This window comes from Micromys minutus (genome assembly GCF_963924665.1).
Source record: "Micromys minutus genome assembly, chromosome: 26".
In the NCBI taxonomy this organism is placed as follows: Eukaryota; Metazoa; Chordata; class Mammalia; order Rodentia; family Muridae; genus Micromys; species Micromys minutus.
The window spans coordinates 2965971-3110149 of NC_137961.1; the positions used below are offsets into that span (position 1 = coordinate 2965971).

The following is a 144179-nucleotide window of genomic DNA, read 5'->3' on the forward strand; positions in this document are numbered from 1 at the left end:
CACAAGCCAAGATAAGTTCTGTTTGCCTTAAAAGTAAACAGAAGCATGCCAAACGTCTCTTGTCCTAAAAGGTTGGAAATGGCTAGAGACCGGTGCCGGCATTCAACCGTGGAGTATTTTAGAGCCCATTGGGTTCATTCAGTCACAAATAACTTGATGATCACATTAAATACATATGACCTCAAGATTAAAGTACGGTAGGATGTGGTGAGAACACACCGATTAGAACATTAAGTCCTGTAAAGAGTTAAAACGGGCTGCAGCCACTGAGCACTCACACTGCTAGAAACACAGCTTCATAAACGTGATTCCTTTATGGAGTGTTTCTGAAGATAGGCAATTCTTTGTTGAAAGTTAAGTGCTCTTTTATATGAATAAATAAAGAAGACTTTGGTCTGAACTAAGACATTACTTTGACAAATGTTTATTGGAAACCCAATTATGGGTTCATAAATCAGAGGTCTTTGTGGTGCATCAGGTGAGCTAAGCAATGCCACGTGATGTTATGGAGCGTACCAATGGGGTAATTAAAACAAGCCCACAGAACCCTGTCCCTTTCCACACACAGGGACAGTAGTCAAAACAAGAATAAATGGCCCAAAAATGAGATGCAAGGAGCCTGACTGTGGCAGGGTGCTAGATAGATTTCAGTATAATTCAGCCCAGACAACCACAACTGGAAAAGGCCAATGCAGAAATATCTTAGTGGCTAGATTTGTACGTTGGCACTTGACCTTCTGTATTGTTATTGCCAGTCAGTCCTGCCAATGAGCTACAGAGGGGTAGCCAAGCTCTATATGTGGGACACTTGCTTGATTAGTCCAGATGCAGATCTGTCTACTTAAAAAGTGAGCTGAAGATACCCTAGCTTTGAACCTTTTGAAATGCCTTAAAACAGTTGTTAATTGTGAAAGGGAAACAAAAAAAAATGCCAGAAATTGCATTCTAGTACAGTATTTAGAATATCTAAACTGTGAACTGGGTCCCTGTCTTAGTCTGGGTTTCCATTGCTGTGAAGAGATGCCATGACCAAGGCAACTCTTAGAAAAGACAATTATTTGGGACTGGCTTACAGTTTTAGAGGTTTAGTCCACTGTCATCATGGCAGGAAGCATGGCAGCATCCAGGCAGGCATGATGCTAGAGGAGCTGTGAGTTCTACATGTTGATGCAAAGGCAGCCAGGAGAAGACCCTGTCTTCCACAGGCAGCCAGGAGGAGGCTCTAAAAGCCCACCACCACAGTGTCACAAGGCCACACCTATTCCAACAAGGTCATGTTTCTCAATAGTGCCATTTCCCATGGGCCAAACATATTAAAACAAGCACAATTTTTGAAGGCATCTTTGATTATACGTCATCTGGATAGACTCGAGTTTAAAAAAAAAAAAATCTGATTAAAGAGGTACCTTAATGGCCCTGGATTGTTACAAACAAGAGAATTTTAATGGTATATGTGATAGAAATCTTTATAGTACCAGTAGACAGTTGTCCAGCACATCTATGAGTTGTGTAATGGCAGCTGTCCTGGCTCACTTCTCAGTAGTATGAAAAACACCATGACCAAAAGCAACTTGGGAAGGAAACGGTTTGTTTGGCTTACACTTAGAAATCATAGTCCATCACTGAGCAGAGCAAGAATGCAAGGATATTTTCTTGTCTAACAGAGATCAATATTCTATCCATCTAACTTCCTACTAGGTTAGATGAAGTCTATCCACATTAAGAGAAGGGAGATGATGTGTTTCAAGTTAATTAATTGGTAAGGTCATCCAAAAATATGCATTAAAAGCTATAAAAATGCTTGACCACATGTCTCTGACGGTCTAGGCTATGCTGGCACGTAAAGTTAACCATCTCAGACATGGTAGATAACGCTAAGGGTTTCTTTCTGAAAGGGCAAGTTGTTCTCAGATTGACTGCAGAGATGGCTGGAGTTAAGAAAAAGGTTAAGGCAAAGGACTCTGAACACATGAACTGTGTGGTGCATGACTTACATGTAGATCAAGCTATTTTAGAATAAGAACAGATGACAGCAGCCATTTTCATATTCCTGAAGAATGTCAAAATATTATGTCATCTACAGTTATTTGAAATCTAGTTTTCAATCTACCAACCATCAAGAAAACACAAATCATTCTCTGGAGTAGTGGCTTATTAGTTAAGCAACCAACAGTTATGAAGACATTCTAGCACTGACTTTAATACTATAGTCAGCCCTCAGGAAGACATATGGATAGACTAATTCATTACCCCTATCATAACTGCTGTCAACCTGACATAAACCAAAAAGAAGAGAGCTTAACTGAGGAATTGCTTCCATCTGAGTAGCCTGTGGAAGTCTCTGTGGGTCACTTTCTGGACTCTTGGTTGATGTAGAAAAGCCCTGTCTACTGTGGGTGGTGTCATCCCTGAGCAAATAATCTTTGTTGCACAAGAGTGCTGGCTAAGCACAAGCCGGGGGAAGAAAGCTAGTAAGCAGTGTCCCTCTGTGGTCTCTGCTTCAAGCTCCTGCTTTGAGTTCCTACCTTGGCTTCCCTCAGCAAAGGACTATAAATCACAAGGTAAGTAAACCCTTTCTTCCCCCAAGTTGTTTTTGGTCAGTGTTTTACTACAGCAACCCCCAAACCAAATACACTGCATTGCGTTTTTGTATCGTTTTGTTTTTGTTTTTGAGAGCTTCATGTCATCTAGACTTGCTTCAAAGTCACCAGGTATTCATGGCTAATCTTGAACTTCCTATCCTCATTTCACCACTTGAGTTCTAGAGCACGGGTATGTTTCACCACACCCATTTATACGGTGTTGGCTGTTAAACACGGAGCTTTGTGCATGCCAAGAAAGTACTTTACCAACTGAGCCCATATTCACTTTCCTAGGGACTCAAAAAGAGTAACAGCTGTCTACTACTAGTAAAGAGCCATGGACACATTGTGTGGAGTTATCCCTTACTCAAGAGGGCTGTCCTCCCATAGACACACTGTGTGCAGTTATCCCTTACTCAAGAGGGCTGTCCTCCCATAAACACACAGTGTGCAGTTATCCCTTACTCAAGAGGGCTGTCCTCCCATAGACACACTGTGTGCAGTTATCCCTTACTCAAGAGGGCTATCCTCCCATAGACACACTGTGTGCAGAGTTATCCCTTACTCAAGAAAGCTATCCTCCCATGGACACACTGTGTGCAGTTATCCCTTACTCAAGAGGGCTATCCTCGAGTTTACAAACACACAACCAGACACAAAATAAAATACGGATTAAACTTTTCTAGATGAGCATTTCCCAGTGAATAATCTTAGAGAAACCATAACTCCAGAAACCTATGGTCCGGGAAAAATGTAATAAAAATAACTGTATCACTGCACATTGAAAGAACTCTACTAGGCATCTAAGTATTTGCATACACACATACACCACAAAGATTCTAGAATCATTCAAATGCCAGGAACTTGTTTGGCATCTGAGCTTTCCTCATTAGCTCATTCATTATAAACTGCTTTGCTAGTAGTTCTGTAGGCCAGGCATGCTGGCACATGCTTTCAATCTCAGCATTTGGAAGACAGAGGTAGGCTGGTCTCTCTGAATTGGAGGTCGGCCTGGCCTACACAGAGAAAACGTTTCTCAAAAACATGAAGTAAGGTATCTGTAGACTACATTTTCCACACGTCAGGAAACATAGGCAGCATGAAGCATTCTGATGAAAACTAATATGTTTATGCAAAAGTATAAATTTGTTTTATTTCCAATTTTCAAATAATTGTTATTTCATACATACGTTTTATAAGTATATAACATGGCATCAAAACCATGCTCCAAAATACTGTACCTTGAAGGAATAAAGTTTCAAAAATAAAAAATTTGGAGGACTACTAAGAATTCTTAAAATATTGCTGCATGCAGGATCTCAGAAGCTTTTCACACAGTAATAACAAATCACTATTATTGTCACTACTATAACCACTTCAACTCCAAGAGCCGAACTTGGGTTTTGGATTTATATAAAAGTTCTCCAACAGTTTGATACTTGGTAAGCCAATATAAATTTTTTTAAAGTTAAAATGGGGGTGCCTTGGCTAATAAATGAAAATCTCAGTGTCATGAGTGAGCCACCTCCCTACAAGTCTTTGTAAGAACGGTCCTGAGGCTCTCAAAATATAAGGCTATTGCAGCTTCTTTTGCATTTCCACCATAACCAGTTGTTAGGACCCTATTGCTAGAGACACCACAGGCCCTGTTTGCATGACATACAGAATTTAAGCTAGAGGCTAGGTGACCATGTCTAATAATATTAATAGCCAGAGATTAATAGAGCTTTTCCCAAAGAAGCTTTTGGCAAGTGGTCAACCTGGTCAGAGTGGGGCTAATGACTACTGAATGCTTAGCCATAGATGGGATATCTAAACACGGTGGAAGGATGGAAACTGGAGTTCAAGCTGACTCCTGAGCTCACCGTAGCCTTTCCCCTCCCTGAAGGTTTATATGCAACTGTGGTTGATGGGAGAAGGGGCGACATTGTCTTCAATGGTGTAGACGTTAAGGTGACCATGGTCCTATAGACAAATGTCATCCATGAATCTGTAAGCAGTCCTAATAAAACTAGACTGGATAAAGAAGGAAGAAAAGAGGGGATGGAGGAAGGGAAAGAGGAAGAAGAAAGGAGAAAGGGAGAGAGGTGGGGGAGAAAAGAAGGGAAGGAGAGGGGAGGGCTGGGGAGAGTAGGGCAGGGCAGGACAGGGCAGGACACATAGTTTGGAGGCTGAGGACATTCTCCTGCCATGGCGCTCCCTCTGCTGCTGCCTCCTGACAGTCAGGCTGCTGGCTCTGTGGGTCTTCAATAAAAGGCTCGCATGGACTTAATGCCACACAGACATGTCTAAAATGTACATGAATGTTTTCCTATATGCCCCCAGCTAAGTGTATCCTCACAGAAGCCTCCTTTAAACAATGTTCCTCAAAACCACTATACACTAGCTGGTTTTGTATGTCAACTTGACACATGCTGGAGTTATCACAGAGGAAGGAGCCTCAGTTGGGAAAATGCCTCCATGAGATCCAGCTGTAAGACATTTTCTCAACTAGTGATCAAGGGGGGAGGGCCCCGCCCATTGTGGGTGGAGCCATCCCTGGCCCAGCCCATTGTGGGTGGTGCCATCCCTGGGCTGGTAGACCTGGGTTCTATAAGAAAGCAGGCTGAGCAAGCCAGGGGAAGCAAGCCAGTAAGTAACATCCCTCCATGGCCTCTGCCTCAGCTCCTGCTTCCTGACCTGCTTGAGTTCCAGTCGTGACTTCCTGTGGTGATGAACAGCAATGTGGAAGTGTGAGCTGAATAAAACCTTTCCTCCCCAACTTGCTTCTTGGTCATGATATTTTGTGAAGGAATAGAAACCCTGACTAAGACAAATTGGTGCATAGTGGGGTATTTCGATGACAACCTGACCATGTTTTGGGGGAGGACTGTGGAAGGACTTTGGAACTTTGATCTAGAAGAGCCATTGGGATATTAAGAGCTCTGTGGGATGTTCTGTAGGTGCTTGGAAGATAATGTTGAGAACAGTGCAGAAGAGGGAGGCCTGGCTTGTGAAATTTCAGACGGAAGATTAAAGATTCTTGTCAGGGCTTTTGCTGTTTTGATTGTGAAGATTCTGTGGTTTCAGTTAGCTGGGGCTAAAGAATCATCTATGAATAACAAGATACCAGAACTACTAAAGCAAAACCTTTGCATTACTGGGACTATTGATGCTGGTCAGCTGGAGCTCAGAAATTAGTGGTGATTAGGAAGAGACCAGCATCACTGAGGTGAAATCTGTTTTTTGAGAGCACAAAGAGGCTGTGTTCCAGAGATATCTAAGGTTGTACCTCATGCTGCAGCTATACTTGGTGATGTGTAAGAGTCACCCAGGTACTGGTTTGAATGAATGAAGGGATCATGGAGAGCAGCTGAGGTTCGGCACTGTGAGAGGCCAGGGAAGGCCATTGTTGAAGGTGTAGCCTCAGTTGCAGTTAATGTCCCAGGACTGAGGGGTCAGGCAGCTGGAACCTAGAAGACAAGGTGTGTGCTACAAAGGGCAGAGCTGGAGAAGTGGCCCAAGCTCCTGGAGGAGCCCAGAAGATTGTGGATGGATCCCAGACATTGGACGGTTAAAGTTTGATTTTGAATTTGATTTTTTTTTAATTCTTCAACTGAGAATTTATTCAGCAAGAGGATTTATTGTATACAAGTTACACTTGGCCACAAAGGAGAACAGGACTAATCCAGAATGCCAAAGGTTCAAGGCAGAGGGCCAGTGGGACTGTTTTGGTTGTAAGAAAGGCAGTCATTTCCCAGGTGATTTTGGCAAGGTGATGTTCCAGGTCTGTGGAGACTTTATTACAGACAGCAGCGTACAGTCCAACAACTTGTTCCGGTGTCCAGGCCCTCAGCGTTCCTCTGCTCCTGCAGGCTTCATGGGTGCACAAGCTTCTTTACTCGGACCTCATCTTCTCCTGCACTTCAGCCTGAGCATTCTCTTCTGACACTTCACTCACGGCTCAGGCGTTTCAAGGAAGATGGCACTAAGGCCGAGAGTGATTTTGCTTTTGATTGTGACTGTTCCCTGATATTTTTTCCTCTTGAAGGAAGAACGTATTTTAGTGGAGGCCACAGTTAAGAGACTTTGAATTGAAAAAAAGACTTTGAATTTTAAAAGCGATTGGATATTTTAAAGGGATTGAAATTTTAATATGTAAGAATTTGTAAAGACTGTGAGGCTTGAAGTTACTTAGATCTTGGGGATGAATAAGAAAGTGAGGGTTGAGACTTAATAGTGATGTGTTTGTGTGTCAAGTTGACAAAGGGTCAATTTTACTGGATGGTTTTGTGTGTCAACTTGACACAAGCTGGAGTTATCACAGAGGAAGGAGCCTCAGCTGAGGAAATGCCTCCATGAGATCCAGCTGGAAGGCATTTTCTCAACTAGTGATCAAGGGGGGAGGGCCCCGCCCATTGTGGGTGAAGCCATCCCTGGCCCAGCCCATTGTGGGCGGTGCCATCCCTGGGCTGGTAGACCTGGATTCTGTAAGAAAGCAGGCTGAGCAAGTCAGGGGAAGCAAGCCAGTAAGTAACATCCCTCCATGGCCTCTGCATCAGCTCCTGCTTCCTGACCTGCTTGAGTTCCAGTCCTGACTTCCTCTGGTGAATGTTGGGATTCTGTAAATTCCACCCCTCAATTACCCAGCAGTAGCCAGGTGTGCTCCGCCCCAGTGACCTGACACTATAAAAGGAGCTGCTTGACCCCTCCTCTCTCTCTCTTGCTATTGTGTTCTTGCAGCCTTGCTCTCTCACCCCTACCCCTCCTCTTCCCTTTCCTTCCCCCCTTCTCCCTCCACGTGCTCATGGCCTACCTCTACTCCTCTTCTTTCTCTCTCTCTCTCTCTCTCTCTCTCTCTCTCTCTACCACCCTCTTAACTCTCCCATGACCTGAATAAACTCTATTCTGTACTATACCATTGTGTGGCTGCTCCCTCAGAGGGAAGGGATTCCCAACATTGGCCCCTCAGAGGCATCTCCCTTGCCCCCACTCTCTTCATCCTTCCCCTAACAGTGATGAACAGCAGTGTGGAAGTGTAAGCTGAATAAACCCTTTCCTCCCCAACTTGCTTCTTGGTCATGATGTTTGTGCAGGAATAGAAACCCTGACTAAGACACCCTGGTTTCCTGATGCCACTTGACAGACGTGAACAGAGAGTCATCCTCCACTCCACCTTGTGGTAAAATGCCTTAGGCTGGGCTATTTTACAGAAAGACACGACATGTAAGCACGCGGCTGCTCAGCTCTGCCCCTGGGCCTTAGAAGAGGCCTGTATAAAGGAATATCCCTGCATTTTCATCAGCTTAATTCTGGGGCTGCTCTGATTCCTGTTCCATGTGGCCACTAACTGCTCCAAAAGCAGAGCTGACCAACAACTTGGGAAGCCTTCAATTAGCAGTCTTCATCTCTTCATCTGTAAACTTGCCAATCCCTGGCAGCTTACTGTGTGAGAGCCATCAACAGATGGTGTCCAAGCAGGGCAGCAGTGGACAGCAGCACACTAGACACAGGAATCTCCAGCTGAGACAGGTGTCATGGCAGAGGGACAAACGAGGAAGTCACACATAAGCCGTGAAGGAGGAGCTGAGGGCTCCTCTCCAATAGAGAAAGGATGAAGAATCTGGGCCTGTGGTCATACCGAAGAGCCCAGGTAAAGTTCGGGAGCTAATGTGAGCAGGCAGTGCGTAAGAGCTAGAACAAGGGAGGAAGTCTGAAACTCAGTTATGATGTCATGGCATGAGGAGCAGGAGGTGGCATCAGGCCAGTCAGCACACACGGTCCCCATCTTTTACAGAAGCCTTCGTATCTCAGGCCTGTGTACAGCCCTGACGAAATTCCCAATTAACACAGCTAATGACAATCATAAAATAGTAACTAAGGTGGCATCTGCAAGAATCGGCACAGACTGTTTTCTCGGTCTTTTACTCACTACGGAGTAAAGGTAATCGTGCATATAAAAGGGTGGGGACATGGAAGTAAGAGGGGCTCGGTGAGAAGAGGAAGGATAGCAGGCGTGGAAGGAGACACAGTGAACATGCATAAATGATCACATACACGCATAAATGATCACAGTGACCCTCACTGTGACATGCTAACAACAGTGTTGAGTCCTGTAATACAGCTGAGAGTATCTGCTGGTCAAGTCACAAACCTTACAACGAGAGGGAAGGGTTTGTCTTGACTTACAGCTCCCAAGAGCACAGTCCGTCCTGACAGGGGAGGTGCTCTCTCCAGCACCCACAGTCAGGAAGCAGAGATCAGTGATCGGATCTTTATCCTTTCAATTCTGTCTGGCAGATAGAGTGTCTTCCAACCCCGGCCAACCTAACATAGAAGAGTTCCTGCATACATGCCCAGACATGTCCCCAGATGACATAGGTCCCATCCAGATGATAGTCAATATAACCCAGCACAAGAGTTTAACGTTACCCACCAAAAGAGAATTTTAAAAGAGTAACAGCATCAGTAAGATAGCTTAGAGTCTACCCCAGGCCGGACAAAATGAACAGTTGACATTCTGTCAGACATCTTTCAGTACCTCTCAGCCTTTCTGCTATCCAAGTGCTATAAAGGAATTTCGAGCCCACTGTAATCTGATATTTAACCTCTGTACACTTGGGTCTCTTACACATAAAAGTCGGTATTTTTAAAACCTGTTTCAGGTTTATTTTCACAAAATAAAAGCCACATATCTTAAAAACAGAACATGCCACCCAACACGTATGTGATTTTCCTCTTAATAAAACAGCTCATAATATATAATAATAATAATAATATCAGAATGGAGTATCTTTGGAAACAGCGAACAGCTTCTGTTGACCCTTAAAGATAACTAAATAGGTGGATAAATGTTATCCAGAAAAGTCCATGTTTGACTTTACTATAGGCGTTTAATTGGCATTCACCGGACTGAGAGACGCACTCTCCCCACTGACTCCCAGAGTCACAAACACAAACTCTGCTCCACACTACACTGGGGAGTTCTAACACTCTGATGGCTTGTGGAAGTAACAAGTGCCGGGTGGGGGTGGGGGGCGGAACAGAAAGAAAAGCAGTGCATCCAATTCTTCTGAATCTGTCTCCCTCTAGTGGTTAGTAGGGGGTACTGCTTAGCAGCTGTTCTTTAGAACTGGCGGGGGGGGGGGGGGGTTCTCTAGTGTCAAGAACACCTGGGGACTTCAGACCTCAAGTCTCTGGAGGGGACATTTATCAATCTATTTTAGTGGCTGCCCAGGCAATCCTGATACCTGCTAAAGCTTGTGAGGTATCCTTCTAAGAGGAAGGCATCCATCGTCGACATGAAGATTTAGGCATATGTCCTTTAGTAAGACCATACAGTTCATTATTCTCTTTGTGTGTGTGTGTGTGTGTGTGTGTGTGTGTGTCGGGAGGCATGAGAGTAGCTTTCAGGCGTTGGATCTCTCTTTCCATAGCGTGGGTCCCGGAGATGAAACTTGGGATACCAGGATTAGTGGCAGGCTGCACGACCCACCTCTTTAGCCTCTACTTTTCCTAAATTTCAAAAAGCCTTTTATATATACAGAGTTACCAAGAATAGGCTCAAAACCTAGTACTTTAAAAATCTTAAAATAAATTTAAGGTGCTATAAGCCATAAGTAAATAACACAGGGGGAAAAAAGAGATAAACAGATAAAAATAAATGTATTAGATATAAAAAATTCATCTTTAGAGTGGGCAAACTAGGCCAAACATCTAACTTGAATCTAGCCTCTTACATAAATACATGGCTAACTGTACTGTTCAGCTCTAGCTTATGACAAGGCTGAAAAACACTTGGGCAGAAAATTGTTACATTATATTATGGTCAAATAAGCAATTTAATGACTTTAAAGCATGTATAACAGTATCAGCTCAAGGCGTTTACAGTAACCTTAACCCACTCACCCACGAAGACTGTGTGGCCCCATAGGAAGTGGACTTGGGGTGGAAAGGCTGAGATTCCCAACAGGATTGCCTGCACTCTGGGACTCTGGCATTACCAAGACCTCAGCCTGCTCCTCCGCTTTCCTGTCATCCCGGGAAAGAGATCGGAGCACACAGAACAGTGCACGGAAGACAGGGGGCACTTACTCCAGGATGATAGTTGGCCAGGACAACAGGACCACTGCACGGGCAACACTTCCTCGAGGTGAGGTGGCCAACCGTCAGAGACAGCTATGGCAACCCACGTTTTTAGCAAAGTTTACACCATTTCTTGTGATTTCCCACGCAGGTGATCTGACTCTCGTCTTTGATTCTCAGGAGATAGAGGGGAGTAACGTGTGTTTCCTCCTTATTAAAAAGCCTCCAGACTGAAGGCACTCTGAAGATCTTTTGTTGCGTTACATCCAGGGCCAGGGATCGAACGCAGATCCCAGCCATTTGACCGTGATCCGAGTTCTTGGTTCCTGGGTTTCTGAGACGCTGACTCCGAACGGGGATCGCATCAGATGCCCCTGGTGTGTGTTTGCCAATCACTTAACAGGCTTCTCAGTGTCCTGTCACCGTGAGGGTTAAATATGTGGACATAAGAGAGTAACGGTTGTAGATGTATGTTAAGGTGATACCTGATTGGACAGGACAGAGAAAGGTCAAGGAGCAGAAGTAGAGACGGGGGCGGAGAGAGATTAGGGAGAAATCAAGATGGAGCCAAGAAGGGTGATCTGGATCCTGATGGACTTAATTGGCGTTAGGTAGATATGTTTTAAGGGATTCTATATGCCTTTTATCTCATATAGAAGGGCAGTTTGTATCTTTGTCAATTGGATATAATCTTATTGTGTAGAGGGTTTGTGGATTGAGAATTTAATATATAAACCTACATTAAAAGCTATCGAGATTTGGAGTCATGTTTGTGCCGGGTGGTAGAGGAAAGAAAACTCCAGGATGGTCATATCCACCTGGGACAGAAACAACAGGGACGGTGGAGTGAACCGCGACTGAGTTCTGAGGCGGTGTGGGGACCGGATATATGTGCTCAGCTCCGAACTGGAGCGGCTGAGACTGTGGGGGCCGATAAAGGGATGAGCCATCTTTTCATTATTTACTGCAGCAAACGGTTAACTAAGAACAGTTGAGATGAGATGTTTAAGGTAATATAATAGATTAGCTTAGTGATGGTTCAACTGGAAAAGCACCTGCTGCTGAAGTATCTGGAGCTAAGTGTGAACCCCTGAGGCCTTGCAAATGAAGCTGAGGGGCGAGAGAGACTGGCAGATCTGAAATGCTCCCTGGCCACTCGGACTGGTCAAGTTAACAAGCTCAAATTCAATGAGAGACCCTGGAATGTGGTCAAGGAAAGATGCCCAAAGGAGACCTCTGTCCTCCACTCAGATGTACACACACACACACACACACACACACACACACACACACAACATGCACACACAAAACACACACAAAAATAAAAATTGAAAGCACAAATAGAAATCTTAAAAAAAAAAAAAAAAAAAAAAAAAAAAAGCCCTCTAGAAAATCTACAGTCTTGGTGGTTTTAAGGCCCAAGTGACAAAATGTGCTGTGGCTGGAGCTACTCCAGAGGGAGAGGAGATTTTGGGAACAATACCAACGCCAGCAGAAAAGAGCAATTGGTGGTCCCGTGTGCTAACTGAGCTTGGCCTGTGGCTACTTCAACATCGAGAAGAACATTCCCCAAGCAACCCACCTAAAGATAAACAATACTGCATGTTCAAAGGCTAAAGTTCAAGGAAGATGCCTGCCAAAAGGAAAATAAACTACTGTGAGGAACACACAGAATCAAGAGAGCCTGGCATTTGGGACACGACACTTGCCACCAAGCCTGACTGCCTAAGTTCAATCCCAGGCCCCACCTGATAGAAGAAGCCCCCACCTCTACAAGTTATCCTCTGACCCCAGACACGTGGCCTGCCTCCATGCACACATAAATATAACTAAGGTTTTAAAAAATAAGAAAGCTTTGAAAGAGATTATTCATAAAGCCAAAACACAACTGAAAATCATTGTATATATACAAGGAAATGTAAAATATTGCCCCATTCACAAGAAAAGATACAATAAATAAAGACCGGTCCCAAAATGAGCTGAATATCAGAATAAAAAAATTATAAAGGACTGAAAATAATCACAACTAAGGGTATAAAAAAATAAGCTCATGGTGAATAAGCTTGTATGAAGCATTAACATCCATAAACCATGAAAATTCTAGAACATAATAATGCAATATATGAATTTTTATTAGTAGAACAAACAACAGAAAATTTAGGGAAGAAAAATAAATTTATAAATTTAGACAATTCTAATCTGAGAAACAAAAAAAAAAAAACTTAATTGGGAAAGCAGGCTTCAGATGTTGGTCAGTGAGGGCAAATCAGAGCAGAGATTTGACAGCCTCATAAGTGCATTGACGGCACTCAACCGGGACCAGCTGGAGGGAGACGGGTGTGTAAGACACTAACAATAAAGCAAGTGTAGCTGTGAACAGTGTTCGCTCGGGAGCAGAGAAAGGATGTGAACAGTAGCCGACGCTTCCTAACTTGGTGAAAACCAAAAACGTGCACTGTCTAGAGACTTGAAGAAAACACAAGCTGAGATCAACATAAAGAAGAAACCACACTCGTTGGTCAATCTAGTACCAAACAAAACCAATTGTAAAAAAGGAAAAAAAAAAATCTCAAAATAACTACCAGAAAGTAACAACACATTCCGCAGAGACGAACAGGGACTTAAGTGATCGCCAGTGAGTGGAATTACTATTAAATAATAAGTACTTAAAGGTGAAAGATATCCTCCTACCAATTCAAAATTCTGTATCAGGGAGGAAGACGGGGGGGGGGGGGAGAAAGAGGAGAGGGGGCGGAGTGGGCCATACAACATTCAGGTCTAATGGCAAACATGTTTGAATCATATGCCTCAGGTAAACTTCAGAGCCCCCAACTCTAAGGGGCAGTTGCTTCCAGTTAGCATGCTTGTCTGATGAGCAGGAAAGCCTGGGTTCAGAGCCCTAGAATCAGGAGCGTGCATCTGTGACGATGGGATGCCCCAAACATCTATGAGACGGAAGGCAGAGGCTACGGAGAAATCTCCAGGAGCTCTCGGGCCAGCCATCCTGTCACACAGAGCAAGGGACACCATGAAAGGCAAGGTCAGACACTCAAATTGTGGCTCGCACACATCTGTACTCGAACACAGAGACTTTAAAGAGTAGGTAGCTCCTGCCAGTGCTGTTTACTTTTAAAGTACAGGGAATATTTTGCTGCACTTTACAAAAATCTATATAATTATATAAATATAGCCACCTCTGCTATTATCTTTCTCAATTACTAGGACATGAAAATTGCCAATATTTCAATAAACATTCTAGAAGACGTCGTGTTGGCTTTGGTGGACGCTTCAGCAGCTGCCCTCTGCAAGCACCAGACTATTCACACCTGTTCTGGGTCAGTAGCGCCTAGCAACATGCCCAGGACAATTAGTAAAGTTTGAGTCTTGTGATCTGTTTTATCTTTTAGGTTTGCTCTTCTCAAGAGTGATTCAACCGGTTATTTTTATTGTTATAAGACGTGTGATATGTCCAGTTTTTCCACTGGTAACAGAATATGCATTTTTAAGGGTTCACATCCATTAAGCTTTGTGACCTTCCCTGCCCCCAAATCATCAGCAAATGTTGGTCCAGAAGAGCAAGTGGACCAGAGATTCAGAGGCCTTTAATTATGTACCGTAATGAGGACATGGCAGGACCAGTGAGAGGAGACACATCAACTTCACTCAGGACGATTCAAGGACTATAAATAGGTTTAGGAATGGGGTGGGGCTGTCAGAAATATCCTTTGTGGGCAACTGTCATTGGCTGAAGGCTTAAAAGGTACTGAGGTGCCTATTAGCATAGAGAATCGTTCCAGGAATCTCAGGTGCTAGCTGAACAGGTTCTTACCCAGAGGAAGAAGGTGAATTTGTAATCTAAGATTTCATGGCATTCTGTGGGTAGAGGCATGTGGGGGTTAAGGTCAGAGAAGGGGAAGCCCTAACTAGTGAAGGAAATCCTCCATTTTGTGCCAAGTCCAGAGGCTGTCAGGACAATCACAGAACTCAACTTTAATTAGCAGGGTTAGGGTTGAATCCAAGGCAGCTTAGCAGGGCAAGCTTTGACTTTGAGTTACTTTCAGGAACTCAATCTCACGCAGGCATCCTCTTAGTTACTCCGAGAACCAAAACAATGGAACAGTACTCAGCCACTGACAAGGACATCATAAAAGTTGCAGGCAAACAGGTGGAACACCATCCTGAGGGAGATATCCCAGACCCAAAAGGGCGTTTATGTATGTACTGAGAAGGACTGACTGACGATAAAGGGACATCTGCATCACCCCTCCAAGGCTCAGGGACCAGCCTGAGAGAATGAAAGAGCTGCAGGTGGGGGCAGGGAGATGGGGTGATGCAGATGGCTGACTTCCAGGAGTTGCGTGGCTGTTGTATTCTTGAATTCACAACTACCTACAAGAAACTGAGCCCACCAGCACTGTCATGGAGGGAGGAGAGAGAATGGAGAAGCCCCCCCACCCACACACACACACACACTAAGGATTTCCAGCCGATTGGTTGATGAGAAGGGAGAGAGTTAAACTGCCAACGCTCCCGTAAACAACCACGTTGAAACTCATGGAGCAGTGAAAGTGGAAAACTAAGATATGGAAGTAGGGGAGCTATTTGGGAAGGTCGGGTGTGCAGGACTGGGAGTGGAGCAAGAGAGGAAGCAGGTGACCGAAGTGCACTGTGTCCGGTATGACAGTGACACTTGTTGTTGTGTATAACGGCTGTATGCTCACTAAAATGTGTCTGTAGCCCTGGACGATCAGGAAGCAACGGATTCCCAGTCTCAGATTATGATTTGTGTTTCTCAGTTGGGGAACTCATGGAGGGAGCACAGTAGGTCCACCCTAAGAATCTTCGTTCATATTCCTCCATCCCTTCATCACACCGGTTCCAACTCAGAAGCCCTGTGTTGACTGAAGAGAGTAAAGGGGGGACAAGACGCTCTAGCCTTTCCCTCTCCTCTTGCAGTGGTCCACATAGTACATCAGTCCTAGGAGCAATAAGGGCAAAGCGGGAGAGCGCACCACGGGCCTCGTGGGAAACGCGTTGTTTATTCTCTGTGAGGCAGAAAGCAACTATCTCAATACTGAAGACCAGCAAGATGGCTGGGGGTGCAACTCAGTGGCCAGATAACTTACATGGCATGCACAGGGGCTAATCCTCAGCAACACCACAAAGAAATTATTTTAAACCATAAAATGGTGTGATGTCCTCACTCGCCATCTGCCATAACTCCTTTCAAGTCAGAGGCGATGAACTAAGTCCATACGTATGACAGACATTTTCTTTACTAGGCCATGAAGCAAAAAAAACAACACATTTCTCATAAAGTCATGACTTAGTCCATTAGAAAATATCTTATTCTACAACCTCTCCGAGACACTTTCCCGTCAGTTTCATCGAGTTGTGTTTCTGCATTTCTGTTTGGGTGGAAAGTCCCATAATAAACACCAAGAAAAATAATCCCGAGGAGAAGGGAGAGAACTATGGTGGCGCTGATAGGGATAAAATAGTCGGTGTTAAAGATAGAGAGAGGGTAAATCCAGAACACGACCAAGATTCCCAGGGTCCCTAGAACCCTGACGGTGTAATAGCAAGACATTGGACATTTGGTGCTCTGTCCCTTGATATTAAAAAATGTAAACACAAGGATGAATCCAACCACGATCCTATATAAGAACTCCATGCTTACAGAATTGCAAAACTGGGTGTGGTTTATGAATGCCCATATGAAACCTGAGGTCCAAAGAAACAATAGCAAAAGCAAAGCAATCCTCATGTCCACAAACAGCAGAAGCACAATGCTCAACATCCAGGACAACAAGGTAAACAACTTGTAAAAGAGATATGTGAGTTTGGGCCAGAGTCCTCTGAGGAGTTTTTTATCGGGCAACGATTTCCTTAAAGCTATTTGATAGTCGACGGTCGACCAAGAAATAGCACAGCAGGAAACCATGATGACCATGTCTACAAAAGAAAAAAAACAAAACACTGGTTTAGGATTAGCAACAGTGATATTAGTAATCGTCATAATAAAAGTAGCATGTGCCATGCATGCTCTAGCACTGTAGACATACACCAACACGTCAGCTCGCTTACGAGTCTAATTCTTCAATATTCCCACATTGCATTAGTGGAGCTGAGGTTTGAAGAAATGTATTACTTGACTCTTGTCAGGCAAAGAGATGGAGCCGAGATTTGTTGGTATGCTAATCAACTGTATCATACTACTTTAGAATTATCTCAGACAAATTCAGTAAGCAATACTTGGGCTAAACACTGTAATTGTAAGTTCTGGCTTTCCACGCTATTTGGCTTTAACCTTATACCCATACCTAATTCATTAGGAGATAGCTTAATGGGTTATGAGACAGTTAAAAAGAAAATTTAACATAAGCATATATCATTAACAAAATAATTTGGCAGAACCCACAGACCCTAAGTCGCATGAACAAACAGACTCTGGAATTCACAAAGTTCTATAGGTTTGGCACCTTCACCTGCTCTGTCCCAGCGCAGAGCAGAAGCTCGTTACTGTTCTGGAAATACAAGTCATTGCTATGTCACTGTCCAAGCAGAGGATGGTTTAGGAGGTGATGCAAATATAAAACAAAACCAGAAAGAAAAAGTCACAGGGAATACAGAACATGAATCCCTCTGAGTAAGCAGCACCCGGTCTACATGTGCACAGTCAGACTTCCAGTGATGTTTCGTGATGATCTCCTCACAAACGCCTTTCTCCTCTCTTGATTTTGACACAGAACACTAAGGATTTGACTTAACTTTTCTCCTCTTCATTAATTAAAATACTGATTTCTCCTAAATTGTCTGGTTTTTGTTTTGGGTTGTTGCTGTTGTCGTTTTGGTTTCATTTGTTTTGGGGGTTTTGGGGTTTTTGTTTTGTTTTGTTTTGTTTTCAATCGTATATTTATGGCTGTTTTACCTACGTGTGTCTGGTGCCTGTGGAGGCCAGAAGAGAGCAATGGATCTTCTGGATCTAGAGTTAGGGATAATCGTGAGTCACCACATGGCTTCTGGAACCTGAAGCTGGACCCTATGCAAGAGCACCAAGTGCTCTTAACTGCTAACCCATCTTGCCTGCCCATAATGTTGGGATTCTATAAACCCACCCCTCAGTTACCAATGTGCTTATTATAAAAAAAGAGGGCCACTGGTCCAGAAAATGCCCTGGTGGGTGGGAAGGAGAAAGCCTATTCAAACCAGGGCCTTAATAGATGCCCAGGATAACCCTAAAAATAGAGAAAAAAATATCAGCTTCCTTAGGTATAATGAAACTTAGTTTATAAATGACTTCCTGGTGACAACAGAAACCAAACAAAAATGTTTCTTAAAGACCCAGGACCTTTTAGAAGCCCTGAAAAATTTAGACTATGGAGCCGCTGCTCTGCTAACCACAGGTGACTTCCCTAGATCCAGGCACCAGAAAAAAAAATTTCTACACCAGCTTTGGAGCCACCAAATGTGACTAAGTTATTCCATCTCCTCATGGATGAGAGATCTGGGCCCCAGGTGTCAGCTAATGGCCTACCTGTCAAAGAAATTAGACCCAGTTGCCAGAAGCTGTACCCAACCCCCACCCCATTTACACATTATCCCAGCAATGGCCTCCTGGTTTGGGATGCTGACAAACTGTCACTGGGCCAAAGCCTGACCATCACTGATGCCAGTATGACTCACTACAAGTCTCTCCTCTTGAATCCCCCCTAGATTTCAGACCCCAGATGCCCTAAACCCAGCTAGCCTGCTGCCTGACCCAGACATCGATGGGCCAGTTTCAGAGGTCAACAATAAGACAGACGAAGCAGCCTGTCACACTGCCCTAGAAACCAGAGTCTCACCTCTGACTTCCCTGATCTGGGAGATCCTATATTCCCTGACCACCCTAAATATTCTAAAAAAATGGCATCATCTGGGGTAGAAATTTGCCCCCATATCCCTGCATTATGGCAGGTGGTAGAAAACAGCAGATTACAAACCCTGTTGTACCCAGAAGACATGAGATTGAACATACTTCCTAAGATCCACCACTCCTCCCACATGATGTTTGGAAAATACAGGAATAGATTAGAGGTGCCAGCTCAGAGGTGACAGACGGTCAGGAACTGTGAAGCCTGGCGGCTGAGCAGTGCAGGGAGTAAGGGGAACTCTGCGATCTAAGTAATAGGTCTGAGGCACAAAGCCCAGAGGCTGCTGAGAGAGACTTCACAGAGGTAAAACCAGAAACATTCGAGTATAAATATTTACGGATGTTTAAAGAGACCTTGTTTATAGAGAGAGACCCGTTGAGGCTGGACTGAGGCTTTCCCCATTAAACATGAAACTATATCCACGGTGACACCAAAGCTCTTAAGAGCACAGACTCCCGAGGTACGGACTTCCTCCGAGGACAGGGTCAGATAATCGAACAGCTTTGTGTCCCCGGTAAGTCAGAGACTAGCCAATATTCTGCGGGTTGGTTGAAACTCTATTGTACACATAGACCCCAGAGTTCAGGACAGGTGGAGAGAATGAACAAAACCCTAAAAAGAGACCTTAACTAAATTGACCTAAGAGACTAGAAACGACTGAATAAACTCCCTTCCCTTCACTCTCTACTGGGTCTGACTCCTTTATCAGACGGGACCCTCCCTTTTAAAATCATGATCGGGACGTTACCCACATTGTTCTTAACACACAAGCAAAGGACATTGTTGAGTTCGAGGTTCACCAATTACTAGATGATCTCAAAGGTGTCCATTGGGCTCATAAATATGTTTCCCTAAAATTCACATTCTCTATAAAACAGGTCCCCTCCAGCCAGGGATCATTAGACACTCGTTAAAAAGGTTCCTCCCATCACTCTGGACGTAGTTCAGATTACAACATAAAATCACAGACCCATTTATGGTTAAAGTCAACCCAGACCAGTTCAAGAAAGTTCAGCTCCCACTGATGGGAGCCCTACCCAGGCCCCAAGGATACCACAAGAACTGGACAATGACAGCGCTGTCCCCTCTAAAATACCATGGCCCAGTCCTTTCCAATCACCAATTCATCCAGGCCTGAGTTAAGTGAATCACAGTTACTTGTTTCTTTGTTACATTGTTACCTTGTTACTGTTTTCATGAAATTAGATCTACTACCAGTCCCTCAAAACAAGGCCTAAAAACTTCAGGGAGTCCCATGATTGGGCTTTCTAGTTACCAAAGAAAGGGGGGAATGAGAGGACACACGTACTCCATCTTAAGACAGGCCTCCATCTTTAAAAAGGGGGGGGGGGGAGAAGCCTGGGAAGCTGAGCTGACCTGCAGCACAACTCAAACTGCACCCAGAGTTACTCCCTAGCTACTTCCTAGCAACAGTCCATCAAAGATTAGTCTGATGGTTTCGGATGTGCTTTCAGACCATTTGTGATTGCATACGGTCTTGCTTCAGAACACCCACCTGACAGCTTACAGGAGACATTCTTGGCAAGTCAGATACTCCCCCCACCCTGTGCCCATAGTTACTTCCATTTCCTATAAAAACCTTGTCCTGCTGAGGGCTTGAGGCTTCTCCTCCTTCCCTTTCCTTCAGGGCTGGTTTAGAGGAGAGCCTAAGCCCAAACTTGTAATAAGGAGACCCTAATGGTATTTCATTGGAAATGGCTCCTTGGTGGTCTTTGGGGGTTCACAAACGCTTCCTGACAGAGCACCTCAGCTGCTTTTTAATAACTTCTGCTGATCTCTTTTCTAGCTTTTTACACTTGGGTCACGTTTATGACCATTTATATGCATACTCGCATACCTTACCAGGTAGAGCCTGTGTAGGGGGAGCATGTGGTTTTGTCCAACCGAGTTTGGGTCATCTCATCTAATACCATACTTCCCAGATTCATCCCCTTTCCTGCAAATTTCGTTGATAAATAAGCGAAATTCCATAGTATGTACGCACTACACTTTCATTAGCTTTCATCTGTGGATGAACAGCTAGTTCAGGCTCATTTTCTTGATGTTCATAATAGAGCAGTAATAAACATGGTAGTGTCAGTATATGGAGTTCTTTGGGTATATGGTTGGGTGTGGTATAACTGAGTCACATGGTGTCTTTTTTAATTTTCTTAAGATTCGTCTACATTGATATCCCCTATAGTATACCTCTTTTTACCAGTTTTTCATTAGCATCTGTGACGTCCACTTGACTTGGGTGACATGAAATCTCAAAGTCATTTTAACTTAAGTTTTCCTGACAGCTACAAATGTTGAATATTTTCTAAGATCCTTTACTGAAGATGAGAGAGAGAGAGAGAGAGAGAGAGAGAGAGAGAGAGAGAGAGAGACAGAGAGAGAAACAGAGAGAACACACACAGAGAGAGAAACAGAGAGAGAGAGAGAGAGAGAAACACACACAGAAAGAGAGAAACAGAGAGAGAGAGAGAAACACACACAGAGAGACAAACAGAGAGAGAGAGAGAGAAACACACACACAGAGAGAGAAACAGAGAGAGAGAGAAACAGAGAGAGAGAGAGAAACACACAGAGAGAGAGAGAAACAGAGAGAGAGAGAGAGAGAAATAGAGATAGAGAGAAAGAGAGAGAGAAACACACACACAGAGAGAGAGAAACAGAGAGAGAGAGAGAGAGAGAGAGAGAGAGAGAGAGACTATACCTTTACACACATCTTACTATTTAAAACATGTTGAATTTTGTTTCAAAAAGTCTTAGGAATTAAAAACATTTGAAAGCAGGCCTGGGGTTTATACAGTTACCATAAGAGCTCGGTGGCATACGGAGATCATTAAGAAAGACTTACACTGACTTAAGTTGGCCTGGCCACGCTCCAGAAAGGCATAGAGCTGAAGAATGAGTTGTGGGCAGCCTTCCAGGTAGGTCTCGAATAGCCTGAGCATGCTCAGGTCTGTGGTTGTGTCTATTGCCTCTCTGTGAGGATCTGCTTGTTCCTCCATGGAAGTGCCCGTCCTGGTGCTTTGTTTGAAAACCACATGGTAACCCGTCCTCAAGGCAAACCAATACCTATAAAGCAAACATATTTTCCTTCAGTCATATCCTTTTAGACATTACGTTCATTTTCAATGACTTATAAAAGATAAAATGCATATTTATGAGACACGGATGCTTCAAGACATGTGTATGTTCAATGTTTAGACCAGGTTAAACATGTCTATCACCTGAAATATTTATTAGTTTTTTATAGTGAAAATATACAAATATACCTCTATATTTTTAAAATATACAATAGATAACAATATTGCTATCTATAGGCATTCTAGCATGACAGACCTTATTACTTTTTTCTCTTACTATTATTTAACATCTGTAAATTAACTCTCTGCACTTAGACATTTTATGGTGTATATTTGGGTATATATTGAACTAATATATAAATATAGAATTTTTGCACACATATTTTCTAGTACATTGCTTTATAATTGCTTCGAAGACTTTGGATTTGGACCTCATTAAATTTTAATGTATGTGTGATATGTCGACTAAGCAAATATAATACCTTATTTTCACAACAACCATGAGATGGTCAGGAGCTGGTTTCATTTCACAGTAGGAGAGGCTAAGACTGCAAAGGGTAAAATGACTCACTGACAACAGAAAGCTTAAAGCCCAAACCCAGACAGTGGGTGTGTGCACCGGAAGCTACCAGTGGAGACTTCCGGCACAGCCTGGTGGGCAGGTTCTAGCAAAGCCGGAAGAGGAAGCACCTCGGCCACCTCCACAGCCGCTCTGGTGCCGCTGCAGGCAGTCGCTGTTGCTTCACTGCCTGTGCGGAGCTGGTGGAGGGCTGGCCAGTGAGAGCAGAGTACAGGAGAGATTCTAGTGGCGAAAGCTTCGGGGAGCGTTCTCTTCCCAGGCAGTGTTACAGCTCATGGGACAGGTGCTCTCAGACAACAGAGTAATTCTCACACAGTTCATTCCTTCTGTAGAGGATCTTATAAACAATTTGGGGATGGGTTGGGTCTGACAGCAGGTGCTTCCTATTGGCTTGGCCTGAGATGCCTCGTCTACATGAGGGAGGACTTACAGGTGCTATCTATATGTGACTGATGGCCCCAAGTCTTTCTATTGGGGGCTGTGGCTATGTGGCAGGTGCCTGAAGTCGGGAGCAAAGCTCCTGCCATCCCTTCCAGGTCTCCAGTGCTCAAGCCCAGCTCAACCTTACCAGGCTTCTCATGGTTCACCGCCCCTCACCTTACCTACTGATCCTTACCCACTGTATTCCAAAAGACAACTCCAATTCAGTGTTCGTCAGCTCCCCTCAACTACAACACAGAACACTTCCTTGCAGAATGTGAAGGCTCAAGAAGAGATGAAATCTTTCCCATTTAATTTAGTAAATCTCTGATATCAACAAGGATTCTCTAAGACTTTTTCATAGTAGAAATATAAAAAGAAAGCAAAACACTCCAAAGACTCTTAAAGAACCCTTCCCAGGCCTTTCTTCTGAAAGAACTTTTAAATAAATATGGGCTGCAGCCTACAGATAAACTTCATAATTTGAAAAAAAAAGTTGACACTTATTTAGAAGCAATTTGAGGCTATTAGAAAGACAACTAAGACACTACTTCAAAGCTTACCAGAACTCCTGATCTACCCTCAGTTTCTTTACTCATATGTAGATGATAGGTAGGTAGGTAGGTAGGTAGGTAGGTAGTAGATAGATAGATAGATAGATAGATAGATAGATAGATAGACAGATAGATAGACACATTTGCAGACATAAAAGTTCTTTCTAAATTTTATAGATTCTAAGTTAAATATATTCAGACTCTAAACACTTCATACCACTTCATCCCTAAGTTAATCAGGTGATCCATGACCCAGATTGTCTCTCTAGCCCATAATCAATCTTCCTGATTCTTTGGGGCAGGGTGGGGTTCAGAGAACAGCTCTGGGGAGTGGGTTCTCTCCTTCCATATATACGAGTTCCAAGAATTACATTCCAAGGACTCAAGTTGTTGTCTAGCTTACAGCGAACACCTTTACCTTCTGTGGTGGTTTTAATATGCTTGGCCCAAGGGAAGTGAGACTATCAGTAGATGTGGCCTTGTTGGAGTGGGTGTGGCCTTGTTGGAGTGGGTGTGGCCTTGTTGGAGTGGGTGTGGCCTTGTTGGAGAAAGTGTGTCACTGTGTGGGTGGGTTGTGAGACACTCCTAGCTGCCTTGAAGTCAGTTTCTTCTGGCTGCCTTTAGATCAAGTCATAGAGCTTTCTCCTCCAGCACCATCTCTGAGGTCATGCCTCTCTCCATGATGATAATGAACTGAACTTCTGAACCTGTAAGTCAGGCTCAGTTCAATGTTTGCCTTTGTAGGAGTTGCCTTGGTCATGGTGTCTGCTCACAGCAATGGAAACCCTAACTAAGACATCTTCTGAGCCATCTTGTCCACCCCGATTCCATTCATGTTCTTCACATAACCTATTCCCTTCACAATCCAGACTGAACTCCTAAAATATAATTCATATGTCATTGCTCTAGCCAACATGCACCAATGGTTTCCATCACATTTAAAATCCCAAATTCTTAGCATATCTTCTAAGATTCCCCATGATCTGCCTCCCCACAAACCACCACCACTGCCTTTTCATCTCCCACAGTTCTGCTGTGCCTTCTTGCTACTCTTCACAGCTTAAAGGATTCGGTCTTCACTACTAAGTCTACCTGGAACTTTTCTAAGATCGATATTTTAACAGTTGACTCTTTAAATTTATGTAAGTTTCTACTTGACTATCACATCTACAAATTAGATTCTATTTGGGCTAGAGGCCAAGGTCTAGAAAATGTCAACCACAAGGACAACTAATGGTCTCTATCCTCAACGACCTTAGAACTCAACAGGTGTACCAGTCATTATACTACTAGCTGCAAAATAAAGCACAAGAGAAAAGCAATTATTGGAAATATAAATACCACAGTGTGAAAGTACAGTATAGAAGAAATATTAACAGTGCCTGGGACTAATTTATAGTAGAATTTGTAGTAGAACGCTTTACTTGAGTCTGTTCTGAATATCTAGCACAACAAGAAATACCTGTTTGCTATTCCTGAAGTGGTTTATAAGCCAGTGGGCTAAATACTATTTAAATCCATGAAAATCGCATAAATATTATCAACTGCACATAGAGAGCCTAATTGGCACAGGCAGCAAAGATTGGGAGAGAAAGCAAATGCCAGTGTTAAGAGTAGAAATTCAGCAAGATGTATTAGCATGCACATACAGGCATGATTTATATACATACATATACATACATATGTACACATATATACAGGAGGATCATTTGAGCCTAGACTAGGTGACTGTGCGACCATATCTGTATCAATAGAAAGACAGGTAATAGGTATGAAGGAAGGAAGGTAGACAGACAGATAGACAGACAGACAGTAGAGGGTAGATAATAGACAAATGTTGTTTAGCATCTCTTTGAGAAAATATAAGTTCACCTGAGAAAGGGGCACTGTGGCATGCCTTCCATGGATTAACTCCATTTGGATAATTAGTGTAAAGAGACCCATCTAGCCTGTGTGCAAGGCTATCCCCTGGGCAGGGGATGCTAAACTACAAATTAGCACAACGCGTGCTGATCGTTTCCTGTTCCTCACTGTGGATGTAATGTGACCTGCTAGGTCAAGTTCCTACTTCCTTGACTTCCCCACAATGGTGGATTATACCTCGAACTGTGAGCCAAGATAAACCCGTTCTCTCAATTGACTTTGTTGGAATATTTCAATCCCAGCAAAGTGGGGGGGGGGGGGAGACAAGTAAAATCTCTAACAACACCAGAATGCCTTGGTTCAAATCCAGATTCCGCCAGTTCCTAATTCCTCTCTTTGCTCAGTTCACCTCTCTGCTAAGTGGGCTGCCGCTCCGTGTGAGTCTTATAGAAGATGCTGTGCCTGAACCTCCTCAGAGCTATGTACGCCTCCGGGAACCAGAGGAGAGCAGCGGTTTGTAAAGGTCACTTCCGAGGAGATGAAGGGACCCCGAGTGTTGCTCAATATCATAATAATTCAAGAAAATTTTATACAAAGTGTTGCTGATTTGAGGCTAACTTCATAGAAAAGATTTGAGTATAATTTCCTAATTGGTTGGTCATTATGTCAGATTTTGGAGCAAATGGTCTAATAGCGATAAGCCTAAGAAAAATTATGCTTTCTTAGCATAATTTATCTCCATAAAGTCTTTCACTTGAGGGAAAAAAGTAAGTAACACGTCCCATTTTCCAGTAATGTTATCAGACAAGCCTTCATAGCGATCACAATGTTAATTCTGGGAAACACACACACTCCAGGGAGGGGGTGGGAGAGGGGTGAACAACCAGAATTAGGGAGAAATTGATGGGTGCTGTGTGACCTGTTTACTCATCTTTCCCTCTGAAGGCACCCACAGTCCAAAGAACTTAACGCAGCTCAAGACCTGTTGAAGTCTTCCTGATGACAAGATAGAGCAAGAACCGACCAGAGTAGTTAGAAATTTCAAAGAGGAAGCATCTTTCTTCAAGCCCTTGCCTGCTCCTCTGCGCTGTGCGCATGGGAAGGGGAAACTCAAGTGAAGGAAATCCCAGAGACCTCACAGCTACCTCCATCAGAGAACTCAGACTTCAACTCTCACCAAATTAAAGAGTGATAGGCAAGTATCTGAGAAATCCTCCAGGTCACAGAGAACGTCACAATGTGGACATGTAAATTATATCTTAAAACCTAGAGATTTTGCCAAGGGGAGAAGCAGAGACTATGTAACCTTCAGCCAACCTGTGAAATGTCAAGGGAATTTGCCTGTGTTTTGGCTGTTAAAAATCAAAAAGAAACCAATGTCTTTGCAGGGTGTCTGTCACCTTTTATCCCAGCACAATGGGAAAAAACGACTTGTCATAGAGCCAGCCAGGAAATGTGACTCAGAACAGAGAAGAAAATCAGGTAAAAGAAATGTATCAGCCAAAAGAAACACAGCAGCGCATGGCACTGGTGCAGAGGTTGGCAGACTAAAACTGCCGGGAGCCACAGAAGAGGAACAGCACAATGGCTTTAGAACTCACACATGCGGCCCACCAGTTAGCACGGTTTAGGATGGACACGCCTTGTGGAGGCAGAGCCAGGAGGACTGTGGGTCCTGAGGACTTCATGCTGTGGGACTGCTCGTTTCTGCTTGCTGCCTCACACCACCCCCATCATCTCAGATGTATGGAAACCGTAAGGGGCTTATAGCCCCGCCCTGGGCATATCACTGGCACTTACATAGTGTTTGCTCTCTTTCAAGTATCGCTGCTGGAGCAGGTTACTGACTCAGTCATCACCCTTGCAAAGAGCTGTAGGTTGTTAGCGGTGACCGCCACCCTTAGCAAGCATTGGGAGAAGTCGATTGCTAGCAGTTAGGTTGGTTTGTTTTTGTCGGTGGCTCTGATGTAGACAATCTCAGAAGAACAGTTTAAAGCTCAGAAAGGCATGATCTTAAACTAGGGAGTTTTGAAGTCGGAGCAAGAACAATGGCAGCCGGAACAGCGCCGACTGGCAGGACTCTCGCCGAAGCTGGACCAGGGATAAAGGTGTGATTAATTTCGTCTACCTTTTTCTGCCATCAGCTTCCTGATAGAAGTAGTGAAATTTTGATAATGAAGAGATGTGCATTCTGATGACTTAAAGTAAAAAAAAAAAAAAGACTGTTTTTATATGAAAGCTTAGATTTATAGTTCTTTGAAGAATTTTTACAAGATTACTTTTTAAGATAAATTAGTAAAATAATTGACCCTCTCAGTAACCACAACTGGCTGAGAAAACTTCCTTATGCTTTGTTAATCTATAACAAGTGGCTTATTCACGAATGTATGTCGATACTTGGGAAGGATTTGTTTTTCTTTACCTATAGTATGTTTCGTGTAAAGGTATCGGGGAAACATACTGCTTTTTTTTATAATCATCCATTAAGAGAAAAATAGAATGTGATCACACTGTAATTTTATACTGCTTGGAAAATCTTGGTGGTATATGCAAGCTGTGGGGGAAAAATGGAGTTGTTGGAGAAGTAATGCCAAATAATGTTTTTTCTGGGGTATACACATGAATGGGTGTTTTGTTGATGCAGACATGTGAAAGAACACGTGACGTTTAGAAGGAATGTAGACATGATGTCACAGACAGTGGAAGCTCGGGCACTGGTTTCCGTGTTCCAACTCACTACTCTTTCCTGATGGCATGCATGATTGGTTCACTTTATATTGCTTCGCTGAGCATCCCTGGTAGTGACTTGATAGAGAGAAACTTGCCGAGGTTCCTGCAGTTTCTTGCGCTTCTGAGTACCGAATCTAGTGGTGAGCCTCTGGGTTTCTTCTGGACTGAACTGCCCCTGCTGGTTCATATGTGGGGCCGACGGAGTGGCCTGGTCTGCAGCTTCCAGTTTGTGTTTGGTGTTTGCTAGAAGACTAAACTGAGAACAACGGGGATTGGAATCTCCCCAAAGGACTATTTCTAAACAGGTCCACTTCTTCTGTATCCCAATAGCCTTTCTTTTCCACTACCTCTGGTGGGTGGTGGACTATAGGGGAGGTTGAGAAAAATATACACCAAAAACCCAATGTGTGAATGTGTGTGTTTTTAAGTATGTATATATGCATGTATGTGTGCATGTCTATGTATATGTGTAAAGTTGTTGGAGCTTCTTGAAGCTTGTCTCACCTACTCCGTGTGTGTGTGTGTGTGTGTGTGTGTGTGTGTGTGTGTGTGATTCTCCTGTTTCACAATCCCCCAAGGAGACTTTAACTAGGCTTTAAACGTTTCTTTCTGGTCCCTCGGGAAGTATTTCACCAGCCCCAGTGAATCAAGTTTTGTTCCCTTAGAGAAAAGGAGGAAGTTCTGCTGAGTGATCTCTGAGTGACCTCTTCCTCTGGCCTTTACATACATGTACACATGTGTATGCAGCTGCTCACATGTGCAAGTGCACATACAGCACACACAGAAACACCACACATATTACACAGACACACAAAAGAAAATGTGGTATATAGTAGCAATGACGTTTTCCTCAGCCATAAAGGATGAAATTGTACCATCCATTTACATTGAAATAGACAGAATTTGAGACCATAAAGCAAGCAAAAGAAACAAACCTCAAGACAGACAAGTGTCACATTTTGTCTAATATGCCGAATGCTATGACATAGAGGTAGAAGGGGTACTATTAAAGGGAGAGAGAAAAGGGTCAAAGGTGAAAAGGGTAGAAAGAAAAAAGATGTAAAAGGTGGGGAAAGGCAAACATCACACGTGCTTTCCTGTGTGTGAAAAGTCAATGCATATAAAAGTCATAAGAACAGAAATAAGACTACTTCAGTGGAAGAAGGAGACGAGGAAGAAGTGCAGGAGAGAGCGGCATGTGAGCGAAGTCCACGGCACACAAGGAAGACAGCGTCCTAATGGGATGCACCGGGTTGTAGCTGATGAGGAAGAGCAGCATTTTTTAAAAAGCCTGTTACAGCCCAAGGCTGGTGTCTTTTGATCTCAAATGACTACGTGACTCACTGACCTGCCTCACGTCCCATCTTATCGGCTGCACATCTGTTTGCACATCGGCACCAACCATTACCCCACCTCTCTTCTCCGAGAATGTGAACGCCCAGAACTGGCTGAAGTGCAGTTGTGCCAGACCCCCTAAACCACGAGACTTCAGTCTCGTTGCACATTTTGTCTACCTTAAACGAAGTGAAAGGCTCTGTTAAATTAAAACACCGTATTGGTGAGTCTGGAAAATTCTGGCAATGCAGTAATGACTCACGGGAACAGCAGTAGTGACAAGCTTTGTGCTGTCTTCAAATAAGAACCTTTGTGCCTTTGCTCATCTGACTACTCGGCTCCAAAGGATGGCCATGTCTGTTTAGATTAAAGAGTAACGACGCTGGTTAAGATCTTTCCGGTCTCAGTCCCGCAGCAGCCAGCCTGTAGGAACCCCTCCTCCTACTCACCGAAAACTCCACCTCCTGGCGCTGACCCAGACTGACCCTGCACCTCTCAGCCCTGTCTCTCCAGCCTGCAAGAGCCTCTCCTCCCACAACATCTTTACTCCTTGAGAGTCCCTCTTGGTGCCACGCACGCGCACATAGCAGGCACGCATTCACGTGTAGACAGCAACTGAAAAACCCACCCAACAATCACAAGACCAGATATCAACATCAAGAAACAGCTCAAACATTATAACTCAAGGTTGCTAGACCTGAATGGGAAACACCGTGTGAACAGCCATGACAAGATGTCCCCACCAGGAGACAGTCACATTATTACTGCAGGCCCTGAGAAACGCAATATAACTGAACTACAAGACAAGGACTTCAAAATAACAGTTATGAATGCTCAGGGAGGGTATGACTGAATTCCTTACGGACATCCGTGAAAACAGGGACAGTTGAATAAAAGAATGAAAGCAATTCAAGACCTGAAAGTAGAATTTAACAAAAAAAAAAAAAAAAAAAAAAAAAAACTTAAAGAGCAGAAATCAAAAAGTTAGGATTTCAAACAAAACCTCCCCAAAGTAATCTGACCCTGACTGTGATGGTTTGAACAAGAATGACCAGCACAGGCTCATTTATATGAATGAGTGCTTGGTCACTAAGGTGTTACTTGAGAGGGATTCAGAAGTGTCTCCTTGTGTCACTTGGGGTGGGTTTCTTGGTATCAAAAACCCAAGCCAGTCCCAGTTCCCTCTTTCTCTCTCTCCTCTCTCCCCTCCTCCCTCTCTCCCTCTCTCTCTCTCCCCTCCTCCCTCCCTCCCTCTCTCTCTCTCTCTCTCTCTCTCCTCTCTCCCCTCCTCCCTCTCTCTGTCTCTCTCTCTCCCCTCCTCCCTCTCCCCCCCCACCCCCCCACTGCCTTAGGGATCTTCATGTAGAGCTCTCACCTACCAAGCCTCCTTGTGTGCTGCCATGTTCCCCACCATAGAGATAATAGACTAAACTTCTGAAACTGTAAGCAAACCCCAATTCAGCATTTTTGTTTATAAGAGTTGCCATGATCTTGGTGTTTCTTCACAGCACTGGAACACTGGATAAGACACCAACAAAGTCCAAGATATAGAAAAGAGAATAGTGGGTGTTGAAGACAAGTTAAAGGATACTGAGAGCTCAATCAAAGAAGATGGTAATCTGAAAAGAAAAAATATGCAGACTCAAAACATCCCAGAAATCTGGGAGACTATGAAAAGACAAAATCTATGGGGAGAAAAAAAAGACAAAGTAAGAAGAAGAATCCCATCGAAGGAAAAAAATTAACAAAATCATAGAAGAAAATTTCCCCAAACTAAACAAGCAAATGCCTAGTAAGGTACAAGATGTAACAGAGCACTACATAGGACCGGAAAAGAAATTTCCCATGACACATACTAATCAAAACATTAAATGTACAGAACAAGGGGGTTAAACTCTCTAAGAACAAGTAGCATAAAAGGCAGAGCAGCTAGAATAACACCTGACTTCTCAGTAGGAACCCTAAAAGCCAGAAGGGCTGTGGGACAGTGGACCGAGCCAGGAAACTTGGTAAGGTTGAGCAGGTTCAGAGACCATGACACCCAGGCATCACCTGAAGTGGTAGGTGTCTGTCTCCCTGATACCTACCAGATTCCTGACCCAGAACACCATGTCAGTCACTTAGCCCAGAACAGAGTTCTCCATGTTTATAAGATATCTAGAGGCCCTGAGGACTTAGCTTCCCTTCCCAGATATTCCTTTCTGTAAATTCCCACCCTCAGAAGGTGGTACACACCCATTTTCCACAGTCAATAAATGCTCTGGATAAGCATGAACTATCTCTTTCATCAAGAACCACCATGGGAACATGGAGAAGGCCTTCACCTACAGACCACAGCCCAAGTCTCCTGCAGAAAGCCCCTCTGTACTCCCAGACAGGTGCGCCTGATAGAAGCTTAAAATCTAAATTGTATAAAGAGGTTTAAAAAAAAAAAAATCAAGGGAACAAATGCAAATCTAAAAATAAGGTAGAGAGCTAATCAGAGAGTTCTCAAAAGATGAAACCCAATGGCCGAGAAGCACTTAATGACTTTGTGAGCATTCTTAGCCATCCGGGAAATGTAGATTCAAAGTCCTTTTCACTTTTCCAGAACTAGCAAGATAAAAGACTGCACGTGCTGTCGAGGGTGTGGGAGAAGAGAAGCCCTCCTCCACTGCTGGAGGGAATGCAAGCTTGTGTGCCATTGTGGGAACCAGTGATGTGGCAGGTCCTCAGGAAGCTGGGCATAAATCCTCCTCAAGATCTGCTATAGTACTCTTGGGCATATACCCAAAGGATGCCTCATCCCACATCAGAGATATTTAACCTGCCATTCAAACCACTACAGACGGGAGTGGGGGATGGGGATAGTGAGGAAAAGTAAAGGCACCGCTAATGGATCTAGAAAAGGTCTATGAGTTCAGCGATGGTTTACGTTAAACCTAATGCTTGAGAAGCAAATGATATGGACTCTTCTTGAACACGTGACTAACTAAATTAGAAAATACACCTTCTGCTTGGATAAAATAACAGTGCTGAGGACCTGACCCATGCGCTCACCTTGTGAAAACTCCTCCTTGCAAGCAATGAAGTAGAAGAAAAGAATGCTGTTCATCTTGTCCCGCTTTCTCTAAGTCAGCCCTCAACCACGAGTAGCTAAAACAATGGACTATGAGTGTTCCACAAAGCACAAAGCTCAAGGTTAAAACACCAAAAACATATTGTCCATCGTGGAAGTACCTAACGGTTAGGACAATGTCTGCAACTAAATCAGTTACATAGATTATAATGCCCAAAACTGACATCATAAAATTGCATTTGGTGTATTTCATTATGAAGGACTATGGCTCTTGCCTAGCAACTCTTTTTCAGATACAAAAATAGGGGGAAATTCCACAATGGGTATTGGAGTATCTTTTGGGTTAGCACTGAGTTGTAATTTCTACACTCCGAGTCTACTTAGAGAAAAGAATATGGTGGTGTAGTTCAGTGACAACATTTGTCTAACTTCCATAAATTCCTATAATCAGTCCATAGTACCAAAAATAAATAAATAAATATTACGTAATTGGAACACTAAAACAAAAGTGAATAACTTTAACTTTCTTTAAAAAAAAAAATAATCTCTACTCCAGATCCAGTGGCACAAGAAGGCCTTGCCGAGTCTTCTCTCCCACGGTCTTCATTACAGACGACGATTTCTAAAACAGAACAAAGCCATGTCGTTAAGTCTCAACTCTAAAGCCTGGCCCATGCAGTTATATATCAAGATCCTAGGTTTCTAGATAAAACATTTACACTAAATATGCTTCTTATATTTGGAAAAATCGGGTGTCAAAAATATAATCATTGCTGATCAAATCATCCCTTTCCATGTACATCTATGTCTTCTCATGGGATATTTACGTCAGGACATGCAAACAACCTAAATGTTACCTGATTCCAAATCCCGCTGCAGAGACGCAGTAGCAAACTCAACACACCCCTGGCACAAAAACATACATGTATACCAATAGGTCAGATTAGAGGGCCAGAAATTAGCCCCCACAGCCACAACAGATGGGTCCTTCACAAGTGCCAAAAACATGCATAAGGGGAAAAAAACAAAAAACAAAAAAAAACATGCATGTCTCAGCCTATTTGAGACATGGTGCTAGGGGGCTGGCTATCCACACGTAAAAAAATGAAATTAGATTCCTATCTCTCACCTACAAAAATCACTTCAAAATTAATCAAAGACCTTGATGTAAGGCTTGAAACTTTAAAATAAATAGAACTTAGGAGGAAAAAAATGAAAATACTAGCACAGGCAAGGACTTTGTGAAAAGGATTCCAACAACTCAGGAAATAACAGCAAGAATTGACAAATAGCCATTCAGATTGTTACATACATATACACATACACATACACACACATACACACATACACATACACATATACATATACATTTATGCACCTACATTATATATATATATATATACATACTTCTAAACACTGAAGCAAATTATCTAACCAATGGACAAATGAATTGAACAGAAAGCTCTCAAAATAGCAAATAAAACTGGTCAATAAACATTTAAGTATGTTTATTTGTGGAAACATTACAGAATCATTCGTCAGATTGATGAATCTGATCAATGGCAGGCTAGAGAGAGCACTCAGCCAGTAAGAGCATGTACCACGGCTCCAGCAGAGGACCTGAGTTCGACTCCCAGCACCCAACAGTTCCCAATACTGGTTCGTATCAGGCAACTGGCTACTGCTTGTCAATTTCAGTTCCAGCGGATTTAATACTTTTACTTTATGGCACACATTCAGATTTATGGAAACATAGCCTCCACTCCCCTTCACACACACACACACATACATACATATAATTAAAAATAAAGAATAGATCTGAAATAAATAGATAACTACGTTGAGAGTCCACCTCACTCAATCTGAACATTAAACCATCAGGTACCCAAGCAGCAGATAATATTGGGTAGGGTGTGGCGTGGGAGAAACCTTTATATACTAGGAGTATGAATATAAATTTCTGGGGTCACTACAGAAAACAGTATGCAGGTTCCTCATCTAGGCATCAGCACAATCTACCACTGAGCAAATGGATAAAGATGTGGAGCAACTGCCCAGTAGTTGCCATTTGTGAGAAAATGGGTGGAGCTGCAGATCACCACATTAGATTAAAGCAGCCTGGGGAAGACAAACATTTCGTGCTTTCTCTCCTGTGCAGAATCCGGACTTCAGAGCAGTACTTGAAAGCAAGAGGAGCTCTACTATGAAAGGGGCAGGGCAACAGGAGAGGCAGAAAAGGAAGTGTTCTCGAGAGTGAATCGTGCATATATGATGTATGTGCATAAGAAAGGCACTAATGTTTTTCTGTAAGTTAGAGACAGCTATTTATTGTTTAATTTATAATTAGGTCATTTTTATGATTTGAAATAAGCATACTGCGAGACAGGGCATCAGATATTTTCATTCTTCCTATTGTTAAAAATAATTCCCTCTTATATATCATCTCTTTATAATAAATATAAGATATTAAATTTATAATATGTGATATATAATGTACTATAATAAATATGACTATTTAAAGGTATAAAAATGCATTTAACAACAGTGTAATAGTTGTATAAATTCTTTTTTTGTTTTGTTTTGTTTTGTTTGTATAAATTCTTAGTTCTTTTACCTAGAAATTCCATGCAGGATTCCAACCTAGGGTTACATTTATACATAGGCAGAGAGATATGTACTCTTTTATCATCATAAAAATGGAAAGCTACCTAGATGAGAGTCCTGGTTCAATAACTCTGATACTTATTTACAGTCAAATGATGCAGCCTTAAAGCAGAATAGTAACTTCCTTTGAGACGTTAGGATAGAGGATATAGCAAGTGCCAGCACTTTGACCCTGGACTTTGGTCTCTAAAGCTATGATAAAGCTAATTGTAATATGCTGAGTCTGTGGTGTTCTACCCATGAACCACGGGGCTTGGCACACTGTTCTCTATAAAGAGCACTCAGTCTAAAAGCCCCGGAGGGAAGGATTACAAAGAAATGCACACCTGCAAACTACTGCCTGCTGCTCTGTGTCCTCTTTCCACTTACAAGCATTTTGTTTAAGAGTCTACAGAATAACCCTATGTGGTATTATACTCTACCTTTGAAACATGAGAAAAAGAATCTTTCATTCATTTTCCAGACTCTTCCAGCAGAACTAGAATGAGGCGATTTCAGAATATTCAAACCAAAATACAATAGTCGAAGTGAAATTTCACATAGAACTTATAATGTAAGTAACTTACTCAAAGCTGTTACACCCAAGGAGTCTGTGTATATATTTATCCATCCATCCATAAAAAGAACTCCCTTTGCCTGACATGATTAAGTAAAACCCCAGCAGTTTTTCATTAACATTTCACAAGGTAGAGTCATTTCTAAGAAACAGAAACTGTATTATTCCCAGAACATTTGGCTTCATAGATTTGTTAACATAACAATGTCCCCATTCTTGATCTGGCCGGACAGAACAGAATTACAACAGGAAGTAAGTCTACAGGATAAACAATGTAGCCACCATAAGGATACCGCACAACTCTCTGAATAATTACAGTTTTACAACTTGTGTTACAGATAGTTCATCTTTACCTCACTGTCTCAATACCACCCAAGTAAGAATAACACCACTTACAAAATGTGGCTTCTACTTACGGACTTGGTAAGGTAGTTTTCAGCGCATTTCATTGAGGGAGCAGCCCAGCTGTGTGGCCGGGGCTGGCTGCCAGCCAAAATATGGAGTCTTTGCCCTAGTGCATGATCATATTGTAATAAAGCAGATATTTTAAAGGAAATCGGACTGGGAAAGTTTCACTTCATCAACCAAACAATTCCTGTAAAACTAGGCTTACCTGTGACAGATATAAACGCCTTCTTTAACTCAGTGTTCTTTCTTGGAAGTCTTCAGCTTATGAGTGGTATTTCTTCACCGTCTAACTCTTTACGATCGAATAGTAAAAAGAAACCGAAGGCACCTGTTAGTCACTCTGTCTGTTGATAGGAGTCTGTACCACTTGATGACAGTGCACTTCTTACCACGTTCACTGAGGAGACAGCCTGCTTCCTTCTTTATGGTTAGACACCAACCTTTATCATATCTACCACTTAATAGTTAAGGAAATATAATTTGAGGAAGTGTCCTATTCACAACAACTTCAAAATAAAATAAGATATAATATAATGTATTGCCTGGAAGCAAACCTGACCAAGGAACTAAAACTGAGTGAGCTCTACAATAAAGACCTGAAGACACTGGAAGACGGACAGACTGTTCATGCTCACGGATAGGCAGATCTAATTGTGAAAACAACTCTATTAACCAAAAGTGATCCACAAATTTAATGTACTCCCATCCAGGCCCAATGGCCTCTTTACAGAATGGGGTAAAAGTCCTAAAATCCACACAGAAGCACAAGGGGTAACATACAGTTAAAGCCAAAGGAATCATGCTAGAGGTATCCCAATATCCGGCCTCAGATTATATCAGAGTCATAAACAGTGACACACACAGTGTGGAGAGGCCTTCAGACCAACGACAGAGCAGATGGCCTCGGAATAAACCCACAGTTACAGCATAACACGGAGGAAAGACGGTCTTTAACTGTGGAGCTGAGCGGGCGTTGGTGCCACAACACCTTTAATCCCAGCACTCAGAGGCAGAGGCAGACAGATCTCTGAGTTCAAGGCCAGCCTGGTCCACAGAGTAAGTTGCAGGAAAGACAGAGCCACACAGAGAAACTCTGCCTTGGGGGAGGGGGAGATGGAAAACTGAATTTCCACAAGTGGACGGATGAAGCTACTAAGTCGTCAACTCTTGGACTCCGAGACAAATGGCTAGAGGTGCCTAACTGAGGTAGTACCGCCTCAGTCCCAATGTGTTACAGGGTATAGCTACCACACCCCACCCTCTACCCTGAACATTCCAGCCCAGGGGCTGGGCTGCCCTTCCCGCCTTACACACTTATAACAACAGGTCCTGGGGAAGATGTGGGAAAAGAGGGACTCTTACTTGTTCCTAGTGGGTATATAAAATTGTCCAGGCACAATGGAAGTCAGTATAGAAGCTCCTAAAAAACAGAAGATAAAAACTGCCCTATGACTCTCAAGCATGCAACTCTCAGGCATATGAGCTGAAGGAATCCAAGTCCACACACACCACAGACATATTTGCATGCTTTCATTAGCCACGTTATATTGCTGCAGTAAGACATCATGGCCAAGGCAACTTTAAAAGGTGCTTAAATGGGCTTACAGTTTCAGAAGGTTAGAGTGTATGATGGCAGAGTCTGTGAGGCAGGGCGGGCAGTTGGCTGGAGCAGCAGCTGAAAGTTCACATCTCAATCCACAAGCAGGAGGCAGATGAAACTGACTGAGAATGACATGAATCTTTTGAACACTCAAAGTCCAACCCCAGTGACACACCTACACCAGCCATGCCCCGCCTTCTAATCCTTCCCAAACAGTTCCTCCAACTGGGCAGCCAGGTATTCAAACATACAAGCCTATGAAGGTAGTTCTCACTCAAATGACCACATTCTTCCTCCTGGAGCTCATAGGTCCCTACCATATCTTAATGCAAAATATATTTAAGGCCAACTTTGAAAATTCCCAATGTCTTTCACAGTCTCAAATACTGTTGAAAAGTCAAAATCCAAACATCTAGCATGTCTTCCGAGACTCTAAGGTCAAAAAGCAAAAGCAAAGTTACATACAGGTTACAATACAGGATACACATTACTATACAAAAAGGGAGGGGCTGGGGCACAGTGAGGTAGTACTGGATCAAAGAAAGACCAAAAGCTAACAGAGAACACTCCAAGTCCTGTAACAGTATGTCTGATGTTAAGGGGCTTAGAGCACAGTTCCTCCAGCTTTGTTACTAACATTATACTTTTCTCTCTTGGGCTAGTTCCACTCCCTGGCTTCAGCTGGTGTGACGTCTTGTGACTTTGGCATCTTCACCATCTTGAGGCTCTCCCAGGCTCCACTCAGTTGCCTTTCAAACCCTCCATGCAGGGACTCCTATGCCACTGGCTTGGCCTCAGCATCCCTCTGAAAACATGGAGGAAGATCCCATGACCCTGTACTTGTATATCCTTCTGAGGACAACATCACTTTGCTGACACTGCCAAGGTTGGCTACCAGACTTGGGAGAACCCTTGTTCCCCTTGAATCAAGTTTGCAACAGCTTTCATCTGTTATTGCTTTTTAGGAGCAGAAAACTCCTTTGGCCTTTTCCTTTCACAAATGAGTCTAAGCTAGAGCTTCTTGCCCTGAGAGCACCTTCCCTCTCTTTTAATAGAGATCAGCCCTCCCCCTTCCCCATCTTAATCTCTCTCAGCACAAATCTTGGGTCGAGCATTGAATTTCCTGGTGCTCACTTTCTCTTTAAACTGTATGTTCTGTGTGTCTTTTAGCCTCACTTGCTTTTCTCACTGTAGACCTACGTTGGAGTGATTGCTAATAACCAAGAAGGAGAGTCAGTGTTGAAATCTTTTCCACTAAAGAATTAGTTTATTACTTTTCAATTTAGCTTCAGTCTTAGGAGGGGGCAGAAACCAGCCACATTTTTTGCCAAAGTCACAAGAATTGATAGCCCAGATTCTAATACTAGTCCCTTCCTGTTTTGAGGTAGTGCTCTGTGTATAACCCTCATTGCTGTCTTCTAAACGCCTACCAAGATTGCCCATTAAGATCTGCTTACATTATTCAACCAGTTTTCTATCCCAGAGTCTCATAGCATCCCACCGTTCTCTGAAAAACAATATAGCCAGGTTCATCACAGAAGGAGTTTATTATGTTCAGTATCAGCTTTCACATAAGTTACATTTCTATTGCTGTGACGAAACACCAGGGCCAAAGCAACTTTTATTTGATGTTACAGTTCCAAAGGGTTAGAGTCCATGATGATGGACCAAAAGCAAGGTGACAAGTGCCTGCTGAGAGCTCACATCTCAACACTCAAGCAAGAGGCAGAAAGAAACCAACTTGAAATAGCTTCTGAAAGCTCAGGGCTCAAGCCCAGTGACATGCCTCCTGCAACAAGGCCACACCTCCTAATCCTTCCCCAGAAGTTCCACCAAGTGGCCTGAAAAACACTTTTTACTATCTAAAGCAGCAGTCACACAACTGTGGCAGCATGGTTCTTTACATGTTGCTCTTAGAGACCTCGAATTTTCTTCTAAATCTTCCCACATTTTAGGGCGGCTGTATCTGTGGAATGTAAAACCATGCCAGGAAGTTTGGAAAGGTAGAGCAGGTTGAGACCCAGAGATTTGGTGGGCACACACCTAAGGCTTAGGTGACTCCCTGTCCCCTGCCAGATTCCTGGCTTGGAACACATGCCACACTCTTCACATAAGGAAATGTGACCTGTAGTCACGTGGGCCCAGAGCAGAGTTCTCCATGCTCATGAGGTACTTAGAGGCCCTGAGGGCTTATCCAATAAGCATCCCTTCCCGGACATTCCTCCCTGCAAAAGGTATTTAATCTCAGACCCTCCCTGAGGAATGGGTATAGTTTTATGCATTCATTTCCCGTCATGACAATAAACGGTTTAGAACCATGGATTGTCTCTTTTATCAACATCTGCCATGGGGACCCATGAAGAAGGCATTTGACTACAGAGCCACAACTTAATTCTCCCAAAGAAGTCCTCTCTGCGCTCCCAGACCCCAACCCTGCCGGCCCCTGACTCCATTCTTGGCTTTTCTATGACTCCCAGTGGTGGCTGGATATCCAAGGGTCTGAGAACCTATTGCAGGCTCAAGAACCTTCCCTCTTCCCCGAACCAGTTCCGGCTTTCCCAAATCTCGGTCTGTGCTTCCCCACCCTGGAGTGGTGTCCTGGCACTCCCCTACAGCCAGCCACCCGAAGAAGCCATGCTCAGCAGACATAGACCGACACATGTCCACGCACTAGACCCCACTCAAGTGGGCGTGCCATCCCACTCTTCACAGAAAAGGGCGGCTTCACTGGGTTTCTCCCAGGCTGTCCACCCTGATTTTTCTCCCGCGTAGTAAATTCAACGTTTTTGGTTGTGTGCCTCAGCATTTGCCAGAGGAGCCATGTAACCTTTGACAGGGCAAGAAGACACACTATTCCATACCGTGTGTGAAGAGGCTACCATATTGAGAGTCTTCCTGTGGACACTCCAGATGGATGCCTCAGCTTTAGCTGCATATCTCATTGCCCATAGCTAAACCATGTGACCGTCTGTGATAGACTCCAGGACTATTGACACAGCTTGTTTTCCCCAGCAGTTAACAAATTAAAGGGCAGGAAAATCTGAAGTGCAACAGGTGGCAGCCGGCAGACCTCAGGTACCACAAACAAAATCAGCAGCTGGAGAAAGGTGTTTATTGGGGGTGAGAAAACACACAAGCAGCAGGCATACAGAGCAGACACTCTCTCTGCAAAGCAGAGGAGAGACTCAGAAAGACAAAAAGCCCCATGTCTCTTAAGGTCGGGGTTTTAAAGCCTCTCACGAGCTTCCCTCCCTTAATCCAGGGGTGGTCAGTTTGAAGACAGGATGATCTGCTATGTGGCATGTCCTGACCCAGCCTTGAACTCCTTGAACCCTCCCATCCCCTGGGGTCTGCTGGTGGGAGTCAGAAGCTTACAGGGTATTGTTTTCAGTTGCCAGGATTTTGTCGGGAAGGTGAGGATAAAGCTGGCCATCTTGGAGATGCACCACCTTTATTCCCTAGCCGTGACCCCTCTCCCTGTGTGTCTACCGACCAAGAAGTCTAAGTCCCAGTCTCTCAGTATCATAGCAAAGCGCACACTAAGACTTCCAACAAGCATGTGTGTGAGGAAATTGCCATCATTCCCAGCAAAACAAGCAAACAAACAAAAACCTTCTGAACAAGATGCGGCTACGTCCTGCATCTTGTGAAGCGGATGCAGAAAGGTCCTGTGAGAGGTCCCTCTATCAAGTTGCAGGAAGGAGAGAGAGGGGGAAAAGATAATTACGTTCCTGAGGTCTTGGCCCTAGATCAGGAGATCACTGAGGTAGATCCCGACACTAAGGCAATGCTGAAGCTTCTGGAGTTTGGCATCTCTCTAACCTCTAGGTCACTCAGCCTACGGTTCGGATGAATTTCAAAACACCGCGTGGAGCTGTTCAATCCGTTATGCTATATTTTCAATAAACCTGGGGGAAAAACACACCATCTAGACAAGGACAGCTACGACGAGGTTTCCTCCACAGATGTTCCTCACTCCGGCTGCTCAGCCACACTCTGACTACTCTGTGGGCAAGACCACGCCTCCCCAGCTCACCCTGGTTCTGCCAGGTCACTGACCCAGAGAAAAGTGCCATGTGACAGACTTTTCCTGGAGAAACACAACAGTCCAAAGGAACAAACCAAATTAATGTTCAACAGAATGAACCAATAAGGTTTTGTTGTTTGTTTGTTTAAACTGGGTGTCAGTAGGAGGTTACTTACAAGAAGCAGGGACTGACTCAAAAGTAGCTGCACCAACAGAAAGCCCACACCCCAACAGAGCGAAGACTGATCTGCCAACTACAGAAAAAGACGTTTGGACTTCAGAGCTACCTGCAAGCAATGCGGAGAGCATGTTTGCTATGAGTAAATATCGGTGGGATGAAAAAAAAAATCCTGACATACATGAGTCCATGAGTGCTTGAAGGACAATTTCAAGGATGTCACTAGCACATTTCAAATGGAGTTCATTCCCGGGACACAAAGCAGAAACTCTCACAGGCGGCAAATACATTGTTTCGACGACTCTGGGGTGTTGAACTGTTCACTTGTGAAGCCATTTCTTCTGTAAAGAATGAATGATTTAAAATGGCTCTCCCAAAACACCAGTGAATACACTCCACATTCCTTTTGTTGTACATATTTGTCATGATTTGATGAAGATCATAGGATCTGCGCATTTTTATAAGTAACCCATAACTCAAAATTTTTAAAAGGGAAGAAATGGTTGTTAATTCTTGCTGATTGGAAAAGACAGAGTGGTCACATCAGTTTTTCCTTGGACACTAAACCAATCTATTTCCCTTGGCAAGGGTAGAACAGAGAGAAAGATGAACAAGCTTCTCCAGTCTGCAGATAGAATCATGTGTTTGTGCAAAACAAGTAGAAACAGAGGCCCAAACAGAGCTTGTTTCTCCCAAACTCCATTTTACATTTATAAAACGGGGGAAATCGTGCCTCTTAAGAGTTACGATTAATGTGTAGGATTTTAACAGTTGACGATTCATGGGGTTTGGGGAGATAGGTCTGTCCTTGCCTTGCAAACAAGACAGCCTGAGTTTTATTCCCCCAGCGTCTATGTAAAAATGTAGAGCACAGTGTCTGAATTTTATAATGTCTGTACTGGGCAGATGGAGACAGTGGAATCCCTAGGGCTGTCAACAGCTGGTCAGTCTGGCCTAAGTGGAGAGTCCCCGGATGGTGAAGGGTAGATTAGATGCACTTCCTGAGGTAACACCTGAAGTTGTCAAGTTGTCTTCCGGCTTCCACGGGTACAGCTATGCACAGTCGCAATTTTTTTCTTTCTCTTTTTTTCCTTTTCCCCTGTTGTTGGGGATTAAAATGGAATGTTCAGAGGAGGCCCTTGGCAAGAAGCACACAGGTAATAAGTAAACACTGGCTGCCTCGTTTGTTAAGAAAGGTACGCTATTTATAAATCACCGGGCCACTTATCCAGGCCTGCCATTCCTTCCTGGGTTGGTGGCTCAGTAACTACCCCCATACCTACGCTTATGACCCTCCCTCCCCCATCCCTGCTCCCCTACTTGGGAACAAGGTCCAGGAACATAGGAGACTCTGTAACAGAGCCACCCAGCTTAGGCCAGTGCGGGCTGGTCAGGCCACCTCACACCACAGCCACCTCCAAGACATTGGTCCCGCCCCGCCCCACCCCTTGGTGGCCTCGCCCACGCCCCGCCCCTCGGCTGCCCGCCCGCCCCGCCCCTTGGGCGGTCCCGCCCCGCCCCTTGGCCGCCCCGCCCCTTGGGCTGTCCCGCCCCGCCCCTTGGCCGCTCCGCCCCGCCCCTTGGCTGCCCCGCAGGCGGGCCGGTCGCCCGATGGCAGCTGCCAATCCGCTCGCGGCCCATGCGCGCAAGTCTCACGTGATCTGCGCCCGAGTCGCGCGTTGTCACGTGACCGCCGCCCTGCCCTCGGGGCCTGGGGCCGCCGCGCGCCCGGGACACTTAGAGGTTTGCCACCGGCGGTCACCGAGGTAGAAATGGCTGCCGCCCTGCAGCGCATCGAGCAGCTGTCCAGCCGGGTGGTGCGCGTGTTGGGCTGTAACCCGGGTCCCATGACCCTGCAAGGCACCAACACCTACCTGGTGGGGACCGGCAGCAGGTAAACGCCACCCCCGAGCCCCGCAGCTCGCACACTGGCGTGGCGGCGGGGCTAGCTCCGCGGAGGACAGAGGACATGAGGCAAGCACAGGCTTCCTACCCGGTTCACTTGCAGTCTGGTGACCCAGTGAGTTCACGGGAGCCTGTGTGTTGGTGCACACTGCTTAGAATGCAGAGGCAGGGGGATCGCCCTCCGGTTCGAGGCCATCCTAGTCTACACAGCCAATTTCAGGCTTGGTTAGGTCGTATAGCAAGGCCCTTACTCCCTGGCCCCCAAAAGTTTACAGTAGTTGCTTCGATTTTGTTTTGGCCCGAGCCTCCCGTCGTGAAAGCTATTGACTGTACTGAATCCCATCTCTTACAGTAGAGGGCAGAATTTGCTTCCAGTTCCACCCGAGTCTAAACCAGAGAGAGCAGCCCAGTCTGCGGCTAGGAGAAACTTGACTCGTTCCGTTTTTTTCTTCTAGCCGTGTATGACAAGCATCGTTTGTTGGCATGTAAAGCCTCTGCTATATTTATGTGCCCCTCTAGACAAAAGGACATTGACAAGCACCTGACTATCAGGAAATGGAAATATTCCAAGTAGACATAAAAGGTTAAGCCTAGAGTGGATGACTACGGGACCTTTAGGCTTCCTGCACACCTTTAGCAGCAGAGCGCCTAACCTCTAGGGTATAGTCTGAGCTGCACTTCCTCACCCCGGGACAATGGCTCCCGTGTGTCATTTTTAAACTCATCCTGAAGTCAGCCCCTAAGCCGGAAATCGCTCATAGTCTGAATAACCCAGGAGAATGCCGTGCTGGGGAGTCCCGGTGAATTGAACACGCCTGCTCATAGTAGATGGTGAGCAATGTCGGTGATCTGTGGTGAGAGCAAGTGGACAAAGAGCAGTTAGCGGACATTTGAATATTGATATGATGTCTTATTAATATAAACTTTCTATAAAGCAATCGATTCTTCTAGCTCAGTTGAGTTTTACTCTTCTCATACAACAGATTATGTGTCTGGTGTGTTCCAGGCACCGAGTTCTGCTGAGTGAATCACTCCTAGGCCTCTGCAGATCCATCTTCAGTGTTGAGCCCTTTATGAATACAACATGTATTGGCAAAGAGACCTCCTGAGATAGGGCTGTTGTCTAGGACTGGAGTGACCCAGTACGCTCAAAGACGACTGGTCATCACAGTAACTGCTTGGACATTCCTCATCACGTGACTACAGTTAGTTCTCCAGTTTAGACCCGAAGCTTTATTTATGCCATGGAGAATGATTTCAGAGCTTGCTAAGTAATGCTGTCCTCGGGAGTTGCAGTGAGCAGCTCCTCTCCTTTGCCAATCCCAATCCTGCTATTGCCAGAACTGGTCAGATAGACTGCCAAAAACAAACACACACACACACACACACACACACACAATTGTGAAGGCCTGGAAGCCACTTTCTCAATCTCCAGAGGCTGTTTTTCCTAAGACTTTGACCTGCAAAGAGGCAACACGAGCGTTTACAGATGTGTGTTCTGTGTTATTAAAATGCAAGCAAACCTGTGGATTAGCTCTGCCAATTTTGTTTTAACTTTTGATCACTATGATAGTCTGGACTATAATGCTTTAAATTCAGTGTTAGATTGTTAGGCGTGTCAAAGCTGCTTCTTAGGAGGAGGACAAGGCACTGATTTAAATATGATGAGGGACCCGTGTGACTTGAAAGTTTAGAGCATTCTTGATACAAGGTATGGAAAGATTCCTTTTAAAGACCTAAGGCCTTCAGAGACCAAAAGTAGTCCAAGTGACACCAGTTAAAGAGCAGGAAGAATTTGGAATAACATTTAAACACACACTGGGGGGGGGGAGCCAAAAACAATTAGGATCATGGCCTGGGGGTGTTTCGTGGTATAGTTTTGTGTGACTGAATGAATGTATAGAGGGCCAAGCATTCCACAATCGATTCCAAATGTAGAAATGAAGTAACGGGTTCCTCCAGCCAAACAAACAAGCCTCCTGCCCTCCTGGGGCAGTTGTGAAATGCTGACAGTAATTATTATTGTATGTCATGTAAATAATGGGTCTAGGGATGCCATCAAATTCACCGCAACCCAAGTCAAGCTCACCTGCGAGCCACCCTCCTCCAGTGTCTCCAGCCTTTAATGGCATCCCCAGGACTCCACCTGGAGGTCTCGAAGGATTGGCCTTTCCCTTGTCCTGCAGGTTTATGACTTACGCATTCTAAGTGTCCTGGAAGCCATGGCAGGCTGTAGGTATTCTCTTGGTGGGACTCATGTTCCTGAGCAGTATGCCCGTCTGCAGAGGAGCTCACAGTCCATTTCTGAAGTCCACCCAGCTGTCTCCCCAGTGAAGACCACCATAAGGTCATTGTCCTCCCCAGTATTTAACTGTGCACTCAGTCACATATGTAATTGTGAGTGCACACTGCCACATGCAGTCAGCTCCCCCCCATGCAGTCAGCTCCCCCCCATGCAGTCAGCTCCCCTCCCCCATGCAGTCAGCTCCCCCCATGCAGTCAACTCCCCCCATGCAGCCAGCTCCCCCCCATGCAGTCAGCCCCCCCCCCATGGAGTCCCAAGGGTTGAACTGAAGTTGTCAGACTCAGTTGCAAGTGCTTTTACCAGCTGAAAATCTTTGCTCACCCAAGATATTTTTTTTAATTTTATTTTTTAAATTACACTAATTAAGCTTACACAAATTAGAGAATACATAATTTGATACAAATATGCATATATACATCTGGCATAATGTTTAAGTCAAATTAAAACATTTATCATCTCAAACAATTTTTTATGAAAGCTTTGGAAATCCTTTTGGCTTTTAAGAAACATAATGTATTGTTGTTCCTAAAAGTCACTGTGTTATGCAAGAATTTCTTGCTCCCAACTTCCTAACTAACTGTACCAGTACAAGATGTGTGTTTGTATTGGCTATAGATGTTAGAAACAAACCCATTGAGTGTAATACAGCCATGCAGTGATTGTACAGTTTTTCAGGCTATATATGTATGTTGTATAGGTTCCTGAGGGTGTGTGCACCTGTAGATGCTAGTGTGTATGCATGTATGTAACTGTGGCAGGTATATTCCTCTATTGCTCTTCACCTTTTTAAAGCATGACCTTTCACACCCTGGAACCCACCATTTTGGCTATGCCGCCTAGCTAGGGAGGTCCCACCATCCATCTGTCTTCTAACTGGCCAGTGAGCTCTAGGATCTGAGATCCTGTCTGACTTCCATGGACTCCCCATTCATCCCTACATCCACCCCTACCCTCCTCCCCTTACATCCTTTCCCTTCTCCTAACAATGGAGTTAGAGGCCAAATCGCCACCTGGCTTTGTCTTGGGTGCTAGGCATCCTATTCAGTTCCTCATGCTTAAGAAACAAGCACATCACCCTCTGAGCCTCCCACTAGTTCCCCGTGTACTCAACTGGAATGCCCTGAGAAGATGCTTTCTGCTAAATGCTATTTTCTTTGGTTTTGATCCCCCACAGCTACACCTTCCACCCATCACTGGACAGCAAGCAGAGTCGTTTATATTCCTGAAAGAATAAAAGGCATAGGACATAGTAGGTCATCTGTAAACAGTTATAGATGAATGGATTATGTTTGCCAAGGTTAATCTTTCTCAGCCTGAATAATTGAGGTGTTACTATGAAATACCAAGAGTTAAGAAGTTTGTGGTTTGGCACTGGTGGTGCACAACTTTAATCCCAACAATCAGGAGGCAGAGGCAGGTGGATCTCTGAGTTCAAGGTCAGCCTGGTCTACAGAGTGAGTTCCCAGACAGCCTGGGCTACACAGAGAAACCCTGCCTTGAGAAACCAACAAGCAAACAAAACAAAAATAAGTTTGTGAACTGGTTCTTGAGGGAAATGGTTTCCTAATTCCTTCATTTTAGAAAGCAGAGAAAAGTCAGTCTTTTGATAGCTGAAGAAGGGTAACAAAAGAACACAATCACAGGCTAGCGATACAGAATTCAAATATGGCAGCCGTGGGTGTGTGTCTTACAGAAATAAACTGGCTCATGTTTTCCCACATGCTTCCTAAAGCCTCTTTCCCATGTAATCTCCCAGTGGAATCGTTTACGGTGGTAGGTCAGCTGCCTAGTTCTGCACAGTGTATGCAAAGCTGCCTAGTTCTGCACAGTGTATGCAAAGCTGCCTAGTTCTGCACAGTGTGTGCACAGCTGCCTAGTTCTGCAAGTGTGTGCACAGCTGCCTAGTTCTGCAGTGTGTGCACAGCTGCCTAGTTCTGCACAGTGTGTGCACAGCTGCCTAGTTCTGCACAGTGTGTGCACAGCTGCCTAGTTCTGCAGTGTGTGCACAGCTGCCTAGTTCTGCAGTGTGTACATTGCCTCTCTCTTTACTGCACCCTGGTGTTATTTCTCCCCCACTGGCATCCATCCCTCCTCCTGCCTTCTTGATGATCTCTTTCTCTTCCCATGTAGTTCCTTCCCACTTTGTAGTCACATATGTCCATCTGGTTGTGGTGTGTAGGTGTGTGTAGGGTGTCAGTCCCCCATTAGTCTATTGCTCACCCCTGCCCGTCTTCACCCAGAGATAGCTCCCCATCGACTTTCTTGCACTATTAAGTATTTTCTTTACTCATGTATTTTTTTTTATTTAAATCTAGATTCCGACATCAGAAAATGTGTTTATTGTGTGATTTTGATGTCAGGGTAATGGTGGCTCCCTGGAATGAGTTTGGTTGTTCCCTTTCATTCTGAGAAGCATGCCGGTAACTGTACTTGAAAAGTTTAGTAGAACTCAGATAGTAAATGTATCCACAGCTAAGCTGAAATTTCTTTATGTAGGAATGTATCTATTTCTTGTAGATTAGTGTGTGTGTGTGTGTGTGTGTGTGTGTGTGTGTGTGTGTTGGTTTAGTTTTGCTGTTTCTTTTGGGGGTTTGTTTGGTTTAGTTTGTTGTCAAGTTTTGAAGTCTTTAGATGATCCTCTGGACTTTATTAGATTCTACTTCACTCATGACAGTCATCATTTTCATTAACTCTTTTCTCCTCTGTTGAGGATTCTCCTTTTAGTGTATTCTGAGGAGCTGGTATGGCAGTGCGGAACTTCCTTAGTTTGTAGACCTTGAACTATGCAGTAGCACCAAAGTTTCTGCTTGCCCTGGGAGAGCAATGAGCAGTGAGGGAGGCACAGTGACGCAAAGCCCTTGGAATGTCTGCCTCCACACAGTCCTTCTTACAGTGGAGCCTGTCACTTCCCCTAGAAAGCTAACATTTAACACTTTCTGGGCTTCTCTGTCTTCTTACTGTTTACTGTGGCCCTTTCTTGGCTTTTCACAGTTTGCCTCTCAATCTTCAGTCATGGCTTGTGTTGGACCCGCGTGGTCCAATGACCAGAGTGTCCACTCCCACAGAAACACAGAGGCAAACTGAGAACGATGCAATAAGCAAGAGGTTTTATTCTAATTGGTCCAGTGCACTGGGGTCATTCTGCAAGTGGGGCAGAGATGACCCTGAGGTTTCAAAGTACACATTTTTTTATATAGCTCTGAGGGCAGATTTCAGCAACAGCATAGGGTGGTGACATTGCATTGGTGGGTTACAGTGACCCTTGGATTCATTGGATAAGGGGGTTTAGGCTAATGATGATGCATATTTGGACTTTTCCATGAGACCTTGTAGCTGTCAGCCAGTAAATTCTGTCCTTGTTTTGTTTCTCAGAACTGGGTGTTTTGGAAAGTCCCAGGAAGGGGGCAACTGCAACTCGTCCCTAGGTGGCCTGGCCAGGAGCCTCACACTAGGTGTTCAGATTTATGGGGACACAGGACAGCACTGTTTATCTCTGAGTTGCCATCTTCTGTAGCTCTTGCCTGTTCCTCCTCCTCTTCCTTCTTTTTGCTTCTTCCCCTTCCCCCTCCTCCTCCCTTTCCTTCCCCTAAACCTTCCCACATTTCCGTCCTCACTGTCCCTCAAATGCGTGGCCTCTTTTTTCCACTAATTGTTATAGCATGCGTATGTGTATATATACACACCTATGTATTCCTAAACACAATCTCCAGCACCTCTCTGTCCCCAGCTTTCTTCACTTGCTTATAGTTTCTGCTCTGCATGTTGATTGGCTGTGCATTTTTGTAGTAGCCTCCATCTGATGAAAGGAGAAGCTTCCTCCATGAGGGTTGTTTATTAAATCTGCTCAGCAGGAGCGTGCCTGGCACGGGAAACCTAGCTGACAGCCCAGTGCTAGTGAAGCTGTAGTTATTGGAGAAGGATCTACACCGTGTAGCTTGCTAAACCAGCATGATCTTAATGATAATAAACGTACATTGTTCATTCCCCAAGTAAGACCACATTTCCTTAAAGGGGTGTTAAATCTGATCCTTGAATTTTTAGTCCCTCCGGTAGGCAGAGCACACACTCTGACATCCCTATGTCCGAGTGAATGCTGGTCCTACCGTCTTACTGATGTAACCAACCCTAAGCAAGTTATTTAACCTCTGAGCATAAGGATGGAAGACCTGCCTCAGAGAGAGTTTCAAATGGCGCTGCGTTTACTTTAATTGCCACTCGGGTGCTCGCGGTCCTGGCCCACAGCGTCCCCGCCCGCAGCCATAGTTCACATTTACAGGTAGCTCTAGTTCCTTTCCACGAACTTCCTAACAATAAAATATTGCTTTAAACTGGAGTGATATGTTCAAAACAAAAGTCTATATTCTTTTAATTTAATGCAAGTTATCTATGTAAAGGTGTGCCAGTGTGAACTCCAGGTTCCAGCTGTGATTGTCCCCCTGCCATTTGTAGGAGAATCCTTATTGACACTGGAGAGCCATCGGTTCCAGAATATATCAGCTGTTTAAAGCAAGCCTTGGTTGAGTTTGACACGGCGATCCAGGAAATCCTGGTGACTCACTGGCACCTCGACCATTCTGGAGGTATAGCGGACATCTGTGCAAGCATCAGTGATGGTAAGCAGAACACCATGTTTAGCTATGCTTGGGAAATCACTTATCATTTAAGCTTTCAACTATATTGATCTTCTGTAATTGGTACAACATAAAGACTGTCAATTTTAGCAAAGGTGGCATAGAAAACTTTTCTTCCAAATCCTTTCTTCCTTTGGCCAGTGATGAAGCTAAGCTTTAGGCTCTGTGACAACCACCGCTTCGGCCATTAACTGCTGTTGAGCATTTCCTGTTTGTCAGGCACTGTGCTGAACACTTCCTAAGGGTACTGTAAGGGTGACTCTGTTAGTGCCTGTTCCCAAGCAGATTACCTGAGGCCTGAAGATAACTATGGAAATCCAAGCAATGTATCAGTTTATTCATGTTTTCTCTCCCTGAAACCGACTTAGTACAGACATCTTTCCTGTTCTCTTAAATCCTTTATTCGGCCATCACAGCCCTAGACTGAGACAGACACTGAACAGTCATTGAGGTGCCTACTGTGTGTCAGGTACAGACACAGACAGCAGCATGATCCCAGGAGCTTCCACATGAACATCCCTAAACCGAACCCCACATGACAGGTGACAGTCAAAATACACACACCCCGAAAGTACTAAGTAGAATGACCTTTGGGATTTCCCAGGAGGAAAAACAGTTCTAGGCTCTATACAAAATAAAGAATGTCTGAGTAATTACTATTCCAATGATACCACAAAAGTAGAAAGAAACTTGGCACAGCTCTTTACAGATACCAACATTTTAGTGCTTTTCTTGAGAAAAGTCTTGCTGTCTGCCCTCTGGGCTGTGTGCAGACGGCTTGGCATCCAAAGGTTCTGGGGCTTTCTTCTGTCGTTTCCCCCCTCCTCCCCCATCGCTACAGCTCAAGTACTTTCCAGTGCTGGCTACCTGTATTTTTTAAGTTACATGTATTTTTTTATAGGCCAGACTAAAATATATAAATGTGATTTATGGAGTTTCTTCAGCAATACAGAGTAAATTTGAAGCAACTGATGACAGACTTTTTTCTTTTTTTCTTTTTCTTTTTTTTTTTTTGCGGCATAACAAAATGTATTTTCCTGAGGTATTACAGACATTCAAATTAAATACATGCCTGAAATGTTCTGAATTTAACAGATCACATTTATTTAATAACAAATTATCTAATTTTTGAGTAAAATATTTTCAAGGCTATGTGTTTTCAAATTAAAGAACTGGTATGTTAGGTAAATCATTTCGTATTGCAGGACTATATAAACAGTACCGACAAGCAGAATTTTGTGCTAAAGACACAACATTTAATAGTAACCAACATGAGGTGGCAAATATTTTGAAGTGTCTGGTTAGCAGAGGCCTGATATAAGGAATAGAGTCTCCGGGCACTGGACATAAACATAAAAACCCGGCAAACATGAGCGGCACATTACTACACAATTCAGAACCCCAGAACGTGCTCCACAAACCTGTGGACAATGACAATTCCTTCAACTACTAAGATGCCAACCCTTGTCCTCATGAGGTTAGAGGATGACTCTAGGAGCTGGCAATGTCCTTCACTCTGGAACTTGAACTGAGGCCCAGAAATTGTCTGTAAGTCCTTCCAGCGCGCTGCGATGGGTTCTGGTGTGTGCGGTTGCCGTCTGATCTGCCCAGCACTCTTCCTGTTCACACGTTTCCACCCCAGCAACTGCGCTGACCGAATCTCCGGTGCTGCAGTGAAGCCACGGGCGGCCGGAAGCCTCGAGCTGTCTGGGTGGATCTAGAGCCCAGTCTAGGCCACATCTATGGACTCCATTCGCTTAGGTCCTCTTGGCCTGATCTTCAGACCAGTCAACTTTGTGAGTGGTCAGTCTGGGACAGGCAACAACTGTGCTAAGGCTACACAGAGGCAGCTGAGCTGGTTGACTCTGTCTTGGATGTGGTGTGGAAGGAGGCGGAGCTGTAACCCACTCACTGGGCTCCGGCATGGGCACCCTGCTCATCAGCAAGAGCGGAGAATATCCTGACCGCATCGTGAATACCTTCAGCTGACGCATCCCTCAGTTCTGCTGGTTTTGCTTTAAAGCACGGTCCGTTTGTCACAGAGGTACTCTCTTCTAGTGAAGCAGCAGTCACCGTGACCCGTGGTGTGGCACCCTCCAGTCAAAGGTGTTCTCTATTCCCATGAAAAAAGTGAAGAAGGAAGGGACAAGCGTCACCTTTCTCTACTCTGTTGATCTGTGGTGCTTTCATTGCACTGTGAATGTCTGATTTCACCTGTACAGCAACAACAAATGCCAGTATTTACGCTGCAAGGCCGTGGATTCCGTAAGTATATCAGCAGCTTCCAACTCGGTCTCTAGGAATGATTTGCAGCTCGGAGCCATGCTTCAGAAAAACATCTCCAGCAGTCTGTGCAGGGTTTATTCCTATTCCATCATTAGTAATAATTGCACTTGGATCGGCAGGAAATTCTTCTGCCACAAACTTTAGCACAGCTGTGAACGGTGTACTTTCAGGAACACTGAGAACTTTGTATGGTAGCTGTGGGTCCGACGTCAGCATGATTTTAAAAGACACCTTCTACATGATGGAACCTCAGGACACACACCGCGCCCAGCCGCCAGCCGCGCTTCCTCGATCCAGACTTTTTTCAAAACCAACCAGTTTAGGGCGGAGATTTTACTCAGCGGTTCAGAGTGTGTCCTACCCTTCTGGGGAACGTGAGTTTGGTTCACAGTATGATGAACCTATGTCAGACATTTCACGACCACCTATAACTCCGGCTCCAGAGGTTCAGGTGGTGTCTTCTGGCTCCTGTGGGCATTACACACGTGTGACATACATTCACACGAACACATATTAGTAAAAACAAAATCTTTAGATTACAAACAGTCAGTGTGGACCATGCCTTTAATCACAGCACTTGGAAGACAGAAGCAGATAGATCTGAGTTCAAGGCCAGCCTGGTCTACAGAGGGAGTTCTAGGACATCCAGGGCCACACAGAGAAACCTTGTCTTGGAGAAGGGGGAAAGTCAGTATAACTTCTAAGTGTTATTTCTCCCTCTGGTCAAAGCACTACCGCGCTAACCTTTCTAACCTCCGGATGGACTGTTGGCAGTCATTCCTTCCAGGTTCTGTTTGATCTACGCCCACCTCACCCCCACTCCCACCACTTACGGCTGCCATATTGACCGTCCTGTTAATACTGCCACAGATCTTCCTAAAACACTGTCTAGTGGCCACAGTGGCCCAGTTTAACACCCGCTCTCCTGTCAGCCGAGCTGCCTCACCTATACAAGCTCTCCGCTCTTCCCAGACAGCGTTCCCATTAGGCAAGATGGCAGCTTTGTCACGGCCACAGCACACACTCGCTCCCAGCCCTCTCCTAATGCGTCTCCTCTTCCTGTGGGTCTCAGTCGTCTTTACCCACCCTGCCTATCCTGTAAGTCAGGTCTCAGCTTCTGCCCCGTTCCCAGGCCTCTCTTCCAGCTGAGCTGTCTCTTCAGCTCCGGGGATACCCACTGTAGCCACTGTCCTGGTTACGTGGCTGACACAGCTGAGTGGTAAAGAGTTGGTTTTCTGTCAGTGAGGAGTCATGGATGTTAACTTTCAGGGTTAGAGTCTCTGGGGCCCCTTTGAGCACTGACAGCACAAGAGGCCTTACTGTTCACTACAGCTGTGACCCGTTCACTGTTAAGCAGGCGCCTAGATAAAGGTGCTGACACTCCAGCTCACTCCATCCCACTGTCTCCCCACCACCTCCCAGGGTCAAACACGAGCTGAGATTATGAAGGACAACAGAATAGAAATGACTAGAAGGTCACCGTGGCTTTCACGTGACCTCAGGATCATGACAGAGACGGCACTCTGGGAACATGTGACCTGTCCCGCTGCAGAGACAGTGCTTCAAGTCTGTTGTCCTGGCGTCCTGGAGCTACGGTTTATGGAGCCATTGGCAGGTGCCACCCATGTTAGGCTGTCTCTTAAAAAGATGAACCATTCAGAGTATGACTTTTATATTTACTTGTTTTATGACTAGACACCACCTATTGCATCAAAAAACTAAGGCGGAATCCTCAGCGAGAAGAAACTATAGGAAATGGAGAACAGCAATATGTTTACATAGAAAACGGAGACGTGATCAAGACTGAGGGAGCTACTCTCAGGTAAGTAAACGGCCCTGACGTAGAGCCTGTGTATACAGAAGGATGAAGACGGGTATGTTTGCCTGCTCACGAGAGAGCCACTGGTACAGATAAAATCTGACACAGTCAGTGCTCTCAGGAAAGAGAAAGGGCTCGCTCGCAAAGCCAGGAAACAAAGGCCTTCACTCTGTCTGTTCTTTAATTGTTCTTGGCGTTGTTGAAATTCATACCACTGTCCAGAAATACACACTCGAGAAGACTAGGTGCAGACGTGATTGCTCACATACACAAGGCTGAACCCGTGTTGCCGTGAGTTCAAGGCCAGTCTGTGCTGACTAATAAATTCCAGATTGGCTTGGTCACAGCAGAAGACCCTGTCTCAAAAAAGCAAGTTTATTTATTTTAAAACTTAACACTTCCTCCTTGGGTGAATCAGGGACCTACCTGAACCTCAGTGTTCTCACTTTGAAAAAAACTGTAAACACTCTTAGTTCGACCGGTTTTCTGAGACTTATCTTTCTGCTCTGTTTGTTTTGAGACTGAACCTCTCCACTTCTTTTGGTCTCCCTCATCCCCTCGGCTTTGCCCACACAGTATGCTGGAGGTGCCATGCTTCAAAGTAGCCTCTCCATGCCCTGTTGTTGGGACAAAACCTGGAGGCTGGAGAGGTGGGTGGCTCAGTGATTAGAGCACCTGCTGCTCTTGCATCGGACCCGGGTTCGGTTCTCAAACTCCCACATAATGGCTCAGCCACCTGTAAATCAAGTTCTGGGGATCCTACCCTTTCTTTTGAATGCTCTAGGTACTAGTCCAATTTTTTTTTTTAAAGAAAAAAAAACGGAAGGAAGAAAGAAAGAATTAATATATGGAACCCTGACCAAACTTTTCACCATAGGATCTTGGTCAACCCCAAATAGGACATTTTAGTCTGGAAATAGAGCTTTCAATTCTAGAAAAATGTCTTGACGTTGCGTATGATTCTCTCCCTGTTTCTGGGGTTCATTCGCTAACTGTCTGGTTGTTTGGTCAGAGTATCGGGCTCACCGCCCACGGTCCTCCTCCAGGTTTCCACCCATGTACTCTCCTCTACACCTGGGCCATGCTGCTCTGTGGCCACTCTGTCCCAGGGCCCCTCCCTCACCAGCCTAGGTTTGGTTGACATTTCTCTCTTTCTCTAGCTGACAGTTTTATACTCAGTAGGGTTTGTTTTAAAAGTTGCTTTATGGTTTGTTGCTTCGAGATCTCTTTGCTTTTCCTTATTCCCCATCTGCAGTATCGAAGGATTTCTTTTATCCTAATTATCTTAATTGCCCTCTCACGTTTCCTGATTTTCTTCTGGTGAAAACTGCAGAGCTGTTTCTGAGTCCTGAGAACTGGGAGGACAGAGGCTTGTTGACATGAGCCTCATGGCATTATAATCAAGCTGAACTTTGTTGAGGACCCATTTATGACAATTTAGGCTTCTGCTGAGGTAGTAAATAACTTAGACTTTTTTTGAGGTCTTGGGTAGGGTGAAGACCTCACTGACGACATAAAAACCGATGTCCAAATGGAATCGACGCGTTATCTCTTCTCCACCCAAGCCCGGCTTACTGTTCCATCCACAGCTTGGGGTCTTTATCAAACAGCTCAAAGAAGGTTTGTTTGTGTGGGATTTTGGTGTGGAGGATTGAGCCCAGGGCCTCACAGGTTCACATTCTCTACCTGAGTTACAGCCACAGCCACAGCCTGAATACTTGTTAACATGTTTCCAGTATTTCTAACCACCTTTCCCCTAAGGTCCCTCTTCTTCCAGATTCCTGATACCCCAGATCCTTAACTTTTGGGGATTCTCACAGTAATCAAGGTGATCCTCAGCCTTCTCTGCCTGCTTAGAGCCCATTTTCATCCCTGTTGGGATTACATCTTCACAAAAACCAAGCAAACACCTTTTCTGGGGGCTTAGAAGGAAAACATATGTATATATACACTCTACTGTCTTTAACCAAAATCCCACACTGAGTCCCTAAGTATTAAATATAAATGCACAGTTATATTTGCTCTATTCCCCTAAATAGGTCATTATTGAAAGTTTTATTTAAAATATAAAATATTTCAAGAATATACAAATCAATCTATCTAAATCAGAGAAAGGTCATTGAGTTAGTCTCTTAAAAATAAGTTTAAGCTCAATAGAATTAAGTTTGAGCAGTATTCATCAGCATTTACTGCTGCCTTCTGTGATTCACTCATATAAAATGGAAAGGTTAGTAGAACCCGCTCCAGAGCCGTGTCAGGGTCAGTGCCGAGACCGGGAAAGCTATGCTGTAAAACCAGATGCTACTAAGAGCTGAGAGCCGCGAGCGCACAGCGGAGATTGAGAGTCCTGCCTGTCAGGAGCCTGGGCAGTAAACAGGTAAAACCGGGCGATACCGGCAGAGAGCGTGATTCCCGGTGCACCAGGAGAACAGGGAAAGTGCAGGAGCACAGAGGCGAGACATGGAGAGGCGCTTTGCAGAACAAACGATTTAGACTTAGCTCTTCATTTCCTGTTGGTGTGGCTGTGAGACTTAATGCTCTAGAAGACATTTTTCTGGACTTAAAGGTATCATAATCAGTTTATAAGTTTAAGGGATTTTTGGTACTGAATATTAATTACAGGCCATCTTGGGTTTCATTATGACATTTACACCCACATACATAATTTCATATTCATCCTCTTATATCCCCTGTCCTCTCTCGTTTCCTCCCACCTTGCTGATCCTTTCCTCCAGCCAACTAGTCCCTCCCTCCACATCCTTTCTCTCTGTCCCATCCACACGTGCGCATGCGTGTGTGCATGCGTGTGTGCATGCGTGTGTGTTGTGTGTGTGTGTGTGTGTGTGTGTGCGCGCGTGCGTGCGGCTAGGATTGCTTTTAGGAGCATGGATGAGGGGTTAGAGTTTGGGCAACCACATCAGTGGCTGCAATGCAGAAAAGCATAAGTCAGGTTCTACATGTCCATTATTAGACTCGGTTAAGGTTTTTATTTGATTCTAAAGGTTTCTCTTTGTTTCTGTATCACATTGCTGTAGGTATTAAATGGCTTACAAACACTCTTGATGTTAATTGGCACCGTATTTAATTTTGTTTAAACCTGTTTGAGTGTTTTGCTTTCATATACGTATGTGCACCATATGCATGTCTGGCACCTGCAGAGGGCACTGGGTTCCCTGGAATCGGAATTACACATGGTTGGAATCCATGCTGGGAATGAAGCCTGGGTCATCTTCATGAGCAACAGGTGTTCCTATTACTTAGCCGTCTCTCCAGCCTCTACATTTATTTTAAAAATATGTGGAAACAAATATATTTAAGAATGTTTCTTTAAAATGTGTACATAATGCTATTAGAGTAAAATTTTATTTTTGAAACGTACTTTGTGCCAGCTATTGTGTGAAAAGCTTAGGCACTTACCTGGAGAAATTAGTAATGTAGACAAATACAGTGACGTAAATGAAAACTTCAAAACCTGCACTTTTGTTTCTTAATTGTTAGCATACAAAATTGAAAAGCTGTGTTCTTAACTAAGAGTACTGTTTCTGAGTAATCTTGATTTTTCTGTCTTTTATATTTTCATGTTTTCAACTTTGTTGTAATCATCTTATTTATAAAATAAGAAAAAATATGTTATTAAATGTGTACTTCTGTGTAAGAAACATGATCTAATCATAGGAGATATTTGTCTGGGGTCAGTTTTCCACAAGCAACCCCTGGGAAAAAAGGAAATTCCCTCCTCGGCAGCGTGTGATGTCATGTCTACAGGTGACGGAGTTACTCAGTTTGCAACACTTTACCCAAGCGTAAGACTTCATACTGGCTGATTGATGGTTCTTAATCTGTGTTCTTGTCTAGAGTTCTGTACACCCCTGGCCACACTGATGACCACATGGCTTTACTGCTGGAAGAGGAAAATGCCATCTTTTCTGGGGACTGCATCCTAGGAGAAGGGACAACAATATTTGAAGACCTTTATGATTATATGAACTCCCTAAGAGACTTACTAAAAATCAAAGCTGACATCATATATCCAGGTGAGTGACATCTTTTGATCTATCAAACACCTCTTTCCCATGATCAGGAAGATCCATTTGGCTTACCTCTGAGCTGAAATAGAAAGACACGTGGAGGTTTTGTCTTGGCACATTCTGTTTGAGTACTAGGATCCTTGATGGCATCTTCATGCGTGTATTATGCAGCTGACCTTGAGCGGGCTTGCTCGAATCATTCTCTTCTACATCCCTCGCCACTGTTCCTCTCCGAAACTCTCATTTCTTTAAAGATGTTGTTTTTTGATAATATGTGCTTGAGGGGTGCATATTACTGCAGTGCCCATGGAGGTCAGAATTGGGTGTCAGATCCCCTAAAGCTGGAGCTGCAGGCAGTTGTGAGCCTCCTGCCTCGGGAGAAGGAAACTAAACCAGATCTGTAACAGTCATACGTGTTCTGAACGTGTAAGCCATTGCTGCAGACCCCTCAGTGCTTTCTTCTTAATCTAGACTCTGCATCTGAGTGAGATGAGATAGTGACTTTCTGGGGCTGGCATACAGATTCATCCATTTCCCAGTAGATAACATCTCATTCTTTGTAGAATAGTAACGTTCTGTTGTATACACTTTTCTCACTTCCTTTCACCCATTGACAGACACCTATGCTGACTCCACAACTTGCTATTGCAATTAGTGCCAAGATAACATGGACTTGTAGATATGTCTCTTGCATCAAACTGTTGGTTTCTTTGCTATGTACCTGGCAGTAGTACAACCAGTTCATGTGATAGTACTATTTGCAAGTTGGTGTGGTTTGGTTTAGTCTGGTTGGTTGGTTTGTTGGTTGGTTGGTTGGTTGGTTGGTTGGTTGGTTGGTTGGTTGGTTGGTTGGTTAGTTGGTTGGTTAGTTGGTTGGTTGGTTGGTTTCATTTGGTTGGTTGGCTGTGCCCTTTCTCCTGCCTACTGGAGTCACTGCAGATGGAAAACACCAGACAGCCTTAATATTTTAAAACCAGCCAGATGACACAGCCGCTGGGCACCGAATCTATTGTCCCACACTCATCTGCTATCCTATATCAGGAAGCTTCTGGGGACGGAGGCCACCACGGGTTCTAGGTGGCCCCAGACCTTACATGGTGTCTGTCCTCCTCTCTCAAAAGCCTGGGGAGATGGGGGAGACACCTCTTTATCTCAACTCCTCCTCTTTCTCCTGGGACCAGGAAACCCCACCTCTGTATCTTGGACCAGCGATTGGCTTCCGCCATCTTTATTGACATATCAGCTCCTCCCCCTACATGACCGAATAGCAAAGAATAGTGTCACCTGGGAAGGCCCACTCAGTCCTAGTGACTGGTGTCTGCTACATAACCCACCTCTGGAAGGTCCTACCCTCACCCAAGGACATGCACTCAGAGGACAAGCCTGGGGAATGTTCACATTCAAATCCTACTGCATCTCTTTCTCTTTGTTATTGACCAAGCTAAGAATGCAAACACTGTAGCCAGGCCTTCAACCCCTGATAGGGTTTCTCTGTGTAACCCTGGCTGTCCTGGAACTCCTTCTGTAGACCAGGCTGGCCTCAAACTCAGAGCTCCACCTGCCTCTGCCTCCTGAATGCTGGGACTAAAGGTGTGTCACCAGTGCCTGGCTTCCTCTCTGATTCTTAATGGAGGGTCTCATGGGTGTTGTGTGACTTCTGAAGAGATGCAGATTACGTCAGTTCATGCTTGCGATGCAGCGGGTACTCTGTAAAGGATCGCTTCGCTCAGTGTGTAACAAACTCGGATGGTTGACAGTTAACTTAGTCTGTGTTTCCAGGCCTTCGAGTTCCTGCAGACGGTCTGCTCTTATTCTGACATTTCCCTTTGCAACTGACACGGTCTACACAGCCTCAGTATGTAATTGTTCTATACTCCGGGCATTTTCAACATAGTGTGACATGGAAAAGCTGTTTTCTGGTCATGGGATTTTGGGGGGGGGGTTCTAAATGCCCCCTGTCCTTGAGTATTATTTCTGTTCCTACTTTTTTTTGGAAACCCTTCTGCTATGAATAGCATCACTGAACACATTTATGTGTCTTAGTTTCTTTTTAACACAACATGCGCATAGGTTTGCTGTCTTCATCTGGTCCAGAGTCTTGAGTGTTGTGGCCGTGGGTTTTGTTTTCAGTTGTATTGATATTTAAATGTAATAATGTCTTGATGTCTTCAGTCCTTGTTCTCCTTTCCTGCTAACATTGCTTCTTCCCTCAGGAGCCACTGCCAGCCCTGAGTTCTCTGGCCTTTGAAGCTAGGCAGGTTCTCACCTGTTCCAGAGGTCCCCCCAGTTTTTACACCAAGCAATGGCAAATTTCCAAGCCAAGATATGTCCACAGAGTTCCTCAGCGGACATGAAAAACTTAGGGAACTCAGCAAGTCGGGTGCCAGTCTCAGCGCCTCCAAAGTCTGCCAAGCACTGAAGTACCTTGCAGGGAGACGGTGTCAGGGGAACCTCTCGGTCCCACATACCTGCCTGGACGTGCGCACTGATGCAGCTCCCAAGGCCAAGCAGTTGTTGGCCAAGGGACCACAGCTTTCCGTGAGCAGTAGAGTACGTTCCTCACCCCACAGCCCAGTCTCTGTGTCCTCTGAACCTACAGGCAAATCCATGTTTACACCCGTTCCTCATTGTTGCTTCTTCCTGCCTTCGTCCAGACAGACACCATGGCAGCCTGTCCCCCAGCTCGCTAACTTGGGGTTATTTCTTGATGCCCAGTATAGCTCAGTCTCAAGCAATAAGCCCCTCTCAATATTGCCCTAGGCTGTAGCCCCCCAGGGTGTGGGGGCAGAATAATAAATGCTTCTCCATCGGCTGCAGCACAGACATCTCGGTCACACCAGGTCCCTATAGTAGATTTAGGGCCTTCTAAAACTGTGGGTCTCTCCTCCAGCTGGGACTGCCAGTCTGCTGCCGTCAGGAGCTAGGGTGGAACCACGTCTGCAGCACCTTTGTGTGTGTGTCCCCGCTTCCTAGGCGTTCTTACTCTTGGCTCCCAGGCTCCTCCGTCAGATTCTCCCCAGAGCAGCTTGATCTGTTACCCTGACTCTTCTCGCCCGCAATGCTAAACTGAGGGAGCTCCTGATGACCACCCCACCCTATGTCTTGATTCCACCTCTGCTTCTTTGCTGAGTCATATCCATAGCATTGTCTGTGAGGAGTTTCCTTCAACATCCACTCAGCTGTTGACAAAACTGTTGCAACAACACAAGCTTACACAGGGCAGGAAAGTGCCTCACACTGTTGTTTATTAACTGATTCTGACTTCTCTCATAAACTACATTTCAGCTGTCAAACCTTGGCTAACACTTGTCCTCTGAACTTTTTTTAACTCACAGTGTTGCTTTGTCAGGTTTCCATGGCAACTATAAAATGGTACATATCCAATCTCCAGAAGAAGAAACTGTTATATGTCAGATGTCATTGCACTGGTTACAATATGCATGTTCTGTCTGTCACAGAAGCTAAGGAAGAATCCAACAAGAGTCCCAGAAGGGAAAGGGAATTGCTTCATTTTCTAACTTGTTCCTAACAAAGCAGCCGTGGGAAGATCTGTCCGCTCACCGCCCGCTCCAGGGGTGCGCTCTGTGCTCAGGAAACAGTAGAGGCGCCATGTGTCCTAGTCAGGGTTTCTATTCCTGCACAAGCATCATGACCAAGAAGCAAGTTGGGGAGGAAAGGGTTTATTCAGCTCACACTTCCACATTGCTGTTCATCACCAGAGGAAGTCAGGACTGGAACTCAAGCAGGTCAGGAAGCAGGAGCTGATGCAGAGGCCATGGAGGGATGTTACTTACTGGCTTGCTTCCCCTGGCTTGCTCAGCCTGCTTTCTTATAGAACCCAGGTCTACCAGCCCAGGGATGGCTCCACCCACAATGGGCTGGGCCAGGGATGGCTCCACCCACAATGGGCGGGGCCCTCCCCCCTTGATCACTAGTTGAGAAAATGCCTTACAGCTGGATCTCATGGAGGCTTTTCCTCAGCTGAGGCTCCTTTTTCTGTGTTAACTCCAGCTTGTGTTGAGTTGACACAAAACCAGCCAGTATACCATGACATGGGTGGAGTAGGCCCTGATGGCTCTGATACAAGGAGCAGCTGCTGGGACACTGCTGAGCTAGAGACCAGAGAGGCTACCTACAAAGGGTCTCGGTGTTTGTATCCAGTGTACCTCTTGTATTATTAGCAAGGAAGTTGTTTGATGTAAATTATGCCATTGCCATAGTTACCACATAGTATCATCCAGGGGCCTTTACCGCTCTGTGCTTAACAAAGCCCTGGAAAGCAGGTGATGGAGTCACCACCCAGAACAGGTCAGAGACTCACACTTCCTCACAGGGCTAAGAAGGAACAGCCCTCTTCATGTGCTCCTGGGCTGGCCGGCTTCTGGATGTTTTGTTCTCAGGTTTAAAGAGCAGGCACTGTCAGGGTAACTGTGTAACTGTGTAACGCTCTGTGCTGCTACATTGGCCATAAGATTTTAGCTCTACTGTGGGTCTTAGCCTCTTCTGTATTCTTTTTCACCCTTTTGTTAGTAAGCTCGCTGCAGCAGTTGAGACGCACCCATGGTGGTTAAAAACTGCCTCGTAGGAATCTCAGCGCCGTCCCTTGTTCGCTGCAAAGCTGTAGGGCAAGTTATGTTCCCTCCCTGTGGAGAGCAATAGTGCCTACCTCATGGGATCCCGTAAGCACAGGAGCTTCATGTATGACAAATGATGCCGAGTTCTTTTTGTGGCTATGTGTTACTGTGCTGAAATCTACCGTGTTGGTGCGTGCTATGCTGAAATCTACCATGTTGGTGCGTGCTATGCTGAAATCTACCATGTTGGTGTGTGCTATGCTGAGATCTACCGTGTTGGTGCGTGCTATGCTGAAATCTACCGTGTTGGTGCGTGCTATGCTGAGATCAGTCTTATATTTTAAGGTACATAATAGCACTACATATTTTTATTTGATACAATTTGCGAAAGGTTTTTGGCATTATGCACAATTTTTCATTGTTGCCATCAAAGCCTAATTTTCCCCACGCTATCTCCAATGTAGTGCTTTTTATTAGCATACATTAATTCCATGTAATAACCAGTTTCCTTATGACATTTTCATAGGTTTATATAATGTGTTTTGAGGGGCTTGAAAGAGGCTCAGTGGGTAAGAGTGTGTGCTGCTCTTTCAGAATTTGGAAGTTCTGTTCCTGTATCCAGTGGCTCACGCGTATGTGTGACACACTCCAGAAGAGCGGTTGTCCTCTCCGGCTCCATAGTGACACACTCTAGAAGAGCGGTTGTCCTCTCCGGCTCCATAGGCACCCATGTACCCCTTCGCTGACGCACATACACGGGGAAGGGAATAAATATTTAAAAATTATGTTATGATTAATTTTACCTAGTGCATTTCTTGTCCCCCTTCGTTCCCACTGATCCCTCTTTTCTTCCCAGCTACCCCTCCCCTTTCTACTGTAATGTCTCTGCGGAGAGCCAGTGAGTTAATCAGGGTTGGCACAGGAGCATGGGTGAGCGCTGTTCACAGGAGTAGTGTTTTATTGGCAGTTTACCAGTGGCTATGTGACGGAGCTAAACTGCGTCCTCCTTTCCTGCACCTCACACAGCAGATGCTCTGGAGAGACGCCTCCAGTCACTGCTGACAGGCCGGCCTCTGCAGGTCCTGCACGCAGTCGCTCCTTCTTAGACCCGTGAGCCTTCTGTGTCCGTACGTAGAGTGCTCTTCCGTATGGCGTAGGAATTCTTTGCTGATGGAATAGACTAGCTTTGTACTGAGTGTTTCTTATTTGGTTGCACTAATTGTGTTACTCTTTTAATTCAGGTCATGGCCCAGTAATCCATAACGCTGAAGCTAAGATTCTGGAATACATCTCTCACAGAAATAACCGAGAAGAACAAATTATTACATTATTCCGTGATAACTTTGAGAAATCATTTACAGTGACTGAACTGACGAAAATGATTTACAAGGTGACTCCTTCATCTGTGCATGACCACTCTCTATAGGGGTATTGTTCCACCAGCTGTGCCATAACCGCCATACATCCCAGGTGTAAACAAGCATCTTAGTCTATACGCCACGCCAGCTGTCTAGCCTGAGAGCAGCAGTTGAGAGAGACAAATGTGCAAGGAGAGCAGAGCGGCCATCCTGAGCCGCAGTGAGCCGGGCTCGACTCCACAGAGAGAGCGGCTCTGCTAGTTTGTAATGACACATACTGTCCTAGCCATCTTGGGTACCTGGTGACAAAGAGAGTGACCTTCTAAGCAAAAACAAAGTCAAAAGGCACCTGAGGTTAATGCAGTGGGAAATTGTAGCCTGGTGATGGGGAAAATGTGCATCAAACACACGAATAGAATTCTTTCTATAGGAATGAACTCAGACTCGGTGTGTGACCTCTGGGCACATTCCTATAGCACTGTGTGGCCCAATGTCACTCCATGTTTTAGCTAGGTGCAGGTAGAATAGCTTAGTAGTTTGGTGTGCAGGATTTGGCAGACTACTTAACGTTTGAAAAGTCCCGCTAGGGTGGACGCCATAGCACACACAGTCTGAGGACTCATCAGTTAGTGGCTGCCCTGAGGTAACATGGAAACTGACGATTAGAAAAGGACCTTAAAAGCATGCAGACTTCTCAGACTGCTAAATCACAGTCACTGCGTCTCCTCTCAGCAGACAAGGATGATAAATGAAAATCACCTCTGAAGGGGGTGGAGGGCGGCTCAGGAATAGTGTTATCCAGCCTAGCCGGTTTCGAAGCCCTGGATTTCTGGCACAACCTGGAAAAAAAAGTCATTGGAAAGATTAATACAAGTATTTTCTTTTGGGGCTAAGAGATAGGTCAGTTGCTATAGTGCAAGTGTGAGGACTGAATTCTGTCCCCAACAGCTAACGATCACAGTATGTGCCTGTGGTCACAGTGTGTGCCTGTCGTCCAGTGCCGGGGACATGGAATTCATGAGCACCAGATTCAGTGAGGAACTCTTTTTCAAAAAATAAGGTGGAAAGCAACAAGGAAGACACCCACGGTCAATATGTGGCTTTGGTATGCACGTGTGTGTGCACACTGGATAAAAGCATTAAAATTGTGTGTAAGGGCGCATTACTAATACTAGTGTGTAGGCACCCTAAACTATACACTCCTACAGTGGGCCCCTAACCTAAGAACAGCCAGAAAAATTCTATACCCTGTCACAGATGAGTCACTACATAACTGCTCATGTCTCAACAAACAGTGCTTTTTCACACCCACAGAGCAGGAGTGTGTTCTGTATACACACAGAGTGGGAGTGTGTTCTGTGTACACAAAGACTGGGAGTGTGTTCTGTGTACACAGCAGGAGTATGTTCTGTGTACACAAAGATTGGGAATATGTTCTTACACACACAGAGGCAGTCACCGTGCACACGTGTGAGATGCCTCCTGCATGTGGACTGGCATGAAACAGCCTAGAGTTAGTCATTCAACACTCGGTAAATATTTGATATGCCATATGCTACAGTGGGTGCAGAAATACACACATAGGCACATAACCCTTTGCCTTGGATGAATGCAAGGATTAGTGGGCACAGGTTCTCATAACAGTTGCCCCCCCACACACACACACACACTGCATACAGGCAAACACTCCAAAGGTTTTGCGTGTTGGAACATTTATAATATTCATCATGTGTTTTTCACTCTGAACTTCAGGTTCTGTATACCATATGGTGACACAGAATTTGAAGTCAGTTTTGCCTAATGAGGACGCAGTGATGGATTTTATCTCACGGAGGAGTAAGCACTTTCTAGGCCGGAGTAGAAGGGGAAAGGAGTCATTCCAGACCCAGTGAAAGGCACATCCAAACACCGGGAGTGACGTAAGACCCCTGTGCACTTGGAAATCCACAAAGAAGACACGTGTAACAGGAACACACATGTCACAGGTGTGGGTAGACAGGGAGGAAGTCTCAGAAAGTGAGGTTGAAAGAAGAGGTGTGATCACAAGGAGACTTCACTGCCAGCCTAGATGTTATCCAGTGATCTGGGAACGACTACTCACAGATCTTCAGTGGGTAATGTCTGTGGTGAGATCTACACCTTACACTGTGGTAACCGTTGCTGCTTATTATTTCTGTGTTCGCCGAGTAGAAATGAAAAGGGAAACGCCTACAATCTTGTCACCCAGGGGGCTGAGTGAGTTTGAGGCAGCCTTTGCAAATGGTGACTAGACAGATTGAACTGTCTCAGAGGGTGAGCCAGTGATACAACCCTTTGTAAACATTAGTGTCTCTCTGCAAATGTCAGTGTGTTAAGATAAATCTAAGGGGAAATGTTCAGGAAGACCACGAGTGCTAATAAAGTGGGAAAGGGACGGAGAAGGCGAACTTTCAAAGAGAGGAGCGAGCCAGCCCACTCCATGGGCAGGGGACAAACAGATCGACTGGACTGGGACTGATACAATTTGGCAATCCTGGCAAAATGCTTTGAGGAAGCTGAGAAACGGTGTTCAGCTTACATCCCACTGCTGGGGTAGAGCGCTCTGACTGACAGCCTCTTGTTCAGGGGGTTTAGCTGGTGTAGACGCGGAGTGGGAACCATGGAGGAGCTGCAGTGGCCGACGTTCTTATAGAACCCAGAGCCAGCTGCCTGGACTGTGCCTCCCACAGTGAGCTGAACCCTGCTAGGTCACTTAATAAGACAGTCCCACATACACGCCTACGAGACAGTCTGATTTAGGCAGTTCCTTCAACCGATGCTCTCCGGTCACGTGACTGTGGACTGTGTCACCATGACAATTAAAGCTAACTAGGACACAGACAAAGTGAGTTTAGTCAAGGAAATTGGCTTCAGAATTATAATCCTTATTTAAATAATAAAATAAAATTTCTCTTTATTGAAACAACATGTTCCAATGTTACATTATCGTAGCAAGAGTAAAGGAAAGCTGTGAGTGACAAGATACAAAGATATTATAATACCCCAAAAAGCATAAAGCCAATTGAAGATTATTCAAAACTAAGAAGAATCTTTATACACACATTTTTGTTTATAAATATTAATGAATTTCTACTGTGAGTCAGGATGCTAAACACTTGGAATTCCATAGTGAACAAAATTTGTGGCACTTAACTATTTCATCTGTAGAAATATGGGAGAATAGTATTCTAAAACAAGACCATCTGCAAGGGAGAAATTGTTCAAGTTGGTATTATACTTTCTATTTGATTTTGCTGTTCTGATGCAGGGTCTCATTATGACAAGCTGGTTTCAAACACACAATGGCCAAGGATGACCTTGACCATCTGACCATCCTGCCCCCATCTCCTGAGATTGCCAGTGTATGTGTACTGGGGTGGGGCTTGTATGGTGGAGCACTGTGACCTGAGCCTCAAGTCAGCACTACAGTGTGCTCAGGCCAAGCTTTCTTTTCTGTTGTCTGTGCCTTGTTTTAAATATTTCAAACAATTCAGTATTCTTTAGGAATGAAACTCCTTTTATCCTGTTTTCCTTTCAGAACGTTCCAGAGAATTTACATAAGATGGCCGAGCGTAATCTCTTGCTTCATTTGAGAAAACTAGAGAAAGATGGGAAAATATGTATGTATCCTTCTGAGTTCTAATGCATTTTTACTAGTATCAAGACATCTGTGCAGGTGCTTGAGTTTCTTTTTAGTTAGAATGGTGTTTAGGTCTCCCATAAATACCACATTCAGTGAAGAAGTAGGGTCCACGTCCTCGGCCGGAGTGACACCATGCCGGGGAGGGTAGCCTATCTTCCAGGTGCCAAGACTGAGGACCCTGGCATGTGGGACACTTGAGGACAGGCATGAGTTTTCTGAAGAGTGAATCCAGAGAGGATAAAGGAGGAGTTCTGTAACTGTTTCCTAATGGTAGATGAACCTAGCAAATCAAGCAGTCTTGTAAAAGTCTAGTCCTTATAGTCAAGAAGTGAGCCAAGGCTTGAATTTTGTCTAGAAGCCTCAGCCATATGTTTACCTACAAGAAGAAACTCACCTATAGTCATCAATAAAGTTCCTTTAGGAAAGGTGGACTTTTTCTTACTATAGGAAATGAGAAGCGCAGGGAAGCTCACCTCTCGCTTTTGCTCTGTTTTACAGTTTCCATCGCAAACCCTGACAAGAGGTGGAAAGCCGTCCTTTAGCTCCAGATCATTGAGTTCCTTCTCGTTTTGCTTTTAGAAGATGGTATTTTCTTTTAGCTGCAGATGATGAATTTATAGAAAATGTCAAATGTAGAACTTTGAAAATAATACTTGATACCTTTGTAAAATATGTAAGTTACATTTTATAACTGTAGGACAGATTACTGATCTAACCTTGGTCTTGGAAGGTTTCACCAGAAATTCAGAATCTAGCACTTTATCAATTTCCTATGGATTAAATAAAGTGGTTACTTAAGAATAATAAATTTTTAACAATTCAAACCAGTTAATGCTTTAGAGTTTGATTACTTGTCTTAGTTAGGGTTTCTATTGCTGTAAAAAGACCATGACCAAGGCAACTCTTAAAAACACTTAATTGGGACTGACTTACAGTTTCAGAGGTTCAGTCCATTATCATCATGGTGGGAAGCATGGCAGCGTCCAGGCAGACATGGTGCTGGAGAAGGAGCTGAGAGTTCTATATCTTGGTCTGAAGGCAGCCAGAAAGAGACTGTCTTCTGCAGGAAGCCAGGAGGAGGCTGTCCCACAACTGGTAGAGCTTAACCATAGGAGAAGACCTCCAGAGCCCACCCCCACAGTGACACACTTCCTCCAACAAGACCACACCTAATAGTGCCACTCCCTATGGGCCAAGTTTCAAGCACATGAGTCTGGGGGCCACCTATTCAAACCACCACAGTCATTTGTCAGCATTTGCCAGTAAAGCTGTCTTCAGCTACTTCAGTCACAGCACAGTCATCTGCATACTCACTTCTTTTCTTCAACCCTTGTCTATTCCTTTTACATTCAAGTTTATTTCGCTTTCCATCAGTTACATCATTAAGTATTGATTCTGCAGGCCTATGCTTTGTTTATTTTCTTCTAGTGGTATTCCATAAACTATTCATAAGTTGTTTATTAAAAAATATTAAGTATATTAACTTGAAATATTATGTGATTAATAAGCAATTCTTAAAATTTTGTTTTTATTTGATGTGTATGAAAATTTTGCCTACATGAGTATTTGTGCATTACATGCATGCATGCAGTGTGCATTGAGGCCAGAAGGGGGCGCTGGATCCCCTGGAAATGGAGTTACAAGTGTTAGTCACCATGTGTGTGCCAGGAATCAAACCAGGTCCTCTAGAAGAACAACTGCTTTGAACTGCTGAGCCATCTCTGCAGCCCACAACAACATGCTTTGCAATTCTAGATTTCTGTATACAATTAAACATCAGTTTTTATATGGATATATTCTAGAAAGTGTTTTCTTTTAATTAGAAGATGGCAAGATGGGTCTTTTAAATATGTAAATAATATTCTTAAATAATGATTAGATTAGTGGTACTGCATAGTAAGTTTCTCCAAATCAAAACATTCAGTCCTGATCAAAGACTCCTAAGACTCAAAAAGTAAATGAAACTTATGGTGCTCAGGAAATAAATAACTCACAAGTCTCAAAAAGTTCCTGAAACTTAAATAATTCACAAGGTCCTTCCCCAAGGTTATCTTAGCAATACTGATGGCTGGAGAGAAGGGACGTTCTCACCCATTGAGCTGCCTGCAAGTGATAGAGAGGGGGCTCCAGGAATATGGCTTTCATGAGTCAGCACCCTACTGGAGTGGGCTTCTCAGTAATACATTTCTATGTAAACTTAACATTTTTTCTTGTTCCATGGAAGCATGCCACATGCCCAGAAGTGTTCCATACTACAAAATAACTATAAACTCAACAGTTAAGCCAGTGACCCAATCAGTTCACAAATGGACAAAGAAGATGCCGAAGTGAGAAGCAATACAAAGCCAAACACAAATCGGAACCACAGGGTCCAGCAGGTATGTGTGGGGCTGATGGGAAAACACCTTAAAAACCAGGAAACCGGACAGATGTTGCATCGTGCATGAACTCCATAATGCTACAGGAAGCTTCTACAGTGGAGAAGTCGTGTGACTTGGAGGAAAAGAAATGGCGACTTACTCAGGTTTCTGTAAGGGACAGTGTAAAAAGTTCTGGGCATGAATGGTAATGTTGATCACAAAAACACTGTAAACCCAGAAGCGTAGTTAATGCCAAGTGGTGTCCCTAAAGTGATCAGTAATCACCAAGTCTTCCATGATGCCACCACCAAAAACTAAAAATGTGAATACATACCGATAAAATTTAAAGAATTTAATTTCGTTGGTAATCGAACAAATTAGCTTACCTCTTAGCTTCTCTTCTTTCCCAGAGGGTTAAATACAAACACCATTCAGTTGGTCAAGTCAGAAAATTAAAAAAAAAAAAAAAAAAAAATCCCTCGTGTTTTGCCTCCATCCAACATGTCCAAAGTGTCCCCCGATCTTTTCATCACCCTTATTTCATCTTAGCCCTAGCCACCCTCCTTCCCTCCCCAACTAGTGAGATGCCTGTTCTGTCTCGTTGGGGAAGAAAATAAGGAGGACATTCCGAGCTGAGAAAACCTCATTTAACAATCCATGAAAAGCCAAGTGGTGGTGACACATGCCCTTTATCCCAGCACTCAGGAGGCTGAGGCATGCAGCCCTATCTGAGTTCAAGGCCAGCCTGGTCTAAAGTGTGTTTCAGGACAGCCAGAGCCATACAGAGAGACCCCTCCTTGAAAAGAGCCAAACAATCATTCCAGAGCCATGGAGCACTTCAGACAGTGCACCTGGCAAACAGACCAGAAGGGGAAGGGTGGGAAGCTGCTCGATCTGTTAGTCATTTTAAGAGCTTAGCAACAGAGCTGTAACAAAAGTTGTGACATATATTAAATGTTTTTTACTGGGGACTGTGCCAGATACAGAGGTGACAAAGGAAAACAAAACAGCATCTTGTTATCAAGATCTTGTTATCCTTGTTATCAAGACGAGATGTCTGTACAATCATTTTGTTAGGAGTAAAGAAGAATATCTAAGCCAGTGGGCCTACAGTAGGCTGCTAACAGAAACCTGAGCTCAGTCTTACAAAGAAAGTGGTAGCCAGAAGGAAAGGCAGTATTTGTTTAGATGAGAAAATTTATTCCTGTGCTCCTAAACAGAGAAAAGCATCTTGTGTTTGAACTAATTTCTACAATCAGAATGTATGGTATTTGTGATTGAGTCACAGAGCTAATCAGAATCTCATGAGAACATTAACATCACACAGGAACCAGTGTACTAGGGTCACAGACAAGGGGTCTTGGCTATAACCCCAGTGGTATTCAGGGGATGAAGCTAGGGGATCTCTACTTCTAGGCCAGCCTGGGGCACATAGTGAATTCCCTATCTCAGTAAGTGGGGATGGACAGTCAGATGGATAGGATGGATGGATGGATGGATGGATGATGGGTGGATGATGGGTGGGTGGATGGATGGATGGGTGGGTAGGTGGGTGGATTAATGGATGGATGATGGATGGGTGGGTGGGTGGGTGGGTGGGTGGATGGATGGATGGATGGATGGACAGATGGATGGTATATTAATTTCACTCATGCTTTGCACAGTGGAGTAATCTTTAGCTGTAGTGAATACAGTACCAGTGGATATTTAATACCACAGATGATATTAAATCCTACACACACGCACACACACACACACACACACACACACACACACAAACAGACACACACACATACACACCTATAATAGTTTGACTTATAAAAGACACAGTAAGACATTAGCAATGGCTACCAATACAGCACGAATCCCACGTAGGATAACAGAGATATGTGCACAGGCAGCTGTGATGGGCTAGCCTTTGATCCCGGCGCTTCTGGGTAATGGTACACAGATCTCTGTGTGTTTGAGGCCACCACTGAGTTCCAAGCCAGCCAGAGCTACATAATGAGGTCCTGTTCAAAAGAAGAAAAGGTAAGTGCTCTGTCCCTTCCTCGAAGTGTCTTACTGTGTTTTCTCTTAACAGACAGGCTCTCCAGATGCTCTCGGCCATATCTAAGCTGCCAACATAACAGCATGTGTGCTTTGAGCATGGTTAAGTAAAACCAGTGTTAGCTGCATACAAGTACTGACCAGTCCTGTAGTGCTGATAATCCACGGGGCTCCTGAGTGATTAAGTCAGGACACATGCAATGGAATACAGGATAACCCGTGCTCTGAGCCACTCAGAACAGGACAGTATTCAGTTTCACCTCATCACTCAGAACTGCATGCAGTTCAGGTTCCAGGGCCTAGCGTGATTAGTAGAATTCTCTAATATTACTTTGCCTCAGTAGCAAATGTTTGCCTCCTAAATGCCACCCCTCTGTTTCAGGAACCTTACTCCCCCATTCAATTAACCCAGGAGCTCTGAATTACTCATCTTCTGTTTACACGGGATCTAATCAGTCGCTTACAGCACCTCTGCCTTCTTTCTATTACAACCTCAGATTGGTTGTAACTGAGCAGCTCTTTGTGTTTGACATGGAACTGAAAGGAACACCTAAGCAGATAATTAACCTAAGATTTTGGCATGGTCTCTTACGTCATTGCCCTGCCCTTGCGATAACCATTCGGAACAGCCGTCTGCCCAGAATCCTATAGACAGGAGCACTGGGCAGAGCCATGCTTTTGAGATTCGACTTTGCAGAATGGGGAAGACAAACGCAGAGAGGGATTTCTACGGAACAGAGGACCTCAGACATGAGCGCTGCGTAAAAGGAGAAATAACATCAGAGGAGGTAGCCACACGGCTCAGTGGCAAAGCATGAAAACTGGAATTTGGATCCCCAGCGACTATGTAAAAGGGGAGGCATGGTGGTGTGTACCTATAATCCCAGCACTGGAGGAGACGGAAAAGCAGAAGGCTCCTTAAAGTCCACTGGCTGGCAGGTCTATACAGCATTGGGCTCCATGAAAGACCATATCTGAGAAATAAGATGATGGAGAAAGATGGGGGGGGGGGAGTGTCCAATACCAATCTCTAGCTGCCACATGGTCAGACAACCCCATGTGCACATTGAAAGAAAGGGTGGGGGGAAGAAGAGAGAAGGGAAGGGAGGGGAGGGGAGGGAAAAGAAAAGGAAAAATAAAAAAGAAGAGCTAGAGAAATAAAACCCAAACACCTATTTGATCATTGAAAATGGGGTCAGGTAGAAGGAAGCGTAAGGAAACAAGATGTCGGGTTTGGCCCTAAGGAGCTGTTGATTGAGAATGAGCAGAACAGGTCCTGCCGTCTGTGTGGAAGAGAGGAAAGATGAATTTCACTACAGATCCCTGTCCAGTGTGCATGGAACCGGCACGAGGCAGCGCAAGCATTTAGGACATAGGAACGGAGTTAAATCAACGAGGTGTAGCTTAGAACTGACTGAAAGTTCTTGTTAAATAGCTCGGGCTAAAGGTTGGACAGTGCAGGTCACTGACCACTGAGGACCAGAGGGGCCGAGCTGAAGACCAGAGTCTCTCTCCCCTTCCCAGCTATTTTACGAATCAATTATGCACAAGACGGGGGTGCTGGCCGTGGGCACCCTGCCCAGCAGGAATGGCTGGCTTTTCTAGCTTCAGCATGAGGTGTTATGGTTTACACCACTCAACCACCCATTCTTCAGGTCAGTGCCCGAGGCCAAGAAAATAGCCTCCTGTTAGTGTCACGCCTTTTATCGGGAGTGGGGAAGGCACACTCCCAGAGACAGTGCTCAGTGCTATGCTAACCGCATAGGTTTCCCTTCTGAATGTATGAACAGTACTTCCTAGGTCAGTTGCAGCTGTAGCTCAGTGACTAGGCAACCGGAGTCTTTCTTAAGACAGGGTCATTTATGTAATGCAAGCTGACCTTGAACTCTTCAAGGTCAGGCCGTGGCTGGCCAGAAACTGATCCTCAGGCCTCACTCAGCCTCTGAGAACTGAGACTACAAGCGTGTGTCACCATGCCTGTCCCTGCGGCTCTACTCTTCTGGGGGACTGTATACCTAGGTTGTCACTTCAGGAAAAGTCTGGCATGCATGGCTACCAGTGGAAAACTAGAATCCTGAAAGAAGTGAGAGAAGGTGCACGTGCAAAGATTCTGAGCCCTTTCTGTCACCAACGACCCTCTCTCACAAGTCTGCGTGCTAGTCAGAGGGACAAACTGGAATGAACCTTTCTACCAGCTTCTAGGAAGTGTTGGAATAGTAATATCCTCCTTGTCTGTCTTTCTGCCAGATTTGGATGTTTATAGTGTTAGTTGGGGTGTTTTCTTTTAGTTGGGAAAACAGTACAGAATCTAAAGCACTCACCAAGAAAAGCATTTCTACCCCGAGACCAGAGAAATGGCTTCATTGTTAAGAGCACGAAAGGACAGGCTGTGATATCTAGCACTTGCGTGGTGACTCACAACCATCTGTAACACAGTTCTGGGTGAGTGGATGCCCTTGTCTGGCCTCTGAAGACACTGCATGCATGTGGTGCTCAGACATATATGCAGGCACACACGTAGGTGTAAATAAAAATAAACATCTTTTTTAAAAAATCAGTTTCACCTGCATGCGGAGGTTGGTAAGAAAACAGGCGCCATCAGCCCACAGAGCATGCACTACTAGGAGACGTGGCCTTGGTGGAGTGGGTGTGGCATTGTTGAAGGAAGTGTGTCACTGGGCCATGCTTTGAGGTCTCAGATGCTCAAGCCAGGACCCATGTGGCATTCTCTCTTCCTACTGCCTGCCAATCCAGATGTAGAACTCTCAGCTCCTCCAGCACCTGCACGCGCGCTGCCATGTTTCCTACCGTGATGGTGTAACTGTAAGGCAGCCCCTAATTAAATGTTTTTCTTTATAAGAGTTGTCATGGTCATGGTGTTTCTTTACAGCAGTAGAAACCCTAACAAAGGTACTACATGAACAGACAAATTCAGAATGAAAATGAGAACCTGGTTGGGAGAGAGGTACTAAGTGTGTTTGCTTTTTGTTTTGTTTTGCCTTTGAGAACATCCTAAGTAGCTGAGGATGACTATGAACTTCTGATCCTCCTGCCTCTACCTCCCACGGGCTGGAATTAGAAGATTTCTGTGCTAACACACCAATCTTCTGCTGTGCTGGGGATGAGAGCCAGGGCCTCATGCAGGCCAGATGCATTTGCTTCTATATGAGTACTATCTTTGAAAACCCACCAAAACTATCAAGGAAAAATAGCATTGGCTACATCTCAGAAAAATGTGTTTAAAAGAAAGGAGATGGCCCCGGAAACTTTACAGCGTACACTAGTCTAGCATTTGCAATTTTTAATTGTCTTAGTGTGTTTTATATTTAAGATATAAATAATAAAACACTTTAATCAAAATAAAAGGCCCATCCAAGTACAATGGCTACTTTGCATATATACCCAGCACTCCAGGGGCTCACGAGTGAGCCTAGTGTGGCTACTACAGGAAACTTTATTAAATAAGCAGACAGACTGGCCCACTCTAGTTATGTGGGGTTTAGTGAGAAAATCTGCATCCCACAAGAGTGGAAAAGTACATATGTCTCATGAGCACACACACACACATACACACACAGAGACACACACAGAGACATACACATACACACACATACACATACACACACAGAGACACACACACACATGAACACACACAGACAGAGACATATACACACACAGACACACACACACAGACACACATGCACACACACATACACACAGAGAGACACACACCCATACACACACATACACAGACACACACACAGAGACACACACACACATGAACACACACAGACAGAGACATATACACACACAGACACACACACACAGACACACATGCACACACACATACACACAGAGACACACACACATACACACAGACACACATACACACACATACACAGAGACACACACATACTCACACATGAACACACACAGACACACACACAGACACACATACACACACACACAGACACACATGCACACACACAGACACACACACACACATACACACACACACACACGCACACATGAACACATACTCTCGCACACAGACACACACACACACACACACATACACACGCTCACACAATTATTGAGAAGCTAATAAAACTGTCTGGATCAGAGATAGGGTGGGAAGTTTATAATGGGGCTGCAGTTAAAGTAGCAGGTGAGTTGGTGTAGACGGTGGTGTTTACACAGGAAAAGCTATGGGGGGCTTAGAAAGGATTTATAGCTAGTGAGAGGGTCCAGAGACAGACATACACACAGCCTCTTGTAATGTCCTGTCCTGCCTTAAACTCTGCTAGCAAGAAGCCATCAACCATGTGCCTAAAACTCCCAACCTCCAGAACTACGAAGCAAAGTCATATTTCTCCGTGCTGGATATTTGTGTGTCAACTTGACACACACTAGAGTCAGCAGAGAGGAGGGGACCTCGACTGAGAAACTCGTCATAGGAGTAGCCCGTAGGCAAGCCTGCGGGGTATTTTCTTAATTAGTGACTGATGGCAAAGGACCCATCCCGTTGTGGGTGGTGCCATCCCTGGCCCAGCCCATTGTGGGTGGAGCCATCCCTGGGCTGGTAGACCTGGGTTCTATAAGAAAGCAGGCTGAGCAAGCCAGGGGAAGCAAGCCAGTAAGTAACATCCCTCCATGGCCTCTGCCTCAGCTCCTGCTTCCAGGATCCGGCCTCGGCTTCCTTCAGTGATGGCTGCAATGTGGAAGTGGAAGCCAAATAAACCCTTTCCTCCCAACTCGTTTCCCATAGTGTTTTGTCGTAGCAATAGAAACATATCAAAGACACTCTCCAAGTCTGTGAAATTGTGCACACACACACACACACACACACACATATCTTTAAAATTAACATATTTCCTCTCTCTCCTTCCCTAGGCTAGTGCTTCACTCCCAACTAAATACACTACTGGTCACTGAGTCTGCATGTAGCCTGTTTGTGTTTCTACTTATCATGGTAGTGACAGTCTGTCTGTCCAGCCAGCTCCTCACCCGCACAACACAGCCCCAGCACCTCGTCTACAATTCGTTGTTTGTGTAGAGTAACTCACTGTGGCTAGCCCAGGAGGTTGGCACCAAGAATGTCTAACTGCCTGCCTTCTGTCTTCATTCTGTGGCTTTCCTTAGGAGACTCGCACGTTCCTCCGGTGGATTATTCCTTGCTGTTTCTGAGGATGCTTCGGCCTCTTGCCAGAGGTTTCCTAACCTTTCCGTGCGGATCCCAGCCCTCCCTTGGAAACCTGAGAGGAAGCCTCCTTAGCTCTTGCTAGTGCCTGTGTGCGAAAAGAACCCCACATTCCACCAGCTTCAGCTCAAACCACGGGTGCCCCCTTCCCACACACCTGACTGCACATCTTTTCATAAAACACAGCATTTGGTGCCCAGACCTGGATTTAGAAACGCCACAGGTTCACATCCCCACAGCGCCCAGACTTCAGAGCATTGGTAAGCGCCCCTCCTCCCACTGGTCCCAGGGGAGAGTTCCTGAGCTCAGAGCCTCCCCGGTACTCCCCCTTGAGACGAAGATATTCAGTCTTTGTGTTTGGTCTCTTCACTGACGCTCGTTCTAGGACATTTTCCCCTGGGTGAGGTTTTCCTCTGTCCTCTGAGGTGGTTCCTCTCTCACTGCGGCGAAATCCTAGGCCTGTGTGAACTGTTCTCCCACCCTCGCTCAGGACCTGATGATCTGGCCTGGCTGTCATTCTAAAACAACGCTTCTTGCTAGCGATTTGTCCGGTAGGCTTCCCCCTCCCACCATCCCCTCATTTTCTCCACATGTGCTCTGCCCCCGGTTAGCCCGTTAGCCCTGTGAAAAGCAGGTCCTGTCAGGGACCAGCGCGCTCACGTGCAACCATCTGCCCCTACACTTGTGCTCTCTCGTGCACATGCACACGCCCACGCGAGCTCTCTCTCTCTCTCCCTCCCTCCCTCTCTCTCTGCACGGGATGCTGCAGGCACACTTTCACTCCCGTGTCAGAGTTCTCTTCCACTACCTGGATGGAGTTGCTAGGAGACAGAAAGCTACGCTGGGCCCGGGCTTCCGGCTGCTAGGAGGAAGCCCCCTCCCCACTTGCAGGCTACACGCAGCGCTTTCCCTTGATCCTGCCACAGCAGCGCCCCACGACACCAGCACTGGCTTCGCCCATGACCCCGCTGTGGCCACCCATGTATGCCACAGCACAGCCCCGACCCCTTGACTCTGTCGCCACCGGCGTGGCTCCTTGCGATCTGCGCTCTTCAGACTGCACACACACAGGACCTGGGCACACCTTAGGCGGTCAGCCTCGCGTGCGCGCGCCCCTGCCTCTCGCCCCCGCAAACCGGCCCGTGTGGGAAACTGAATGGGTCCAAACTCCCCAGCAGGGACTGAGCTGTGTGTGCGTGCCAGCCCCTGAGCGCCATGGCCTCCACACTGATCAGTAATGAGATTGTGCCCGTGAATAGCCATCCCATCCGCTCTCGCTCTCTTTATTCAGTTTCATCACAGCTGCTTGCCCACGCCCCCAGACCTGCGTGCTGGCCCGCTCAGTTCCTGTCACAGGCCTGTCACCACAGTCTCACGCCACCGCTGTCAGCTCTCTGATTTCTTTCCATGCTGCTTCACACCAAAATAATAATAATAATAATAATAATAATAATAATAATAATAATAATAATAATAATAAAACCAACAACAACAAAAACAAACAAACAACAAAACTAACGGGTTTCCCTCTACTAATGGAACCTATCAAAGTCACTTCCCAATTAAGATTTTCGTCACTTGATAATGATTTTTGCTACTGCCATTAAATTATGGTGTGCTCTATTGTCTAGCTCAGGGATGACCAATAGATATGGCTCTCAGTCTTGTTAGAAATCTGCTCATATACGTAGGCTTAAGACACACAGACTCCGAAAGCCAAGTTTACCAAGGCCTCAGAAGATAATGGACACAAGAGACTGCCTAGATTGTGGTATGAAAGCCACCGAAAAGTGCCACCATTGTCCTGTCTGGGCTTGGTCTACCCAGTGGACAAAACTGGATATACCCTGAGAGTCAAATGCCCATTATTGAGAATCAGCTTTTCCTCTTCTGGGCTTGACAGCCAGACTGACTCCATCCAAGTTGCCATGGAGACCACAGGGACCTGGGAAGTCTTTAGGTAGTGGACGACAGAGGAGCTCTGCCGTTTTTAATTAACACATGACTCCTAGATCATAATCTGCCGTTCCCCAGATTCCTGGCTACGTGGACAGCTAAGGTACCTGTAGCTTGAAGCTGGAAAACAGCCCTCGCTCCTGCCCTAAGGCGATCCACCACCATATTTACTCACTAATGAATTTGTTCGCTGGCGAAGACAGATTCCTCACAGCCGCCACAGTAACGATCCGCAAGCTCAGGTGGAAGCTTTCGTGGCTGTCACCTGTCACTTCCTTACCTTCTACTTCAGCAGGAAGTAGCCAAAGATAACAGTGACCGTACTCCTGCTCCACCATCACCTCTTTCAAGTAAACCAAAATGAAGGAATGTTAGCATTTCATACAGGCTCTGCCCCACGGTTACCTAGCAAGGGCCAGGTTTGTGGGCTCACTATAAAAGGGGCTGCTTGCTCCCCGCCCCCCCCCTCTGTCCTCTCACCCCTTCACCCCTCCCCCCATGTGCTCACAGACCACCTCTATTCCTCTACTTCTCTCTCTATGCCTTTCTCTGTCTCTACTAGCCTCTCAATTCCCCTCCCCATGTCCTGAATAGTATCTGTTTTATATTATGCTATATCATGTGTCTGGTCCCTCAAGGGAACGGGATGCCTCAGCTTGGGCCCGTGGAGGCAACCCCTTCCCCCACACCTGACTGCACATCCACAAACATATTCTCTCTCTCCTTATCTTTTTATAAAACACAACAAGCAGCCCCTTATATAGTAGCCAGCTACTGGAGTGGTTGCTATTGCCAGGTAACTGAGGGGTGGGGTTTGCAGAATCCCAACAGTTCCTGTATCTCAAACTTGCTCTGTCTTGAGATCTTACTTCTGGAGTAATGGCTGGTGGCTTCCTGCCCTTTCCCCTTCTTCCTTTCCCCTTCTTACACGGACTGTCCTTTTTACTCTAGCCAAATACTTGGGAGGCCATTGAGCTATGCCATGTAAACAAGCCGTGAACCCAATTTAATGTCACCAGTCAAATGCAACAAAGGTGACCTTTACCAATCAAACCTGTCAACCAACCCCGGGCTAAGAACTGAACACTCCCACAGTTCATATGTAAAGGTCAGAAGAGCTTTGTGGAGTCCACTCTTCCCCCATCCACTTCTAGGTGGGTTCTGGGTATGGAACTTGGATCTCTGGATTTCTATTCTAAATTCCTTTACACACTGAGCCATCTCATTTGCCTGAAGATAAACTTCTTAAAGGGATTTGTCTACACGTCCTGTTTTCCTTTCTTCTTTATTCATTGCTCTGAAATTGTTCTCTTATCATAGAGACATTAACACAGGCCCTGGAGTACTTCCTGTTAGTAAAGGTTAAAAAAAAACTCCATTCTGAGTTAAGGTTCCACAGTCTTCAGGGTCTCAGACTAACCCATGTGGGCAGACACATAACCTGCTTTCTAAAAAAAAAAAAAAAAAAAAAAAAAAAAAAAAATCTCTTGAGTGGCTTAGGAATGAAATGAGATTAAGAGTATCTAACTGCTCAGAGTCATTCTAGTGAGTAAAACCCAGAGGATTATTTCTTTTCATGAAGTAAAATTGACTTTGATAGGCAAACATATTTTTTAAGATTTATTTATTTATTTATTTATTTATTTATTTATTTATTATATATAAGTACACTGTAGCTGTCTTCAGACACACCAGAAGAGGGCATCAGATCCCTTTACAGATGGTTGTGAGTCACCATGTGGTTGGTGAGAATTAAACTCAGGACCTCTGGAAGAGCAGTCAGTGCTCTTAACTGCTAAGCCCTTGTACATTTCTTAGTGTGGCACACAAACCCTTTCACTGCACGTTTGTTAAGGCACTCCTAAAAAGGAAGCTAAAATTAAAAGTCATTCACCATAAGGCCACCCAGATAATTTCACTGTGCTTCTAAAACCCTTCCTACTAGTCAAGTTTCAGTATCAAGTGGAACTAGCTGTGTCCAATCCTAAGAAGATGGCACTGAGAGGCATGAGAAGGCCCCTTCCTCACACACATAAGCCTAGGATAGAAACTATACAAAGAACTCCTCAGAGCTGAGCTATTCCAGGTGGCTAAGGTAAGGACATTTGACTAACAGTGATTGTCCTGTGCAGTGGCCAACTTCTGCAGTAACCCTTGGAACCAATGACATTTGCCTTAAGGTAGCTTGGATAGACTTCTTTTTGTCCTTTGTCCCCTGAGATGTGCCTGTTCTACCAGAGTTGAGTAGCCAGAATTGCAGCCTTGCTGGCCCCATACAAGTGCTGTGTGGTGGAGAGTCAGTTTCTCACACTTATTTGGAGTTGACATGCCTTCTTCGTGCCATGGTCAAACCTCTCATGTCACCAAGTATCACCATGCTCTCCCCCTACAAGGTGCTGTTTGTCCCTGCCACTCTCTAAACTTTCCCCCTCTACCCCCTTTGTGTGCTCCCCCACCCACCCACCCACACTCCCTACCTCTTCCTGGAGATTCGCTTCTTAGTCTTTCTTAGAAGTCAGGCTGCAGTCAGCTCTCACTGGAAATCGAAAGCTGTTTTCCCCTAGAGCAGTTCTCAAGAAGTGGCTGTTCCTCCACCCCACCCCCACACTCCACCACAAGCCCAGAGGCAGTGTCTTTCAGGACTCTCATGGTTGCTGGCAAGCCATTCTTCTCCAGCTGAAAAAACCCAGTGCTGCTGAAAACTCACACCCTCAAGTTCTACCACCCACCCACTCGCCCGGGTCATCTACCCTCCTGTCCCCGGTTCACAGCTGACATTAGCATCAGGCTCCTGAGCTGCCTCCTGGCTTCCATCTTGCTCTTTCTGTTACTCTTTGTGGCTTACCACCTAAAATGTGTGCCAAGAGATCAGTGGCCCGTAGCCTTGCGCCCTCACTTCCTTGCTTTCTCTCCCTACCTTCAGCTACCATTCCGACGACCCTGCCCTGGTAATCTCGAGGTCAGCACACACACTGTCTGCAGTCTGTCCAGTCCATCGTCCCTAGCTCTGGCCACGCCCTCTCAAAGAACCAACCCCCAAGCAACTCTTCAATCTCGCAGGTGCTTCCAACTGAAAGGCCCTACAGCCACCATTTCTCTACCCCGGCTCTATCACAGAAGCAAGGAAAGGATGACCCACTCCAAAGGACTTGAGTGGAGCTTCATAAGAAGCTCATTCACACAGTAGCCAGCAGGGAAAGGGACCCAGAAAGAGATAATGGCATGGCCAGAAACAAGGAGTTGAGGGACCCTAAGGGCTTTTACAGTCCCACACCCTCTCTACTTACAGCTTCCCCCTCCCACCTCGGGCTTTTGTAGTCCCACACCCTTCAGGAAGGAGTGCTTCAACCTTATCTGGGCAGCCCCTGGAATGTAGGGGAAGAACCTTAATATATGACCCAGGCAGGCATCAAGCAGTACTCCTTCCTGGGGAGAAGTGTCTTATCTGAGTGGCCCCTGGAAAGTGGGGCATAGGTCCTGAGATGCCACCCATGTTGGCAGCAACCGCAACTTAAAAGTCATCTTAACCCACCAATGCTTGCACGCCTGGTCACCATCACTGTAGCCCACTGTTACTAAGTGTATAAAAGCTACACTGACGGAAGACTCGGGGTCGCCTCTCCTCTGGATGTAGGCCACCCCAGTGCACTGGACTAATAAACCTCTTGCTTTTGCATCAATCTCTTGTTGCATTCATGGGAGCCTCAAATAGATAAGACTCAGTTTGGGTCTTACAGACTGTGACAAGCTATTGCCACCAACAGCCTGAGGGGACAGAAGGAGACCCCTGAACTCCAGGAAGAATTGGGTACGGCAGGGATGTGACCAGAGAATCAAACTAGAAACATGGTACGAGATGGGCATATAGAGGGAAGGTACATATCCCACTCTCCGATGCTTTGGCCTGTCTCTTCTATTTAATCCCAGTTCTATCTATCTGGAGACCAAGAGCCAGGGAGCTCCTCCCCCATCTACAGTACATAGTCCTTATTCTTTCACCACAGGGTGAGGGGGTGTGCGGTCACGGAAATGAAGATACTAAAAAGCACCTGGTGACTCCTCCCTGGCTCTGCTGAATCCCTGCTGCGTACATATTTAGTATCCTGTCCCACTGTCCCACCAGACAGACAGAAGCACTCCTATCCAGGCAGGGAAACGTGGCTGCAGAAAAACTTCATGAACGTACTAGTAAGTTCACTTTAGTTTTACATCCAAAAATCTCCAGTGGGCCTGGCTGTCCGATCCTGTTCCTCTGACCCCCCCCCCCCATGAGCTTCCAGGTGTCTTCCAAATCCTACCTCAATGTTTCTAGTCCTAAGATCTGTCCTGAGAAAATAGAAACTGAAAGGAAAGAGAGATATCCAGTCGTGAGGAAATCTAATCCCCTCACACAGGGCACCGATGATGTGTATATAAAAAAAAGAAAAGATGACGTCCCGGGTTTCAGCACCAATGTTACGAAAAGAAAGAAAAGACTGGGGGTGGAGGGGATATGGTCCGTGGAGACTCTGCAAGGCATGGGGGCAAGGAGATGCCTCTAGGGAACCCATGTTGGAAATTCCTTCCCCCTGAAGGACCAGCCACATGATGGTATAGTACAGAATAGAGTTTATTTAGGTCATGGGGGAGTTAGGAGGGTAGTAGAGGCAGAGAGAGAAGAGAGGAGTAGAGAAGCAGAGGCCGGCCATGAGCATGTGGAGAGAGAGTGGGAGGGAGGGAAGGGGACAAGGAGGGACAAGGTGGGGAGAGCAAGAGACCAAGAGGCCAAGAGAGCAAGAGAGAGAGGAGGGGAGACAAGCAGCCCCCTTTATAGTGTCAGGTAACTGGGGCGGGGTTTACAGAATCCCAACAGAAACAAGGGAAGACAACCTCGTGTTAGCAATATGGTATCCCTCTCGGGTATGGCGCAAGCTCATCCTTGTCTCTGAAGGGGAATGACTGGGTGTCATCACCTTTGACCAGCATGGCTTCCTTGCAGGCCTTTCCACTTGAATTCACAAGTTCATAGTACCTTATAAACAAAAAGAAAAGCAAAACGTTCCTCAGACTCTCTTCGGCTGCTTGCTCATTTCTGTACTTGGTCTCCCAGGAAACCACTCCTGAGTTCTGCCAGCATCTCCATCACTTCCTGTTCCCCCTGACCCCACTTCCTGTTCCCCCTGACCCCACCTCAGCCAGCTGTTTGTCTCTCCTATCCAACGAAACCATTCTTTTCACATCCTCAGGGTACAGGCAGGAACAACTTGTATTTTCAGATGGGGGGAGCCGCACAGGATGATGCAAACTCTGAGTCCACTGAGAACAAGTATGGAGGGACAGAGAGCCTCCCCACCGGAACAACGTCTGATGGCTGTTCACATGGCTGTGCGGAAGCCTCCAGTGCCTAGCTGAAGACAGCAGGAGCCCAGTGACTCACCAGCTCTTGCAGTGGGGACTCCTCCACCCAGGTGCTGCCCCTGCAATAACTGGAACTTCTTCAGCTATACTTGTGTGAAGACTTTGCTGCCCTCAACCCTTTCCCTGGTGCCAGGCCTGAATCGGGGTCAGAAAGTTTCCCCTCCCGACTCCACCCGCTACCGATGCCATAAAACGACACCAGCAATCAGCTAGACCCCGAACTCTGTTTCGACAGTGTCCCGGGATGATCCAAACTGACACTCCGCGTTGCCCAACCAAAACGCCGTTTAAAGTCTTACGGCTAACCAGCGTATGGCGTGTTTGAGCAACTAGAGTAAACGCAGCATGGGGTGTGCTTCCTCATGAGTAAAAGCGTGAGAGATACTTCAGTATATCTGAAATGTGTGTGGCTGAGCACAGTGGGTTCCTATCTTAGTGAGTGGGAAGCCAAAGCAATCACAGCCAAGACAGAGAGGGCAGAGAAAGATCTACAACAGGTAAGGACATAGGCTGTCTTGGGGTTTTGCTGCTGTGAACAGACGTCAGGACCAAGGCAACTCCTATAAATGACAACACCACATTGGGGCTGGCTCACAGGTTCAGAGGTTCAGTCCATTGTCATCAAGGTAGGAACATGGCAGCATCCAGGCAGGCATGGTGCAGGAAGAGCTGAGAGTTCAGATCTTCATCTGAAGGCTGCTAGTAGAATACTGACTTCCAGGCAGGTAAAACAAGGTTCTTAAAGCCCACAGTCACAGTCCCACACCTACTCCAAAAAGGACGCACCCACTAGAACAGGGCCATGCCTTCTAATAGGCCAAGCATATACTTGATGACAGGAAGATAGGGATTTTATTGAGGAAGCTTGTGTCTCTGTGTGTGTGCCCATATGTATATGCATATTTTAAATGAGAATATACATTGTAAAAGGAATTATAAATCCTAGCTAGCCCATATGAAAGACACACAGTCCAGGTATTTTATTTACAAGCTGTGAGCGTAGATGGGGCTGGGTTTGGAGCTATTCTAACTTACATCCCGGCCCTTGTTACCTGCGGTTTCTCCTGGCCACGTGCTTAGGGTCCATCCTCTCTTGTAGTGTCTTCCTCCTCTCTTTGTTTCTTTTCTCCTTTTGTTACCTGAGACGCCCAGTCAGGTAACTAAAAACCCGATCACCTCTATCTACTGCCCAGTCATAGGCTTTAGCCTTTTACTGAACAATTTACTTGGGAAGCAAAGTTACACAGCATCATTTGGTGCACATGAGGACCTCCTCATGGTGGCACGCAGATCTTGGGGGACAGTATTCAGCATTTGATTACATAAGAGGCCAGCCCCAACAATACATATTCCTAAAGAAGAGCACTCTTGGCACATTCTTGAGCATATCCAAGGTCATATTCAGGAGAAGGATGCAGGAAAACTGCAGTGAGTCTGAAGTCCCATGAGGTATAGAGTTTGAGGCCAACTTGAGTTAAAAGAGTAAGACCCAGTTTAAAATACAAAACAAAAGCAAAAAACATAAGAAGCTCTCAGTAGCATGCTTCCTGCAACTGGCCTCGCCTCCCAGAGCTCCTGTTAACTTCCCAGTGGCCCCATCAGCCCAGAATGAAACTTCTAGTGGGGGTGTGGGGAAACATTTAACATCCGAAGAGTAACATCATACAGGTGATTTGCACAGAGTTTCCTTCAGAGATCAAATATATACATACTAAGGTTGGGGTGGCAAGTGTTCAATTCTGTAAATATATAATAACCAATAGGGATATGTGCCTTAAGTAAGTGAACTCTACAATTTTATATCCAAGCTCCTTTAGAATACAGTGGAATCATAAGGTCAGATTGGTTTGGTCAGCCTCGGTCTCCGTTGAAGACTTGAAGGAACCACAAACTCTGCTAGGTAGGGAAGACGAGAAAAACGCTCCAGACAAAGACAGAAACCACACAAAGGCAGGAGGGAGCTTGGGAAAGCCGCCATAGCTTGCTTAGTCTTCAGCAATGCACATCAGAGACAGGGTGGGTGGAAGGCCATGAAGGGCAAGACCGAGCCTGTTTGGGCAGGCAGAACCAGATATGAAGGAATGTTAGTCAAGGTGGCTTTCCACTGAGAAAACGGAGAAACAGAACAGCGATTTCTCGAACATTCTAAATGGGGAAAGGTGGAAAGCAACCTAAGTACAACACAGTTTAAACCAGAAAGGAAAACAAGAACAAAAGCTACGTCTAGTGTCTGCTCTGCTGAGCGCCTTCCCTGAAGCAGCTCCTTGGATTGCTAAGGTGAAAACCATCACCTCCCAACAGACAAAACCCGCCTGCTTTCCTTCCTCTACTTGGCTAGGGGAATCATGGCTTCCCTATGCTTTTCCTCCCGGTGTCTCAGCTCCACCCACCTTTCCCTTTCAAAATCCTTTAAAAAGACTCTCCCCTCACAAGGCAAGGCCCTGCGTCCTGAATCCTCAGTTGAGTTCCTGCTACTAGGTCAACTCTCATCCCCTACTTTTTGAGACAACGGACACATAAACAATAAAATCGAGCCCCCCAGAAGTAACTTTTCTGTGGAATTGCAGGCAATAAATTGAGCGTAATAATAAGACGACTCAATAACCACGTTTTTTAAACGACCGCGATCACACCGGAAATGTGATATTCGAGGCCAGGTCCCCTCCTGGGACTGTATTGTGGCAGTGGGAATAGGGAAGGAGACTGAATTGGCTGGATTTGGTGCTGGAATAGATGTCAGAGGGTGATAAAAAGATGCAACACAGGATGATTTTAGCTTCTAGAGACCCCGGGTTAAACAGAAGTAAAGAGGAGGATGTGACAACGTAACAAGTAAATCTAAACTACCAGTGGGGACCCGGAAGCTGGACAGAACTACGGAAAAGAGGTTTTTTGTTGTTGTTTGTTTTAGTATGGTTTGTTGCTGTCTTGTTTTTTTTTTTTTTTTACACTTTGAAACAAGGTGTGACCATGTAGCCCTGGATGGCATTAAAGTCAGACCACTTCTCCTGCCTCAGCCTCGCAAACCGTGGGATTACAGGAGTCAACCGCGGAGCTAATCCGCAGCCACGTTGGAAGGCGACCACTCAGGCTCCCTTGAATGGGCAGGCGACTTCGTAGTTTTTGGGTTTTTTTTTTTTTTTTTTTTTCTGAATTTTTTAGACGGTGGCTGTCGCTCACAAAGGTGGCCCACAGTGTGGAACGTGGCAGCACTAGGGCCAGGGTGGGCCGGGAGGGCGAGAAGGCAGCCAGCGGCCACGCACGCACCCCCCGCAGCCGCGGCGGCACGCGATGGACGCCGGGGACCCCAAACGTCTCCTAACCCCCGGCGCGAAGCCCCCGCGCGCCACGGGCGTCCCGCGACCTCCAGCCCACGGGGGGCGCTGTGGGCCGCCAGGCGCGACGGGGGCGCGAGCGCGCGGTTTCTCCCTGGTGCGCATGCTCGCCACCGCTGCGGGCTGGCTTTTTTTTTTTTTTTTTTTCCGGGCCGCCCCGGCGGCTGCGTACTGGCTGTGGGATGGGAAGTGAAGCCCCAGCGAGCGGCTGCGGCGGGGCTGTGCGGAGCAGCCAGCGGGAGGCGGCGGCGGCGCGGCGGTGAGCGGGGCCGAGAGCGCGGAGCCGGGCGGAGGGAGCACCTGCAGGCACAGGCGGCGGCTCCACCATGGCGATTCGCAAGAAGAGCAACAAGAACCCGCCGCTGCTGAGCCACGAATTCGTGCTGCAGAATCACGCGGACATCGTCTCCTGCCTGGCGATGCTCTTCCTGCTGGGGCTTATGTTCGAGGTGAGCACCCCCCCCTTCCCGGACCCCCGGCCGACCCTAGAGCGCCCGGCCGGAGCTGCGCAGCCCCCCGCGGCCCCGCCGCCCGGGCCCCGGCCCGCCGCCCCCTCCCGCGCCGCGCAGTTCCTGCTTCCCGCGAAGGGTTACGTGGCAGCCGGCGAGGGGCCGGCGGGGGCGGCGGGCGCGGCCGTGCTGCTGGCCCTGCGCGGTGGGCGGACCCGGGGCCGGGGAGCGGGGCTGGATGACTGACAGGGACCCCCCAGGCTCTACCCCGACCCTCAGCCGCGGAGGGCGAGGATCCCGGGGCTCGCCCTGCCCCCCCCCCCCCGGTGGCCCCTCGCCCGCCGACGGCGGCTCGTCCAACTTTCTGCCTGGGCTCTCGCTGTCCCCGGAGGATCGGGGCTGACGCGAGGCTCGGCGGCAGCTGTGTTGAGTTGAGGGATGTCGTTTCTTGAAGCAGAGGCGACGAGACTGTCAGGAGTGTGTAAATTCTCTTCCCACAGATCTGAGTATTTTGATGACTTATTTTAACAGCTGTTGAATGTGGGTAATAAAGTTTGCAGGGTGAACCTGTAACATCCTACGGGTTTTTTTTTCCACCCTCCTCAGTACTTCCGCCTACTCCCCCTTCCTTCCATTAAAAAAAAAAATCTGTAAGCCACCTTGTCTCATTAAATATATTGATATATTGATGATTACCATTTGTCTCCTCTCCTCCTGGCCTGTAACCATCCATGTTTTACTAGTCTTTTTCTGCTGTCGAGAACAGAGCTTTAAAGGTTTGAGTTGAAAGCAGGGAACTAAGGGAAAGGGTTGAATTGTGGCCCTGTGGTAAATGCTTGCTTTGATTAGTTGTAGAGTGGATCCAGGGCTGGTACAGGGCTGGAGCTTTATGCCCGACCTTACCCCGAGTCTCTCCATCACTTCTGAGGGGGTCAAAAGTATGGCTCTGGGTTCAGTTATAAGCAACACACACAGTGCTAAATATTTGTCATCTCTGGATTTATGAAAACTGTTTTCCTGCTGTAGTGTTAAAGGCACTACGTGGACGTGGTTAGTAGGCATTTGTCACCGTATGCAGAGGAGTTGTGAGTTCAGATCCAAGGGCAACTCCATAGTGAATTCCAACGCTGATGATGACTGGTCAGCACCACTTCTCACGCTAAGGGTTCCTTTCCTCCCTTGAGGGGTGTAATTTAGGGCGTGTGGGGATCTGCTGAGCATATTGGAAGCGCTGTAAGTGAAGGAAAAGACCAGAAAGCCGGACACTTAGAAATGCCACAACCTCTGTTTTTTATGTCAACTGTAAATTCCTGCCTTATTTTTTTAGGATGTTCACTATTATGTTAATGGGTTTTTTTGTTGTTTTGTTTTGTTTTTTGTTTTTTTGAGATAGAGTCTGTGTTGTCCGGGCTGTTCTGAAATTTATTAACATAGACCAGGTTGACCTCGAACTCACAAGACCCACCTGCCTCTGCCTTCTATGTGCTGGATTAAAGGTTTCTAACAGTACGTGGGAGTTTTGGTGCTAAATAGAAGCTTTTAAATCACTCCAGAAAGGCCCGAGTGTGGCAACAGTGAACAGAGCAGGGCAGCTTGTGCCGGCCGTTCATTCTTAACCATATGGTAAAGACGCAGGTTTTGAAAGCAACACTGCTCAGATGCAGAAGAAACTGACAGCGTGGGTTTTGGCTGTGTGGCTTTGAAAATAATTGCTCCTTAATCTCTGTCTAATTGTAGAAGCATAGTGTGTGTGCATGCGTGTGTGCGTGTGCATGCCAAAATAATAGATAGGATGATATGTTGCAGACCTACTAAGCCTTCTGTGCACAAATACTGAGGAAATATTAGGGATCTGTGTTAAAGAAGGAGAAATAACAAGGTGTGTCACCAGCTATGCAGGCATGCACTTGGGAATACTCTAGAAGTCTGTACGCTACAGCTGATTCAAGTTAGGGAAGATGGGAACTTAGGTTTTCTTATCTCTGAAGACTTAAGTTAACTGATACGCATGCACAGTACCTTCTCAGTGTTTGGTTATTCCTGGCGGTTCAGCCAGACTGGAAAAGAGATGACAGGGGTTTTAGACTCTGAATCAATCGCTCTCTCTTTCTCTCTCTCTAAAGGTTGAAGAAGTAATCTGTTTGGGGGAAGTGTTTGACTTGAGGAACTTTTTATTACACAAATCTCATAATGTTTTCACAGCCAGTGCCTGTCTACAGAATACAAAAATACTATTAGTGATTTCTGTATTTAAAGTAGGAAAAGTTGGACAGTAAGAAAAAGACGTACGAGTGCTCTGGAGCCTTGCTTGCTCGGAGGGGTGCTGTGGAAGAGTAAAGAGAACCTTACAGGAGAGTTTGGAAAGGAGTGCCTGCAGGGGGGGTGGGCAGGGGCCGCAAGAATACACAGGGATCTAAGTTTACTTCTAGATTCGCATGTGCATCTGTGTATACTTGCACACACAAACCTTCATACCGCGACAGCTGATGGGAGTCAGACCCCTGTCTCCCACTGTGTGTTCTAGGTGAACTCATCAGGAGTCAGAGCAGGCGCCTTTCTCCACTAACCCACGTGTTCTTCGTTTGCGTTTTAAATTTTGTACATGTGTGGATGTTTTGCCTGCAGATGTGTCTGTGCACAGCTTTTGTGCCTCGTGCCCTGGGGGGTCAGAAGAGGATGTCAGGGCCCCTGGAACTGAAGTTAGACAGTTGTGAGCTGCCACGTGGGTGCCAGGAATCAAACCTGGGTCCCCCGAGAAAACAGCAAGTACTCTTAACCACCGAGCCATCTACTTAATCCCACAAGCTTTATCTGTAAACATAGCCTGACTCAATGTCATGTCTGTCTGTCTTGGAAAGGAAACTTTCTGCATGAACCAGTGGAGAAGTGGGATTGGGTAGGAATTCACACCTGTCATGAACCCAGTGTATGCAGTAATCATGCTCACCTCTAACAGCGCAGAGCACGTCTCGGGTTTATGACAACAGACGCCAAGCTCCCACTGATAGCCACTCCAACAACACTGAAATCTTACGACTTTGCTTTGCATATGAAGATTTGGATCTCTCACTAAATGTGGTAACCTATGTAAGATAGATCTAAGTTAATTTCATTTTTTTCCCTTAGAAGTAGATGGCAGTATAAATGTCCCTTTTGCTTTTGAGTACAGTGAGCATCCGGGTGGCGTGTTTGTAGTGTAAAGCCCCTTACTGCTAACCGCCGAAGGTCGGAAAAGTGGGAACGGCCACAAGGTTGATTTCCTTTATACATTCTTTGGCGGCTATAACTCCCTGTTTTTTTCTCCTCTCCTCCTGCCTAATGGCACATGCTAAGCCAGCTGGAAGCCAGATCTTAATTTTATTTAGAAGCCTTGCATAAAAGGATAATCTAATTTTTTGTTGTGTTTAGAATTTGGTACTATATTTATCTTTGAAGATTTACGTTTGCTGTGTAGAAAGGAAAACAAAGTTTTCCCTAGCCCATGGTACCGATGACCTCACATTATAAACTGGAAATGGGACGTGGAGGCGGCGAAGAGACCTGCAAGCAAGCATCCATGTCCATCTGATGGCCGTGGCACACGTGGGGGCTTGAGGACAGCTCTGAGGGGGCTGCACAGGAATCCCAGAGACTGACAGTCAGCAGCAGCACCCACCTGAGCCCCTCACCAGGCCCCTCACCAAATAATGCACCGTCTTTAGTAGGCCTTCTGTTCAAATGGCCCTCATAGCCTGCTGGTGGACCAGCTCACTTTAGTGACCATACTACAGATATGTTGGGGTTTCCTTTGTGTTCTGTTTGTTTTTAATCATAGGTCCTGATTTATCTCTAGGTGGTGAATTCTAGGATAGCAGAGTTCAAGCAGAACCTACACAGTCCCCCTCCCCCCACACCATCTTTCCCACGGTTCTTTTGCCAAACCGTCTAACTAGCCGGCACTGTCGGCCTAACTTTGCCCCTTTCCTCCAGTGTATCTGCTCTTGTTGCTTTTTCTTTTTCTTCCCTCGGCTGAAGGACTTTATGCTCAGGAACCACGTTTATACTTGTCTCACCAGCTGCATCTCCGTGCTAGGATTTTGGAATCTGGAGGAAGAAGATTTTAGTTGTAACTACTTGTCACATAGCTCCTGTGTGTATATGTGTGTGTGTGTCCCCTTTCACTCCCCCATATATAGATTTATTGTTCAGAAGAGTTAGGACAGTTCCATCACTGACTCATGACAAATCACAGTCAAACATGGGGGTCAGCAAATGAATTGCTTGCTTAGAGTCCTATCTGCAAAGCATCCCATGGTGTATATGCAGACACTCGAGAATTTAAAAAGTTGCTGTGGCTCTTGAGTGTGTGTGAATAGGGGAGATGTAGCCTATGCTGACCTCATTGGCCTCACTGGAGGAAGCACTCGAGAGAAGTCTCTTCAGCAAGGTTCCCCCGTTCCGGCTGTGTGTTTACTTCTCCCCAGAACTATCCACCCCTCAAATCAGCAGCACTGTGACCAGCTCAGGACTCTTGGGATTTCAGTCCACACAGTGAGATCTCTCTGACCCTCCTTCCCGCCACTCGAGCTGTGACCCATGTGACAATCCCGTTCCACTGTCCTCGACACACCTGTGAAAACTCAACCTTGTGACTCCATCTGTTCTTGAAGCATCCCCCTGGCTCTGGGGACGCCAGGCCCTTCGTGGTCTTCCTGCCGCTAACGTTTCTCTTCGGTTTAGGAAGCCACTGGCTCTCCCCAGTCTGGGTTTGGGGAGTCAGACAGGGGTGAGTTGACACCACTGCTTTGGGTCTCTGGCCACGTGAGACAGCAACGGGCCCCTGATGGGATAGCAGCTGTCCCCATCATGTCCCAAAGCAGCCGGGGACCTGAAGAGGAAGCCTGACCTAGTGACCAGCCAGGCTCTTGCTAGGTTACATCCACCTTAGGTTCTACTAGTCCGTGCTGGATGGGGACCAACCTTTGGCACATGGGCCTTTAGGATACACTTACCCGGCGCATAACAGGCACTTGACTTTGGGCTCTATCTGTCTTCTCTACAGACACTGAGCACTTGGAGAGATGATGGGTAAACTCCCATCATTCCACTTGCATCCATAAATAGTAATTCTCAAGTCTTCCTCTAAGTCCTGCCTGCCTGCCAGGGTCTTTATTGGGTATAAGCCACCTGCAGCCTTTCCAACCATGTATCCAGAGAAATCTCAACTGATCAGTCTCCCCCTTGTGTTCTCGTGTCCCATGTTTTTATTACTATTTGTCCCGTTGTGCAAGCTGTGAGCACCAATAAGTAATGTGGGACTCCTTTCGCTTACCAAACCGTACTCGGCCTCCTAATTTCCTCTGTCGCACCAGCACTGGCCTAGTCCTATCTAGCATGTCCGCTCTATGATCTGTCACGCTGTATCGCTGTCACGCTGATGGGTTGTGTAGCATTTTATAGGTACCATGCTAGGTTTGTCTTTAAGATTACATTGGCATTCATGAGCTGTCCTGTGCGGGGGTCAGAAGACAAGCCACGGGTTGATTCTCCTCCTCCCACGTGGGCCCCTGAGATTGAACTCAGCTTGTCAGGCTGGTGACAAGGGCCCTTATTGGCCCTTACTGGACAGCGCGTGACGCAGCACAGCCCCTCCTCAGACAGCACTTACTTCATGAGATATGAGAGGGGCCAGTGTCGTCCTGACATCACGTGTGGCTTTAAGAAGAGGAGTGTCCTTCCTGGGGTGGTCTGACAAAGGAACTGCCCACTCAGGGAACACAGGGAGGGTGCCCCTGAAAGACCGGATGGGACTGAGCTCTAAAGGGGGAAGACTTTCCAACAGAGGACTCTGGTAAATACAAGTGCACACCACGCTGTCCCCGGGACCCAGGGACCCAGGGAAAGAATCTCGGGACACAGAGCAGGGAGCGTGGCCACACAATTGGGAGGTGATTGTGGCAGCGATGGGGAGACTCCAAGGGGACGAGAGAACCATTTATTTACTGAAGTGGCTCAGTACTGTGTGTGTGCTTCTGTCCATCCTGTGTGCACTGTACCTGTCCTTAAAGGTCCCTGTTCCTACCTCTGCTGCATCCCCTTCTGAACCTTGGGAACTCCAAACAAGCTCCTGTGCCACCCCTCCGGGAGGCATTTCCTACCCCACGTTATCCCCGAGAATCTGCAGGAAAGGATGTTGGCACTGATCCCGCAGGATTCTAAGTTTGTTTACCAGTCCTGATGAAACACAGCGTCTCGTCAAGGGATGAGTTAGTTCATCTGCCTTGGTGCCTGTAAATGCTGCGTTAAACATTCCATCTTTGGGTTCTGACCACTTACTGTGACCAGTAGTCAAGTTGAGGAAATATTTACTGCCCAGCTAACCGAGCATGTACTTGTGGGAGGGAGATGAACACAGACCCTGCATGTGACCATCTCTTACACAAGCTCTGCTTTCTTCTATTAATCTACACAGCCTCTTCCTTGGTGGGAACTTCATAGTGATTGTTCCGCAGCAGAGATGGCTGTTTGAGAAATCATTGCTTACTGGACCAGCTGAAGCTACTTTCTTTTTCTTTTTTTCTTTTCTTTCTTTTTTCTTTTCTTTTTTTTTTTTTTTTTTTTTTGGAAATGTTAACAGTACCTATTAGTACATGGTCTAAAAAACCCTTCAGTGAATTTCCTACCAGACTCTACCTATAATCAGAAGTTTCCACTGTGCCTACCCAACGGGCCACAGGAAGGGGAGCCTTGCTTCTTAGAACTGTGTGCAGAATTTGTAATCTTCTTGCCGTGGTCTATTGGTTTGGGAACAACTCACAATAATGTCTTTCATGCTTTCTGTCCCCAGATAACAGCAAAAGGAGCCATCATCTTTGTCGCTCTTCAGTATAACGTCACCCGCCCTGCGACAGGTAGGCATCAGTTAGACGTGTGACCCACAGACACGGGAGTCTGTATTAATTTCTCGTGTCTGGACTTTATCCTAAGCAGTGTATAAAGCCTAGTTCTATGTGTTTATCGATTTTATAGACTTTGTGCATGATCTTGAAGTTCCCCCAGAGAGTTCTCTGTGCTGCTTCCTCTAAGCCTTCTCTGAAGATGGACAGCTTGGGCTGTGAGGACCTCCTCGGGTCCTGCGGCCTTCTGCCCTCTGTCACATACCGTACCACGGACGTAGCCTCTCCAGACTCACTCCTTCCATTTTTGTTGACCTCCGCCCCTAGCCAGCACTTTGACGGGAGAACGTGTTAGCAAACTCTAGGAACTATCAGATCATTGTGTCCGAACCATGCTTTTGTTTTAGAAAGTCGCATTTCCAAATGATGCTACGTTGAAAAGTACGTTGCCGTGGGAAGTTGGGGGCAGCCAAGGTCAGGAACGCGGCTGACTGTCGCACTCTAAGGAGATGGCGCTGGCTCAAGGAAACGGGGATATCTGGCAGGAACCTGCCCTGGCGTTTCCCTCCTTGGTGGAGGAGCAAAGGGACAAGATGAGTTTGTTCTCTTGTGTGGCGTTTTACAAATTCTTGATTTAGTGACAGGAGACAAGTTGCTTGAGGGGGTAGTGTTGTATAGCACTTGAGATGCCAAGGTGATGTTCCCTAAGCAAACCCCCAGACTCCAAGAACAGGTGTCAACAGCTCAAAAATGCTGATATTTGCTTTGAGAAACTAAAGCAAAAAAAAAAAAAAAAACAAAAATAACTTTTAAGTAGCAGCGGCATTTCCCTAGTGCTTAGAGACCAGAACCGCAGCAGGTAAAAGTTCGCCGCCTCCATCTCGTGTCATAACGGAGGCGCCAGTGTGCGCGTCTAACCAGGGACCTGCAGAGGCTCCGGGGACAACGAGATTCGCCCAGGCAAGGCTGACAGAGTGGGCTCCTTCCCCTGTTTTATGGCTTCTGGGGGCCGTGACTAACGTGTGTCGAGTCTTCTGTAAGTAATCGCTGAAGCTTTGGTTTGTAGAGAGCCTCTTCGGTTGTCCGAGGGATCTCTGTAGAACCTTTACCGGGCTCCAGCCGCTTGTTTGTTTCCATGACTATGTTGTACCGAGTGCTGTTTCATAATCTCACGTATATTGGTGTGTGTGTTCCTTTTTGGCTTTCAGAAGAACAAGCTGCTGAATCTGCATCCCTTTATTCCTATGGCATCAAAGATGTGGCTACAGTCTTCTTCTACATGCTAGTGGCGATAATCATCCACGCCATAATCCAGGAGTATGTGTTGGATGTAAGTACACCATCTCAGAACTCCCTTTTCTCAACCACCGCCGGTCCCACCGCCGGTCCCCCGTCTGCCGGCCATCATGCATTCGTGTGCTTTCTCGTTACCTGTCACTAACGGCTGCTTTTATCTTTAGAAAATTAACCGACGGATGCATTTCTCCAAAACGAAGCACAGCAAGTTTAACGAGTCCGGTCAGCTCAGTGCGTTCTACCTTTTCGCCTGTGTGTGGGGCACATTCATTCTCGTCTCCGTAAGTGTGGCCTCGGCCGCCGGTCTTGTCTCGTTTGACACTATGACTTCTGCTCGGGACCGAGAGTCAAGAGCCTCGGTGTGACTCTGCCGACGGCTTCAGAAGCCTTGCGATTTTAGGCATGGGATGATGTCCTTTCTATATCTTGTCTGTTCACAAAGGGGTGTCATGTCACATGAGCTTGCCTACGTCAGAGAAGCATAAATGTTGTGGGTCAGTCCCTCCTTGAACACTCCAGCTACTCCCAAGCAACTTAATGTATACATTTTCATTGGGTACGGCAGTCAGAGCTGCGGTTCTCTTCTCCAAGAGGGAAGGTAGTGCCCCCTTTGTGTTAAGTGACAGCGCCTGTTTGGCTTTACACACTTTTGAGATTATTAAACGTTTTTTTTTTTTTTAAGCCGTCGTGGTGGGAATCAGTAACAAAGAGGGTCAGAGTCTAACCATTGATATCACAGATAACTCAGCTTTCCAATCCCGAGCCACGAGGAAAATGTCACCTTATTTCTGTGTGTGTGTGTGTGTGTGTGTGTGTGTGTGTGTGTGTGTGTGTGTGCGTGTGTGTGTGTGTGCACGTGCTTTAATGGAGTAAGGGATACAGCAGTGAAGCATGGTCTCTGGGACCTCTTGTGAGGAACTGTAAATGTTTGCATGGTACTCACAGGTAATTGTCCTGTCTCCTAGGAAAACTATATCTCAGACCCGACCATCCTGTGGAGAGCGTATCCCCATAACCTGATGACGTAAGTAATTTTTTTCACAGGCCTTTCTTAATTAACGACCGTTCATTTCCCATCAAGTCGAATCCACTCGTGAGGTTCCCCCTCGGGATTTGATAGTAATTTGAAGAGGTACACTGCCTCCAGCCCAGGACGGTGGTATCACCGTCACACGGAGAAAGAGCTGGGTGCTGTTCCTTCTGCCTCTATTACCTTTGCCAACCTGACACAACTGACTTTTAGCACACTTTTAAAGAAAGTATTTTATATGTGTGCTGTTTTGCCTACACGTATGTATGTGTGCCTCCGTGGTGCTAGAGAAAGTGGGAGAAAGCTTCAGGTCCCCTGGGGCTGGAGTTTGGATGGTTGTGAGCCACCGTGACTTAGAATCCAGCCCAGGTCCTCTGTAGGCGCAACATGCGCTCATACTGACCAGCCAACTCGCAGCCCCGGTTTTAACGATTGTACTGGGTGTGTTCTCTTTCTCTCCCTGTGGTTTCCATCTTTTCTTTCCATGACCCCTGCTTCTCCTGTCCCTTCACTGCAGTTCTGCTTCTTCTTGCTTGCTCCTGGATGTCTATACATTGCTTCTGGGAGCTTCTTGTCAGGTGACACGGCTCCCTGCTGCTTTGCCGGCCAGGAGGCCCTTGCACCCAGCACTGGCTGCTTGGTTTATATTTATGCAGCGTCTGTAAATGATTCAGGTTCTCTAATCGCACGTGTACCCTACCCGCCAAGACTGTAAGCACTCGTGTCCACAGTGGAGCTGTCTCTCTGTCCTCCCTGCTGGGGAAGGTGTAGGCTCTTCGACCTACATGGTACCCACTGAATATGTGGTGCTCTGAAAACCAGAGGAAAATCACGGAGGAAGGAGTCGGGTGACCATGAGCATACCTGTTTTATATCCAGCAGTAATGTCCCCCCTCCTGAGTCACACTTACATGCAGCGGTGTGTACCTTCTAGACATGGTTCCAGGTTGGCTTTTCCGCTCTCCACTTAGGGAAGAGTGAGGAGATGGTCAGGCAGAAGAGGCAGAGGAGACTGCGAGTCTGACCCTCCCCGCCTCAGCCCTGCCTTTCCCGTCTGATCCCTTAGTTTACATCCATCCATGTTGGAGCCCCTGGGAAGTCACTCCTCACTAAGGAAGACATTACCCTTTGCTCCGCCCTGGCCCCTCCCCCTTTCCATGTATTAAATATGAAGTAATGGTGTCCTCGTGACCCCAGGTGGTCTGTCCCATCTCCCTGTTGGTGAACCTGAGTGGGAATGGCCTGCTCAGCCTTGGGTGTGGGTTCTGGGTGCTGTGGCCCTGCCTTTGTTGCCGCCGCACGCTTGACTTCTTGGGGGGGAGGGATGGGCGGAGCACCGTGTGGGATGGGCGGAGCACCGGTGTAAGACAGCGACCTGTTGCTCCGGGTTCTGTGCCTCTTTGGTTTTTGGTTGTTCTTTGTTTTGTTTTTAAATGCTACCCTTTAAAAGAGACTTTTGCTTTCTCAGATTTCAAATGAAGTTTTTCTACATATCCCAGCTGGCGTACTGGCTCCACGCATTCCCTGAGCTCTACTTCCAGAAAACCAAGAAAGTAAGCTGGATTTGTATTCCTTTGTTTTTTAACTTTAAAAAGTGGTCTTTTAGAGAGAGAGAGAACAAACTGTCACCGCTAGTCCTGAATGTGCGTGTGCCCTTGGCCTCAGCTGTTTCTGTTCTCACTTCCCCCTCATCAGAAACTTAAAACAATTTCTTTAAAAAAAAAAAAAACAAAAAACTTCTAATTTTGTTAAACCTTTATATTTGGTATGCCGATTGCTCACTTTTAAGTTAGTGGTCATTTAAATTAAAACTTAACCAAGTTTGGTTTTTTTTTTTTTTTTTTAAGTGTTAGTTTCCTTGTACTGGTTTTCTTTTAGCAATTTATTTCACAAGTGGCTCGTTGGATTTCTACTAGCAGTTCTGTATGAAGCCATAAAGAGGAATTCTGTGTGGACAAGAAAGTAAACTGCCGTTAAATTTTCACCGGGGAAGCGCTTCCTGAGGGGTGGGTGGGCCCGTCCTCTCTGAGCCTGTGGAGAGGCCTGTGCACATGGTGACTGTCCCCTGCTCTTTCTCCGGGGTGGGGGCCCTTTCCCTGTGATAAATTAACCAAATATCACTTTATTTTTGTGTAGATCTAGTTTGATAATGGTAATAATAATAAAGACCACGTGTGTGGGATGTACTTGGAAGTAATGTCAGGGAAGGATAAATGGGTAGGATCCAGATGATAAAATTTCTGTCGTTAGTGACTGAGCCTAAGTTACAGCTGCACATGGGTTCACTTTACTTTTTGCTGGTTGTGGGCTGAGCCATGTTTGCCACGGGCAGAAGGTTTGGTCTTCAGCTCCCTTTGAGAAGTTTTCCGGCGTGGAATTATGGCAGCCGTTTACTGACAGATGTATCTCTTCCCTCCCAGAGTCCACAGCTAGTCTTTAAAAAGCGTGTGCTGCAGACAGGCCTTTGGCCTGCGCTGCATGTGTGCCGTGTGTGCCAGCATGTGTGCCAGCATGTGTGCCAGGTGTGTGCTGCATGTGTGCCAGGTGTGTGCCAGCATGTGTGTGTGCCAGGTGTCTGCCAGGGTTAGCAGACAGGCCAAGGTAGAAGCCGTGCCCGGCCGTGCCGCCGTTTCTCTTACAAAGAGGAATGCTTTTCCGGTTGGTCAGACAAATTAAGGTGAGGGCACTCATTTTTGGAATGTCTGAAAAATTATTAGGCCAGCAATATCCAGGAACTCTTCCCTGTCTGGTGAGCTCCTCCTGTGAGACTTGTGTCTCCTGAGGCTGTGCGGTGCAAAATGGCAGCTGCCCGTCACTAGTGAGGCTAAAGTGACAGTTTCACATTGTACTTATGCTGGCCATAGTCAGTGCCCTCATCCCTGTGAGGACAGCTGTCATTTTATGTAAAAGGCGCACACACACACATTTTTAAAGATGTTTTTCCGTGTGGCCCCAGTCTGGCTTGTAACTCATGGTCTTCCTTCCTTGGTCTCTCCTGACTGAGGGGAACTAATAGGTATGTGTGCCACCATTTATGGGCTGGATAGGACAGGTGTGTGCCACCATTTATGGGCTGGATAGGACAGGTGTGTGCCACCATTTATGGGCTGGATAGGACAGGTGTGTGCCACCACTTATGGGCTGGATAGGACAGGTGTGTGCCACCATTTATGGGCTGGATAGGACAGGTGTGTGCCACCATTTATGGGCTGGATAGAACAGGTGTGTGCCACCGTTTATGGGCTGGATAGGACAGGTGTGTGCCACCGTTTGTGGCTGGATTGGACAGGTGTGTGCCACCGTTTGTGGCTGGATTGGACAGGTGTGTGCCACCGTTTGTGAGAACTTTGTGGAATGAGGAAAGCTTTGTTGGACAGCAGTCTTGAGAGTATCGAAGTTTCTTGATGCTTGGCTACTGGACATGGCTCAGCTCTTCCAAGCTTTCTTTAGGTATTCGCATACTGTGGGCATAATACACTTGGGTTTCATTATTAGTCTCCCTGTGCACTGACCCTAGTGAGTAAAAAGAAACTTCAAAACAGTTGTTCATTTAGCTCCTAAAGCTCTTTCTTATCAGTTCCTGCCAGATGGCATTTCTCCAGAAGTGTGGTCTAATTTTTATGGAATAATTTGCATAACTTAGAACTTAACTGAAACTATTTTTAACACTCACACGTGACAGTTGAAAGTAACTGTTTCAAGTAATTAGCATAATTTGAAAGTAACAGCTGCATATGTGTTAAACCGTTTCTTAAAATTTGCTCTATGAAATGTATTTTGGGGAGAAATTGTTACTGGAAGAAACTGAGTGCAGTGATGCTTTGCTGTAGCCTTCCAGGCAGGACTAAGAAAGGACAGTGTGAAGGGGGGGGAAGCGAGCTTAGTGTGAACAGTTGAGGGAGGACGAGCTTAGTGTCTGGAATGGGAATATTTAAATCACGTAACTTCAGTGTAGCCCAGCGCCATTCTTAGCCAGGCCTGTAGTGTACGGTAGAGGCTGAAGGGGTTGTTTGGGAAAATAGCATGAGACTGCCTCAAGAGTCATTCCTTAGCTAGTTTGAACTTGGAAGCTCTTAAGGAACTCTGGAAATAGTCGAATGTTTCGTCACTGGTAATCATATTAGCTGTGATTACAGATAATAGAACCGACTGTTCTATCACATGCTTAGACATTCTCTCCTTATCCCTGCCTGCTGGCCGCCACGGTCACACCTCCTTAGTCTCTGCTGCTCACCACAGCTTCCCTCTGGGTTCCCTCAAGCTTCCTCAGAGTCGGCTGTTAGACCTGGACAAGGATCTCAAGGTGGCAGTGATGGAAGTAACTTAACTTATGTGCCTTTCACAAACATTTATTATTGCTCAGAATAATTAGTATATATTAGCCCTGTAGTTTGAGAGCCTTCTAAACTCGGTTTAAGATGGATTACAGGGGAATCTTTCTTTAACTTTTATAGGTTCACATGTGATCATTTGTAATAAAGCTTGCATTGTCAAGAACTGTTTTCTTACCAGAGTAAAAATCTACAGAAGCTCTTTAATAAAAAGATCCTTGAAGAACAAGTACAAGTTTTTGAATTCATAATTTAAACACACCAGTTAGATTTTCCACAAAAAAAAAAAAAGAGATTATCCAAATTTGATGACATTCCATGATTTCCTTGTTGCTTAAGCTACATGAACATCAGTAATGAGAATAAACAGCCAGGCAGGAAGCGTGCGTCCAGAGTCACACCCCAGAACTCCCTCTGAAACACTCTTTTATAAATATGCTCTGTGTTAATCATAAGCAAAACCTTACTGTGGCTTCTGGTAGAAAAAAGGTAATTCCCATAACAAAACTACAGGACAACGGGGGGGATGTGCTGAGAACACAGAAGCCCCCGGCTGGGTCAGACCAGCCTGTAGTTTCCGTGGCTGTGAGGAGCACCTCAGAAGGCCAGCTCCGCCCAGCTCCCTTGTTCTCTCTTCCCCAGACCAGAGTGAGGTTGTCAGCCTGCCCTGGTGCAACTCCAAGAAACAGTTGTTTCCTAAATGGGCTGCTTCTACTTAGCCGTATGCTTACCTGGGGCTCTCACGTCTCCTTGCTTCTTTTTTCTTGGTGGTATTGCGATCGGTGGTATTTTTAATTGGTGGCTTGCCCAAGACCACACCCATGGGAAGCATAGAACTTAGTCCCCCCCCCCCAAAGGTTTATTTATTTAATGTATATGAGAAAGGTAGGGCTAAGGTGCCGAGTCATCTGGATGTAAGAAATGCGTTGTGGCCTACGCCATTAAAAGTGAGTGTTGACCGTGTCGTTCCTCTGTGGTCTGTCTTCGCATCTGCAGGAAGATATTCCTCGTCAGCTTGTCTACATCGGTCTTTACCTCTTCCACATCGCTGGAGCTTATCTTTTGAAGTGAGTTGGGTTTGGCGTGGGTCTGACGAGCAGAGAGCGTGCTGATTTATCCGAGCTGCTAACCGGCCTTTCCTGTCCGTGTTCTGTCCACAGCTTGAACCACCTGGGCCTTGTTCTTCTGGTGCTGCACTATTTCGTTGAGTTTCTTTTCCACATTTCTCGTCTGTTTTACTTTAGTGACGAGAAGTATCAGAAAGGGTAAGTGCCGACCTCTCCCCGGTTCGTTCAGTGGTGTTTGAAGTCAGGGACGAGGCTGCCAAAGCCTGTGTCCGTGAGAGTTTTCCAGTTGTGTCAGTACCGCATGCAAAGAAAGCAGAGCCACCATTTAACAGTGGTCAGCTCTCCAGCTTAGAGCACTGGCCGCTCCTGCAGAGGACCTGGGTTCAGCTCCCAGCACCGCATGGTGGCTCACAGCCGTCCATAACTCTCGTTCCAGGGGATCCAGTGCTCGTGTTTGGCCTCAACAGGCACTAGGCACACGGTGCACAGACACCCACACATTCACATAAATAAATAGACAGACAATTTTAAAAACCAATGTTGGTAGTCTGTACTTCGTCCTTTAAAACTGTTCCCAGCAGAAGGGCACTGACTGCACTGGCCTGAGCGTCTCCGAGGCTGCAGTACCGTGGCTTTCTTCTGAGGAAAGGGCGATAGAGAAGAAAAGCTCTAAAGGAATGGCCCGGTGAGGTTCTCCACAGAAAAGCCTGCAGACCCAGGGTGTTCCCCAGAAGCACAGGAGAGAACCAAAGCCACACGGCTGGCCTCTGACCTCCACACGGCATGCACGTGCCCCCTCGCCCCTACACCATAAATGAAATCGTTTAAAAATGGAAAGAAGATAAGCGGGTGATACCGTCTTAAGGATGTGAAAAGACCTTGACAGAAAGCTCAGCTGGAAAGGAAGGACTGGGAAGGGGTAGCCTGTGGCCCCTGAGATGGGCATTGGTGTGGGTTGTTCATAGCAGCGCGGGCTGGGCCTGTGCCCAGCGTGTTCCTGTTGCGAGTTCTAAAGCCCATCGCCCATACTTCACAACACACGAAAATACAGCAGTTGTCTACTGATCTGGAAAACCCGAAGAGGGTCACCAGTGCTGTGGACCTCTGACAGTATGTCACATTGGGTAGGGTTTCCCAGGAACTGGGGTGCAGAAATTCTTTTTGCAGAGTAAGAAATGCTGTGTCAGGAACGGGAATGCTGGCTCGGTGGGAGCATGCTCACCGTGCGAGCACCGGGGCCTGAGTTCAGACCCCCCGCCCCGTGTAGGAAGCATGTGTACCCGGGGCTGGGCCCGCCGGGCTGGCAGTCGGTTTCAGTGACAGGCCTTGTCTTGGGTGCGGATAACAGAAGGGCACCCTCACTGATCACAGGCTCAGCCACACATGTGCACACCCAGAACACACAGCAGAACTGTTTGAACGTGCTCAGCAGGGATCTGACTACCGTTGAACCATCTCTTCGTGGCTTTCTTACCGTGACTTTACATGTCTGTCTTCACAGGTTTTCCCTCTGGGCTGTTCTTTTTGTTCTGGGAAGGCTTCTCACCCTAATTCTTTCAGTTCTCACTGTTGGCTTTGGCCTGGCAAGAGCGGACAATCAGAAGCTGGATTTTAGTACTGGAAACTTCAACGTGTTGGCGGTGAGGTACAGTCACTTTCCCGTCCCACTGTGGCCGAGCATGCTCCTCCCTGTCACCTGTCGTAAGTGAGGGGTAGCTGGGGCTGGAACCTTGGTTTGGCTTCAAGCCTGTGGTTGCTCTCTGTCCATGTGGGACAGTCCCAAAGTCTCTGTTTAACATCTAAGATGGATCCCTTAGCACTGAGCATTGGCCCCGAGTCTTCAGCATCCTCACGGTAGAGCCCCTCTGTCCCGCGTGTGTTCTGATGCGGTCTGATGTCTGCTGTCCCGGCTGCTTTCCAGGATCGCTGTCCTGGCGTCTGTCTGCATCACCCAAGCCTACATGATGTGGAAGTTCATCAACTTCCAGCTTCGGAGGTGGAGGGAACATTCTGCCTTCCAGGCCCCACCTGTGAAGAGGAAACCGGCCGTGACCAAAGGCAGGTCTTCCAGAAAAGGAACAGGTTGGTACTGAGGGGCGTGGAGCACAGACGCAGGAGCACGCAGAAATGCAGCTACGGGGCTTTCGACTTCCAAAGCTTTGCTGATGGTTGTTGTACAGGGGGCACAGTGTGTGGTCATCGGTGACTGCCATCAGGTGGCACACTTTACCTTTTCTGTGTATCAGTAGATGCATCTGTGTGTGGGCTCCAGGGATCCGACCTGGGGAGCGGGAACATGGATGTCTTTTCATCTGTTCCGCTCTTTCATTTCTTCCAATTAAATTTCACTTACCGAGCTGAATGTCTAGTACTTTGATTCAATTTCTCCCTAATATCTTACTCTTTTGGGTGCTGCTCTGAAGTAGAATCATCTCCTTAATTCCCTTTGCAGGTTGTACATTTCCGTGTACAAGTGCAGTTCTGCTAACTGATCTGGTGTCCTGCAGCCTTTGATGGACTTGGGTTAAGTGGTGTAGTGAGTGTGGGTTCTTTTGGATCAGTGAAAACAGTCTGCACCTTCCTGCCAGTCTGGATTGTTTTTATTGTCTCTTGCGGGTAGTTTGTGTACCAGTCTAGATCGTTCACATTGCATTGTCTTGGTACGTTGTCCTGATTGAGAACAGGATCGGGCACGGTGTAGGCATTGAGACCCGTACAGTGTTGATGTCTTGCTGTCCGCCTCTTAACTACTCTTCTTCCTCACACGCACCGTGTTAGGATGAATGAATGATACTGCACCTTTGCTGGGTTGGCTTTGATTACTTTGTAGGATTTTCCCTCTGTGTTCATATAAAAGATTGGCCTATAATTAGCACCTTGTTCCCAATATCCGTGTTGGTTCTGCTAGCTTTATAAACAACATCAAACCCATCTGTCCCTTGGTCCGTCTGGTGCTGTTTGTCTGTAAGCTGTTGGAAGATTTAACAGTGACTCCATCTCTGCAGATTTACACTCAAGACAAGGAATTAAGTCTCGATTTAATCTATCCCTTTCAGCAACTTGTGAATTTTTCCTCCCAAGGAATTTGTGCCTGTTTTTCTTCTCAGTCAAAACCCCAGCATATTAGAGCTAAGATGTAGCTCAGGGTAGAGTACATGCCCAGAATTCGTGAACTCCAGGGTACGATTCCTGCAGGTGAGACAAAGCAAAAGTACTTCTCAGTCTTTCCTGATGGTTTTATTTTTGCATCTGTCTGTCTGTCTGTCTGTCTGTCTTGTTTTTGTGTCTTTACTATGTCAGTTCCTACTCTTGCTTCCGAACTTAGGCTTGGTGGCTCTTTTGCTGTTGGGGTTCCCTTCTTGACTTCTGGTCATGATCTTCACCGCCTTGAGAATCATCCGGAGTTGAGGGAACATCTTCCCCCTCATCCTGCGCCGGCTGCACTCCTCAAGCCATGAGAGCTGCTCAGCTCCAAACACTTCGTAATTGTAATTGGGTTTCTCTTTGGAACCATAGCTTTTCTGTGAGTGCAGTGTTTGATTGATTAGACGTCTTGTCATCTCCTGCTCGTCCTTCTGGTGGTGATTTAAGACTGCCCTCTGAAGGATTTTCCTTCCTGCAATTTGCTGAAACTTAGATCACAGCTCAGCCTGTACCCAAGTTCAATAAATGTTGCTTTTCTACCCCAAAGGCCGTACGTTCCGTATATGGTTCTGAGCCGCAGAAAGCCACGTGCCGGCGCCTCCTGTGCTCCACGGCCGGCTCACTCTCTGGTTGTGAGGATTGGGCTGCAGCACACCTTCAGCTGTGCCACTTGCTGCCCCTGGTAACCCTCTAAAGGGCTCTGCTGTGCAGAGGGAGAGCTCCGTGCCCTGTGAGGACTGCTGTGGGGGTGTGCGGTTTGTAAACCCAGGACGTCCTCAGTTCCAGCCCTGCCCCCGTGCTCTCTTTGCTGGTACTTCCTTCCCTTTCATTTCCTGCTTCCAAGTCCTCACCTTCAGGATCGCAAATGTCGCCTGAGGATTTGGGAGTCCACTTGTTACCACAGGTAGGTCACATTCCGACACCAGAACAATGCCGCCTACTGTCTGTCATTTCAGAAAACGGCGTGAACGGCACAGTCCCATCAAACGGAGCTGACTCTCCTCGGAACAGGAAAGAGAAGTCTTCGTAACAGATCGGAAACTGATGATTGATGTCCCCCAAAGAATCTGCTTCCTACTTTCTCTCTCTCTCTCAGCACTAGTGGTTTTTCTGTTCTTGAAAATACAGTTTTGCTCTTTGATTTTTGCTGTTGTATTGTTCCTGCATCGTAAAGGGCATTTGAGGGGAGGATAATTACTCTGAGTGAGAAAATATTTTAGCTTAGACTCAGCCACCTGCCTTCAAAATAGTTTAGGGACCACCTTTTTTGGGTTTTTTTGTTTGGTTGGTTTTATTTTTTTATTTTTTTTCTTTTTTGTCTTTAATGTTTTTTCTAATGGTTTGGGGAGAAACCATTTGTAATATCCCCGCATAACCAGTGAACATTTTTCTTGCTCTCACCAATTTTTTTACAATATTATAGCAAGGTGACCTGTTCTAAGAAGGTCGTATTTTTTAAGTTGTCTTTCAGGGTAAAATGGAAATACTATAAAATGTCAAACTTTTAATGTTTTCAGTGTTCTCTGATTTTTAGGAGTTTTTTGTAGCCTTTACACCTGAAAAAGAAAAAAGATTTGTAAATTCACCAAAATACTTGTGTGCTTTATTTTCTAAGTCGTGGTTGTGCGTGTCACATCCCATCAAGACGTACTGATAGCAAGACCTAGTGCCATTTACCGGAGCAGATGTCTTCTTAACACAAGGAAGTGAAGTCCTTTTGTGCGTTTTCAACATTCATCATCTGACAATCAGAAAATGCTTACTGTGAGGAGGAATATTCAACTTCCGTAGCCCTTTTTGATATGTTTAGTAATGAATCGCAACAGGGCTTGTAAGTTTGATACGCATAGCATCTTAATGAGATACCATTTAACCTTCAAGCCCTTTAAAAAAGTAATGCCTACTTGATTTATATCTATTAAAAAAAGGTGTCAGGTAATTATATTTGGGAAACTAATGCACTAACTTTAAAGAAATTGAAAATTCAGGTGGTTAGTCTTAACAGAGACATGCTTTATGTTCTATTGTAGCTTTGGACCCATCTTTAATTGAGAAGCGTTTATCTGTATAAAACATATTTTTGGATAAATACACATATATATATATATATATTTGTATCTACAGAAAGGCTCTGAAAAGCATTTGAGTAAAACCCTGGTTCCCTTTTCTATGGTCGTCCTCACACCCTGCGCTTGGTCTGTCCACTGTCACCCCCGCGCGGTGCTCCCGTGCGATGCTCCGTCCGCCCCGTTCTCATTCTGTCACCAGCTAATCCGTGTCCGTGCCATGTTGGATATAGAAGCTACACGCCTCAGGCCCGTGGCTCAGTTGCCGTGCCCTCTCTAGCCGTTTACACACTTCCAGGAAGAGTCGTCCTTCTCTGTGGCGGTACCGAGTCTCAGTGGAACCAAACTTCTGCCCTTCAAACTGGCATTATACTGAATGATACGTTGAGAAATCAGTCGGAATAAAAAAATTCTTCACTTTCACAAGCTGCTTTCTGGACAATTCCTTCACTGTAATGTTGATGCTGTTTTGAACGTATATTCTCATTAAAGTGTAACTATTAAAAGATGAGTCTGTTTTTCATGAGCAAATGCGCTTCCTGGTACCCAAGCTGCGGTGGCAGTTGGGTTTAGTACGAGCCGCTTCTGCCTTTGACTGGAACCTTCCTGAGTTGTTTGCAACACTTGTGTTCGGTACTTTCGACTGCATTTCAGGGCGAGGGGGAAGAAATCACATCCGGTTGCTTCCCAGGACCCTGTAGGAAGTGCCCTGTCTTCCAGTCCTGCAGAGACAGTAATGGACAGAAAGCCGCAAGACCTGATGGGAAACAGACCTGTGAACTAGGGGCTCCCGTCAGCTCCCGGTCTCCAGTGTCCAGGCCGTTCTGGGATGTGCTCTTTCTTCCTAAGATAGTTGCCTGAGGTTAAAGTCGAAAAGAACCTGGTCGGAATAAAGAGTGAAGATACTAACCACGCTCTGCTAAGCCTAAATAGTCTTGCAAAGTCCTTAGGTTCAGAACTCACCGACCAAGCTAGCTTCTCCAGGAAATGGGAGGATCATTGTTGTAAGCATGTGATTAAAGCCAATTGACACTGCTGTCTCCCAGGCGTGGTCAGGCGTGTTCCCCGAAAAGGGGTTTCATTTGCCTACATGTAGGAAGTAATGAGCCTGTCTTTTAAAGAAAGTACACTCAAGTACCTGTTGGTATATGGAGAGCCTAGGTTTAAGAAAAAACCCTGGAGGGAATTCTAGAAGACGATCCTTAGAACAGATGTCCAAGGGGACCACATTGGCAGACAGCCTGTTCCACGAGATGTACTCAGAGCAGCTTAGCGCTAGAGGACTTGTAAAGCCCCCGGGCATTTTCAGAAGGCCGCATGCTCCAGAGCACACAGTGGAAACTATTTACAAAGGCAAACCAGTTCTGTTTGTCCAAGCATGAGTTGCTTTACAAAAGGCTGCACCGGTGACTAAGTGACACATTAACAGCGTTGGTTGAATACTATTTGTAAAAAGGCTAAACCAGTTTGTCTAGCTTAGTCATCTAGTGAAAATAATATATTTATCCAACCCGCAATCAAAGTCCGGGTGTCTTGAAAATAAAACAGTTTAAGAGGCCCCATAGCCATCAATAGCCTAAGTAGACCATTAAAAAAAAATCCAATATTTCAACCAATTTAGGTAATAAATAACCCCATCAGGTTCAGCTGACCAACAACCCAGTGGTAAGACTAGTTAACCTGTACCCAAGGCTCAACCACACTAGTCCTACAAATAAAGCTGTGTCACAGCTTTGAGTGGTAAGTTTATAGAAAAAGCTTACCCATTCATGTTTCTTCCTTTTAAGACAGTATTTAGTAAAGTTACACGAGGTACTCGGTGCTTTATTGTGAAGCAGGTTTGTGCTAGATGATTTTACCCACCTGTAGACTAGCGTGAGCATTCTAGGCTATCCTGTGATGTTGTGTATTAAAATGGATTTTACACTCATAGATTTTCAGCTTGCTGTGGGTTTATTGGGACAGGCTGAAGTCTTAGAAGCTACCCCTCTGGGTAACGCCTGGGCCCAGAGCACAAACACCTGTACATCATGTGTGAGTGTGGCTCTGTGCCCGATGTTCATCAAGAGACACTGAGTTGTTGCTATTCCTGTTTGAAGTTTGACCACTTCATTGAGCACAATGCTTAGCTGTGCAACACCGAGGTTCATGGGCGGCTGCTCTTGAGCATGAGACCAGTAGTATAACCCAGCACCACAGTCTGTGGTTACACCACACCGTATGGTTAAATACAACTATATTTAACAAGACAGACTTCCATTGACAGCAATCTCTGCAGTCGTACAAGCGTGTAACATAATCATAAAAGCCAATCCCCTGTGTAGCTTTTAAAGATGTTGTTAAAACTGGATATAGTTTAGGAACCCACGCTCCCGTTGGTGAGTTGATAAAATGTCCTGAGTTTTCTGCTGGAGTCACTCCTAGAATTAAACTCCAGGTGAGCAGGACATGGCATGTGGTTTACTAAGTTTGAGCTGATGTAAAATGTCCTGGAAATCACATTTCAGCATGTGAGCCAGATTCAGGTCGCTAATGAGCTGGGGGCAATAGCATCACACTGGTGATTCAAAATCAAAGTAATGAAACTTGTTTGAAACAACCAGAAGACAGAGTGTCTATACTGTGTATCCTAAATACAAGTAAGAAGGGTTCCAAAGAATGGGTCTCTGATTAGGGGCTGGAAGACCAGCAGGAATATACTGGAGTGATGAGTGACTTACATGTTTTTTTATATGAAGCTTTGAAAAGCTCATAATATGCATAGCTGGGTCGGACTTCATCTTCAAATGAAGATGCCATCATCACCGTTCTCAGTGCACAGAAAGCCTGATTCAAACCCAGAAGGAATTTCTTGGTTGATAACAAACCGTATGATGGGGCAACATAGAAATGCTGGTGCGACAGGAATGTGAGAAAGCCATTTAACCTAAGCAGAGCTTCCTGGTGAGGACATTTATAGACTATCCTCAGAAGCTCAGCCTTTCCTGGTGCACATTATCTGAATTTCTCACGGCGCGGGAGTTGGTCGTCGTCCCCGCCCCTCCCCCACCCATCTTCTGAATACAGAACTTTGAAAGCCATCGTGTGGAGTGCAGCTTCCCGTTTTAACCACTGCTCTCCTTCTTTGGCCGTTCTGATGAGCACTGTGTTCTAATTACAGTCTGCCCCGCGCGGCTGTAGCTTAGCAGGCCACGCCAACCATGCCCCACGATACACATATACCACGTGCCCAGAAGAGCCTGCTGCGCTCACCCTCCTTTTCCACCCGCCCCCCCCGTCCACGTCAGCGTCGGCGTCAGCGCCCCAGCCTCCAGAGGTGAGCCGCTGGACCAGCTGTACTCATTAACCCAGCCGTCCTTGACATTTCTCCCCGTACTTTCCCCGGTCGCTGCGAAGTCTCCGCTTCCAGCCTGCGGTGTTTTAGATGGATTCCTTCCGCTGTTTCTTAGGCAGGATGCGCGCTTCGCCTGAAACCCTGCCTGCTTCACTCTGGCCAGATGAAGACCAGGGTTCCAAGCACCAGAGGCAGGCAGCGTGGCCAGCACGGGGGCCAGGGTGAGAGCAGACCTTGTATGTCAGAGCAGTGGGCATGAGTTCCTCCTTGATGTTCCCAGCTGCACGGAAAACAAGTGAGCATTTGAATTTGCAATTATTTTTATTTTCACCTGATGATACGGCAGGCAAGGGGTCCCTCCCTCTCGCACTTGCAGGCGTCACGAACATGCACACAGTACTTCCTGCTTATTATGAGCTGCCCAACTTTATTATAACGGTCTAAAGAGAAGTGACAGACCCTAGACAGGGTGAGGTAAAACAAGAATTGTTAACATTTATTGAGAGTTGCTGAGTCTCAGTATTTCAAGCGCTTGATAATGCCTCTCCCTGACACGTCCCATTGGTACCCTAAGAAATACTTAGGGACCACTCCAGCCTGCTGCTTCACACATTACGTGCTTTAGGAAGATGGCAGCTCACAGTGGCTGGAGGAGGGGAAGAAAGGCTAGAGCAAACCAGGTGGGAGGGAGGGGTGCCTTCTAAGAAAGGAGTGTCGGAGTTCTCCGGGGTGAGGGTGATGGGCAGGTACAGAGGCAGGACGCATTTGTGAGAACGACCACTCTGAAAGTGCAGAGAGCTAAGGGAGGCAGGCAGGGCAGGGATACACAGGACAGACTCCGACCTTTCCTGGTGTCCCGCAGGAAGGCAGGAAACTCAGGCGGCAGGCCCACACAGTGCTGAGCCTGGTCAAGGAGTCCACTCACCCTCCCACAGCCTGTACCATGCCCACCCTCAGCAAGTCTTTTCTCCTCTGAGGACACAGGCAATGCCTGTGGATTCCCCCCACCCCCCAGGCAAGGTCCCAAAGCCTGACTGTGAAGCACGCAGATTATTTTCCCATAGGTGAGTCTGGACACCACAGGACTTGTTCTGAGGGAACTGGGTACGGTCTCTATCACACTGAAAGGGGAAGAGGGACAGCCATCGACTTCCAGGAATAAGTCAAGGGTGGCACAAGTTTCCAAGCTCTGGCCGAGCCCCCACCTGTCCCTGCCTTGGGAAACTCCTGTCCAGCCTGTACTTTGTAGACCATTTTGGATTTGAGACAGGGCTCCTTGCTGCCCCTCGGCAGGTCATGACCTGCAGTTATTTTGCCTCTGCCTTGAAATATTAGGAGTACAGGTGTGCAACAGTAAGCTGCTTTTTTAAAATTAGATTTTATTTCATGTGCTTACCCTGACTCTCTGTAGCACTCCAAAGCACATTTTTTCTAAGCCTAAGTGGGCTTCCAAAGCATCCCACTCAAGTACCAGCCTTACAGCTTCCGGATGGACCCAGAGGTCAGAAGTGGAGTAGTTAATACCTCCTAGAGACCCCCGTTCAAATCCATACTCTGGATTTCAGCCAACAGGAGGCTTTGAGAGGCAGGCACACTCCCTTTGAAAGCCTTAAACTAGATCATTGCTTCTCCCAAGAGTGGGAGCCAGCAAGAGGCACAGAGAGCGTGGGGGTCCCCAGAATATCTTCAGAGCCACAGAACTGACTGTAAGAGCCCCGAGCTCACAGTGCAATGGCTAATCCTGACTGTCAGCGTGGCAGGATTTAGAATCACCTTGAAGGCCACTCTCTGGCCTTATCTGTTAGGGTAGATCTAGTGAAGTTTAACGGGGTGTCGGGGGCACTGTGATTTTGAGCAGCAGGTTCTGTGAGTGGGGATCCCTAACTGAATACCGAGCAGAAACTGAGCAACACGGTCTTTTTTCATGTCTCTCCGCTTCCTGACTGCCGACTGAAACAATGGGACCTGCTGCCTCCTGCTCCTATGGCCACCCCTTCCCCACCACTGTGGGACACACCCCACAACTGTGAACCCACTTTCTTACCTTCCCTTTGGCAGGTATTTCATTGAAACAATGAGACGTGTAACTATCTAATATACACGTCAAATAATAGGTTCTTTTTTTTTTTTTCTTTTCTTTTTTACACTGTCAAAGCTTGTTTACCTTCCTTGCTGGGTACTGTTTGGTTTAAGGCTCTGTGAATTTGACCTAAAATTCTAGAAACAAAAGAGCATGGGAGGAAAAGAAATCAAAGTTTAATGTAGGTGTCACCTCAATACCTAGACACCCTTAGTACACAGGTTTCAATATCCAGCTTAGCTCAGGCTACATGTAGCTCTGGGCTACATGTCCACTTGAGAAAGCCTTTGCATAATTGGGTTTCTCTATGTGGAGTTCAGAGACCATGACTGAGAGTATATCTTCTTTCACATCCCTCTTTCGAGTCTCCTAACCAAAAAAAAAAAAAAAAAATTCAGTAAGGCTAAATTATTAATTAATTAATATGATTAATAGATGAGCTCTTTCCTGTGCCAATCAAAATAGATTACAGCAAGCAGGGAACAAATGCCTCTGCTCCAAGACACTGAAGGAAATGAAGTCTATGTGACTAGACCAAAGGAGACAGCCAGAGGGAAAAGTAGAGCCCGTGGAAGAGACCATAGGCCACCATTGTCACATGAGTCCCTTCTATGAAGACTTGAGAAGACCAAAGCACCTGGGTCCTAGAACCTTACTGGGAGCCACAGAGGAGTCAGAGAGACAGACGGGAATAAAGATAAACCTGGTGTCAGATGGTCCCTGTGCGCAGATGAAGGCACACCAGCATCCTGGATACCTATACAATATGAACAAGGAAGCGCACTAGCTAATCTCAGTAGAGGGTCTCTGTCAGGAGCAGTCTCAGAAGGACCATGATCATTGTGGTGGTTTGGAGCTACCTGGCCCAGGGGAAGGAGTACTATTAGAAGGTGTGGCTTTGCTGGAATAGTTGTGGCCTTGTTGGTGATATTATGACTATTTCTAAGGGTTTCTATGGGTCTTTTTTATCTCATATAGAAGGACAGTTTATATCTTTGTCCATTGCTTGTAAGCTTACTGTGTAGAGGGTTTGTGGATTGAGAATTTAACATATAAACCTGTTTGATAAGTCATGTTCGTACCAGGCAGTGGAGAAAAGTGAGTGAAAACAACACACCGGGGCGGTCGTATCCACCTGGGACAGAAGCAGCGGGGGCGGTGGAGTGAACCGCGCCTGAGTTCTCAGAGGTCACGTGGAGCGCCAAGTTAGAGATCTCCGAAGTGCCAGATACCTCCCCTCAAAGTGCCACCCTGGCCGCCTGCAGAAGAGAGTCTCCTGGTGGCCATCAAATAAAGATGCAGAACTCTCAGCTCCTCCAGCACCAAGTCTGTTGCATGATGCCATGCTTCCCATCATGATGATAACAGAACCTCTTATACTGTAAGGCAGCCCCAATTAAATGCTTGTCTTTATAAGAGTTGCCCTGGTCACGGTGTCTCTCCACAGCAATAGAAACCCTAAGTCAGCCATGCAGTCATCTTGACAGCTGGGGTTCGTACTCTGCACATACTGCTTCCAGCTAAAGGTCAACCCATTGGTTAGCATCCATCCTGGGCCAGGGGAAAAGCTTGTCATTCTCCTGAGACTGAACCATGGAAGGCCTTGTGAGCCTCTTGAGGCTGAGGTATTAGCATCCTTGATACGGCCATGCTTACGTCACGGTTGTTCCTTCACAGCAGGTGCACTCGCTACCTCTCTCTTGAGAACACAGAAATGACTACTCCATTTATTGTCACTTACTTGATCCTTCTATCTACCCCAACACCGGCCATCTGTGCCTAGCCAAACCCACTCCCTTCCTGTATTGGTCTACAATTTCTACAGTTATAACAAAATATCTGGTGCTGTGTACTTGTTTGAAAGTTTATTTAGCTCACAACTCACATCCAAGAATGGGTCACCAGTGTCTACTCACCTCTAGTGAGGGACCCCCTGTCACACATGGTGAGTGGTACCATGATAGGAGTGTGTACAAGAGGAGGAGGAAGCCAGGAGGCTCAAGAGTTAGGCCTATACTCTTTATGACCCCTGACCTCACAGGAGCTAACCAGCATCCCCTGAGAACTACTTTATCCTTTCTGAGGGTGTTCTGTATGGCAGAAGCACTCTGTTAAAGAAGTCTCGCCCCACTGCCTCACTGGAGACCACGCCTCCAACACATGACCCTTTAGGGACACACACACCAGACGCAAACCATATCACTTTCTTGTAAACAGGGCAGTTCAGTTGGCTGGAGACTGAGACGAGGTTACCAATCAGCTGTTTCATTTCACCTCTCTCGTTACCGTTTGCACTCCCCTGAAAGTCCAGGCGATGGAGTTTAATAACTCCTTGGGTGAAGACTGAAAACTCTTCAGATACAGGAAGCTGCAGTAGCACCAGGTAAGATTATATCTGGATTGACTAAATCTTGCAAGAACTACTGTGTTTTAGAATATTTTCACAACTTTTTCCAGAAAAGATAACTTACATATTTGGTGGTGTCGCTGAGATATCACTTGGCAAGGTCCTTCATCTAACAATGAACTCGAGCATGGAAAGAGAGTACAGGTGGACACGCACAGACACACACACACACACACACACACAGATACATGTACAGACACACACAGACACACATACACAGACACACTTCCAGACATACACAGACACACATACACAGACATACACACAGACACACATACACAGACACACACAGATACACATACAGACAGACACACATCCAGACATACACAAACACACACACAGATACAGTACAGACACACACAGACACACACACAGACACACATACACAGATACACACAGACACACATACACAGACACACATCCAGACATACACACAGACACACACACACAGACACACATCCAGACAGACACACATCCAGACATATACATACACACATACAGACACACACAGAGACACACACATACACACACACAGAGACACACATACACTCATTCCAGACCTCTCCCTGCATCACTGACTGACAATGGCCTCTGCTTGGCTTAATCGACACTGCCCCAGCCACTTCCTGGGAGTCCTTACTCTGTGAGCATTTTGCCTTCTTGAAGTCTTTCTTCATTTTGGTCCACAGAGACAAACCAGCTGCCTTCATGTTCCCCTGGATTGGGGAAAGGGTACTGTGACACTGTGCCATATGCTGTGTGTCTAAACACTTCCAATTTAAGTTAAGATAATTGGTTGTTAAATAAAACATGCCCCACAGCCTTAGCTCCTTTATATACTTGCAGGCAGACGGAGAAGCCAGGCTTGTGTTTAGGATGCTTGAGTGCCTTAGCATCCTACAGTTGAAGGGGGTAAAGAGAAAACCCCATCTCCAGCCCCCGACAGCATCCGGCAAACCCACTTTGCTTTCCCCTCCTCACCCTTTCTATATCCAGCTCACCATGTTTCTCCCTATACCCTACCCTATATCTCCTCTTCACTCCCAGCCTTTGTTTGAAGTTCCCAGCTTCATCCAAACCATTGCACAGTCTCCTCTTGGCTGTAGGCAAACCTTCAGCAGAGCTCACTTCTGGACCAGTACACTTAATGCAGGTAAGCCTACCCCAGAATCATTTCAGAAGCTCCAGATGTCTGAGTATAATTGATAGGGCAAGGAGTACAGGCTTTGGGTAGTCATCCGTTGGCTCTGAGTTCAATCAGCAGTGTCTCAGTTAGGGTTTCACTGCTGTGAGCAGATACCATGACCAAGTCAACTCTTACAAAGGCAAACATTTAGTTGGTGCTAGCTATAGGTTCAGAGGTTCAGCCCAGTATCATCATGGTGCAAAGCATAATAGCATCGGGCAGGCAGACATGGTGCTGGAAGAAATAGGAGTTCTACATCTTGAGCTGAAGGCACCCAGGAGGAGGCTTTCTATACTGGGTGGAGCTTAAGCACTAGCAGACTTCCAAGCCCACCTACACAGTGACTTACTCTTACTTTGTGAGAGACTACACTTACTCTCACAAAGCCACACCTCCTCCGATAAGGTCACACTTCCTAATAGTGCCACACCCCATGGGGCCAGCATATTTAAACCACCACAAGGGGTATGCAGAAAGAGTTGGCCCAAGGCAAGGGAGGGCTGGCTCTTGTCTCTGGAAAGGAGTAGGGAATCCAGCATACGCAATAGAGCTTCTTATATGACTATAGCCTGATGTGACTGTTATTGGTGCTGGCTAGTAGCCATTGTCAAACTGAGTAGCCTGGCAGTGTACCTAGGTGATCTTTGATGATTTCTCTATCATTGATGCATGCCTTTCAAGCCTCGGGAACCAAGCAGCTAATGTGTTGGTGGGTGAAGAAATATCTAGATTAGCAAAACATATCCTGGGCATGTCTTGAGGGTGTTTCTAGAGAGGATCAACCAAGGGAAGGATGGCATCCTGGATGTAGATGACACTGTCCCATAGGCTGGGATCAGGATGATTAAGAGAGGGCTAAGGACCATTTTCTAGAGCAAGTATACCCTCTGCCTCTGTCTGTCTCAGTGTCCCCCTCTCTGTCTGTCTGTCTGTCTGTCTGTCTGTCTTTCTCTCTCTCCCTCTGTATCTCTGTCTCTCCATCTCTCTCTGTCTCTCTGTCTCTGTCTTTATGTCTGTCTGTCTGTCTCTCTCCCTCTCTCTCTGTTCCTGTCTTCCATGAGCTGAGTAGCCTTTGTCACACACTCCTGCTGCCATGACATTCTGGACCTCCATGTACCCATAAACCGCAATAGCCAAGGACTGGAGTGAGAATTTGTTGACAAGAGCTGAAAGAAATGAACTGTCACAGCTATGGAAATCCTGACTGATATACACTTACCATGCGCAAACTATATTTACATAGGGTAGAAGAGCCTTCGAATAAATTTGACCCGTAGCTTGTGTGTGCACACGCGCAACCATGCATGTGTGAATTCATGTGAGTGCGGGTCACATGTGTACACATGAATCTGGGGCCAAAGGTCCCACGAGTCATTCCTCAGGGGCCACACCCACCTTTTTGTGAGTGTCTTCATTAGCTGTCCTGGACCTTGTTGATTGGCTAGGCCAGGCTATGTAAGCCTCGAGGATCTATCTGCCTGTCTCCACCCACCATACCCGGCAATTTCAAGTGCATGCCACCACACCCAGGGTTTTGGTTTTTTAAAACATGGGTTACAGAGATCAACTTTAGGCGCATGTGCTGGTGTGGCTAACAATTTGCCAAGTGGACTATCCTCCCAGCCCCTGATGTTTCAGTCCGCATGTGATTTATTTTATTTTTTGAAACTTTTTCATTGATTCTGTAACCTAGTTAATTGTGAAATCTAGTTTGTCAGTTACTAAATCTTTCAAGGCAGCTGGTGAGACGTCTCAGTAGGTTAGAGCACCTGCCCTTGGCCCTGAAACCTGAGTTCAATCCCTGAGTTCCCTGGAAGGACAGATCCCTGTCAGGTGCCCTCAGACACCCATCTGTGAATCACGGCTCTTGTGAACCTACAACACCTGTATTTAACAAAATGTAACAAGAAGACAAGGAATGTGTCTGATGTATGTATATATGGAAAAAGAGCCTTCAATCCCCGCACCGGGAAGGCAGAGGCAGGCAGAGCTCTCGTGAGTTCAAGACCAACTGGGTCTGCACAGTGAGTTCCGAGACAGCCAGGGCTATGTAAAGAGATCCCGTGTCAAACAAACAAACAAACAGAAAATAATAAATGAAGAGGAAAAAAGAAGGGAACAAATTATTCTAACACTGCAAAGTAGCCCTCTGCCTACTTTCAATGTGTCTGAGACAAATGTTATTTGAAAACTCCTGAAAAACATGTCTCCAAAAATAACAGCTGTCCAGAGGACCACATCTGGAAAAGCAGGTGACGGGAGGAGGGACAGTTCCCTCTCCAGCCTCTGTACTCATTGCTTCGCTGTTGCTGTGGTAAAGGCCGTCAGAAGGGAAGTGGGGACAAAAGCTGGAGCAGAGGCCGAGGGGAAACTCTGTGAACTGACTTGCCTTTCATTGCTTTCCTAACAGAACCCAGGAAACCCACCCAGGGGTGGCAGTTCCTACAATGAGCTGGTCCCTCCCACATCAGTCAAGAAAATGCCCCACAGATTTACCTACAGCCCAATCTGATGGAGGCCTTTTGTCAGTTGAAGTTCCTCTTCCCAGGTGTCCCCTCATGCTGTCAAGTTGACCAAAAAACAACCATCACATTTTCCTACAGAATTCCCTGGTAAGTTTTCATGCCCTTGATCATTCCTGAATTTATTCTCTGTACAAATGTATCAGACAGGGCTGGAGAGATGGCTCAGCAGTTAAGAGCATTGACTGCTCTTCTAGAGGTCCTGAGTTCAAATCCCAGCAACCACATGGTGGTTCACAACCATCTGCAATGAGATCTGATGCCCTCTTCTGGTGTGTCTGAAGACATCTACAGTGTATTCATTTATAATAAATAAATAATTTTTTAAAAACGTATCAGACGACAGGCAGGCTCCCTTGCATGGTTAGTTACCCAGACTTGTATCACACCATCTACAATTTGCCTGCTTTTCCACTTAATGATATATTGGCTGTGATATTCATCTTCAACATTGACACCTCACCCGTTACTGATTTTCATACTTTAGTTTTGGTGGGTTTTGTTGGATAAAAGGGCTGTATTTTGTTTTTATGTACTTTTGATCGTCTCTGTGTGGTTTCTTGAGCTCAAGCTTTAGGGAAGTCTGTATCCTCTTTCCTTTCTTTCATTTATCTGTGTAGCTTGTTCCACTGGGTTGGGCATGGCCATTGACATCTTGGATCAGGGCAGCCGAGGTCCATCCTATGAGACCTCTCCCTATGAGACCCTAACCCTCCCAGACGTAGGCAAGCAGATCTCCGAGTTCAAGACCAGCGTGGTACAGAGAACGTTCTGAGTAGAGAAATGCTTAGGTGCTGGCATGGTGGACAGGCCTTTAATCCCAGCATTCAGGAGACAGAGCCACACAGATCTCTAAATTCAAGGTCTACAAAGTCTACTAAGCAAGTTCCATGATGATATGTAACAGAAGCTGGAGATAATGTAATAGAAGAATGGGGCCATGGTCCAGCCCCAGCAAGCAACAGAACTGAGTAGCTTCAGCCACGTGGCTTTAGAGTCAAGAATAGAAGGGACCACTGGGACAACTGATGCTGGTCAGCTGGAGCTAAGAAATTAGCTGTGATTAAGAAGAGACCAGCATCACTGAGGAGAAACATGTCTGGGAAGTGTTTTCTGAGAGCACAAAAAAAAAAAAAAGCTGTGTTCCAGAAATAACCAAGTTTGTACTTCGTGCTGCAGCTGGACTTGGTAATGTGTAAGAATTACTCAGACGATACTTGTTTTGAAGGCATGAAGGGTCATGAAGAGCAGCTGAGGCTTGGCACTGTGAGAGGCCAGGGAAGGCCACTGGTGAAGGAACAGCTTCAGGTGCAGTTGATAGCCCAGGATTGAAGGGGTCATGCAAAGGAGTTGAGGCTTAGCACCATGAAGAGAGCCTATGAGAGGCTGTTGGTGAAGCCTCGTTGCAGCAGAAGACCAGGTGTATTGGAGATGCCAGTTACTGTGCTTTATAAAAGGATGAGAAAGAGCAGAGATATGTTTGGTGGAGGCACAGTATGGTGTTGGGGAAGGGGGTGCCTCAAAGAGCACCCCCTTCCCCCTCCCCTGAGGTAACCAGCCACATGACAGTAAAGTATAGAATAGAGTTTATTCAGGGCATGGAGAGAAGAGTTGAAAGGCAGTGGGGGAGGGGGGATAGAGGCCATGAGCATGTGAAGAGAGAGGGGGAAGAGAATGGGGAGAGAAGAAGAGGGTAAGAGAGCAAGAGAGAAAGGAAGAGGCCAGCAGCCCCTTATATGGTGAGTCAGATACACCTGGCCATTGCCAGGTGTGGGGCGGAGCCTAGATGAAATGCCAACACCAACCAGTACCATGGGAGAATCACCAAGAACAGCAGCAGCAATGTAGTGGATCAACAGTGCTCCAGAGGTCAGAGCTGGAGAAGTGACCTAAGCCCTTTGGAGGAGCCCAGAAGATCATGTGTGGATCCCAGTCACTGGAACAAGAAACTGTGAAATTGAAGCTGCCTTGGAGACCCAAGATGTTAGAGATGCCAGAGCTGTGGGCCATTTCCTCAACCTGCCAAGGAAATCTGCCAAGAGCGGGTAGAACCGCCAAAGAGAAAGAAACTTGTTGCAGTGATCAAAGCTAAAAGGAGTTGAACGTCAGACATAGAGATGAAGAGTTTGAGTTTGCCCAGCTGGTTTTTGGTCTTGCTTTGGTCCAGTATTTCCTCACTGTGATGTTTTGGAACAGTAATGTATACCTGTGAGATATGTTAGAAGTATGTGATCTGCTTTTTGCTTTTGATTTTATAGAGATTAGAGTTAAAAGGTCACATGAATCTCAGAAGAGACTTTAAACTTTGGACTTTTAACGTTGTTGGAACTATATAGACTATGGGGCTTCTGAAGTTGGGCTAAATATGTTTTGCATTATGCTATGGCTAGATATGAGCCCCATATATACTCTTGTGTTTGAACAGGTCTATGGAGGTCAGGTAGTGGAATGTGGTTGTTTGCATATACTTGGCCCATAGTAAGTGGCACTGTTAGGGGTGTGGCCTTGTTGGAGGAAGTGTGTCACTGTGGGGGTGGGCTTTGGAGGTCTCCTCCTATGTTCAGGCTCAGTACAGAAGAGACCATCTTCTCCTGGCTACCTTCTTATCAAGATGCAGAACTCCCAGCTCCTTCTGTAACAACATGCTTGCCTGGACACTGCCATGTTTCCTGCCATGATAATGGACCGAACCTCAGAACCTGTGATTCAGCCCAGTCCCAATTACGTGTTGTCCTTATAAGAGTTGTCTTGGTCATGGTATCTCCTTATAGCAATGGAAACCTTAACGAAGACAAGATCCCCCCTCCCCCAACTAGGCTATATGAGAGGTAACCATGTGACTTGGAGCAGGAACTCTTCAGTCTGTAGCTGCCTATAAGTTGCTCAGGTGTCACTCATGTTCCCATAAGTGACCCTATCCACTTAGTCACTCACCATCATGTCTATGTGCACTGAGATGTGTCTCTATCTTGCTTGCTTATGACCGAATTAAAAAAAATGACCTATAGCAAAGGCAGGAAGTAGAAGGAGTTCCAGAAGAGAGAGGAACTCTGGGAAAACGTCAGGACTGGGAAGATTTGCCACTGAGACAGGGAGGAAGTTTGACATGTGAAGCTGAGGGGAGGTAACCAACCATGTGGCAGAACATAGGACAGTATTATAGGTTAATATGAGGTAAGAGGTAGTTGGGGAGCAAGCCTAGCTTAAGGCCACAAGCACTATAAATAGAAGTAGGTCTCTGTGTCACCATTTAAGAGCTGGGAGGGTTTTCAAAAGCTCAAATGGTTACATGGGTGGCTTTTGTTTTCTCTCTTGGTGACCTCTCTGTCTGGGAGAGCAGACATTTCTTTTTATGACATGAGCAGATAATTGTCTTCGAGATCATAGTCGATAGTACTCAAAATCATGCTCAGATAATTCAAACCTCACAGCTGAATGATTAGTGAAATTATTTTTGACCTTCTTTCTCCCCGCCCTATCTTCTCACAGCCTTGTCACATGGGCTCAAATATTGTCCCCTTTCTAAAAGGGCTCAGGACTATTTTCAAAGGCATAAGCCACACAGAGGGGATGTACGTCCTACATGCCCTAGGACTCGGTTATAGAAGGGGAAATGTCTGTGTTACCAAGGAGAATGTAAGCCATACACTCATTCTGAGACTGGAGACCAGTGTCTCACATGGAGGACTCAGGGGTACAATGAACGAGACCCTCAGGGCTCCTGGAGCCTGTAGTTTCATGTAGCTTTTCTCAAAGTCTAAGGCAGCATGCCATTCGACCAACTTAATACAGGCCAATACCAGACGAGCTAGGCTGTCCTCTCCCGCACAAGGCTGAATACTCGGTGACAGGCTCCGTGACTCAGCATGAACTATGAAGAGGAAACTGGGGGAGAAAGCAAAAGTCTAGGCATTGCAGACTTCCTCTTCCATAAGGCATGAGGCAACGTCACGTTGTCACTTTAATGTTGATAATCAACAGACTTATAAGAACGTTCATAAGATGCTTTGTAGTAACTATTGGTAAAATCTATCAGTAAAATCTATTAGTAAAATCTATCAGTAAAATCTGAAGCAGATCTTTCTGTTCTCCTTGTCATTGCAAAACACAAGATTAAAAAAAAAAAAACAAGTTCTCTTTATACTAAAAGGAGAACTGAATTTTAAAATGAAAGACAGTAAAAGCAGACACATAAAATTATATGGAAGTGGTTAGGGCAATTATGATAATTAAAATTTCTTATTAAAAAAGAAGACTTATTAGACCACAACTCCGCAGGACCACTTTGTAAAGACGTTTGTCACTGGCTTCTAAAACTGAAAACATGCATACGCTCTGAGAACTTCCATTCTGAACTGTTCCCACAAAAATCATGTATATTGGTTTATCAAAACACAGTCCTCATTTATCAATCACTAGTTATAGACCCGACACTAATCCAAATACTTTCTTCACATTGTTTTATTTGCATTTCCAACCCATATTATAAAGATTCCTTAAATCTCTCAGAGGTGTAGTCAATAAGAATTTGTAATAATGTTGAATATTTATTATTGTATTATTCAGTATTTGATGAATGTTTATTCATCAAGTGACAGTGCCAAAATACAGAAAGCAGAAACCATTGAGATAAAATAAATGTTCATAGAAATATAATTGATATGTGCATAGTATGATGGTTCGAATGAGAATGAACTGAATAGGCTCCTGTATCAGGTGTGGCTTTGTTGGAGAATGTGTGTTGTTGGGCGAGGCTTTAAAAGTTCACACCGGGCCCAGTCTCTCCCGTGACCTACACAGCTCTCAGCTACTGCGCCAGTGCCTAACTGCATGTCACCATGCTCCTTGTCATGCACCGTGATGATGATAATGGACTCGTCTTTGAGACTGTGAGCAAGACCCCACTGAATGCTGTTTTCAAGGAGTTCTGTGGTCATGGTGTCTCTTCAGGGTAATAGAATGTTGACTAAGTCAGGTAAATGACTTCACAAAACTTTTGCCAAATTAATGCAGCAAAAATAAAAGGAGGGCTGGAGAGATGGCTTAGTGGATAAGAGCACTGACTGCTTGCCCTTCCAGAGGTCTTGAGTTCAATTCTCAGCAGCCACATGGTGGTTCACAACCATCTGTGATGAGATCTGGTGCCCTCTTCTGGTCTGTCTGAAAACAGCTACAGTGTACCTATATGTAATAAATACATTTTTAAAAAACCTTGAAAACTTGAGACATGTATTTATTTTCTGTATTTCCAAAGGACGATTTGGGGTAAATGATCAGCTATTAGGGCTAAAGATCAATTCTAATTTAAAATACAAATTTTAGTAATTGGAAAAGTAAAACCGGGGCTAGGAATATAGCCCCGCTGGTAAAGGATTTGTCTATTGTGCCTGAGTCCCTGGGTTCAAGCCCTGGCATGAAATAAAACGGGGTGTGATATCACATGCCCACCACCTGGGCACACAGCAGGCAGAAGCTGGTGAGCCAGTATGATTAGCCTGGTCTCCAGAGTGAGTTCCAGGCCAGCCTGTGTGTGTATAGTGAGTCCCTATTTCAAATCTAGAAAAGTGTTCATGACTGGACACAAATGGACATAGCAAAATGGCAGGTTCTGAGCCAGCCTGGGGTATGTGAGAGTCACATCTGGAAAATATATTCTCTTACTTATATTCTTAGAACAGAGCCCACAAAATCCTACTTAGAAGAGACTTCATGTCATTATAATAAAAAAGAAAGACAGTGAAATAAAAGTACTTACGGGTTTTATATAAAAATCAATAGCTTTCTTCTAAACCACAGTTAAACTGTTAGATGAAGTAGAGGGGGGAAAGTCAGTCCATTAACAAAAGGAAAGAAATCAGAACGGGGACAGCCACCTTACAAGCTGCGCAGGGATTATAGGGAGAAAAATGTCCCCTACATGAGACCACTGGAAATGTTCTGAGGCTGGCAGAGGGACTCGACGCTAACACGTATGCAATCAGGACTCCACGCTCTAGACGAAATCCCAGAATTTAAAGTTTAAAAATTGATAGGCATTGCCTTAGTTACTTTTCTATTGCTGTGATGGCAAAGATCTGAGAAATTAAAATACATGGCATGAAATTCTCAAAGAATTAGTAACATCTTTTTGGAGACAGGATCTCTCTGTTATTGAAAATTAAATCAAATGTACTTTGCGGGGTGTCTTTAAATTTGAGTTTATCCTTCCTTTCCTTTAAAAAGATTTTTAATTCTGGTTTTCAGAACCGGTGTCAGGTGGCTCACAACTGCCTGCAACTCCAATCCCAGAGGACCTGGCCCTCCCGGAAATGCACATAACACTCCATCCAGTCAACACATTAAGGAAAAGGGCGGGGGAGGGGCAGGTAGGCTTATCTCTGTGAGTCTGAGGCCAGCCTGGTCTCCATAATGAGTTCCAAGACACCCTGAAACTGGCCAAATGCACCAGGTCCTCGCTCAGTTCGCAGGAAGGATTCCGGAGAGCGGCTCTCAGACCAGCTGAGCAGCCCAGAAGAGGCACAGTCCTGCCAAAGCCTGCTCAGTAAGCCTCGGGGACCCGGGTTTCCTGAGGTCCCATCACTGTCTGGTCGGGCTTCAGAGCATCTGCTTTCCAGTCACTCCTGTTCCCGTAAGTTCCCCTCCCCCACACTCCAAGGTGCGCTTTGACGTGTTTGATCTGTCCTTGCTTGGTATCCGGGGCAAGTAGCTGTTTGCTCAGATCTCCTCTGGAATAGAGTCACGTGACAGAAGGTCAAAGGACAACGTCCAGGGAGTCCATTCCCTTCTGCTACAGTGTGGGTCCCGCGGACTGAATTCGATCTTACTTTAGGGCGTGCGGACAGGTGCCTAAATCCACTGATTTCCCGGATTTCTGTTTCGGGGAGTTGTAGAAGTCAGAAATCGATAGGATCTTCGAGGTACTGAAAAAAAAAAAAAAAAAACTGGACAAAACATTTCATAAACAGCAAAAATGCACGTGGAGGATAAAGGCGAGCAAGCGTGGTGCTGCACGTGGAGGCAGCCGGAAGGCGTCACACCCAGGCCCGCCCGGGCTGTGGTAAGACCCCATTCTAACTGGAAACAAAGGTGAGACGAAGGAACTACCGAACGAGCAAAAGCAGTTTTTATCACTAGAAGAGCAAACTAGTTGAAACCTTAGATTTTCTTCTGGACAGACAAAAGATGGGAAGGTACAAATACAGGGTGCACAGAAGTCATGGCATTGGCGCCCTCTGGGTAAATTTAAAGGAGCGTTGGCGATACAATACAATAAAACAAAGCGGGGTGGGGGGGGATGAGAAGTAAATCGAAATAAAGTATTCTAACGTCCCCGGCATTGCCTGGAAAGAGGTTAACATACCAATTTATATTTATATTAGACGTTGGAAAGTTAAGAAAAGCTCTTCTCATTGGAGTAACCTAGGGTACCCAGGTACACAGGCTCATACATAAAGGGTAATTAGAAGGTGAACAGTTTCTAATCAAGGGGATTGAATAATGAAAGGACAGGCAAGAACTACAAGAAAGAACAGACCGGGAAACGCTCAATACGCAGGTGTGTTTTAGCCAACGAGTAAATAATAATTAATTAAATGGAGCTGGGTAAGAGACTATAATTACAGACAAAGGTTTCCAAATAAACACACAGGACTCAAAGTTAAAGAGAATTGTTTAAAACCCCGAATCGGTTCTTTGAAAATATGTATAAAATTAGTAAGAAGAGTCCAAATGTATGGGGAAAGTGGATGCGCGTCTGAAGCGCAGAGGTGCGGCTCAAAGAGTGGGTACCTAGCCTTGAGCCTGGGAAGTCGGAAGGATGACCTCTGAGGTACGTGGCTGAGGGGTCAGAGAAGCTCTTCCCGGCATTCAAGACTCCTTTAGGGGCCTCGGAAATGGAAAAGACCATCTAAGGCAGCAGGGATGGCCAGACGTGATCGCAGCACCTTTAATCCTAGCCTTTGGAAGACAGAGGTAGGTAGGTTTCCATAACCTGCTTCACAGAGCTAGTTCTGGGCCAGCCAGGGTAAAACACAGAGAGACCCTGTGTCAAACAACACCCCAGCTGTTGGGATTCTGTAAACCCCACCCCTCAGTTACCTAGTAACAGCCAGGTATGCTCCACCCCAGTGACCTGACACTATAAAAGGGCTGCTTGACCCCTCCTCTCTCTTGCTCTTGTTCTCTTGCTCTCCCCCTTACCCCTCCTCTTCCTCTTCCCTTCCCCCCTCTCTCTCCACGTGCTCATGGCTGGCCTCTACTCCTCTACTTCTCTACTCCTCTCTCTTCTCTCTCTCTCTCTGCTTCTAGTACCCTCTTAACTCCCCCATGACCTGAATAAACTCTATTCTGTACTATACCGTCGTGTGGCTGGTCCCTCAGGGGGAAGGGATTCCCAACATGGGTCCCCCAGAGGCATCTCCTCACCTACAGGCCTCGCCGCACCTCCATGGGCCATACCCCCCCCCCCCAACTCTCTTCATCCTTTTCCTAACATTGGTGCTGAAACCCTGGACGTCATCTTTTAACACCACCCACGCACCCTCCCACCAGGGTAGGAGTGGTGTCAGAGAGGTGACTAGCAGTGAACTAGATGCTACTGTGTCGGATTGTCTGGGAATGGGTACAGGGCCGGGTGAAGCGCCAACAGGGAAGAAGGGGATGGGCGGGTTCAAGGATGATGGGCCAGCCAGCCCATTGAGGAGGGTGTAGGGATGGGGCAGCTGAGCAGCATACTTTAGGACAAGAATCTGAGGAGAACGGTCAGGGATTAGGGGGTTCTGGCCCCAATGGGTTGGATGAAAAGGGTCAGGGCTAAGGTGGAATGGTGTAGACCAAATAAAGGAAGTCAGAGGGTGTTTGGCACCAGGAGGACGGGCGAGAAGTCAGGCTATAAGGAGGCAGGGCTTGACACAGAGGCAGGGGAGGCAAAGGCCTCCAGTGGACAGTTGGAACCAGTTGGTTTTCTCACCAGCTGAGTTTCTTTGTTTCCATTTGGGCTTTTGCTGGTGTGGTTTGCTCTCTTGGGTCTTGTGGATTTTGTGTGTGGAGCTGGCTTACCCTCCTCCCCCACCCTGTGGTGGCTTTATTGTGGTTACAGTGGGTGACAGGAGCCTCTAGCTCAGTGCCAGGTGTTTAGCCTCCTCTTCAGCCTCATTCTGGAGGGATACGGGGAAACCGAGGTCACACTAGGCCGTGACAGTCTATCCTTGCTACCCTCTGCTGTGGGGAGCCCATTTATGTGAGCCGCCCCAGCATGCGGCCATCTCCTCTTTCAGCTGGAAGAGCCGGGTGCTTTAAGCTGCATCCAGAGAGCCCGTCCTGGCTTAGGCCTCAACAGCCCTCATAGCTAGTGGGGGTGCAAGCTGGGGGTGCAGGCATTAGCATGCTCCCACATGCCCGAAACATACGCCAAAGACTTAAAACTAAACGGGGGTCTGGTTTTCTTTAGTTATCATAATGGTTCGGGGAAGGAGTCTAGAAGCTGCTTTTCAAAAACAAAACACCTGAAACACCCGAGGCGTAGTTCAGGCAATTCGGTGTTGGCTACATCATAAGCAACAGAATCTGGCCTCCAGTCCAGATTAAAAAAAAAAAAAGCAGGTGAGGCGCTTCCTTTAATCCCAGATCTTGAGAAGCAGAGCAGAGAGCCTAGCTGTGAGCTCCAGTAGTAGATAATGGGACACACACACACACACACACACACACACGCACACACACCGAGCTATGGCTGCAAGGCAGGGCTGTGTAAATTGCAGTGTTTAGCAGGTGTGAGCACGCAAAAGAGAAAGAAACTTAGCGATCTTCAAAGGACCCACATCCAACAGTGAAATCAACAATACATTCGAGCAGCCCAGTGCTTATTTCCAGACTGCATTATCTAAAAATGTGCCTGTAGAGAAAAGCAAAGTAAAACGGTACTGAAATATCATTTCAATTTGTCAGCGTCTGGCTGGCAGCAGTGCTGACCCCCCCCCCCCCCCCACGGCAGATGACTCGAAGAAACGTTCCACATATTTTTGGCATTTCACAGCATCTCCGTTCCCTCTACATCGGATGCCCTTTGACCCTTTGCCGTTAGCAGCTCTACCCCTAACTACCTCATGCTTCAGAACCCATCTCACCTCCTTCGGGAACCCCTGCCTCCCCGACTGGGCTAACTAATCCATCTGTTTCCATGTAATCGTTTTTTTAAAGACTCATCTGATCATACCCATGCCTTGCTGTTTCAGTGTCGCGCTTGCCCTCCTTCCGGGCCACTCTGGAGAACTCCGAGTCTAATTCGATTCCGCGTTCCCGAGGCCTAGGTCCTTGGAAGTACTCAAAGATTCTTTGTTGGGCGTAGAATGCAGAACTTGTCACTACCCTCAGAGAATGCGCTCGGTGGGCTGGGCGACGCTGGGACTGTGTGCAGCGTGTTCCGCTGGGGGGCAGTGTTGTGCAGGGAAAGCAGCTAGGCCCTGAGGGGCCCTAAGGCCAGGCCCCCGCACTCCAGCTGATGTGGCTTCCTCCTGCCAGATGGGGGCACACAGTCGCAGGAAGACATTTGCAAGAATGAATGAATGAATGAATAAATAAATAAATAAATAAATAAACAAACAAAACAAATCAAAGCAAATAAAAAAACCCACAGGAAGAGTGTGGAGATTGATTAACCTATCGGTATAGTTAGGTATAGTTGGTTGTTTTTATCATAAGGAAGATCTCAATCACTTGGTACAATAATGCCGGAAACAATGGTAGGAGAAGGTCCGTTTCAAAGAAATATTTGTTTGTAATTTAGGACAGGATCTCACTCTGTAGCCCAAGTGAGCCTGGAACTCACCCTGGCCTACACACAGCCTAGGGAGGCTTTGAACTTGTGACAATCCTCCAATCCCAGCCTCCTAAATTTGGGGGATTCCAAGAGCGAGCCACGGGACCCAGCTTCAAGAAGTCTTCAAATCGCATAGCACATGGCTGTCAGTCTGAAGCTGCTGACACAGCTCCTCCACTCTCTTAGAGGGCCCACATTTGGGTGCCAGAGCTTGGCTCTCCCTTGAATTGGGTGTCCCATGGGGCTTAAGCAGGTCAAAGATTTGAGGAACACTCCTTGCCGGGCCCTGATTCAGCTCGATGTACATTAAATGGATTTTTGTGCACAGGCCTGGGAAACAAGACAATCTATAAGTTTCTATGGGGAAAGGCTTTCTGTGTTCCAAACAACCCATGCACTAGTGAACCTCTGGAACACAACCCGTTTGTCGGTGGGGACTGGCTGCCTGCGTTTACATGGCTGAGCCGGCCGCCCAAGTGACGGCACCGTGTTGATTTAATTATAACGAGTTCTCCACGGTGACTAATCAGGCTGTGGTCTCCACAATTGACATGGAATTCTGAGAAACTGGAGAGAGTTCTGCAAGGAACCACAAGGATGATTAAAGGGCTGCAGGAGAACCCAATCTGGTCGCTACAGCGTGTAGAAACTCATTTAATAATAACTCTCAAGCAAACAGAAAGGACATTTGATTCTGCACCATGTCAAGAGCATTTGTCCTTTGCTGACTAGGACGGTTCTGTGCAAAAGAGACTCAGTGTTTGGGGACACCGACTCTCCGCAGGTGCTTTATGGCCACGATGACTTTATCTTCAGAGACACTTTGACAGACTAAGGGTCTCGACTGAACTAACTTGTTGAAGGAAAACTTTCTTCATGTGCGTATATATGGAGCGTGTGTGTGTGTGTGTGTGTGTGAGTGTGAGAATGCTTGTTTGCGTGAACATCTATGGTGTGCTGTAGGTGCTGTGTAGGTGTTTGTGAGTTTGCTCTTTTGCACATATGCCGCCCTGTCCACTTTACCGAGGCTGGAGTTTGCCACTTTGGTCAGCCTGGTTAGCTGGCTTGCCCCAGGGATCCCTGATTTCTGTCTCCCGGGATTATAGTTGAAATTCACACTCAGGGGCCTCTGTGTAGAGATCCTGGCTCCGATCCTCCCGTCCCCAGAGTCCCTCCCCTGCCCTGATGAAATATCTTAAAACTAGCACTATAGACTGTAGGTTTAAGTTCAAGACAGATTAATCTCTAAAGGCCCTCTAACCGACTTTCTTCAGGCCTGTTCAGCAAGTCACTGAAGGCCTGTAATCCTAGCCCTGGGAGGTAGAAGCAGGAGCTCAAGACCAGTGTGGCCTATGTAAGAGTTTGCCCTAAAATAAAGCAACCCCATGAATAAATAAAAATCAATAAACAAATAAATAAAAGTCCCATATTGCAGCCCGAGTGTCTTTTTTTCCCTGAAATACAGCACATCCTTCCCCTGAATAAAATAGTTGCATGCCATTTTCTGCTCCTGAGATGATTAACGTGGTTGAGGTAGCCCCCCCCCCCCATGGTTTAGCTTCCTACCATTCATCCCTCTGCCTGCCACTTCTGGTTCCTTCACACACTGCCAGCCTCTAGCTGTCCCCCAGACTGCTTCCTGTCCCTGCTGCCTCAACTGATCTCTTGGCTAATTGGCAGTTCTGTCCACCCTTCCTAAGGGCAGTCGGGCGACCCTCTGCCCGCTCTCATTGCTTATCACGTTTACATTTTGTTTTTTGAGTCAGAATCTCTTTATTATATGGCCCTGGCTGACCTTGAACTTACAGATCTACTGGTCCCCAGTGTTTGAATTAACGACATGGACCACTCTGCCTGGCTTTGTATAAAAGCATTTATTACAGGAATTATACATGTATGCTGGTGTCTCTGGGCAGTGGTGATAAACGCCTTTAATCCCAGAGAGGCAGAGGCAGGTGGATCTCTGGGAGTTTGAGACCAGCCTGGTCTACATAGGGAGTTCCAGGACAGTCAGGGCTTGAAAAAGCCAAACTAAATAAATAAATGTATATGAATTCAGCCATAGACATTCCCCAAACCTGCCTGCCTACATCACTTTAAAAATTGTCAAATAAATATAATCATATCACAAGCTATTTTTACAGATAATAAAAGACTGACATAAATATTTGCTTGTCTATTCCCACCTTTGGTCTGGCCAAAAGAGGAGCTGAAATTGTACTCAGGACCTTGTGGCCCTTACTTATCTTTGACTACGTTTTTTTCTGGATGGGAAGGAAGGGTTTGCAGCTGCCAGACGGATGCAGAGGATTATGGGAAAGGTCAGCTTAGCAGCAAAGAGTCTCCCAGGGCAGGAATCACAAAGGCCATAGCATAGAGAGGTCAAGTACATCCGTTCCTTCAAGTTTTGGAACCACCCAGGGATCCACACCTCAAAGAATCGCTAGTCTGTGTGACTGTCCCCAGATAAATCTCCCACCCTGGCTGGTATGGGAAAACCCTGGTTAAGAAATTATTTGTTTATTTATTTTTAATTTAATAAGCCCATTCTCTTGGTGTTTTTGGCAGCAGTTCCTGGAAAACTTTTCTAAAGTTCAAGGCCAACACCAAAGCTTCCTAAGTCACCTTTCTGTTAAGACATCCCAGGTCCTCCAGCCCCGCTTGCAGGCCACGGAAGGACTGTTCTCCTTTGCTCTCAAATCTCCTCGTTCCCTTCCTATGGAGCCAGCCGGGTCTGTCTGTCACACAGAGCTCTGGCCAGTGCAGAGAGCAAAGTAACAGTTACCTCATGATGCTTTTCATCTGCCACAGTTCTCTGTCTGCATCTTTTTTCTCTTCAATGAACAGAACTGCAGGGTTGTGATGATTCCTCCCGGTCAGCTGGCGATCTACCACTAAAGCTACCCTTTCCATTTTCCAGCCAACCGCCCCAACGTGCTCGGCGCCGTGACTACATAGCCATGACTTTTTCTATTGAAACTTTCGATAGACTTCTATCTGGTCTGCGTTCCATTGCTCCTACTAAACCAGACAGTGCTGCCTTCTGTGATGACGCTTTTGTTCTCGGAGTCAAACCCCCCCCAGCCCGTTCTCGCCCCCCCCCACCGTGCCATCCTCAGGGGCCATGTTATTAGCTGCTGGCTTCCTGTGCAAACCTGTGCATTGTCTGATAAAGCAAAATTACATTGCAGCAAGCAAGTCACCCCGTATCTCAGGGTCTTAAGTAAATAGTCAGAGGTGGTATGTTTTTTGGTTTTTAGATTTACTGTATGTAAGTGAATGAATGCTCTATCTGCATGTATATCTGCACACCAGAAAAGGGCATCAGATCTCATTACAGATGGTTGTGAGCCACCATGTGGTTGCTGGGATTTGAACTCAGGACCACTGGAAGAGCAGCCAGTGCTCTAACCACTGAGCCGTCTCTCCAGCCTTCTACTATATTTCTTTTTATCCTGTGTGAGCATATGTGTGTGTGTTGAATTCAGGCCATGATGACTATGTTATGAGGTAAGGAGACTACTTTGAGGAGTTGTTCGTTCCCCTTCCACCACGGGTTCCCAGGATGCAACTCAAATCATCGGCTTATGCTGCAAGGTCTTATAGCCGCTGAGCCTGGTCCATGCACAGCCTTCTTATGCTGATCAGCAAACAGACTCTGATGGTCGCAGTCACTCCATGACACAGGTGGGCAGATTGACCTGTGTCACTGGTGTCACTGTAAGACACAAAGCTTCAGGATTCGCTGCAAAGAAACAAAGTGTGGAGAATGAAGCTTTCATCCATCTTCTGCATGTGGGAGTGGCACATACCGTACGTGCTAATATTTCATCAGAACAATCCCCATGGTTGGAATTAATCTCAAGAGACATGTGTTCTAAAGGATGAAGAACTGGGGAGAAATCTTGGCCCACATCTAAGACCTCCCACATCCAGTGAGATTTGGATTTGCCTAAGCACAAAGATCTTCCTTTGCTCTTGTCCTTACATCATCCACGGGAGCAGAACGTGGATTCTTAGCCTACTTTACCCCACACGATATCTCCTACAAAAACAGGCATGTTTCTCTATTCCGCAGTCTAGATTGTATATGAAGACACTCAGCTGATGACCAGATTTTGAAAAAAGTTCAAAATGATAGGCAGAATGATAAAGGCCACACCAGTGAAAACATGCCTTCTTCTCTCTACTGATAAGAATGCCCTTTGCAATTTTCCAGCCAAGCGCCTTTGAGTGTTTGACACGTTGCCTTTGAACATGTTCACTACAGATGGCAGAACTGTTAAAAAGCAAAAAAAAAAAAAAAAAAAAAAAAAAAAAAAAAAAAAAAAAAACAACAAAACCCCCCCAGGGTTATTAACTTGTGAGATACATGTTTCTCATCTATAATCTATAATCAATTGATCAATCAAATTTATCAATATAACCGATAGTATGTTCAGCATGTCCAGACACAAGATGGAAATGTGACTTTCCTTGGTGGCATCTGCATTACTAACTTGGCAGTAGAAATGCTTGCATGAGACTCCAAAGCTTTAACCTGCCATACATACCCTCATCTCCAACACTGGAAGAAGGAAGGTCGTCCAGAGCATGACTTAGTCCCTTTTCCTGTTGCTATGATATTTTGAGAAGCAACTTAAGAGGAAAAGCGTTTATTCTGGCTCAGTGTGTCGGAGTACGGTCCATCACGGGGGTCGGGGGGTGGGGGGTGGGCGGGGATCCAAGTGCTAGGAGCTTGAAGCATCTGGTCATAGGGCATCAAGAATAAGAAACAGCAAAGGATGTATGTCTCTGCACAGCTACCTTTCTCCGCCTCTCCGCCTCTCCGCTGGGGTTGTCTAGCTGCCGCTTTGGCGCCAGGAGAAGGCATAGCAAAGGCCAGAACGGAGAGGTCACAGCCCATGTTTCCCTTCGGGGCATCTGACCGGAGCGGGAAGGTGGAATCCGGGACGAAGGCTGTGAAACCTCGGATCTTCTCTCTGAGGATCCAGGTGTGCTGCCGAGGGGAGGAAGTCAGGAACTGGGGTCTGAGGTCCCCATTTCCCCTCGGGGAATCTGAACACCAGGCAGGAAGGGGAAAGCAGAGCCCAAGACAGCAGGGTCCGGTTGGATTGGGAGTGAGTGCGAAATACCAGAGGGAGAGGAGAAGAGAAAACGCCTTCTTTGGGAGCCTTAGGCTCGCTCTTTTACACAAAGGCCTTTCCCCGTGGTGATCTGTAACGCAGCTCTCTGAGACAATCCTTGCTTGTTCATATTGCTTTATTGGGGGTGGATGTGAACAGATACACTTTGGGGGTGAACCAGGGATTCTACACCCCTTGAGGAAAGGGCGTGAGGATGGCCCGGGAAGGGAAGGGATGGCTGAAGGTTCAAGGCTATCTAGATGTCTCATTAGCGTGGAGAATTCCAAGTGCTAAGCTGTGTGACTGAGTACCGGTGGTCCGGTTTCACCTAAATTAACATAATAAAGACAATTCCCAAAGACATCCCCAGAAGTCTGTCTCTCCGGCTGTTTTAGATTTTGTCAATTAGTACGGACCAACACAGAGACCTGTTGCAGTAAAGATTAAAAAGGAGGACTCACTGTTTTATCAGCCCCGCCCCGGCGGACACCACTCTAGTGTGGAGCGGAGCGCAGGGACTCTGTCACTGGGTCCACAAGTTACACTCTCCACAAGATTCCCTTCCCAGGAGGTTCACTCCGCCGGACCTGTTGCTTCTGCCCCAAGTGGATAAGACCGCCCGGTGTTTTCTTTCCTCCACCGTCTGGCACAAACAGGACTCCAAAGCCCTCCAGCTTTTCATGCAGGTTTATGTATTAAATTCTCAATCCACAAACCCTCTATACAATAAGATTACATCCAATGGACAAAGAAAGACACAAACTGCCCTTCTACATAGATAAAAAGACCTACAGAATTCCTTAAGAATATTCATATCTACATATCGCCAACTATGACCACCAGGATCCAAGTCTGCTTTCTCCAGCTCCATCTTGATTCCCCCCCCCCAATCTCTCCTCCTCTTCCGTTTTCCTACCTTTTCCCCGCTTACCTCTCCACCGTCCAATCATGTGTCACCCTAACATCAATCCACAGAGACCCACATAGCAGAGCCAAGCAGTGGCCTGTGAGGATGCTCTCTCAGCCTCCTGGGATCCCTGTGATGCTACGCCTCTCATCCCACATCGTAGACACTCAACTCTATAAGGACATGGTGGGGCTTAACCACTGTTCTCCATTCTTGGTGCCTACCAGAATGGCCGAAGGAGATCCATATAATCTTGGCTTTTTGAGAGATTCCCAGGTCTTTCAGACCGTGTATTCATAGCTGATAACTTTGATCCCCTTCGGTCTGTAGTACCTGATTTCTCCTTTTGACTGTCTCTTCTTAGATGTCTCTATCTTCCATCTATACCTTGGCATAAAATCCAAATCATTTCATTCAGCCCTGAGCTACTTCCTTTTCCATCCGCAAGTCCTATAGGTAAACGTGCGGAGCTGTACTTACGCAAGGAATCCAGAGACTCTTGGATTTGTTCTAGTCTTCCACCTCCCACCTGGTTCATCTCCGGGCTGTAAGCATTCTTCCCTTTGTATCCAGAGCCCTTTCACCATGTGTTGCCTGGACAACTGTGTTAGCCTCTCTCTGGCTTCCTCTGATTTGAATTCTACTATTCCTTGTCAGAGTCCACCCTAGTTTTTAGTGCCAGGCTGGTTTCTGCTAACAGCAGTAAGAACTACAAAGGTTCTACTAAAATCATCTATGACTTCATTTAAAAGCTAAAGTCCCTTGCACTTGGTCCAAGGTCCTTCCTAATGTCTCAACATTTAAGAGCTGCTGGCAGCCCCTCCCCCCTTCCAGGCACCCCTCCCTGCCCAATCTTTCTCAGTCTTTGTTTTCCCTTCCACTGTCTTTTTGTGAGTTGGAAGGCATTTCTGTTCAGTGGTTTCTATGCATCTCCTTCCCCATCAGCAGAGCAGAAGCAAGCAGAGGGCCAGGGTTAACAAGTGGCTCAAAGCACCGATGTGAAGACCAGCAACTCTTATTTCCAGGCAATGGGTCTGTGAGTGCAGTACAGAGTGTTGGGATTCTGTAAACCCCACCCCTCAGTTACCTAGCAACAGCCAGATGTAACCCACCCCTCAGTTACCTGGCAACAGCCAGGTATGCTCCGCCCCAGTTACCTGACAGTATAAAGGGAACTGCTTGCCCCCTTCTCTCTCTCTTGCTTTATTCTCTTGCTCCCCCCTGCCCTCCTCTTCCCCTCCCCTTTCCCCCTCTCCCTCCATGTGCTCATGGCCAGCCTCTACTTCTCTACTTCTCTACCTCTCTACTCTTCTCTCTCTCTGCCTCTACTACCTTCTTAACTCCCCTCCCCATGCCCTGAATTAACTCTATTTTGTACTATACCATCCTGTGGCTGGTCCCTCGGGGGAAAAGGGATTCCCAACATGGGTCCCCCAGAGGCATCTCCCTTGTCCCCAGGCCTCACTGCACCTCCATGGGCCATATCCCCCTCACCCCCCACTCTCTTCATCCTTTTCCTAACATTGGTGCTGAAACCCGGGACGTCATCTTTTAACAACACAGAGCATGACAGATAATGTAAATCCCAACATTAAATTAACACCTGAGCCGTGACTGATGTCAAGGAGGAACTGTAGATAGTCTAAGGGAGACAGTCAAGAAATGGGCAGAGGGCAGTGATGGGGGAGGGAAAGACCGACAGAAACCGGCCTGGTGGGTAAAGGCTGGGATTAAAGGCATGCACAACCAATGCCTGGTGCCATGTTTCTTATACCAACCCAACCTTAGAGACATGTTTGATGTGGATGCTTAAGACCACGTGCACAGTGCATTTTTTCTCAAGCACTCACGCTGCTCAGCATGTAGAACTGAAGTTAACAAAGGACGTGAAGTGAGAACTGGCAAGGGAGATGAATGGGGTTGCATGTGCTTATTTAAAACGGACGCTGTGAAGAGCACGTTAAAGGCCTATTCCCAATAACTCTCATTTCTCCATAGACAGTATGCCGACTTGTTTTATGTCAACTTAACACAGCCTAGAGTCATTTACCTACTGCATTGTCTTGATTAATGGCAGATATGTGAGGGATCAGCCCATTGTGGCTTCTGCTACCTTTACACATGGGCTTCAGGCAGGGCAGATGTCACCAAGCAGCATCCCGATGGCCTCTCCTTCAGTTTCTGCCTCCAGGGTTCTGTACTGAGTTCCTGCCCTGACTTCCCTCATAATGGATGCCGGCGGGCCCGTGAGATGTAAGCTGCTTCTGGTCATGTTTATCACAGCAAACTCTAACCACGACAAACTATACAGGAAGAAGTGAACAATTCAAAGGAAAAAAAGAATTAATTATGCGAGAATACTTCTATAGGACTGACAGAGTCAGATGTTAGTCAAAAACTAATGCCTGAAAAACTAACCAGCAGGTCAGCTACAGAAAGAAGTCACCAGACCTGCTCTGTGCCTTTTAACACACACACACACACAAACATACACACACATGTACCCATATATGCACATGCATATCTATGCTCATATATAAACACACATACCTATTTATATACATATGTAAACACACACCTGTACACATACATGCACATATATAAACATACACCTACACACACACATATATATGCATGTACATAAATACATAAATATACAACACACACCTATACATATATATACATATACACATAAGTACATATATATATATATATAAGCATATACATACTATAGCATACATGCACATGCATAAATGCACACATATACAAACACACTTAAACTACAAATGGAATTTATCAGCTAGAACTTTAAGAGAGCAAACTTCCTTCTGGCTCGACACTTGGACTTTTCCGTGGTTACAAATATAAAATTCTTGGTCCATTAGGTTTAGAATATTCTGGGTCTTGAAATAGAAGAAGTGAGGCCTAATTTAAAAGACAAAGGGGCTGCTGGAGAGATCTTTCAGTGGTTATTGCTGCTCTTGCAGAAGACCTGGGTTCCAGAACCCACAGAACGGCCCATAACCCCAGTTCCAGTGGAAACCAAAATGTACGCATAGTATACATACATGTGAGAGAGATTCATACACACAGAATAAACATTATAAAAGGCTCTGGGAGTGGTTTGGTCTGGTCAAGTGATAATTTGCCCTCCTTTGGCTTCAAGCACCATCAGTAGTTCTTGTTACCCTCATTTTTCTCTTAGTCTCTCCCAGATCCTGTCCTCCACAAAGTGGCAAACTATGTAGTTCTCCTGGGACTCTGCAAATCAGCCTCTGCCCGGGACACACGTCCTCCGACCTCACCCTGTTTCCACTTTCCTTTTCAAATGCAAACTGGACTTTGGGTGGGGAGTGAGATCCTGTACTAGGTGTGGCCCATACTGTGGCTCCTTCACAGGATGGGGACAGGGCTTTCTCAGCAGTTGAAGTTTCTGTTTTCTCTTTCCTCTATTAGGAACTTGAGGTTCTTTAAGGCAACTCGCAAAACCAGAACCAAAACCCAAAACCAGAGTCTTTAGAAAAAGCTGATGATCAGTTCAACAGCTTTGGTGAGTCCAGTGACCATACCCAGCACAGGAACCCCACACAGAGCCATTCTTCACCACCACTGGTCCTCTTGGCTTCATAACTGCTGTGTTAACATGATCAGACTGCAGTAAGAACGCCAAAGACCGGTGGATCAACCAATGACCACACTGACGGTTTTTGTGCATTTAAATGTTACCATTCTGACAGCTGTTTAAGACCAGTGTTCCATCTGGGCACCCAAGACCTCTTCTCCTTCCTTCCTTCCTCCCTCCCTCCCTTCCTTTCTTCCTTCCTTTACTTACTTACTTACTTAATTTCTTACTTATTGATACAGGGCTTCTCTGTGAAGCCCTGGCTGTCCTGGAACTCATTCTGCAGACCAGGCTGGCCTTGAACTCAGAGATCTACCTGCCACTATTACGTGAGGCCAAGGATTAAAAGTGTGTGCCACCACACCCTGCTAAACCTTTTCTATCTCCCACAAGAAGAGAGACTCTTTGATGGTCTTCCTGTTTTTACCTGGGCAGTAATCTTACTGATATAAGCCCCACCCTTATGACTTCATTTAGCCTTAGTTACCTCCAAAAAGGCCCATCTATCTGCCCATCCAAGCACTAACCAGGCCCGACCCTGCTTAGCTTCTGAGATCAGATGAGATCAGGCACGTTCAGGGTGGTGTGGCCGTAGACAAAGCCCATCTAAAGTCAAGTCTGGTCACACTGGAGTGCATGAATTCCAGGAGGAATTACTTGAAAATCCCCCTCTTGTATTCTTTCTACTCTTAAGCAACTTATTTACCATTTCGGTAAAGACCAGGTTATTGTCTTAATTATTTAATTTCATATTGGGCTTTCTGCCCCGCTTTTATCATTCAATTCCCAGACTAAATACACATAACCTTTATTTTTATGATAAGCCTTAGTCAGTGCTACAGCTGAGCAGATATCTGCCCTCTGTACTATTAGAAGCTATTTCCCCATCAATAACTCTGAAGTATAACTTTCTGTGTTTCACCTGCACTGCTCTAAAGCCCGAATGTCCAGCCCTCAGACCACCTACCATATTCTAACTCACTTACTACCCCAAGGCAGCTTCCTCCTCTCTCCTGCTTCTCCTCCTCAAACCCCCAGCCTGGGAACCCAAGAACCCTGCCTCTCTCTTCTCTGCCCAACTATTGGCTATAGGCATTTTAATTCACCAATCAGTGATAACTTGGCAGGAATGAGGGGCAAAGGCAGATTATCACTAGAGTATATCACATGGGTATATGACATAGTCTCTCTTCCCTGGGGGCAACCAGGCCTTGGGAGCCAGTATTTAGGATTACAATGTAAACAAAAGACCAGATCTCAACAATTCCCCCTTTTTTGTCTAATTAAAAAGGCTCATTCTCTTATAATAATCAACACAATGGTACAGTATGGACAATTATAAAAATTAATAAGTAAGAGTTATATTTTAAAAGTCCAGTCTTCTATATTTAGCAATTCAGAAGAAATTATTCTATTATCAATCCTATCTTGCTGAATTGAAGATTTTGTATCTAACTTAACTCCTATCTTAATATTTATCCTAATTTGCAATATTAACATAAAATATCTTTTTAGACTTAAAACATTTCCTAAATGCTAAACAACTTAAGTTTAATTGTGAAACTGTAACTATCTAATCTTCAACCCAATCAGAGACTTAGAAGGAATAGGTATTACTTGAGTATGTAGGAAGCATAGGAACTCAGCTTCCAAAAGTTATAGAAATGACAGACACAGCTGGCCTCCTGAACAATCCCTAATATTCCTCATAATGTTGGAACGTCTATGTTTAGTATTTTGGCCCAGAATATCTGATAGACCTTATGTGAAGCAGGAATTATGAAGGACTTTTTACCTGTCTTGGCAGAGCTTGACAGTTGACTATCTTGTATCCATTTTTCCTTTTTGGACAGCACTCTCTATGTCTGTAGATGAGTTTGGGGCATTTTCTTCGCTCAGTGGCTAGCTCGCCACAGTTGAGGTGAACTCCAGAAGGAGGTTAGTGATGCTCATCTTCTTTGAAGTGGAGTGAATGTCCTGTCAAGAGCAGATCTGTATCATAGTCAAAAGATCTGTTAATAATAAAATAATTTTAAATGCCGTATTCTGTAGATCTCTGAGGCTTGGGAGGACCATCTATTTATAGCATATCTGAATTGTCAAACATTGTTTATTTTTTAGGTATTTCCTATCTAAATAACTTTGAAAACATTTTATTGTAATTAGCAATTTGTAATAGCAGCCAGCCATTAAAAGAACTTTGACTAAACCTTGTACTTTAAGATGAGTTGCAACAATGACTTCATGAAATTCTTAGGCAAATGGATGGAACTAGAAAATATCATCCTGAGTGAGGTAACACAATCACAAAACAACAACAAAACAAACCCACACATGGTATGCACTCACTGATAAGTGGATATTAGCCCAAAAGTTCAGATTACCCGAGATTCAATTCACAGACCACGTAACGCTCAAGAAGAAGGAAGACCAAAGTGCAGATACTTCAGTTCTTCTCAGATGGTAGTTATATCAGGTTTCTGTCAGCACGTACTTGGCCTCAGCAATATTGTCTGGGTTTGGTGGCTGTATATGGGCTGGATCTCCATGTGGGGCAGTCTCTGGATGGCCTTTGCTTCAGTCTTTGCTTCAAACTTTGTCTCCTTATTTACTCCTGTGGATATTTTTGTTCCCCCATCTTTCCTTGGGCCCTCCTTGTAATTTGGTTTGTTTGGGTCTGTTGACTATAAAATGGTTATCCTGTACTTAAAGGTAATATCCACTCAGAAGTGAGTGCACACATGCATGTGCTTCTGAGTCTCGGTTACCTCGCTCAGGATAATATTTTCTAGTTCCATCTATTGGCCCGTGAAACTCACAATGTCCTTGTTTTTAATGGTTGAGTAGTACTCCATTGTATAGATATACCACACTTTCTGTATCAGTTCTTCAGTTGAAAGGCATCAAGGTTGTTCCCAATTTCTGGCTATTAGGATTAAAGTTGCTATGAACATAGTTGAGCAAGTGTCCTTGTGGAATGGTGGGGCATCTTTTGGGTATATGCCCAGGAGTGGCATCGCTGGGTCTTGAGATAGAACTATTCTAATCCTCTGAGAACTGATTTCCAGAGTGGCTGCACAAGTCTGTGCTCCCACCAGCAGTGGGGGAGTGTTTCCCTTGTTCCACACCCTCGCCAGCATGGGCTGTTCTTCGAGTTTTTGATCTTAGCCATTCTGATGTATATAAGGTGGAATCTCAGAGTTGTTTTGATTTGAATTTCCTTCACGACTAAGGATGTTGAGCATTTCTTCGGGTGCTTCTCCACTATTCGAGATTCCTCTGTTGAGAATTGTTTTTAGTTCTGTGCCCCATTTTTTAATTGGGTTATTTGGTTTGTCAGTGTCTAACTTCTTGAGTTTTTCATATATTTTGGATATTAGCTTTCTGTTGGAGGTAGGGTTAGTAAAGGTTTTTCTCAATCTGTAGGCCG

The 144179-nt window shown here is 45.8% G+C and overlaps 4 protein-coding genes across 4 annotated transcripts; 2 read left to right on the forward strand and 2 right to left on the reverse strand.

Moving 5' to 3' along the window:
* Positions 1–15972: 15972 nt before the first annotated feature.
* On the reverse strand, positions 15973–32450 carry XKR9 (XK related 9; the record flags this gene model as incomplete). Its single annotated transcript, XM_080938576.1, has 3 exons — positions 15973–16601; positions 21426–21646; positions 32179–32450. The coding sequence occupies 3 exons, from the start codon at positions 32448–32450 to the stop codon at positions 15973–15975; spliced, it is 1122 nt and encodes a 373-aa protein (XP_080794702.1).
* A 10874-nt stretch (positions 32451–43324) lies between these two features.
* On the forward strand, positions 43325–69989 carry LACTB2 (lactamase beta 2). The gene is made up of 7 exons (XM_080938538.1): positions 43325–43524; positions 50290–50453; positions 54453–54579; positions 58432–58610; positions 64420–64568; positions 68093–68174; positions 68696–69989. The coding sequence occupies exons 1-7, from the start codon at positions 43403–43405 to the stop codon at positions 68737–68739; spliced, it is 867 nt and encodes a 288-aa protein (XP_080794664.1). The 5' UTR covers positions 43325–43402; the 3' UTR covers positions 68740–69989.
* On the reverse strand, positions 52746–53599 carry LOC308437375 (ubiquitin-fold modifier 1-like; the record flags this gene model as incomplete). Its single annotated transcript, XM_080938483.1, has 2 exons — positions 52746–52991; positions 53591–53599. The coding sequence occupies 2 exons, from the start codon at positions 53597–53599 to the stop codon at positions 52746–52748; spliced, it is 255 nt and encodes an 84-aa protein (XP_080794609.1).
* Positions 69990–88657: 18668 nt separating the features above from the next.
* TRAM1 (translocation associated membrane protein 1) lies at positions 88658–109252 on the forward strand. Its single transcript, XM_080938467.1, has 11 exons — positions 88658–88943; positions 95770–95833; positions 97027–97148; positions 97279–97395; positions 98080–98138; positions 99613–99697; positions 103472–103542; positions 103636–103740; positions 105044–105187; positions 105464–105624; positions 107643–109252. Exons 1-11 carry the CDS (start codon positions 88821–88823, stop codon positions 107714–107716), a joined length of 1125 nt encoding a protein of 374 aa, XP_080794593.1. The 5' UTR covers positions 88658–88820; the 3' UTR covers positions 107717–109252.
* The last annotated feature ends 34927 nt before the right edge of the window (positions 109253–144179 follow it).

Excerpts from the sequence above, each read along its gene's own strand:
- TRAM1 (XM_080938467.1), top strand. The coding sequence starts at position 88,821 with ATGGCGATTCGCAAGAAGAGCAACAAGAACCCGCCGCTGCTGAGCCAC. Across the intron at positions 97,396-98,079 it reads GCACATTCATTCTCGTCTCC|GAAAACTATATCTCAGACCC; the intron begins GTAAGTGTGGCC and ends CCTGTCTCCTAG. Across the intron at positions 103,543-103,635 it reads GCTGGAGCTTATCTTTTGAA|CTTGAACCACCTGGGCCTTG; the intron begins GTGAGTTGGGTT and ends TTCTGTCCACAG.
- LACTB2 (XM_080938538.1), top strand. The coding sequence starts at position 43,403 with ATGGCTGCCGCCCTGCAGCGCATCGAGCAGCTGTCCAGCCGGGTGGTG. Across the intron at positions 50,454-54,452 it reads CTGTGCAAGCATCAGTGATG|ACACCACCTATTGCATCAAA; the intron begins GTAAGCAGAACA and ends TTTTATGACTAG. Across the intron at positions 54,580-58,431 it reads ACTGAGGGAGCTACTCTCAG|AGTTCTGTACACCCCTGGCC; the intron begins GTAAGTAAACGG and ends GTTCTTGTCTAG.